The following is a 144179-nucleotide window of genomic DNA, read 5'->3' on the forward strand; positions in this document are numbered from 1 at the left end:
TGTGCTTTAAGGGAAGTAAGCATCACCCCCCACATCCCTCACCCACAGAATGAGGACCTGTGAACTTTGCCTGGATCAGGGTTGAGTTTAATAGCAAGACAATGCTTTGCCCAGAACAGCAAATTAAAAGGTGGCCCCACTGATGTCTCTGTCACTATCACATTATCTTCATCTACAAATGCTGTCATCTTTACTACCATCTGTCAACAAGCGTGTGGAATGGACTAATGCTTTGTTGATAGAAATACTCCCAGATTGGCTTTTATCAACAAGGTCATTCTCACTTCAGAAAGCAACATTCAGCCTGAGACACTATACTATACTCCTAAACCTGACGGACACCAGCACTTGCCCCCTTTCCTCACTGGGACTCCTTCACTCTGGGATTTGGGAGTGGTCTTTTCTTTCCATACCTTCTCCTCTGTCATTTCAGACATCCTAGGGTCTACTTATATTAGCAGTTTATTTTTTATTCACCATGATCTCCACTTTCCTATATTATCACAAACCTATTAGTTTTTTGTGAGGCAATGACTTTCTTCCCGTTGGATCAACATTCATTCTTGTAGGCAGTTAAGTCATGATCTGATCGCCTTCAACTTGTGCAAGCTCAACTTTATGTTGCTCTGAGGCTGACAGTGGAAGAGTCGAAGAGTTCCCTAACTCCTTTATTTTGATGTGTGTTGAAATATGAATTCTGTCACCCTCCATAGAGTCACTGACCTAAGTTCTTGCCTGGGATTTGATTACTTTGAAATCTGGGTTCTTGGAGTTCCAACCACACACATGAAGTTTAGATGCCAGCCAAGAATCTTATACATAGCATCTGTTGATTCTCCCCTGCAGCTTTCCCCCATCATTTCCACCATGCTCACATCCCAAAGCCCTGTATCTTACATGGCAACCTAACATGCCTGTCCCTTTCTGACCAAGTCCTAAACCTACACGTGTTCTTCACTAAAGTCTTCTCAGCAGCAAAGCAGCACACACCTGCATGCCTGCAGCAGTGGAGCTTTTCATTCTCTCAAAAAACAAATACTGACAGCTTCTCCCAGCAATTTCAAATAATAGATTTTCAAAAATGTATCTCAAAGCATGTGCTGTGTGCTGTGTCTGTCTCTTGGTTGTTCATGGACAGTTGTGAAGGCCATCGGTGGTTGGATTTCATGCTGTTAAAGCAGCACTTCCTATGTCACTGAGTCTTCACATCGATCCTGACCTCACCAACTGCAGAGCCCCCAGGAGTAAAGAGCTTTTCTTGTAATTTAGTCCATCATGAAGCCTGAATGTTATCCAAACAGCCACCATGTTGGTTAAACATGAAGGTCATGGAGATAGCTTACAGTGATGGAACAGATAAAAAATAAAAGTATATTTAAGACATTTTTCTAAAATAAAAGATATAGAGCCATATAAATTAACTATTAGCACCTTAAAACCAATGATCAAGAGAACAGAAAATGGGAAGTAGGACTTACACCTTGCAAACACAAACTGGAATATAATAGGAGGTTTCATGTCTAAAAAACCACTCACCTTCAAAGCAAGGCTATTTTGTGGTACTGGGAAATTAATCTCGCACATGTTAGGCACATTGAGCTACACCCAGTATTTTAAGTTTTTATTTTGAGATAAGTTCTTGCTTAGTCACTAAGTTGTTGGGACTAGACTTGAACATGCAAACCTTCTTCCTAATTCTCCCAAGTAGCTAGGATTACAAGCATGTACCACTGCGCAGGCCCCTCAGAACCATGCTTTTATGTTGTTATGTAAAAAGAGTGACTACTTCTGTAGGATTTGAAAAATGTAACTGATTAGTATGACTCTGGAAATGCTGCTACTTGAGTATTATGCTGACAGTGGTGAGAGAACTGAGTGGAATGGAAGCCAGGGCAGCCTCAGTACACAGGTCTTGGCCCTGTGCACACTTAGCCCAAGCTCCAGGGTGTCAGAAGCTCTGCAGCTTGCTGCCAGGTTTGGATATGATGATTTAGGAGTAGTGAGTTTCAGCTCCACAAGAGATATTTTTGAAGAGCTTTGTACAGGCTTGCCTGGTAGAAATTATAACCTCTGTAAATTGTTTAATGGTCAAATTTTGTTTTTCAGGTTGATATCATCAGATCTCAGCTTTGGAGAATGTATTGGATTCCCTTTATGACACTGCTAAGTAGGCAGAGAGCTATATCTGAGAAGAAGCAGGTTAAATGTAAGTACCTTTTAATCTTTTAGCAAGCCAGCCATTTATGTCAGGCTTGAAAGCTGAGATAGTTTTATTCATGTGTGCTCTTGTCTCTCTCTCTCTCTCTCTCTCTCTGTCTGTCTGTCTCTCTCTTGGCTCGTTTCAAAAGAAGAACAGACTGTTTTACAATAACCTTTGCAGATCACATTATGATAATCTATCATAGCATCTTTGACAAATTGATGGTGAAGCCAAACGTAACTAATCCTTAAAATAGGGCTTCATTTTTAGGAGCAAAAAGAAAACCATGCTCTGTGGTCACAGAATGTTTTTAGAAGATTACGTGATGACTTGCTTTCTCTTTCCCTAATAACAGGGAAAACTACTTGAGGATCTGCAGCCACTGTCTCCAAGGAAATATTCATGAAAAGCTAACCTGAATCTTCATGTGACAACATTTCTCTTTCAATCTATGAAGAAACCTTGCTATTAAAGCAAGCACTTTGCTTGATGAGTAGTATAAACTCGATCCATATGAAGAATGAACTTTACTAACAGGAATCCTTGAATAAAATGGCAATTTTGTACTTTGTACTTTTCAAATCATTTTGTGAAGTGTCAAATACTGAATGATTAACACGATAGTATGTGCAAATTAGAGAGTCAATATAGATGTGAAGCTTTATAAAATTACCAGAGTAGAGGAATTTAAGGAAATAAATAAGATCTTAATGTTTTCATGTGGATTAAATAAGGAATACTGGTGTATAAATTGAAGCCTATGCTTGGACTAGACTATTTAGTATCATTTTTGAAGTATTTTTGAAAAAATATTTTAATTGCACATTTGTATGGATGTTTTAGTCGTTTTTCTGGTCATGAAGACAGAATAGCCAACACCTACTTCTTAAAGGAGAGGTTTAATTTAGCTCATGGTTTCAGGGGATTCAGTCCATGGTCAGCTTCTCCAAGGTAGGAACATCATGGCAGAAGGGTGTGGTGGAGCAAAGCTGCTCAGTTCATAGCAGCCAGAAAGCAGAACAGGAGAACAACACCAGAGAGGAGGAAGCTTCAGACCAGATATAGTATCCAAGGTCACACCTCCATGACCAACCCAGATATACCCAGAAATGTTAGGCATTTTAATCCAATCAAGTTGACCTTTTAAGTGTTACAATAGGATAGAGTGTGGTAAATGAACACACATTCAAAATGTGTAATGATCAAATATGGCTAGTTAACATTTACATCTTCTTAAACATTAAAAATATTTGGCTAAAGTAGTACATGTGGGCTTTTTTTTTTTTTTTGGTACCAGGAATCAAACTCAGGAACTTGCGCTTGAGAGGCAGGTGATGGAACCACTGAGCTAAATCTCCAGCCCAGTACGTATGAATATTTATGATGAACAGTGTGATATTTCAACACATACTTTCAATATATACTATCAATATCATTTTTTCAGAATCCTCAAAATTAGACAGTAATTACTGTAGATGGAAGCCACACATCTAATTCATCAGCAAACATTATATTTCCTTCATTCTGAGATCCACTCAAATGATAGCAACTTAGAAACTTTCCAATACAGGAAGGAGATCAAGGGTGGGAAAGCTGGACTACCTACATAAAAAATACAGCTCTGATAACAAACTTCTCCCATGTGGTTTGATCAGAGATCCCTTACCACAGTCTTGACTTAAAAATGCAGAGCCCACTGATGTTCATCCAAGATTTGAGGAGAACTTCCAAAAGCAAAGACGCATAAAAGATAAACAAAGAAATAATTCAGAGGTAAATTTGGCATTTCTGGTTTTGAATAGCATATCGGGACAGTTTTGTGGGAATAAATCCAGGAAAACAGCAGTTCAAAACCACAAAAGAGCTGCCACAAATTAAGTATCTGATCATCAGAATAAAAATATCACAGAAGGTCTAGAAACTAGAGGGGGGAAGCATCTCACAATGTGGAAGAAAAGAGAAAGAAACAGAAAGATTGCAAGAATAAAAGTAAGATAGAGGTGAGAGAAAAGGTTATGGCTGGACTGTGCTCTCTAAAAAGACATGTAGAAGGTCCAACACCCAGACCCAAAGAATGTAATCCTATTTGGGAAGAGTGTTGTTGCAACTGTAATTAATTCAGCAAGACTTAAGCTTGGCTTTTTTCATCACAACAAGGCAGTAATGGCTTCACCAGATTGGGAAGTTGTACCTAATTTAGCATATGTAAAGAACCTTGAGCAGTGACCAGCACAGAGTAAACAGAAATAAATGGAGCTATCCTGGGGAGGCAGTAGGAGATAGGGAAAAGCAGGCAAATAAGACATAGAAGAGAGGGACAATGTCTTCACGTAGCAGGTTGAAATACTGATGTGCTGAGGACAGTGGAGCTTCCCCAGCAGCGGGATACCTGGGTGAAGCTGTAGCAGGCAGTGGTGGGCTGCTTGGGCTCCTTTCAGGGAAGACCAGCCTGCTCAGCTTGGAGGAGTGGGGAAAGAGTCCCCAGCTGGTCAGCTGCAGTGTCTGCTGAAGTCATGTTTTTGAGGGGATAGTTATTGTCCAAGTGGTTATCAAAGTTTGCACCCACATTCTGGGGCACCCTCAACTGGTGACACAGTGTGGTTGGGGGTCTACAGCATGCAGGACCCCTGGGAGGGCAACTGTGCAACTTTAGTGAAGAAAGAAGCAATAGACGCAAGTTGTTGCAAGAGGAACAACCCTAAAACATGCAGCACTGGTCTCCTGGGTAGACATCGAGAATTGATTTCACAATGGAGGATTTGGAGACCATTATGTTGAGTGAAATACGGCTGATTCAGAAAGACAGAAACCACATCTTCTCCCTGATATGTGGAATCTAAAAAAGGTGATAAAATGTAGAAGGGAGACTATTACTAGACAGAAGGAAAGGAATAAAAGGAGGCTAGGTGGTATAAGAGTAGGTAATAAGAGGGTGAATATGAGCAAAATGTGTGCATTAAATCCTCCCAAAATCTGAGAAGGCAGGGCAAGGAGATCATGCCTGTGAAAATGATCTAAGTATTTCTTGTGCCAGTATGAATCTTCCAAAATGGAACCCATTCATCAGAATAACCAATAAAAAAGAATGAATGAAGGAACTGATTTCAGAGGATGGCATATTATGCAGTAGCAAAATGTTTAATAAAAATAATGTTTAATAAAAATGCCATTTGGAAAAAGTATGAGAAAGAAAAAAAATGGAAACAAAGTCTATGTAAATGGGGAAGGGTGGTGGGGGTGAAGGGCGCATAGGTAATGGGGAAAAAAATAAGAACTAAGATACATCATGTTCAGGTACAAACACCCAATGATAAATGTAAATGTATTGTATACCTCAAATGTACCAATTAATATATAAATTAAAAAATTAAAAAAAAATAAAAACACCACTTGGAAGGCAGGTCGTGTGTCCCCCCTGGGCCTATAGGTTCTGGAGAAAAATGTTAGGTACTTTCTTAGGAGAATATTAAAAAATAAAGCTCAGGCAAAAATAAATCCTTAGTAAACAAAAATGAAAAATAAAGAAAATCCCTGAAGTTTGGGACCTCAGAAGTTTGCATTTCTGTTCAAAGAAAGGATGAGAAAAAAATACAAGAAAGGCCATTAAGATCACGTGAGGGGAGCGATTTCCCGAGGCAAAGCCTGATGATTCCAACTAACCACTGTCTGATTGAGTCAGACTGGGGACAGGCAGGCAATGGAGTAAGTAAGTGAGGCACAAGAGTCACGGTTGTCAAGGAACATGAGGTCTTTACTGCCATAAGCAACTGGTTGAAAGGAAATGTGTCCGATGTCTACTTGCTTTCTGAGTGAGCCAAAGCGTGGGGGAATCAGGAGTTGATATGAACTATCCTGGCTTGAAAACGATGTTTGGAAGCTTCAACCAGAACCATCAGCTGAGCTGCCAAATCTGCCTGTGCCCAAGCAGAGTGCCCTTCTCCACTCATAGAGATAAGGAGGAGCTGCACAGAGCAGGAGGCCATGGAGAGCACGAGGCCATTGAGAAGCACCCAGTCCAGGGTTTCCCTTTGCCCTGGACAGGGGCCCCTGGGCCTCTCACTGCCATGGACCAGCTCCTGCTGCTGCTCTTCTGTATGTTCTGGGCTTTATTGCTGCTACCTTCTCACTAGACTATGTTTGTGGAAAGATAGGGTGAGATATGACAGATTTTACCTCTCCCATCTATTCCTGAGTCAGTCACCAACACAGAGCATTGGCATGTAGACTTTTATTCTAGCCATTAGCTTTTACAGAGAAAGTGTCATCATTGTGATAGAGACTCTAAAAGAATATGACCTTAATTGAGTTGTGGGAAGAGAAACACAGTGAGCTCAGGGAACACAGCTATCAGCCCTGTCTCTGAAAGGCACTGCACAGTATCTTTCCTTAATCAAGTGACCTATAATTTCAGAGCCTTGATTTCCTCATCCATGAATCTGAGAGAAGAATATGGTTTTCTGTACTTTAAATAACAAATATCCGAGACGCCAAATCACCCCTCTGTAGACAGGCAGGTCAGCCCACACCCTACCGAGGTCCTGAGTGGCACAGAACATGCCTAATCAGCCCGCTGCAGACAGGCAGGTCTGTGCATGCCCTACCGAGGTCCCGAGTCAAGTGGAAGAGGCCGAATCACCCCGCAGCAGACAGGCGGTGATCTGGTTCCACACTACATAGGCACAGAGGACACGAGACCACCAGACCAAGGTACTGAGTCCTGCTGCTCCCAGCCCAGAGGTAGGGGCTTCTGAGCCACCTTCCCACTGCTCCTGGTCCAGAGGAAGGGGCTTCCAGGCCACCATCCCTCCTGCTGCTCCCAGCCCACAGGAAAGGACTTTTGGGTCACCATCCCTACCACTGCTCCCAGACCCTGTTTCACCTCTCCCAGCTCAGAGGAGGTAATCCGTGCAGGCGCTAACAGCTCCCCACCTCAGTCGAAATGAGAAACCACATAAATAAGTCTCAAAACCAGACTTCCAGATTACCTACAGCAACCCCAAAGTTAAATGAGATGGAACACTGATACTCAACCACCTGGACCCACTGAACTGGCAACCAAAGGGGATCTGGAAAAAATGAAATCAGGAATAATTTCTCAGATAACAGGAGAAATTGTGCCCCTAGTGCAAGACATGATTAATAAATCTAGAGAGGAGCTCAGAAACATGATGGAATCCCAATATAAGAAACAAATGGAATCCATAAAACAGATGCAAATAGATTTCCAGGACATGAAAAACTCCATTGAAAGTCTATACAGCCAAATGAGCCAATGTGAGGACAGAATTTCAGATATAGAAGATAAGATTGCAATTAGTGACCAGGAAAAGAAAAATTGCTTCAAAATTATAAGGGAACATGAGAAATCAATCCAGCAGCTGCTAGATGATGCAAAGAAGAATAACATAAGACTGATTGGGCTCAATGAAGAAACAGGAGAGAGTGGAGATGACATAAAAAAATCTCTTCACAGAAATAATGGCAGAAAACTTCCCAAGCAGGGGAAAAGAGCTTGACATACAGATAAGTGAGGCATATAGAACTCCAAATAGCCTTGATCAAAAAAATCTACACATAGGCATATCATTATTAAGATTCCAGAAACACAACAGAAGAACAAAGTTCTCCAAGCAGCCAGAGAAAAGAAACAAATCACATACAAAGGAAAGCCCATCAGAATCACAGCAGACTTCTCAACACAAACCATCAAGGCAAGAAGAGCTTGGAGTGACATATTCCAAGCCCTAAAAGAAAAAGGCCTCCAACCCAGATTGATGTACCCTGCAAAACTATCTTTCAAAATGGATGGAGAAATAAGATACTTTCATGACCAAGAGCACCTTAGGAACTTCGTGAATACCAAACCAGCACTCCAAAGAATTTTACACAGTATCCTAGGAACAGACATTGAGGATCACAACCCTAGGAAGCAAAGCAGAATGAACCCGTCTGGCATGACAAGAAATTAAATGGAAAGGGGGAGAACCCAACAAAAAGAAAAAGTCATGGCAATGACAAGTCAATACGTTTCAGTTATAACCATCAATGTTAATGGTCTCAATTCACCAATCAAAAGAAATAGACTGGCAGAATGGGTCAAGAAGCAAAATCCAACAATATGCTGCATACAAGAAACACACTTAATTCAAAAGGAAACTCATAGACTGAAAGTTAAAGGGTGGAAAACAATATTCCATGTGACAGGAACCCGAAAAAAAGCAGGAGTAGCTATCCTCTTGGCAGATCAAGTAGATTTCAAACCAACACTGATTAAGAGAGATGAAGAAGGACACTACCTCCTTGTAAAGGGAAGAATCCAAGAGGAAGAGATGACAATCATAAATATCTATGCACCAAACACTAGTGTGCCCAACTATATAAAACAAATACTAATGGACATGAAAAGTCATATATGCACTAATACAATTGCAGTGGGGGACCTCAGCACCTCACTGTCACAAATAGATAGATCAACTAGACTAAAAATAAGTAATGAAATACTAGAACTCAATCGAAATCTTGAACAAATGAATTTAACAGATGTTTACAGAGTCTTCCACCCCACAAAATCAGAATACACATTCTTCCCAGCTGCACATGGGTCATTCTCCAAAATAGAACACATACTCACACATAGAACATTAAGTAAGTGCAAAGGAATTGAAGTTACCCCCTGTATATTATCAGACCACGGCACGATGAAATTGGAGATCCATAGCAAAAGAAACTCAAAAAATTTCATAAACACGTGGAAATTGAACAACACACTTCTGAATAACCAATGGGTCACAGAGGAAATTAAAGAAGAAATCAGAGAGTTCCTTCAATTAAATGACAATGACAATACAACATATTGGAATCTATGGGACACAAGGAAAGCAGTTTTACGAGGGAAATTCCTAGCAGTGAATACACATATTAGGAAAACAGAGCGAGCCCAATTACACAACCTGATGCTGAACCTCAAGCTTCTAGAAAAAGAAGAGCAGGACAACCCCAGAGCTCATACAAGGGAGAAAATTATAAAGATCAGAGGAGAAATCAGTGCAATGGAGACCAAGAGAACGATACAAAAAATCAATGAAGCCAAGAGTTGGGTCTTCGAAAGAATCAACAAAATTGACAAACCTTTGGCCAACCTTGTCAGAAAAAGGAAAGAAAAGGCCCAAATCCATGCAATTAGGAATGAAAAGGGTGAAATGACAACAGACCCAGCAGAAGTCCAGAGGATCAGCAATACCTACTTCCAGAACCTATACGCCAATACGATGGACAACCCAGAAAAAATGGACAGATTCCTAGATACATATGAATTACCAAAGTTGAACGAAGAAGACCTAAAAATTCTGAACAACCCAATATCAACCAATGAAATTGAAAATGTAATTAAAAACTTATCAACTAAGAAAAGCCCGGGCCCTGATGGTTTCACTGCTGAATTCTACAAGACATTTAGAGAGGAACTACTGCCACTACTGTTTAAACTCTTCAATGAAATTGAAAGGGAAACAATACTCCCAATTTCATTCCTGGAAGCAAGCATCACCTTGATCCCCAAAGCAGAGAAAAGACCCAACAGAAAAAGAGAACTATAGGCCAATCTCACCAATGCACATAGATGCAAAAATCTTTAATAAGATACTGGCAAACAGAAAGCAGAAGATCATCAGGAAGATCATACACCCTGATCAAGTGGGATTCATCCCAGGGATGCAGGGATGGTTCAATATATGAAAATCAATCCATGTAATACACCATATCAATAGAGCCAAGGAAAAAACCATATGATTATCTCCATAGACACAGAAAAAGCATTTGACAAAATCCAACATGCGTTTATGATAAAAACCCTACAAAAAATTGGAATAGATGGTCTCTACCTCAAACTGATAGAAGCCATCTATGAAAAACCAACAGCCAATATCATACTAAATGCTCAAAAATTGAAATCCTTCACACTAAAATCAGGAACAAGACAAGGATGTCCACTATCACCACTCTTGTTCAATATAGTTCTGGAAATATTAGCCACGGCAATTAGTCAAGAGAAAGAAATAAAAGGAATGAAGATATGAAATGAAGAAGTCAAATTGTCATTATTTGCAGATGACATGATACTCTACATAGAAGACCCCAAGAACTCCACCAAAAGGCTTCTAGACTTAATAACCAAATTCAGTCAAGTAGCTGGCTACAAGGTCAACACACAAAAATCAATACCTTTCCTCTACACCAATGACAGACTCACTGAGAGAGAAATAGGGCAAATAATTCCTTTCACAATAGCATACAAACAACTGAAATACCTAGGAATCATCCTAACGAAAGAAATCAAAGACCTCTTCTCTGAAAACTATGGCACTCTGAAAAGAGAGATGGAAGATGATACCAGCAAATGGACAGACATCCCCTGCTCCTGGGTAGGAAGGATTAATATAGTGAAAATGGCCATACTTCCAAAACTGCTCTATAGATTTAATGCAATTCCAATTGAGATCCCAGCAGCATACTTCATGGACCTTGAGAAAACAATCCAAAAATTCATTTGGAACAAGAAGAGACCCAGAATAGCAAAAGCAATTCTAGGTAACAGAGACATGGCAGGGGGTATCACAATCCCCAACCTGCAACTGTACTACAAAGCTACTGTGATAAAAACAGCATGGTACTGGCAAAGAAACACACTTGAGGACCAGTGGAACAGATTAGAAGATGCAGAAACAACGCCAGACACACTCAGCCATCTCATCTTCGACAAAGGAGCCAAACAACCTCACTGGAGGAAAGATAGCCTCTTTAATAAAAGGTGCTGGAAAAATTGGGCTTCAACTTGCCAAAGATTAAAACTAGACCTATATCTCTCACCATGCACTAAACTAAAATCAAAATGGATTAAAGATCTAAATATTAAAATAGAAACTCTGAACCAGTTGGAACAGAGGTTAGGTAGAACCCTTGAAGACATTGGTGTAGGAAAAGATTTTATGAACAAAACCTCCGTTGCCCATGAACTAGCACAAACAATCAACAAGTGGGAGCTCTTCTTATTCAAAAGCTTCTGGACAGCAAGAGAAACCACCAGCAGTGTGAAGAGACAACCCACAATGTGGGAAAAAATCTTCACCTGCTCTTCCTCAGACAAAGGTCTACTATCTCGAATCTATAAAGAACTTAAAAAGATCAGACCTCCCAAATTTAAAGACCCAATCTGAAAATGGGCATCTGAAATGAACAGACATTTCTCAGACAAAGAAGTAGAAATAGCAAATAAATACATGAGAAAATGTTCAACATCACTGGTCATTCGAGAGACGCAAATGAAAACAATGCTGACATTCCACTTCACTCCAGATAGAATGGCTGCTATCATGAAATCAACCAATAACAAATGCTGGCGGGGCTGTGGGGAAAGAGGAACCCTGATCCGCTGCAGGTGGGGGTGTAGGCTGGTGCAAGCACTGTGGAAATCAGTATGGGGATACCTCAAAGAACTAGGACTGGAAGTCCCATTTGACCCCTCTATTCCACTGCTGGGGATCTTCCCCAAAGAATTAAAAGAATCATACCGTAGTGATATATGTGCACCCATGTTCATAGCAGCACATTTTGTGATAGCTAAAACTTGGAAACAGCCCAAATGCCCATAAACTGGAGACTGGATAAAGAAAATGTGGTTTTTTATAAAATGGAGTACAACTCAGCCATAAAAAATGAGAAATTAGAGACATTTATAGCTAAGTGGATGCACAGTGAGGCGATACTCTTAAGTGAAATAAATAGGACACACATGAATAAATACCGAATAGTTTCTCTGGTGTGAGAAACTGAAAGTGTAAATATGGACTAAATGTATAACAGGTAATGTGAAATAGGAAGAAAAGGGGCAAAGGGGAAGGAAGTGGGAGGGCTAGGGGTAAGGATAGAAGGGAATGAGATTAATATGAGAAAATGGAAAAATAGGAACAAAATCTTTGTAAATAGGGAGGACTGGAGGGGTTGAAGGGAGGGCTGGGCAAGGGTGAAAAATAAGAACCAAGAGAGACTATGTAAAGGTGCAAATTTCCAATGATGAATGTCATTATATTGTATACCTAAAATGTACCAATGATTAGAATGAATAATCGATAATGTAAAATAGGAAGAAAAGGTCCAAAGGGGTAGGGGTAATGGGAGGGGCAGGGGAAAGGAAAGAAGGGAAAGGAAAAAGGATGAGAAATAGAAAAAATGGAAATAAAATCTTTGTAAATGGGTAAAGGTGGAGGGCGTGAAAGGAGGGCTAGGAATGGGGAAAAAATAAGAACCAAGATGCATTATGTAAAGGTACAATTCCCAATGAGAAATGTAATTGTGTTGTATACCTACAATGTACCAATAAAAGAATTTAATAAAAAAAAACCAATATCCATTGCAATGCTAGCAAAAAACCCAAAAAACAAAAAACCTTCCATACTAGTTTGCAAATAAACATAGGCACTTCTCTGATCAAAGCTTATCATAGAAAGCATCCACTAGCATACTTCATAAAAGTTTATTCATTTTTCTTTTATATTCCTCTTTTTTTTCCCATTTTCTAAGGTATCCTAAGATCTTATGAATTTCTTTCCACAGTGCTTTGAAAAGCTTTGCAGAACAGGTTCTTCCTTTCAAATGCACATCTTTAATGTTTAATCACTTGATATCTTTGGGAGCCAACAAGTAATTTTTACAAAAGGAAAGAATACATGCACACTACCTCCAGGTATTCTAAAGCTGCCCAGGAAAAATGTCCCTATTCTTGGTCTGATGAAATTGTTACTTGGTGAGTATTTGAATATGCCTGTGTATCTATTTCTAGATTTTTTTCCCATGTGACTATTAATACTGGCTATTTTTAATATCTATATTTATATAACAAAAATGTCATACAGAAGTATTTTTTACAGATTTTTTGTCTTGGTCTGCTTTGTGTTGCTATAACATAATACCTGAGACTGCATAATTTGTAAAGAACAGAAAGTTACTTCCCACAGTTCTGGAGACTGGAGGTCCAAGGTCAAGGTGCTGTGTCCTGACATAGAACAAAGCAGAAGGACAAGAAAGGTAGAAACTCCTTCATCAATTTCTTTTAAGCCTGTTAATCTATTCACAAGTTAGTAGTTCTTGTGAGCTAGACACTCCCAAATGCCTCATCCCACCAACACTGTTATTTGGAAGTTAAACTTCCAATATGTGCCTTTCGGGTGACACGTTCAGGCCAGGGTCTGCAGTAAGACAGTCTGCTTAACTGAGCACCTGTGACAAATACATTAGTCTATACTATTAGTTTTTAATGGCACTCAGATGGAGTTAGTGTACTATGTGCACAGAATTCCAAAGTGCAGGTACTAAGATAAATTAACAGATAAATTGCTTTTTTCTTTCCAAAATATATCACAGCCAGCATGGTTATGATGCTTCTGATATATATTTCATCAGAATCTAAAATTGAAAACTTTGACCTCATAATTAAATAATTAAGATCAACTTTCCTTGTAATACATAATTATATCATCTCATAATAAACTAGAGGTTGTCCATACTTTAATTTAGGCATAAGGTTAACTCCCAAGGATATTGAAATATTGGTATAGGCAATCACAGGCCGATCCTTAGTTAAGCTTTAGCATTAAATGGTTTACTTCAAGTTTTCCACAACAAAACTATTCACATCTTAAAGATCTTAGTAAGTCAACATCTATCACTTTAATCACAAATTTTGTTCATTGATTTTATTTTTCCAGATTGGAAAGCATACATAAGCACTTTTTAGAGGTCCTTTCAAGGAATTTTGGTAGAGGCAGTGCAGTAATTCAATAGGGACTGTGGGTTTCTTGAAAAGCTACTTCCAGGGAGGCAGGAGTGCTTCTTCGTCAAGTCTGGGAGTGAGGCTGCGTTACATGAACTCCATTACTTGGAACCCAGGGTCCCCTCCTGTCTGTGTTCTGTGCCCCTGCACAAAACATTTCCAATGATACTCAGATCCCTCGGGGCAATGACAACCACTTTCCTCACTTTCTGGTCCAAGCCGTGGCTGCTCAGGCAGGCAGAGGTAAAAGGCTCTCAGGGCATCAACTACTGTGGCAAGAATCCAAGGCCGAGGGAGACGGTGAGCGGGAGGCTCGCCTCTACCTCTTGCTCCCGGAGCACCTCAGGCAAGGTTCTGTAGCACCATTTCCCATTATGGAGCCAGACTGTTTCTCGTATCTAGTGGTTCCTTGCTCCTACCTATGACATAAACTGACCATCTTAGCTTCTCAGGAATTGTAAGATCCACCCCCGCCATCCTATGGCTCATTTCCCCTGGGCTCCCCAGAGCAAATTTCCACTGCTTGTGATCAAACATCCTAAAAATGCACATTTTTATAAGACACCCATGATCTGAAGCCCATATACTCTTCCATTCTATCTTTTCCCAACTTTGCACCATGCACTGTACTTTTGACAATGGGTCTGACTTATTTTTCTTGAGAATGTCATTGCTGTTTCTGGGGTTAGGCTATGACATTATTGCCTACTTTTAATTATCTTCCTGTGTTTAACAGTGACTTAGAATGACTCAACATAGCACGGATTTGCCATGCTTACTCAGTTAGGGGCCGAGCCGGGCTAGATGAAGAAACCAGTTTTCATTCACATATGTGTAACACAGTGCTCACCCACAAGTCCCCATGTGGAGAGCATGCGCTTCCTCACAGCATGGAGGATATGAGGGAGGCAGACCCCTTGCATATCAGCTGACCTCCAAGGTTTTATAGAAGGTATTGTGCTCCTGACAAGCTAAGCTGGGGCTCACAGATCATCACAGACAGCACAGGAAATTACTCAAAGACAGATTACTCATGTGAAAGTAAGTTCCTTTTCATGTATGTGCATATAATGCATACATATATATGTATATGTCATATTCGTATACAGGAAAGAGGACATCATGGTTGTCATCGCTGGCAATTAGCACATTTGCTCTCTCCTTGGTATGATCACTCTATTGATGTGTGGCTTCTCACAGATACTTAACTTTCAATTTGAGAGTCTCCTCCAAAGGGAAATTTCCAGGCCTCCATATAATATTGTTCCTTCTCATTTTATTTTATTTATAAATGTCACTTCACTTTCTTAATCTGCTTACTGATAGAAGCAAACACACCACAAATTATCTCCTGGCTAGATTTTTTTTTTAATGCAACAAATCTTTGTGAAACAGAAGTGTAATGTCATTTGATGGCCTTTTTGAAATAATATTGCTAACTGCTGGGTAATCAGAGGTTTGGAGTAAAATTGGATAGGACTGTTAGGGAGCAATCTGACCCACATGGCTATTTGAAGCAGGCTGTCAACATTGGAGTTGGAAGGAAGCAGATGCAAGAGGCATTTCAGAGGAGGAACCAATAACACATCTAGATGTCTTGGATGGAGCCTAAATATGAGGGATAATATAAATTCAAGAAAGAACCTGACATTTATGGTCGATGATTTGGGGATTTCACAGATGGTGAGCTTTCTTCCTGGATTTCTTATTGAAAATGGAAAGAACTCTCTCCTCCAGCAAACCCCTCTGCACTCCAGCCTCTTGGAACCAAGTTCCAGGGTTTTTATTTGGTACTTGTCCTCATACTTTAAATTTTAGTGTAGACAAAACCGGTCGTGTTACTCAGTCTGTAAACCAAGGGTTAGCAAATTTCTGTGCATAGGCCAAATATAAACCAATACCTGGTTTTGTTAATAAAGTTTTACAAAGCTTTATAAAGTTTTATAAAGCTTGTTTATAGTTTTATTGAAACACAGCCATGCCCATTCATTTACATATCATCCATAAATGTTCTTGAGCTTCAGCAGCAGTAGTTGTGACAGAGACCTACACAGCCTGAAATATTTACTCTGGTGCTTTCATGTGTGCTAATCCCCAGTGCAATATGTGACTTTTCTATTTCACAGAAAGGAGGTATAAGGTATTGTGCTACAGGATCAAACTTAGTTGGGGTAAATCTGTGGGCATAATTATAATTTTTTATCAGGAAAATATCTTAGGCACTTCTGCTGCTCCCAATTCCCATTTCTACCTTTGTGGGTAAACTTACCAGGGGACAGAATGGGCTGTGCACTCCTATGTCTTCATAATGCATTCCAAAAGCAAAATGCATGGCAAGCACCTGTGGCTTCCCACGTGAGGAAGTGTTGGGGGTCAGAAATCCTTGTGCATGTGTGAGTGTAGGATGCTGAAATCAAACGCTTACATTGGTCATAAGTTTAGTCTTGAAAGGAATCTTGAGTAGTGAGTTCTTTTTGTTTTGTCTTTAGATTTTAATGCTCTGTTGTCCTGGAATCTTCTAGGGTTCTACTGTGAAAGTGAGTAGGATGAGCCCCGAGGCTCTGTTTCAGACCCAAGCAGCTGTGTTGGTCAAGTAGAAAAGATGAGAAAGACCCAGGTGTGGTGGTACGTGCCTGACGTCACAGTCCTCTGGGAAGCTGATGCTGGAGAATCACAAGTTCAAGCCCATGCTGGACAATTTAGCAAGACCTTGTGTCAAAATTGAAGAAAATAAAAGTGAAAATAAAGCTTGGGTAAGCAACTCAGTGTGAAGGTCCTGGGTTCAATCTTTAGTACCACAAAAAAAGAAAAGACAAGGAAAGAAGGAAGAAGAAAGAGGAAATGAAGAAAGAAAAGGAAGGAAGGACAGAAAGAAAGAAAGGAAGAAAGAAAAGAAAAGAAAGAGGAAAGAAGAAGGAAATAAAAAGAAAGGGAGAGGAAGTAAAGACAGCCAGTAGATTAGATTTATAACTGAAGAAATAGGATGGGCCATGATTTATTTATGATACATTATTTACTAAACTTTCCCTTTTTTTCTTTTTTCTTGATGCTCTATTGCTTTCTCTTTTCACATATCCATCAAGTGTCCTAGGGAGTTAGAATAAATAAGTAATACGAACCTTGAAGTTTATTTCAGATACGTAAGGCCGCGTTCACTAAACACCTGCCGTAAAGACGTGGTGAGCGCCCGGCCGAACTGCAGGCAGCCGAGCACATGGTGCGCCCTTCCCACCCAGCTCCAAACGCTGCATGCAGCGTGGCAGAGGGCAGACGCGGCTCCTGGCCCGCCTGTGCAAGTGGGTGTCCTCGTCCTCCTCACAGACTTTCCTCTCCAAGGCGGGTGGAGACTAGAGGTGAGTGAATTCTGCTCAGTTTCTGACTACAGCCTCCACCTCCAACCAGCGGATGTCAGCTGCCCAACCAGCGGTCAGGAGGGCCCAGAGCAGAGTTCTGGGAAATCAGGGTTAATTGTGGGCCCACAAGACCAGACCCAATTCCCACGAGTGGGCAGCCCCTGCAGTGATATAATAAGACATCCACAGACCTGACACTATTCCATACACTATTCCCTTCACATAATCTATTTTAATAACAAAATGGCGTGGTGGGAAGAGGAAGTGCTCCAGTGGAAAGGAATGTAGTGAAACTCTTTTTAATGTTCTAATGGATATGCTACATTGGGCAAATTATTTCTGGAACCTGCCTTACATTTTTTTTCAGCTGTGAAATGCTACTAACCAATGAAAACTAGTATGGGAATCAATCATTTGGTTTATCAAAAAATCCTTTGTAAAGTATAAAATCATATATTAAACAAAGCAAGATGTATATTAATTTTAAGAAAATTATTTATGTTTATATTTTTAAAATAATATTCCACAGTGTAGTACTGTAGATCACACAACACAGAAAGGTCAACTTCTTTCTAAACTGGGGAAACATCAACAGCTTTCTAGAATTTTTTTTTCAGTGATAATGTTTTGTCAGAGAAATTATGTGGCAGATGGTGATATTCTTTGATTAGTATAAGTAGGAAATTATTTTTCATTTTATGGTATGTTTTTATTATTTAAAAAGTTCTTCCCAAGTAATAGGCATTAAACACACTGAAATTTTTTTCAGTTTAAAAAGTAAAAGGAATTTGGAGTTAGAGATGTAACCCAGTGTTAGAACACCTGCCTAGCACGTTCAGTGCCCTGAGTTCAATTGCTAACACTGAAGCAAAATAAAAATTTTTTTTAAAGGAATTTAATAGGACTGTGGCAATGGTGCATTTTCTTGTTATTTTGTAGTTGATAATTATTGAGGCAACAAACACATGTAAGCATAGTAAGCAGTGTAACTGTCTCCCCAAAGATGCCCATATTTCTCTCTCTCTGGAACACATAAACATGCTAGATTCCATAGCAAGGAGGAATTTACCTACGTGGACTAGGATTGTTAAGCAACCATTGACCTAGGTAAATTCTGTGGACAAGGGAAACAGAAAATCGGTGTTATGGTTTAGATCTAGAACTCTCCCCTGAAGTCTCATGTGCTCAGAAGTGCTATTTTCCTCATCAGTGGATTCAACCATTGATGAGTTCATAGCTGACTGTGGTTTTGGCAGGTGGACCATGATCAGAAGGAGATGTCACTGGGTATATGACACAGAAGAGCCTAGCTCCTTCCCTGGGCTTTTCCCTTCTCTCTCTGCTTCCTGGCTGCCATGGGTCGAGCATCTTTGCTCTACCATGAACGTCTATCATGTTGTTTCTTCCGTGGAGCCAGCTGACCATAGACTGAATCCCCCCAAACTATGAGCCAAATAGAATCTCACTTCCTTTAAATTGTGGGTGTCAGATATTTTGTCCCAGTGATGGGAAAGCTAACACAAGGCAGACTCACCAGCTCATTTTTGACTTTGCAGCTGGGAAGGCACCTGAAGCCAGGAGATGTGGGTGGCTTCAAGGAAGCAGAGTCTCCATGGAGCCTCCAGGAGAAAATTGATATACTTTGGAGAAGCTCATGTCAGAGTTTTGACCTGCAGAACTGTAGCAGACTCTTTCCTTGCCTTTGCCAATGGCAACTGGAAATTCATACCCTGAGTTTTAGTTGCATTAACCCTATGTTGGATCTGAAATTCTTTGAAGCACTTGAACACTATGTGCATCTTAAAAAATAACACAACAAAAGAAAATGCACCAGTTGAGATCCGCTGCATCTGAGTGAAAATAATTCAGTTATAGAGCCAATATTAGTGTTTTTATATGTCATAAGAAGAAAAGGATACACATTTGAAATATGTGTAACAACTTTGTAAGTGGCACTATGCAAAGTTCCACACATTGCAACAATCTTGGTGTTGACATCTTTGATGTGGCACTTTGCACAGTGGCCCACCTCTGTTTGTCCTTTCTTCCTGATTGTCCTGAATGGAAATATCAGATGACACTTCTTATTGCCATGCCCCTCTTTTCTCTACTGTCATCTTCCTTTCTCAAGGTGTTCCCAAACCTTTCACCCTGCTGGAATGGACCATATACCGCCATGTCTGATATCTTTTGAAGTTGAATTCTAGCCTTCCCAACTCTGTGAGACAAATCCCCTTCATTACGCTCAGCCATTTCACTGAGTCTGTAAATTCAGATCCACCATCTCTACCCACCTCTGTGCAAACTTCAGAGTGTCAAAAGCCACCACTCTTACCTCCAGCTTTGAACCCCAGGGGTCTCAGTGTTTTGCAGTCCTGCCTTCATGTCCAGTTAGCCACCAAGACCTATTCTTGCGAATACTAAGATGCTACTCATTTATTTTCTATTCTAAGATTCCACTGGCAGAGCCTTATGTTAGTTGGGCTTCCAATTGTCTTCCTGCCTTCTGTCATTCCCACCCTAATCAGTGTGGTATTCTGTGTCCACTATAATTAAATAAGAAAGCATTTCTATTCGGTGCCTGAAGCTTCAGATATGGCCATTGTCCCCCCGATAAAATGGACTTCCTAACAGTGATGCTCCACACTGTGGCAGTTTGAAACTATTTATCTCCAAATATTTTTTCTCATGATTTGTTTGTTCTTTTAAAAACTACTGAGGCCAGCACAAGGATTTTACTTATGAGGGTTATATCTATAGATAATTAGAAATTAAAATAATGAATTTTAATTGTTAATTCATTCCAAAGAAACAAAAATATTTCGTTACATATGAACCCTTTTACAAATGAACATAGCTTTTCTTAAAAATTATATATATATTTTTAAAAAGTAGAGGGAAGGGAGACATTTTACCCATCTTGGCAAAATTCTTTAACATCTGGTTTTGTAAATGAGAGTTATATTATCATATATATTTGGTGACTCAATCTACCATCATATGTTCATTTGTTTAAAATTTAAACACAAAATTCAGTATCATACTTGGAAAAGGGGGGTGGGGGATTTTTAAATAGCCTTTCAGGTGTTTGTGAGCATTTCACTTAAATGCAAACCAAAATCCAACAAGTGACAGTTTATTAAAGCTTAGTTACAGTGTGCAGTTAGAAATACCATAAATAAGTGAAGCTTTTATACTCTCTCACTTTAAATTGTGTTGGTCTTTTTTTCATTTCAAATGAATCATTTACCATCATAATTTTGTAAAATCACACATTAGCTATTTGGAAAATACTGGTTTCCTGAGTTACAGATCGTCCCAATGTTAACATGTTTCATTGTGGAACATCTTGTGACTACATTCACTGTCTTAACAGTGATCTCATTAAAAAAAATCTATAAGTACTGGCAAATTGTTAAGACCATGGTAGCAAACATAAATTTTCCAAAATACTAAACCTTGCTTGAAGATTTGAAATGTGTTAACCTTGTCCCCAAGCAGAAAAATGCAAATTTCAGCTACATACTTTTTTTCATTTTGTAGGCGATAGATTAAAGGAAATTGGAACTCTGACAATCCCAAGTATTGAGGAGCAGAGGGATCTTTAACAATATTGACCATTGTGTTTCTACAAGAAATTAGGAAAAAACATTTGTTTTCTTGTTTTGTTTTTTTTTCAGACAGGGTCTCACTATGCAGTTCAGACTGGCCTTGGACTCACAAAAATCTTTCTGCCTCAGTCCCTCAAGTAGAGGTTTTGCCAGAGAATGTGAAATAAAGCACATGCTTGCCACCTGACCCCAGTGTTTGCCCTGGAGAGAGAATTTTCCTCATGTGAATCTGAAGACATATTCATACCCTTGGTCAGCGCAATATTTTCTCACTAATAAAGACTGGACCCCAAATATCAGTTAATGGAAAAACAAAAATAGAAACTGTGGTTTCTAGACAAAAAAAGCTGTGTTATGCAGCAGTAACAAAGAGGTTATTATAGTCACAACCAACATGCATGGTGATCAAAAATAAAACAATAAAAATAGTTAAGTTCTCTGTGATAGCAAAATCCCCTTTTATTTATGTTGAAAAGAATTAAAATTAAGCCATAATGATATATTCAAGTGTCATAAAACATATTTCTAAAAGCAAATGAATAACAGACTTAGAGTGTAGGAAAATCATTACTCCTCGAGGGTACTGAAGAATCCAGAAGAGGAGACGGGAAGGCAGTGTTTGCATGGATTTGGGAGGGTGGCAGTGTCGCAGATTTTGTGTTAATGTGGAGATTCCTGGTCTTTATTTTATGACTGTGTTTCCTAGCTTCACATCTGTCATATTTTTTCCTCATATCATCAAATACGAAGACTGCCAAGGCGTTGGATGGTACCTAATGGAGACACCAGGCTAGGGGAAAGAATTCCCTGCAGTTCAGGATTTGGGGCCCTGGATGGAAAATGACAGTGTTTGAGAAGGGGCTGCCAGCCTCCATTCTCAGTGTCTGTTTCTCTGCTGTCCAGGTCACTTCGATTAATCCATTTCCCACAAGGCTCTGTCAGAGCTGTGGCAGCAAAGTGTGTCCCAAGTCATTTATGACATCCTGGACCTCTGAGCCTTGAGACCCCCAGATCCCCTGAGTGACACACATCCCTCAGCAAATAGCACTCCCAGCGCTGTTTACTGCAGTTTAAAGGATACAAAACAAAATCCACAAGGGAAAGGCACAAGGGGCAAGGTCAGAAGGAAACTGGGGCCACTTGCTAAGTACTCTTGCACAGTGGGGTCCCACAGGGCTCCTTGGAAGTCCTGACAACAGGTGGAGAGTGCTGGCTCCTTCCATTCAGCACCTAGGTCTCCACTGAGGGTTAGTCATGTGGCACCTGGAGGAACACACCTATAGCAGGACTCTCCGAGAGAGCAGGTGCTTAGCAATGTCATGCTGTCTGTATGGATGAGGGACACTGAGTCATTTCAAGGTGTCAGCAAAAATACAATGAATGGTGCTGCTGAACACCATCCAATGGAAAGGCAGCTCATAAAAACATGACACTTTCCTCATCCACCTTATTCATCGGATCTGGCACTGCTCAACTTCTGTCTTTTCCCCCAAAGTCAAAATGACCATGAAAGGGAGATGTTCCGAATCCGTTCAGGACATCGAGGCAGCCAGGACAGTACAGCTAAAGACCCCCAGGATAGAGAACCCCAGAGCTGCTACAGAAAGTGGCGAGGACAATGGGATGAATGTGTTCAAGGCCAGAGGGAGGACTTTGACAGGGTTTCTTGACAATGTGTCTTATTGTAATATTTTAAAAACATTTCTCCATTCTCCATGTTTTTCGACTGCACCTGCTGTATCAGTGTGAATATCTGGCTTCCAGCCACCATGTCAGGTGATAGACAAGAGTCCACTTCCTTCCTAAGCATGCCTGCTACACAGGGACACCCAGACTCTAAACACAAAAACGAAGGTATGGAGGTTCTGAGTCTCACAGAACACGCCGAATCAGCCCTCTGCAGACAGGCAGGTCTGTGCACCCCCCACCGAAGTCCTGAGTCTCGCAGAAGACGCCTAATCACCCCGCTGCAGACAGGCAGCCACCTGGTTCCAAACTACAAAGACGCAGAGGACACCAGACCACCAGACCAAGGTACTGAGTCCCGCTGTTCCCGGCCCAGAGGTAGGGGCTTCTGAGCCATTGTCCCACTGCTCCTGGTCCAGAGGAAGGGGTATCCCAGTCACCATCCCTCCTGCTGCTCCCAGCCCAGAGGGAGGGCATTCTGAGCCGCCAACCCACTGCTCCTGGTCCAGAGGAAGGGGCTTCCAGGCCACCATCCCTCCTGCTGCTCCCAGCCCACAGGAAAGGGCTTTTGGGTCACCATCCCTACCACTGGTCCAGGCCCCTGTCCCACCTCACCAAGCTCAGAGGAGGTAATCCCTGCAGGCGGTAACAGCGCCCCGCCCCACCTGAAATGAGAAAACACGTAAATAAGTCTCAAACCCAGACTTCCAGGTTACCTACAGTAACCCCAAAGGGAAATGAGATGGAACACTCTGATACTCAACCACCTGGACTCACTGAACTGGCAACAAAAGGGGATCTGGAAAAAATGAAATCAGAAATAATTTCTCAGATAACAGGAGAAACTGTGCCCCTAGTGCAAGACATGATTAATCAATCTAGAGAGGAGCTCAGGAACATGATGGAATCCCAACATAAGAAACAAATGGAATCCATAAAACAGATGCAAATAGATTTCCAGGACATGAAAAACTCCATTGAAAGTCTACACAGCAGAATGAGCCAATGTGAGGACAGAATTTCAGATACAGAAGATAAGATTGCAATTAGTGACCAGGAAAAGAAAAATTGCTTCAAAATTATAAGGGAACATGAGAAATCAATCCAGCAGCTGCTAGATGATGCAAAGAAGAATAACATAAGACTGATTGGGCTCAATGAAGAAACAGGAGAGAGTGGAGATGACATAAAAAAAATTCTTCACAGAAATAATGGCAGAAAACTTCCCAAGCAGGGGAAAAGAACTTGACATACACATAAGTGAGGCATATAGGACTCCAAATAGGCTTGATCAAAAAGATCTACACATAGGCATATCATTGTTAAGATTCCAGAAACACAACAGAAGGACAAAGTTCTTCAAGCAGTCAGAGAAAAGAAACAAATCACATACAAAGGAAAGCCCATCAGAATCACAGCAGACTTCTCAACATAAACCATCAAGGCAAGAAGAGCTTGGAGTGACATATTCCAAGCCCTAAAAGAAAACAGCCTCCAACCCAGATTGATGTACCCTGCAAAACGATCTTTCAAAATGGATGGAGAAATAAGATACTTTCATGACCAAGAGCACCTTAGGAACTTCATGAATACCAAACCAGCACTCCAAAGAATTTTACACAATATCCTAGGAACAGACATTGAGGATCACAACCCCAGGAAGCAAAGCAGAATGAACCTGTCTGGCATGACAAGAAATTAAATGGAAAGGGGGAGAACCCAACAAAAAGAAAAAGTCATGGCAATGACAAGTCAATACATTTCAGTTATAACCATCAATGTTAATGGTCTCAATTCACCAATCAAAAGAAATAGACTGGCAGAATGGGTCAAGAAGCAAAATCCAACAATATGCTGCATACAAGAAACACACTTAATTCAAAAGGAAACTCATAGACTGAAAGTTAAAGGGTGGAAAACAATATTCCATGTGACAGGAACCTGAAAAAAAGCAGGAGTAGCTATCCTCTTGGCAGATCAAGTAGATTTCAAACCAACACTGATTAAGAGAGATGAAGAAGGACACTACCTCCTTGTAAAGGGAAGAATCCAAGAGGAAGAGATGACAATCATAAATATCTATGCACCAAACACTAGTGTGCCCAACTATATAAAACAAATACTAATGGACATGAAAAGTCATATAGGCACTAATACAATTGTAGTGGGGGACCTCAGCACCTCACTGTCACAAATAGATAGATCAACTAGACTAAAAATAAGTAATGAAATACTAGACATCAATTGGACTCTTGAACAAATGAACTTAACAGATGTTTACAGAATCTTCCACCCCACAAAATCAGAATACACATTCTTCTCAGCTGCACATGGGTCATTCTCCAAAATAGACCACATACTCACACATAGAACATGTTTAAGTAAGTGCAAAGGAATTGAGGTTATTCCCTGTATATTATCAGACCATAGCACGATGAAATTGGAGATCCATAGCAAAAGAAACTCAAAAAATTTCATAAACACGTGGAAATTGAACAACACACTTCTGAATAATCAATGGATCACAGAGGAAATTAAAGAAGAAATCAGACAGTTCCTTCAATTAAATGACAATGACAATACAACATATCGGAATCTATGGGACACAAGGAAAGCAGTCTTACTAGGGAAATTCCTAGCAGTGAATACACATATTAGGAAAGCAGAACGAGCCCAATTAAACAACCTGAAGCTGAACCTCAAGCTTCTAGAATAAGAAGAGCAGGACAACCCCAGAGCTCATACAAGGGAGAAAATTATAAAGATCAGAGGAGAAATCAGTGCAATGGAGACCAAGAGAATGATACAAAAAATCAATGAAGCCAAGAGTTGATTCTTCAAAAGAATCAACAAAATTGACAAACCTTTGGCCAACCTTGTCAGAAAAAGGAAAGAAAAGGCCCAAATCCATGCAATTAGGAATGAAAAGGGTGAAATTACAACAGACCCAGCAGAAATCCAGAGAATCATCAATACCTACTTCCAGAACCTATACGCCAATACGATGGACAACCCAGAAAAAATGGACAGATTCCTAGATACATATGAATTACCAAAGTTGAACGAAGAAGACCTAAAAATTCTGAACAACCCAATATCAACCAATGAAATTGAAAATGTAATTAAAAACTTATCAACTAAGAAAAGCCCGGGCCCTGATGGTTTCACTGCTGAATTCTACAAGACATTTAGAGAGGAACTACAGCCACTACTGTTTAAACTCTTCAATGAAATTGAAAGGGAAACAATACTCCCAATTTCATTCCTGGAAGCAAGCATCACCTTGATCCCCAAAGCAGAGAAAGACCCAAAAGAAAAAGAGAACTATAGGCCAATCTCACTAATGAACATAAATGCAAAAATCCTGAATAAGATACTGGCAAACAGAAAGCAGAAGATCATCAGGAAGATCATACACCCTGATCAAGTGGGATTCATCCCAGGGATGCAGGGATGGTTCAATATATGAAAATCAATCCATGTAATACACCATATCAATAGAGCCAAGGAAAAAACCATATGATTATCTCCATAGACACAGAAAAAGCATTTGACAAAATCCAACATGCGTTTATGATAAAAACCCTACAAAAAATTGGAATAGATGGTCTCTACCTCAAACTGATAGAAGCCATCTATGAAAAACCAACAGCCAATATCATACTAAATGCTCAAAAATTGAAATCCTTCACCCTAAAATCAGGAACAAGACAAGGATGTCCACTATCACCACTCTTGTTCAATATAGTTCTGGAAACATTAGCCACAGCAATTAGACAAGAGAAAGAAATAAAAGGAATAAAGATAGGTAATGAAGAAGTCAAATTGTCATTATTTGCAGATGACATGATACTCTACATAGAAGACCCCAAGAACTCCACCAAAAGGCTTCTAGACTTAATAACCAAATTCAGTCAAGTAGCTGGTTACAAGGTCAACACACAAAAATCAATACCTTTCCTCTACACCAATGACAGACTCACTGAGAGAGAAATAGGGCAAATAATTCCTTTCACAATAGCATACAAAAAACTGAAATACCTAAGAATCATCCTAACGAAAGAAAGCAAAGACCTCTTCTCTGAAAACTATGGCACTCTGAAAAGAGAGATTGAAGATGGTATCAGGAAATGGACAGATATCTCCTGCTCCTGGGTAGGAAGGATTAATATAGTGAAAATGGCCATACTTCCAAAACTACTCTATAGATTTAATGCAATTCCAATTGAGATCCCAGCAGCATACTTCATGGACCTTGAGAAAACAATCCAAAAATTCATTTGGAACAAGAAGAGACCCAGAATAGCAAAAGCAATTCTAGGTAACAGAGACATGGCAGGGGTTTTCACAAGCCCCAACCTGCAACTATACTATAAAGCTACTGTGATAAAAACAGCATGGTACTGGCAAAGAAACAGACTTGAGGACCAGTGGAACAGATTAGAAGATGCAGAAACAACGTCAGACACACTCAGCCATCTCATCTTCGACAAAGGAGCCAAACACCCTCACTGGAGGAAAGATAGCCTCTTTAATAAATGGTGCTGGAAAAATTGGGCTTCAACTTGCCAAAGATTAAAACTAGACCTATATCTCTCACCATGCACTAAACTAAAATCAAAATGGATTAAAGATCTAAATATTAAAATAGAAACTCTGAACCAGTTGGAACAGAGGTTAGGTAGAACCCTTGAAGACATTGGTGTAGGAAAAGATTTTATGAACAAAACCTCCGTTGTCCATGAACTAGCACAAACAATCAACAAGTGGGAGCTCTTCTTATTAAAAGGCTTCTGGACAGCAAGAGAAACCACCAGCAGTGTGAAGAGACAACCCACAATGTGGGAAAAAATCTTCGCCTGCTCTTCCTCAGACAAAGGTCTACTATCTCGAATCTATAAAGAATTTAAAAAGATCAGACCTCCCAAATTTAAAGACCCAATCTGAAAATGGGCATCTGAAATGAACAGACATTTCTCAGACAAAGAAGTAGAAATAGTAAATAAATACATGAAAAAATGTTCAACATCACTGGTCATTCGAGAGATGCAAATGAAAACAATGCTGACATTCCACTTCACTCCAGAAAGAATGGCTGCTATCATGAAATCAACCAATAACAAATGCTGGTGGGGCTGTGGCAAAAGAAGAACCCTGCTCCACTGCTGGTGGGAGCGTAGACTGATGCAACCACTGTGGAAATCAGTATGGAGATACCTCAAAGAACTAGGACTGGAAGTCCCATTTGTCCCCGCTATTCCACTGCTGGGGATCTTCCCCAAAGAATTAAAAGAATCATACCACAGTGATATATGTGCACCCATGTTCATAGCAACGCAGTTTGTAATAACTAAAACTTGGAAACAGCCCAAATGCCCATCAACTGGAGACTGGATAAAGAAAATGTGGTTTTTTTTATAAAATGGAGTACTACTCAGCCATAAAAAAATGAGAAATTAGGGACATTTATAGCTAAGTGAATGCACATTGAGGCGATACTCTTAAGTGAAATAAATAGGACACACATGTGTAAATACTGAATAGTTTCTCTGGTGTGAGAAACTGAAAGTGTAAATAAGGACTAAATGTATAATAGGTAATGTGAAATAGGAAGAAAAGGAGCAAAGGGGAAGGAAGTGGGAGGGCTAGGGGAAAGTATAGAAGGGAATGGGATTAATAGGAGAAAATGGAAAAATAGGAACAAAATCTTTGTAAATAGAGAGGACTGGAGGGGTTGAAGGGAGGGCTGGGCAATGGTGAAAAATAAGAACCAAGAGAGATTATGTAAGGGTGCAAATTTCCAATGATGAATGTCATTATATTGTATACCTAAAAGGTACCAATGATTAGAATGGATAATCGATAATGGAAAATAGGAAGAAAAGGTCCAAAGGGGTAGGTGTAGTGGGAGGGGCAGGGGAAAGGAAAGAAGGGAAAGGAAAAATGATGAGAAGTGGAAAAAATGGAAATAAAGTCTTTGTAAATAGGAAAGTGTGGAGGGTGTGAAGGGAGGGCTAGGAATGGGGAAAAAATAAGAACCAAGATGCATTATGTAAAGGTACAATTCCCAATGAGAAATGTAATTGTGTTGTATACCTACAATATACCAATAAAAGAATTTAATACAAAAAAAAAAATCAACGAAGGTATCTACCACACCTCTTGGTGCTAGAATTGATGCCACTAAAATGTGTGACACTGCGGAGCGTCTTTAGAGTTCCTTCCAGGGGCTCTGTATTGGGACAGGGTTCCCGGGAGCGGGCAGTCTTTCCTCTTGAGGAGCTTGCAATAGACACAGCAGGAGGAGTCATAGACCTAAAAAGTAAACAGTGACCTGGGTTAAATACCAGTTTGGGTGTTACCAGCCACCTGTCCTGCCACCAGGCAAGATCCATGGGGTAGTAGCTGTGTCCTCGCTGGTCTCCTTGCCTCGAGACAATTCTACCTGTACATAAGCAAGCAGTTATTGCTGCTAAATGCCTTGTCCAAAACCCTTCCAGTGAAGCAAAACAAAACAAGAAGCGTTTTACCCCCTCGTACCACTCATGGTTGACTTATTACACAGCTGGTAGGTGCTGGATATTCCGCTTAAGTTTAAATATATTGTTGTCAGTGGGGGGAAAACAGTGGATACTAACTGGAAATATGGACAAAGAACAGAGTTATTAATCTTTTGTAATATCCTCTAACTTGGCACCACATTACCTGTTTATTTTTTGTTTCTAATATGATGTGGCATTTGTCAACAGCCAGGGAAGAATTTTTTCCATTATGCTGTTGAGAAAGTAATAATCGCTGAGAAATTCCTGCATGGCAGGAAAAGGTAAAGATGTTAGCAGTGAAAAACATACTCAGATTTACTTATTTTCAAATCATAAAAATCATACATCTTCGTTATGGGAGGTAAGGATGCAAAAAAATATGAAGAGAATATAAAAATCATTTATAATCTCACTTTCTTAGGTAAACTGGTGTTTTTTATTTTATTATGGCCCATTTAAACTTCACTTTGATTTATGTATTTTTAGATATGTTCTTCTCTCTCTCCACATATTAAATATATATACACAATACTCATAATATGTAAAATTATATGTATGTTTTTACACGTACTTGGCATGATTTAAAATTAAAGGATGAAAATCATTTAACATACAGATCTGAAACAAAATCCTACTGATTCCAAGGAAATGGAATGATGAGGCCCCAGGCAAAAAGTGTAGCTTGTCACTTGCTCATATCTTTAATCAGTAATTGAAGGGTTTTGCTGATTTCATTCAATAGTAGTTTCTTTCTTAATGGCCTGCAGTCATGCAGCTAGATCAATGATTTAATCATGTTGTTGTTGTACCAGTTTGGTCAGAAATCCTTCTCCAGGATCCTTTACAATCTAAAAGAGTTTATTTTGAGGTCAGAATGGTCTGTGGGGTTCAAGAGTGAGATTAAGAAAACCTTATGTATTTAGCCAGTATTGATCTGCAGCCAGGAGTATACATCCTAAAATATCTTCCACCCATTCTATAGAAGTGGATTTATTCAGGGTGCCATGAATTTCATTTGTTAGCAGAAATTATCATGCTTTAAGCATTGGAAAGCCCTAGTCATTTTGTACTGTTTTTCTTTCTTTTATATTTTCTCCCAAATTTGATTAACCTTAAAATATATACGACTGTAATACAAACATAACTCTGCCATGAAAATAATTCTGATCATCTTATCTTAGTGTGGGTTTAATATTGAATTTCCATATGCTAAAATAACCTGGGAACTCCAAAAAGCTTTCAGTATTGATGTATAATCTGAATTCATGATTCTTTCTAATAGGCACTGCATTTTTCACATTAACTTTGGAGATTATAACTGTTTTTTAAAAGGAAAATGCACAGGTATAGCAATCTGGATTATAATGAAAACTAAGATAATCACAAAGCATCACAGAGAATTTTATGCTTGTTAGCAATGTCATAGAAGAAAAAACTGCCACTGTCTCATGTTCTGAGAAAGCAAAGATTTTCTTTACAGCAGTTTGTAAACCTATAAAAGGTCTGAGATGGAATGAGAATGTTGCTGCCTGGCATCAGGGAACTAAGCCTCTTGCCTTTACTTCTAACGAGAAGCTCTTTTTATAGTATTCCCAACCTTGCTATGGGAATGCATGGCCTGCTTGCCTATTATGACTGGCCATGAAAACATGCTCAATAACTTGTATATATGTACACACATGTGCACATATGTATATAGACACATGTGCGTTCAAGCAAATCACATGGATATAGGATGATATGTACTTGATATTTATATCATGTTGTACAAATTTAAAATTATACAGTATTTTGTGAATATTACCTTAGTAATTGTCACAGCCAAGCCACACTGAGGGCTGTGTATCAGGATTCCCATGGCACAGATGAGAAGAGACAAGTTTAAAGGGATAAACAATCCTGCAGTGGTCACACAGGGAGTTACCTCCCGCCCCAGTTCATCCAGATGCTGTCACTTCCGTGGCGTGGTCTTGGGTGTCAGGAGCAGTTTGCTGTGCTTCTCAGTTTGTGTACCCCACTTACGGTGGATGTGAAAACATGCTCCCTTTCTTGTGGCTGGCCTTTGAGGGCCTGCCATGAGCAAGAGTCAAGTTCATTCATGTTTACCATCCATATACACCAGTTACCTCTACCCTGCTCTTCCTTGTGTGGTGCAAGAACTTCGTCATCCCTGTGACTTTTTGTCCAATGTTCCCCATGATTCGGCTCTCACAGCCCAGAGTTTTCACCTGCAGTGTTCCCTGGTTTTATGGGTCCTCTTGGTCTCAGTGAGAAAAGTGTGGGATGGCCAGAGATAGGAGCAGGGAGAGGGAACTGTTTGGGGAAAAGGTGGAGGAGCAGGCTGAGGCTGGAACTGCTGCAGAACCTGGAGAGAGCACACGAGGTGGCTGCACACAGCAGCTTGGCTCCCAGGAGACTCCAGACTGTGGAATGTAAGGCGCAGCCACCAGCAATCTGAAGGTGAGGACAAGAGTGTGATGTAGCCTTCACTTCTTAATTCTCCAGTTTCTACCCTTGCCAAGCACGTGTTTTGCAAAGAAAGCATGGTGTTCTGTGTGTACAATGGAGATGGGGAGACCCTTCATTAACCTCCCTGAATCTATAGCCTAGGAGGAACTGGTCCATGGTGAAACTGCCCTGAAATACACCACAGAAAGCAGCAGAGACCACTGTGGGTTTCAGAGAAACAGTGTCTAACCTCAGACAGCAAAGAGCGGGTCTGGAGGGTGAGCAGAGGCAGAGCCAGGGAGGAGTCAGGGTCCTGCGAAATGCAATGTAGTTTCACAAAGAAATAATAAAGGTCAAAGGTAGAGGAATAAGACAGATCCAAATCCCCCAAGCAAGATGAAATTTATCTGCATATTTCTAGTGTTTTTCTGTTTCTTTTAAGCACCAGACATTAACTGAATTTCTGTAATTGCCTGTTGCTTTGAGAGGTAAACATGAGTATAAGAAACCACTCCAACCCTTGGGCCTTACATGTTCTTTGAAAACACCATGAACATAGCTGAGTGAATACTTCCAGCAAGCCCTCTTATAAGATTCAACTCACAATAAGCCAGCGAGGACATTATCACCATCTCTTATATTCATATTAGTAGATAGAGACATTAAGCAGTTATGAGATGTATTAGTCAGTTTTCCCTTCCCTGAAACACAATCTCCAGCACTTAAGACTTAAAGATGGAAAGATCTAATTTGGCTCATGGTTTCAAGGGATTCAGTCCATGGTTGGCTGCTCCAAGGCAGGAATATCCTAGAGGAAATGTGTGGGGGAGCCAAGCTGCCCAGTTCATGGTGGCTGGGAAGTAGAGCAGGGGAATGGTGCCAGAAAGGAAAGGGCAGGGACCAGATACAGACCCCAGGCCACCCCTCATCCCCTGCTCAAACACACTCAGAAGTGTTCTTTGTTAAATACCCTAGGCAGTTTCTAAGCCAATCAAGTTGACACAATGACACTGATCCACCACATAATATGCCTGAAATCATTCTGTTCAGGGATAGAGCCAAGATTTCAGTTCCAACCACCTGGCTTCAGAATGTGCCCCTCTGATCACATATTTTTATGTGTGTACTAACTTCGCACCTCTAGTTGTAGATCCACTTATGGACCTGTGTGAGAGGTGCACAAATGCAATCACTCATATAGCTACACACATATTCATGTGCATATTCATGTGCAAAACTGAGGCATGCAAGGGTTGGCAATAGGGTTCAGTTTCAGCTCAGCCTTCCAGTCCATTTGACCTGGGTCTACTACGCAACTGCACTGTCCTTCCTTACCTTGTGCAGCTGCTGGCCCTCTTTAGTTTCACCCAAGTAGGACTGATTATGAGCTCCCACTTTGTTCCTTTGTTGTGTGCTTAGTGCCTGTGCATCATGGAGCAGCAGTCTCCTCTAGTCAGTGGGGTCCCATTCACCTCCCCAGCCTTACTCTGAAGTGTGCTTGCCCTGGGAAGCTACCTTGAACTTTCCCAACAAAATTAATGAAATCTTTGTTCTTCCAATTTGTATGTACACTTCACTATTGGCCAATTAGTCATTTATTAATGTTTATATCTTGATTGTGCTTTTACCACTGGCTGTGAAGCTTCCTGAGGATAATCTCACTTGTTCTCTGTCTCCATCTGATGGTGGAGGGCATCACAGAGTCTACCAGCTCAAAATGAGTCCTTGTGCCATGAGTTCTATGTTCCTTCTCTACGTGGGCTCAGGATGGGGAGGATGGTGAGGCCGCTCGGTCCAAAGAGACTAACAGAACTTGGGTCTTGTGGCCACATGTTTTTAGGTCTGAAAGGCTGTGTTTTCTTTTCAAATCATTCTTGGTTTTTGTTCCTGCTTTGTGTTGTCAGTTTTGTCTTTAGATTTAATTCAACTCCACCAATATTTATTAACTCATCACTTTTTAGAAACTTTGGTAGGTTCTGGGAATAAAAAGAAGAGAACCAATTAACTGAGAGAAGTCCACAGCCTAGGATAGGTAGCATACTTGTAAAATAATAATTATGGCAGAATGTGGTGGATGATTGTGAAATGGTGTGAGAGAGGGACTAAGTGTCTGAGATCAGGGAAAGCCTGCAGGATTGCTGCATCTGTACCCTGTGAGCAGTAACTGTTGAGTAAATGTTAACTTGGCGAGTAGGGGTAGCAGGGTCTGTCCAGACCCCACCCCAGGGCAGGGACTTTAGCTAACTCACTCACCGAATCCATACCTGCATGACAATATCGCTTTGGCTTTCTACATTAGATATTATAATTCTACTCTTGAGATGTTAGTATGGATAAGCTATGCGTTCTCTTCAATCATTATTGATAATTAGCTGAGCAAGAGAGAAAGTACAGTATTTGCATTGGTCATACAGACAATGAGAGTTTCAGATGACAGTAAATAATGAAGCTGACCCAATGTCAACGTAATGAGTGTCAATCATCACTTCATCATTTCTCCTACAAATTTTGATCTAGAACATGGTTCAGGATTCACACAGATAAGCGCCACAGTGCCTTGGGCTTTGGGATTCTAATAATCCAACCAATGCTCTGTCTATACACAGGGGCCAGAAAGATGGTCCTGCCGCTCGAACAGAATGTACACGGTCACCTGAGACAGCCTGATTTATTAGGAAACAATGGGGATTTGATACTACTAGAGAGTAAATACAAAGGCATTGACATGAACTCACTTCCCTGTCCTGAGGCAGGTCTGACTGGCTCTGGGCTTTCTCTTGCTGCTAATCTGAGAACGCTGCTTCTGGGGTGGCAACCTTGAGCACTTGCCTACAGCTTCTGTCGTGCATAGTGGTTATTTTTTCCTGGAGATTGTGCACATGCCCTGTCACAAATCAACCTGTGCTCCGGTTTAACATCACCCCAAGCCCAGGGCTGGGCGCCTGTCATGGTGCTGGGTCTTCACCACTCAGCCTAGCCTGTTCCTCATGTGCCAGTGTGCCAAGGTTTCAGTGGCCCTGAAACCTTGCACTCCATCCTTACCCACATCAGAACAAATGGGGCCTCACAACCTCAGCCCTAAGGACTCCAGCATTCAAACATAAACAGGCATTCATTCTGACTGAAGGACAGCCAAAACCTGTCCCCATAGAAAATAAAATTATCTTTTAACATTCCAAAACTTTTGAACAGCCTAAACTATGCTCTTGCCAGAAAATCTGACATCCTGCAAATGTTGTCAATTTAAGGCCCTCTCCTTTGGTTTCCTAATCTTTTGAAATATACTTCCCCAAGATTTTTTCCCTCTGAAACAAACCAAGTTCAGGTGTTATTACCTTGGAACATATGGTCCACCTTCACTACTCAAAAGCTGGAGTTTTTTTAAAAGGACACAGTAAAATTTTGTATAGTAAGTAACATCCATGATTCTATGTTTGTATATTAAAGATGTTTGTGATCAGAATGGAGTGAATGTTCATGTATTCCCCAAATTCAAATGTTGAAATCCTAACTGAAGCCCATAGTATCAGGAGGTGGGGCATTTCACAAATACTTAAGTGAAGAGGATTCAGACTTTGTGTATGGTATCACTGACCTTATAAAGAGGGCCACACAGCCCTCTCTGACACCCCTCCTGCCACAGGGGCCAAAGGCGGAGAAAGCAGACACCAAATCTGTTGACACCATGGGAAATAAATGCTTGTTGTTTGAGCTGAGGTGCTCTGCTACAGAAGCCCAGGATAAGATAGGTACAAAGGGAGTGAGATCTAGAATAATTAGAAAATATTTCATTCATGTCTGTATGTTTTTGAGGATTGTATGACAACACATGCAAATCAAAAAGCTTCCAGAACTTCATGAAATGGAAGACAATAGTTGTGTAATGTATACCTCATTCTTGATTATCAGTTCATTTATTATTCCAACATAACACTGTCTCACTTCATTTTGGAATCAGTTTGAAAGGTTGGGGAAGATTTTTGCAGCATGAAGTATAGACAGCTAAGTCTATGTATGACGAATGCATGTTGTCAATATTTTGCCAAAACCAATGTTTAACTTTGGCAGGATTTTTGAGACTTTTATTTTCCACACTTGGTTTTTAAAATAATGCACAGCTTATCATTAAACTACTGAGGCTTCTCTTTATAATTAGATTGCTATGTAAACCATCACAGATGTTGCCAAAGCCTTATTCTAAAAAGGAGACGGTCAGGGAGCGCCATGGGGACTGTTATCCTAGTCCTTGAATGAGTTCAGAGGATCTTGCTGGGAGCGGATTATGTGCCATCTCAAGAGTATCCTTTGATCCCTAATGCTCCCTTCTCTCAGGATAATCTCACACATCTCTCTCTCCCCTGCTCCTGTTAGCAATTCTCAGTGATCATGTTCATCAAAACCCTTGCAGAAGGTCAGTGAGGAAAGCCACAGGGGATGTCAGACACAAGGACCCCTTCTTGTTTCCTGTCCCTTCCTAATCCTCACAAATGTCAAAGGACACCAAGCAAGGTCATTTCCTCCAGTGACGATAGGAAGCCGTCTACATTCATGAAGGCGGATGCTTTATAGTTTGACCAGCACATCTGCAGCCCTCTATTTGTTCTTAGGATATGAAGGCTAAAGGCTCAGTTTTATGTGTGACATGCTTGGCTAGTATATTTTGTCCCTAATGCTTCTTCAGGATGCAATATATTGACATCATTAAATTTCCACAACTTGAAACGATTTGCAGAATGATTTGAAATGAGTATTAAGTTTGATTTAAGATTTTAAAAGGAGCACTCTACCCAGGTCTGTATGATATTCATCATTGGTTCCAAAATCCTGGAAGAAAAAGTGGTTGTGCTTTATATTTTATTTTTTAATGCCCGGAGAGATTGGTTATGGAATTAATTAGACATGTAACTAAGTGCTTTATTAATAACAATCCTGAAGAAGTGAGGTTAATATAATTAGTGTAACTAATATAATTGAGCTCTTACACACTCATAAAGTTACATCACTCAGGTGGATGTACACACACCAAAGCTTATGCTTCTTGTTCTCCTTTAAGATGAAAAGTAGACTTGACATATGAAAAGCACAACTCAAGTATCAGGGAAATACGAAGTCCTTGGTGTGGGCACATAATGCCTTCTGTTCTTTCATGCTTTAATTTTTTCAAAATAAAATAGACATCTACATTTATGTATCACATTTAAAAACTCAGAATTGTGGGATTTGGGTCACTTAGATGGAAGAGCAGAAAAACTTTAAGGATTTACTGTGCCAGGATAAAGTAAGGTGGTTGAGCACGTGGCTTCTTAACATTGTGAACATAGTAGAAGCAAGGACTATATTAATAGTTGTTAATGCCAGGAATGCTGGAGCCCTTGTGACTTCTGTTATCTCATACCACCCCCGACATACTTGGTTATCAATGCTATTTTCAGTATCAGCTATCTGCCTACCCACTGCCAATCAGCACCGTCCCTGTCGGTCAGTGTCTAAGACTCAGCTGGAGCCCATGTGACCCACCCCACTTGCCTCCCACACCTCGTGCTCTGCATCCACAGCTCTGTCTTCAGTGCTCTCCTCCCTTCTCTTCCTCTGCAACTCGGCAGACAGACTGCTCAGTGTGGGATGCTGCGATGCTCATTCCTAGGTCCAGCTCACATACTTCTGGCAACAGGAAATGGCAACTGTCCCTCTGCAGCTCCCCTGGTGCATTTCTGCAGACTCAAGGCTCTCCTGTCCCATGCAGCTCTGTACCTTGTTTATTTCTGCACCACATCTCCTGCTCCCTAGCCCGGCCTCCCGAAGGGCAGTGTCCCTGCGTCACCCCTTGCGCACAACTTGCGGTCAGTGATCAGTGTTTCTCCCGTTGTGTTTGCTGTTTGATTCCCTGGGCCTAATAAAGTAGATATTCAACAATGATTTGCTGAGTAAATGGAAACGCTGATGGAGGTTTTGAGGTTGGAATTCCCACAGTTGGCTTGGAGCTCCGTCCCCGAGTCCACAGAGATGTGGTCAGCTTAGGGTAAAAGGCACCAGGGCAGGGCAGTATCACCTGCCTGCCTTCTAGGCCCTGTGGGAACATCTGGTACCAGCTTTTGACTTCAGCCACCCTCCAGTGCACCAGCATCTTTGAGACGCCATCTTCATTCAACTCTCTGAGTGCAGGAGGTAGCAGCAGGAGGAGGCATTTCTGCAAAACATTCAGGGTTGAATGGAACAGGCCAGCCCATAATATCTGTGCCTGGTACACTATGTGTGTGTATATGTAGGCAGTTTTGCAGTTTTTGCAGGGATTGACTTCAGGGCCTTTGCACTGAGCTCTGTCCGCAGCCATTTTTAAAAATTTTGAGACAGGGTCTTCTAAATCACTAAGTTATCCAAGCTGGGATGCAGCTTGTGACCCTCCTGTTTCAGCCTCCCAGAGTGCTGGCATGCACCATGTCCAGCTTGTGCCAGTCTTTGATAAAATCAAAGTCACTGTTTGTTTTCAGAGGCTCCCCATACGCGGCAACAACATTTTTGTTTTTATTTATGTCTTATTTTCCTAACTCCACTTGTCTTCTGTGCCTTTCCTTTTATCCTTGGCCCTGAGGCCAGCCCTAGGGATAGCCTCACATCCCAGGAGGGACGCACCCCCCTTTCTCCAGGCCTCTAAATCCTGACCATCTTCTCCCCTGCATGTCAGGGTCCTCCCTGCAGCTCAGGAAGCATGCCCCATCACCAGTTCATGCTACAGAGTTGCAAAACCACTTCGGTCATAACATCTGCATGTTTAATCAAAAGTATAAACCGACCCTTGGTTCATAATCAGTCTCTGCCAAGTCGCTAAAATGTAGGTCAAGAATGTCCAGTTCAGTTTTGGCATTTTCCAGCTTGGGAATCTAAGCCCAGGTCCAATGGGAAGACTGTGTCTCCCACCCCAGCCGCTGGTCAGGCCCCACATTGCTGATTTACCCCACACAGGAGCAGATGGTTGGGCTTCCGCTTCAGTCACACCGAGGCTGAGTCACTAAATTTGCCTTCTGAGAGGCAACTTTGAACACAAAAAGGCCTAGTGGCTAAAATTCTCATTAGGAACAAGGATTGCTTGGGTGGGGGCCTCAACCTTCTAAAAAGGGGAAACAGAAATGGTGCTTGGATCATCGTTAATATTCACGTTAATGTATTAAGCAGCAAGCACTTCATAGCCCTTAGGAGGTTATGAGCTGTTTAAAAATTACTTTTTACACTGGCCATCATTGGCAGAGCATTGCTTACTGGAAAACAGCCAATTCCTTCTCTTCTACACGAAAATTCTGAGTTGCCACAAATAATGAAATACTTTTTTTAGGTTAAAAAAACTTAAGGGTTAAGTGCAGACAAAAACAGGCCTTTATATTTCAATGGAGAAAACAAAGAGATTTAACCTTGTTTCTTCTCTCTACCAATGTCGTAACAGGTTAATACAAATGAAATCTTTAATGCAAAGTCAGAGCCCAAGATACAATCTTCGTTAGTTACACTGCCACATGATTAACACAGACTAACACATTTACAGAGTAAATGACCCTCTTGAAGGATATTGCTCATGCCAACATGCTTGAGTTGGAGCATCAATTATAACAAACTAACTTCTGGTGGAGAGATCTTTGCAGCCCTGACATCCAATGGTTTCAAACTCTGATTTTAGAGGGCTAATTTCTAAGGGTAGCTCCTGAGTCAGCATACCTGAAACTCTTTAATTGACATTTCTGGGTAGCAGAAGAAAAATCTGTGGAGATATCCACAGGGGAGGATGTTTAAAGCAGTGTGATAAATTGTGTAATTGCAAAAGGCATTTGGGGAAAAACACGTCTCTTAGTAAGCATAGAAACATTGTTAAGATAAAGAAAGAAATCACATTGGAATGAGACATGTTGAGCAAGAGGACTAATACAGACCACAAAATCAGCCTGCTTTGAAAGCTAAGACTCACATAATTTAGCTACTTGAGCTGGCTGCTTCATTTAGAGTCCTAGCCCCTTGAATTTTGTCTGGAAAAGAATTCAAAACACAGAAGGAAGAGAAAAAGGGAGGCTCTTATTAAGAACAAGAGCAACTCATACAGGGTTTAATTAAAGCCACTTTGGAAAGCAGAGAGCTAATACAGACCCTGTCTGATTTTTCAACATCTTTATCCTACCAAATGTCTCTCTAATATATTATTAAGTTACATAATCAGAGCATTTTTTTTTTTTTGTAAGAGCTCATTGCCTTACGGGAACACACTGTGATTTTTCCAGATACATGCTCATGTTGCACATGCATCTGCAGGTGAAGAAAGAGCTTTGTTTTGCCCCAGAAACTGCTAAAACTAGGAATGCTAAAATATGGACAGAGGTCCATGCTTTGACTCACCTTTCTACTCTTTTCCATCAATTTATGCGTTCATTCAACCATTCAGTGTGTTAACTTCCTGATATCAGCAGCATTTACTGGTCACTGAGGATTGGCATAGAAATGCAGCACACTCCTTTCCTTCTGCAGCACAGAATAGTACAAGGAGACAAGCAGATAAAGGGTCAAGAGACCTCAGTTGCTACTGAAGGGGGCTGAGTTCCTTGGGAACATAGAAGCCCCAGTTACCATGAGTCACCACCTAGAGGGAGATATTTATATGGATTTCTGAAAGAAGCAGCTCGAAGCAATGGAAAAGCCTGCAGCATCTTGTAGTCAGGGACTTGCTTTTAAGTCTACTGATGAGTCATGACCTTTGGGAAGGAAAACTCCCTGAACCGCCTCCTTCTGTCAAATGCAGGGGGAACCATTCATATTCTGAGCAGGGATGGGCATTAATTAAAAGGTTTGAGTGTGCAAGACAGCAAAGGTAGTGAGCACATGGTATGTGCTCCACAATGTGGCAGAGTTAACAGTGTTATGCATGATTTTAATAAGTTGAGATTAAAAAGTAGATGGCATGGGAAAGGAAGAATATTTTAGTCTGGGGACCAGCTGTGCAAACTGTGGGATGAAGAGAGAATGATCCCAGGACTGAGAAAGTATTGTGGGGTGACCACCTGGTGCCCCATGTGTGGGGTTGGGTGACCACTGTGGCAGTGTCAACTTGATTGTCTTTGGGATCCGCCTAGAGGCTTGGTAGAGCTTCCTTCTGGGTGTGTCTGGGTGTGTCCTGGAGGTATAGCTTTTGGTATTTGGTCTCTCAAGGCTTCCTCCCTGGTACTGCTCTCCTGCTCTGCCTTCTGGTTGTCATTAAGCAGCTTTGCTCCTCCACACTCTTCTGCCATGATGTTCCTTACTGGTGGCCAGCCAGCCTTGGACTGAACCCTTTGTAACTGTGATCCAAATTAAACTCTCCTTTAAGTCAGGTATTGTGCCCAGCAGTGGGGAAGCTGACCTATACCATGTGGGAGAAACCTGTTGGTGAGGAGTTTGCATGTTATGTGAAGGGAAATGAGCAGGCTTATGGAGACCACAGGAAGTAATGTAAGAATTCAGAAGATACTGGCACCATCAGTTTTATGGGGGGAGAGATGGTGTGGGGTCCAATGTGGAGAGAGGCTGAAATGGGGTCTAGGAAAATAGGTAGTCGTGGGTGATGGTGGAGTATCACGCACGCCAGGGTCAGTGGAAAGACCCGGAGGGCTGCGTTGGAAGCACTGCCAGGTGTGGTGTGGTGGACGGTGAGGACGTGCTCACTGCCAGTGTCCACATCTGAGATGGACCCGAGACAGGAAGGAAGATGACCTGGGCCTGTGGAGCATGGGGTGGCTTTCTGGCTGCACAAGTAGCAGCAAACACAAATCTGCAGCCCAGGGAGAGATCCTAGTAACAGGACTTAGTGGGAGTACATGTTCATAAGACAACTGAAATGTGGGCATGTCAGAGCAGAATCGCCGCTTAGAGGATGTGCTTTTTATATGGCCAGAGTTGGATCCAAGTGAAGTTTGTATTCAAAGGGTGCCCGCCCTCTCTCTCTCTCTCTCACACACACCCCGATGTGCTCTCTTGCACTTTTATTGACAAAGCCACTTGCTTCCTACCTGTCTCTAGTCATTGAATTAAATTTTCTTTTGGTCGGGTTGGCCAACTCTTGCTATCAGCATTAAATATTTTTCTATTTTATTAATGTAGTAATTATATAAATAATAGTATTAATGGCAAAAATCCCTTTCCAAGTCTTCAGAAAAGAGACAGATCCTGTGCCTGGTTTGTCTTTTGCCAGTTGCTCTGTGCAGGCTGCTTCTCAGTTCCACCTGTCATAAATTGTAGACAAGAGGCCTCACTATTTCCTTTTGGAGACCATGTATAAACTTATGTCTTAATCTTAGCCATAAATTTGAATTCTTGAAATTATTTATAAAATTATTTACATCTCAAATCAGAAACTTTTGGATATTTCAAGTCAGGATTCAGGTAAAAGGGGAGAAAGGAGTGGATAACTTAATGATGTGCATGCTTGGATTCAAGAAGCAAGATACTTAGCTCCCAGCTTTAAAGTGCATCACTCATGTGCTGTATTAGAGGGATTTAATTCCCTCTAATATACTGACTTCACTTTTGAAAGCATTGAAATAAGCTTGGATAAGGATTGAATCTATGCTCAATCACTGATAGACTAATTCTGTGGAGTGCTCCTGGTGCTCGAGAGTTAAAGGGACTCAGACCATGGCTGAAGGGTTGTGGCTACACACATGCACTGGATCAGCTCTTTATAGCACAGTAGTGTTTACTAAATAGATGCAATTACCTTTACTATGAAGATTTGATTTTTTTCCTAACTGATTAGCCATTTTGTTTCAAGGTCAAAAGGCTAGACAGGAAATCTGGTCCTGATATTAATGGATATAATCATTGGAAAGAAAATGTCAGCCACATGAGCTCACATCTTATTTGAAAATATAAAACCAGAAACAATAATTTATTTCCACTAATAGGGAACTAAGTTTCCAAGTTGGATATAAATCAAATGCTGTTTCTAAGAGATTCATGCAGTATCCTTGACTAAAAATTCCAGGGAGGTAAGGTTCATTCTCTGGCACCTTCATGGGTGAGATATCTTCCTCTATGGAAATCTGGTACCAACATAACTCTAGTACTACTTATAAGATGTTAAACAGGAGCCTGGATATGGAACTAATAAATGAGGCAAGAAAAGGCAGAAAAACCATCCTTTTTGGTTCGGTTATTTAGTGATTTTTACTGTATACACGCATGGCCACCTTAATGCAGAAATAAGTGGGACAGAATATTGGAATTCATTCATTTTTCTTTCAAACAGTTTCAGGCCTTATGACTTGAATTGCAAAAAGTAAGTTAGTGGAAGACATGTAGATGTTTCATTACATTTTCTTTCCCGTTCGGGGCTAAATGTGGCTTAATGGTACTGGCATCTGGCCAGAAGGTGCAGGGTGGGTAAAGGGTGCCCTGGTGCGATCCTCAGTCAGCATCATACAAGTTCCAGTGTGGAAGTTCTCCGGGAAGAGCAGCATTCCCCGGGGGGACATTTGGCAATTTCTGGACACATGTTTAACTACCTCACCTAGAGGTTAGCGGGTAAAGGTGAAATCAAAATCTATTGAGTAGAGTCCAGGATGCTGCGCAACATCTTAAAATGCACAAAATGACTCCCTACTAGAAAGAGATCAGTATCAGCAGTGGAACTGGCCATGTCTGTACCCTGTCTTGTAAGGCAAATTCCTACATGGAGTTAATGCTTTAGACCTGTCTGCACTATAGTTTTAACCTGGAGTGCAGGTACATAAGAACAGGAATAGAAATATGCTCTAGCTTAAGAGGGCCAGATTAAATCAAAACTTCCACCTGGCCTCCATCCGAGGCCTGCACAGCCTTGAAGAATGTATTTATTATGGTGTGTCCAGGATCTAGTAGTGGTGAGTTCCAACTGAGTATTTATTGAATTTGGCACAAGCACTAGTTTTTGTTGGATGTTTGCATATAATTTTATTAATTCAACTTTTACCATATTCCAATATTTTTGGTTAACATGGGACTTTAAAATTAGCAGGCCATCTGCTTTAGATGGTATGGGATACTGGCTGCCAAAGATTTGGAAAGATGCAAAGCATGAAATGGGCATATTGTCTGAGGAAAATAAGTAGAATAATTAAAATATTGCATTTGCTATTGTCCTAATGAATTTTCAAAAGTCTCACTTTCAATTTTTGTTAAGAAGCCTCTTGAGCATTTAAATAAATCAACACAAAGTATATATTGAGGTGCAATTCTCGGCACAGAGACTCCTGTATGTGTGCTTTTCTATGCATTAATTCTTCTACCTTAAAAATATTTGGCTCTTAATATGGATTTCAATAATTTGTGCATAATAATATCTTTTTTCTGGAACAAATGTTAACATACAAATACTATGCACGTGTGTTTGATCCAGTTTGCCTACACATGTCAGAGAAACCCTAGTGGTTTCTGTGTGCCGAGTCGATGCATGAGGACTGAGTGCACTCCATTATGGGAACACATGGCATTTCCAGGGCACCATCTTAGGTTCACATGTTCCGGAAAGACTTTGTTCCAGCATCCTTGGAAATGCCCTCATGCTGTGGACCCTGTGTGTTGTTTAAACTGGAGTCACTATTTTGATGTTATTTTTCTTTAATGTCTTAGTCACATTCTAATTCTTGGGTCAAAACACCCAAAATCCACAAAGGAGGAGAGGTTTATTTTGGTTCATGGTTTAGTCCATGGTTGGCTGCTCCAAGGCAGGAACATCATGGCAGAAGGCCCTGGTGGAGGAGAGCTGCTCACCTCATGGCAGCCAAGAAGTGGAGAGAGAAGCGAGGAGCTGGGAACAAGAATGCACCATTCCAGGTCTCACCCCAGTGACCTCCTCCAGCCAGGCCCCTGACACCACATTCAGCCCTGGGCACATCCATGATGGATCCACTGGTGAGCACAGCCCCCTTAGTCCAGTCACCTTTTACACATAGGACAATTTGGGGGAATATTTTAGATATAAACTATAACATTTAATAAACCATATTTTTGGTTGGAGTTGAGGCTGAGTCATAAGGTTTGTTTTTTATTTACATTTTTAGATAAGTATTTTTAAGTATTACTGCCTGCTTATCATGCCTCAATGGCATGAACAAAAATCTGTGTTTGTTCTTCTGTGCTCTTCTGATGATCTGCTATGGCCACCTGAAAATGTCCTAATGCATCTGTTCCCTCGAGGACAACTTGGCAAAGCTTCAGGTCATGCATACTCCTTAAAAAGTAACAGTAATGAATTACCATGGCTGAAGGTTTTAGAGTATCGATTTAAATCCACTCTGCAGCTGCCCACTATCCAAGAGAGCACATCCCAGGGTCCTGACATCTGCTGCCCTTTGGCCCCAAAACATCATCTCTTAATTCTCGTATAACTGTTTTTTTCAGGTGATCTTCCACCCAAATGTGACTGTCACAGTGGGGATATTTCCCCGAATAACACATCCTTTGTTGTGTTTGTTGACTCTGACATTGACTGTAAATACATTCACACGTTTTCATGTGCTTTCTCCATTGCGCGCAAGGAAACCCTATTAAAGTCCATATCCTCTCCTATTATCCATTATGTCCTCAGAGCTTAGACTATGTCTGGCACCAACTAAGTCCTGAATAAAAACACTTTAGCTAAATGGAATGCATTAAATATAGTATAAAGTTTCACAGATTTTACAGATATCACCAGTAATAGTATTGGTTTAAATATATCAACTACTTCTTATGAGCCAGACCCATTATGTTAATATCTTATTTAAAGCTTGCTAGAAGCCACTGAGGCAGGTGATATTATGCACAGAATAGAAAACTGAGATCAATAAAGTCAAGTAATTTGTCCATTGTGAATCCTGGTACTTTGATTCCTGTCTTAGTTACTTTTCTTGTTTCTGAGGTTTATGTAGCTAACTGTTTGTAGAGGTTTCAGTTCATATTCGACTGGCTCCAAGGCAGGGTGGCATGGCAGAGAGGTGTCACAGAGGAGAAACAGTCCATGACAGGCAGCAGCACAGCAAAATAGCAAAGAAGCAGCAAAGTAGCAAGTGGCAGCAGTGAGCCCTTTTCTGTCCTTATGTCTTACCTAGGCTCCCCACACTTAGGGCACCCAGGGTGGGGGAGCCTTAATCCTAGCATTGTCTCACAGATCAATCCCAGTATCACACCCCTTAGATCCAGCCACCTCCAAAGAGCTCACCTATGACTCATGAGGCTTTGTGGGGACATCCAGATACCAGCCATAGCAATTCTGGAATCTATGATTTTAATCCCCCTACACAACATTCTTTCCCTGGAGGACAAAGTTGACTGTCAAGTTAGAGCTGAACAATATTCATCAAAATTCCAAATGGAATAAACATTTATTTGTTTTACAATGATTGCTTAATAGCACCATGCAAAGACTTTGTGGTGGGACAGTGATAATGAATTACAAATTTGTGTATCCCTAAAGGGCCATAGCTTTCCTTGGTCACCAGAGAACTGCAGAATGATGAGTCTCCGTGTGGAGTGAGTTCCATAGAAAATGCATACATATTTAGTCTCCAAAGGAGGCATTGCTCTCAGAAAAGTCATTAATGGCATCAGCATCTACTGGCTGTGTGTGTTTGTTATGTTAGAGAAGCCGCTGGCTTTCTACAACAGAAGCAGCAGTTTACAGGAAACAAGTACACTTTAGAAACTCCTGAAGGTAGTGTTTATAGACTTCCATGTGGGATAAGTCAGCTGAAGTTCATTTTGGTGCTCCAGGAGTAAGAAACAGTCTTAAAGAGATGAACCTGAAAACATGTTGGCATGTCTAGAAAGGTTCACCAAAACCCTTACTAACTGTTCTTTCAAATATTCAGCCATTTACATCCGTGTTTAATGGTTGCCAATGAGTGCCTTGTTTTGTGAGTTCAGAGGAGAATCACTGCCTGTGCTGAGTCTGGTTAGCTTAGCGGATACAGAGATCACCAAGGCTTCAGTTCAGATCTGCTGCAGGGTCACAGTTTCTTCACCTGCTTGTGCCCCATGGTTTTCAAAAGGGGATTTAGATGTCAGAGATGTCAGAAGGGGCCTGGAGGGAAGGAAAGCATCACCAACAGGGTGGGAAGAACAATTTAAGGTATGCTGTGCAATTTTGATAACAGGCACTGGGTCATAGGTGCACATTCAGTAACAATGGTGATGTGTGAACCCAGTGTATGGAAGTATGATCAAACCTGTTCTGACACATTATTACTGCATTCGATCTACCCATCTGCTTCATTAATACATGGTGTGATCAGAAACGATAGTGAATGCTTAATTTTTTAACAGAAATGTATTACAGTAAAAAATACATAGCCATTATTTCGCTCTCAGTCCTCCCCCTCACTTTGCACACACTCATCCCATTGTTCTTGCCACTTTCTGAAGCAGCTCTGGAGTCCTCTTTCCCGAGGGTCTTTGGTTGCATTTCTGTGACTGCCTCAATGACACTAATTGATTCAAACTGTTGAGCTTTCATTGTCAATTTACTCTGAGGAAGAGCAAAAAGTTTCATGGTGCCTGAGTCAGTGAAGAAGGTAAATGAGGACACACCATCATGTTTTTATGAGTTGCCTTTCCTTTGGGTGGTGCAGGGGACCAGTGTTCATTGTACTTGTGATCACGCCTGGTAAAAACCCTCAGGAAAGAGGACTCCAGAGCTGCTGCAGGAAGTGTTGAAGAGGATGGGTGAGTAAGTGTGTTCAAAGTGAAGGGGAATATTTTGAGGGAGATTCATGGCAATGTGTCTTTTACTAAACTAGATAGTTAAAAGTTGAAACATTCATAGTATTCCTCAATCACATTTTTTGGCTCTTGATTGCAGAAATTTAAGACTTAGAAGCCCATGTTCACAAAAGCTGTTTAGTAAAAAAAGAGGCTTTAAAAAAAAAAAAGAGGCTTTAAGTGTTGTTGTTTTAAAGCATCATAGTAGTTAGTAACCTTGCTAATCTAGAAAATAGTAATTTTTCCTAACAAATATTTATATTGGTAAAAGGCCTTTTTTTTCCTCTTACCTACAGGTAATTTCCACAGTTCTTGGGAGATTTCTCTTTTAGCCAATGTCAGTGTTCAACTTTGCCCATCGATTTTATTGAATTGTGTTAAAGGAGTCAGAATACTATAAAGTGCTCTAATATGCAGGTAATTTTTAGTAAGTAAACCTTGTCTTTTAAAAAGAAATCTTTAATTCTAGCAAGTGGCACATGCCTGTAAATTCCAGCACCCTGGGAGGATGAAGGAGGAGTGTGTCAATTTCAGTCTTGGCCTGGGCAACTTAACTTAGTGCAATCCTGCCTCAGAATAAAAAATAAAAATAAATAAATAAATAAATGGGGCTGAGGATGCAGCTTGGTGTGAAGGTCCGAGATTCAATACTTAGCACTTAAATAAATAAATAAATACGTTTAAATATAAATAAAAATAAAAGAATCTTTCTTGGAAGAAAATCAAATGCCCATGTGAGTCTACAACATGCTAGCATTACCTTAAATTAGCTAAAAGAAATGCATCATTAATTTTAACCCTAGAACTGATTGAGACTAAATAGAAAGGAGGGGTGAAGTTTTCAATATTAGCCAACTTTGCCTCTTACATGGCAATACTTCCTAAAAAATTCAACCGAGGGAAGAAAAATAATGTCAAGGATAGTCCAAATTTTTAAAATTGTACCCACAAAGTGAAAGTGGGTAATCAGCAGTTCTATAACCAGTGCATGTAGCCCTCAATGAGGATACTTTCAGGAGGCCTAAGGGGTAAAATCTATTTTCTTGATAACACCAAGATGCATTTTTAATGGGTTCACAGTGCAACACTGGTCAGAGGCTGGGTAAAGCAGCTGGTACCTTGGCTTGAGTCGAAGCCGTGGCTCACTGTGTGCTGTGGTCAGAGAATCCATGATCACACACTACCGGCAGGGAAGAGGAGAGAAGAACCCATGGTGTTCAGGAAAACCCTAGACAAAGCAGTAAACATCATTATTCTATCAATCTCCACACTCGGGTATCCTTTCCAGTGCATGTATGACAACTTGGAAGGAAGGTGTGAAACACTGCCCACTGAAATGTGACAGTCGTCTTGAGGAAAACCGCTCTTTTGGTTGAATTTCACACTGAACCAACCACTTTTTTGTGATGTTCAATTTTAATTGGAAGTACTGCAAGACAAATGATGACTCTGCAGGATTGAGTATTTGACAAGCATTGTTTTGAAAATGAATGACATAAGTCTGACCTCTCAAGGGTTAGAACTGAGAATATAGGTTATCTTTGATAAAATCTGAGCTTTCAACCTACAGTTAGACATTGGGGTAACTTGTATCCATCATAATTCAAAATAATGTGAAGACCCATTCAGGAATGCTATGTGCAAAAATTTCAGGGATATAGTCTCAGATTTCACATTATAACAGACTCTGTCAAATGACTCTTTTCTGAGTTTTTGGTGTTAATTAAATTTTTTAAAAATCCACAATTTCCTAAAAAGGCTATTAAATATACTTCCATTTCTGCTACATATTAGTGTGAGGCTAGTTTTAAAATTATACATTCAAAACAAATAGAGCCAGGCATGTTGATGTACACCTGTAATCCTGGTGCTCAGGGAAGCTGAGACATGGGGATTTAAATTTGAGCCCAGCCTGGGCAGTTTAGCAACTTAGCAAAACCCTGTTTCAAAACAGATTCAACATGTAAATGATTCCTGCAGAAGGAGGTATGGAATACAATTGCCTTCAATTAATTCAGACACTGTAGTGCTTTGCAAAAACACAACAATGTACCTATTCATGAAACTTGTAATTATTTTAGAAGTATATATCTTTTCACTAAAGTAGCACAGACATATGTGTCAGTGAATTCCCCTGGCATATCATAATAAAGAAGATTCATCCACTTTCATATGGTGGTTGTAACACAAAACTGCTTTTTTGGGTAGCACCAGCCACCCAGGAAGAAGTAGACAGACACAGAGTCAGACAAAGGCAGGGAGGAACCATTGTCTTATGTCATCTATCTGAATGAAATGTTTTTGCTTTGTATATTACTTGAGAAGTGTGGTTTGTTTTGTTTTGTTTTTTTGGTAGGGGGAATCGAATTTAGGACCTTGCGCTTGTGAGGCATGTGCGGTGCCACTGAGCTAAATCCCCAGCCCGAGAAGTGTTTTTTTGCATGTGTGAAAAATCCAGACAGATGTTGGCCAATTCCTTGTTGAAAACTGAACCCCTTTGCCCTGGGTAGGCATTATGCTTGGTCTTCAAATTCCAGATCATTGTGTTTTCTTTCTCTGCTAAGCATAAGGAAGCTGAAACCTGGTAGAAAGTCAGTGGATCCATCATAAATGTCTGTTGACAGCTGAGTGGTAAGAAAAATGTGGTATAGGTACACACAATGGAGAACTTACAAAAAACGAGGACAATTCTGTCATTTGTCACAGCAGGGAGTCAGTGAATTAAGCCATACATGGAAAGACAAATACTGCATGATCTCACTTCTATCTGTACTCTAAAAAGGTCCAACTCCTAGAATTGGAGAGTAAAAAGTCATCACAAGGCAGTGAGGTGGTGGGTGGTAGGGAAAGGGAGAATCAAAGAATTGTGTAAGATGAGCAAGTCCTGGAGGCCACGTGTAGCGCAATGTGACTGTAGTAAGCCTGGATGGGCCAGGGATTTATCTCAATGGTTCTGCCACCTGCCTTGCAAGTGCAAGGTCCTGAGTTCGATCCCTGGTACCAAAAAAAAAAAAAAAAAAGAAAAGAAAAGAAAGAAAGGAAAGAAAAGAACCTGGAATTTGCCAAGAGTGTATTTTAAGGTTAGTCCCCTTCACAAAATAGAAAAGCAAAGCAAAACTAAAACCAGAAAAAGAAGGAAGGGAAGAAGGAGGAACGGAAAGAAGGAAGGAAGGAAAGAGGGAGGAGAGAAGTGAAGGAGGGAAGGGAAGAAGAAGTAAAGAAGGAAGGGAAGGAGGGAGGGAGGAAAGGAGGAAGAAGGAAAGGAAGGGAGAATGGAAAGAAAAAATAGAATTTCTACTTGCAGAGATGGGCATATCAGTGAGTTTGATTGTGGTAATCATTTCACAATGTGTATCGAAGCATCAAGCTGCACACCTTAAATACATATAACATTTTATTTATTGAGTGACCTTAAAGTTGGGAAGTAACTAAGGCTTCACTTGGTGATACTGAAAGTATCCTGGCTCAGTTATGTAAGACTCAGCACATCACCTTATTCTTGTTGTTTGTTTGGGATGTATCATTGAGTTACTTTTCTAAAGTTTGGGCTTGAAAGCTTGAAAATGTCATCAGTCAAATGGTTGTGTCTCTGAGACATGCAGAGTGAGAAGCAATTGAAGATGTCCATCTAGACTCTGAGTGGGCAGCTCCACATGTGCTGCAGCCCCCGGAGAGGGGAGAATTCAGATCATTGGACACCATGGCAGTGCCTTGAGATGACACGAAGACATCACCGCTCTGAATTATTTCTGGCATCCAGATGGCTTTCCTGCCATGGCACAATAAATAACTTCTGTGTTGTTCTTGTCTCCACTTCATCTCTTAATAAAATCATTCGCAAGTACTGGGAGTGAAATTCCAATTTTTTTCCCCTGGACTGGCCAAGTGGTACAATGGTAGGATGGTTTGTTTTGCAATCGTACAGAGTGGGATCCTAATTCTTAATCCTAACTCCCATTGTTAACCCTACACACAGTTTAGTGTCCTGTGCCTATTGCCTCAGATAGAGATTGGAGAGAAACACCTCTCTCACTAGGACTTTGGAGACTCACAGATTTACATCAGTCCTGGAACAAAGTGCTCTCTGATTAAAACTGGTGCACATTATGACACAAGGTGCCTGAAATATTTTCATTTTCTCTTTCTTAAATTCTTCCATCTTTCTTCTAATATGGAAGATTATAGTTCAATGAGCTGAGTTCCTCTTTAATGTGTCAGAGATATGGGAGAAAGAGGTCATCTTTGGAAGGCGAGGGCAATACGTGGATTTTGATCTGGTGGGAGAGGGTGGTGTCCAGGAGGAATGTGCTACAGAGTTGCAGGGACACTGGACAGTGGAAGGATGTTCCAGGTGGTACTGACTCCCGGGCCCCAGTGTCCTGAGATGGGTGATGCTGGAGGGTAAAGATGCTGTCAGTAAGTGGGTGCTGTGAAGTGAACTGAGAGTTACCATGGTAAGCACTTCAAGGGCTCCCACAGGTCTGCTTCTCTGCTTTTCCCAGATTCATAGACAGGTTTCACTGCATTATTCTCTTGCAGGTAGTTAGAGTGAATGACTGATTCCAGCTATCAGGCTTCAAGTGGAAAGGGCGCAGTGGCTATGGGTAAAGCAATCATAATTCTTCCCAATCCCGTATTCCCTTGCTCTAAGATAGCTATAGGGGGCTTTAAGTTTTGCATGATGCAGCTATGGGCTAGCATTCCTCTCTTAGCCTAGGTCCTTGGGAACTGTGTAGGCTAGAGATGCCCGCCACACCACATGAGATAAGCATTGTGAAGGAAGAGTGACCTTAATTGTGTGTAGTGTGTGTGTGTGTGTGTGTGTGTGTGTGTGTAAAGTGGGCAATGCAGCAAACTGTACATTAGCCTGAAATATTTCAGTGGTGAGGGGGACAAGACAATGCTATCAGACACACTGGATAAGCTGAACTTGCTAATGAATTTGCAGAGAAATGGTTACTGCTTTATCACAGACATAACATAAGAAAATGTTCCCCAGAGTCTCCTGTGTGTGGAAGGTGATGGATCATGGGGTGCTGTGCTCATCAGTGGATCCATCCATGGGTGAGTTCCTGACTGAATGTGCTGTAGGAGGCTGGGCCCGGATAGAGGTGGTCACTGCGGTGTGGCCTGGAAGGGTGTGTTCTTGTCCCAGCTCCTCCCTTTTCTCTCTGCCTCCTAGCTGCTCTAAGGTGAGCAGCTCTCCTCCTCCAGGAGCTTCCGCCATGATATTTCTGCCTTGGACCAGATGACCACGGACTAAACCTTCTGAAAACTGTGAGGCAAAATTTTCCTTCCCCTATTAACTCATGGGTGGCAGGTATTTTGTCCCGATGATGGGAAAGTAACCAACACAAGGGTTCAGGGATAATAAGTAAATACCTCTTGAAAATTTACACAAGTTGGATCATTGGAATGGACAGCACTGCTTCTGAAGTAAATGGAATGGGTGTTTCTTCTGGGATGGTGTGAGAGAGATTGCACTGGTAGCTCCAGGTGCGAATCCTGACTTGGCCACTCAAATGTGAGGATATTGTGAGTTGCTAAACTCTCTCAGGTTTAGATTTTCCTTCAGATGAGAATAGTACTTAAAATTTTGGGATCATGATGAAGACTACAATAATAAATGCATATACATACCCACCAGAATGTCCACACTATGATAGACATTTACAAAAATTATTATTCTCTGTCTTAGTTCCTTTCCTACAAAATAAAAGCCAGAAGCTCTACCAAGAATTCTTTGTCAGAAATTATTTTTTAACTTTTAAAATAAAAATTGGGAATTTATAAAATTATTTTAGGCATCAGCATGGGTCAAATAATCTTGGCAGGCATCTCAAATCAAATGCTTACTACCATGTGCAAAACATTTTGACCAAGAAGTTTATATCATTGTAGAAAACTTCTACCTTAGTCACTCTCAGAACTGCTAGTTTTTCTGTGTTTGTGTTTGGCAGGTGGTTTTGGAAATTTTGGCTTTATTTCCCCCTCAGGGTAAAATGTGTTGTTGTTTTTGCATTTCCTATCATTTGGAAAATTAGACCTACACTGAGATCCCACCAGCCTCTCTACTGGTGAGTCCTGCCTTTGTTTTATTGCATAGGCCGAGTAAACTGCTCACTCCCATTTCAGACAACAGAAGGAAGACAGGACAAGGCTGGAAACATCACATAATAATGGGAGGGAAATATCTTCTATCTGAATTAGAGAGATGTAGCTCCCTGAAGTCTCCCTTCATGAGTTGTTCTGCTCTTCAAGGTTTTAGTTCTGCCATGCAGTGGCTTCAACAGAGACCACAAAACCCTTTGGAATTCTCAGAGTGGACCCAGTGTCTGCATCCCTCTTCTGAGGATGCGGTGATTGTGCCCCACAGCAAAATGGTAGAAATCAGAGCTTATCAATGCTCCACAAAGGGTGAGCTCAACAAGCATGAGGAGGGTGACATTGTCTGATGCAAGTCTGAGGATGGGTTTCTACCCTCACTGAAAAAAATGCATTTTGAAGAGTTCACACCTAGGAGAGTAAACATCAGACCTCAAGGGCACGGCTCAGAATTTGGGACAAGTCTGTGCTTCCAGGACAGGCAGATCTGGGCTCACACCTTCGGCTGCCACATCCTGGATGGGTGTGAAGGGTCTCAGGCAGGTGTGGCCAGTGTTGAGGGGTCAGCAGAGAGGAGAAGTGTTTGGTAGCAGAAGAGGAGACAGCAAGGGAAACCTAGAGAGTTGACTTGGAGTAGCGAGAAGGGAGGAGACTGGGCTTCATATTAAACAGCCAATCACCTGAGTATGGTGGGGTGGTTTGAAGACACGGAGCACACCAACATCCACAGGTATGAACAAAGTGAGCTGCCAGAGACTCGGTGTTGGGTAGCATTTGCTCTCCAGATGAAAGATGATACTTCTGACCATGTCTGTTACATTTCTGCTCCAAATAAGAGATGGTTTCTTGCCTCTTGCAAAAGTTGTTGAAATGTTGCTTATTAATACTCAGAATTACAAGCAACTTATTCAGGGATGATCCCTTATGTTCTAAATGCATGTGACATAGTTAAATATTAAATAGAGGCAAGAAGGTCAATAGCATTAACTCATGTGGGTTACATTATTGAGAGATATTGAGGAAAGGAATTGCCCATGAGTAGGTGGAACTGAATAATCTGACATTTAATTCACTCTATGAAAACTTGCTCACTCTGTGAAAGTCATCCAGTAGCATTGGTTAAAATCAAAATTATATTCTAATCCAATGATTAAGCACTCACCATGGATGTCAGTATTTATAAAAATAGTGACCAGGGTATGAAGATGCACTCCTGGAATCCCAGCTATTCAGGAGGCTGAAGCAGGAGGATTGCACATTTAATGCCAACCTGGCAACTTAGTGAGACTCTGTCTCAAATAAAAGAAAAACAAAACAAAATAAACCAGAAATGACTGGGAGCTAGCACAGAGCTTCCAGGGTTCAATTCCTAGTACTACACTGAAAAGAAAGTTGCAATAATAATAATAATTACAATGATTACATTTTAATTTGGGGTATGATATAGTCATATATTTATTAAAAATCTCAGTTCTGTGCATTCTTTATATACTCGCAAAAGATAAAACTTATGCATTACTAAATAAGAGATGAATTCACATAAGCTTGTGCCAGGGGATTGGCTTGAGAGAATAAAAATAACTCGATGTTCGTGGACTGAATGAGTGGAAGAGAGAGAGAGATGGGCTTGGAAGGAAGAAGAATGAGATAATTCTGGTAAAACCAGAGCTGTGGGGTCTACACTGGAGGTTTTCCTTGAGGTGAGGTTGGAGAGAAATGTCACAGAATTGAACCGGAAGCTGGTATGGGGTCGGGGGCGGGAGAGACAGCACAGCTCCCTGGCTGGCTTTGTGCTGAGCACTCAGCTTGTGCACACATGGTGTGGTGAAAGCACATGAAATGTCTGAGACTTTCTTGGAGTGGATGTAGTTAACGACTGCTCTGATTTAATATGAGCTGTTAAAAAGCATCGCTGCATTTCAACTGAATTATCATAGCACTAAAAATGTTCATCAGCCTATCACTACCGTGCCTGCAATTTGAAGCCTCTGGTGATTGAATTTTCATGCAGTATTTGAGCTTTTTATCACAAAAGCAAAGATAAATAACTCCAATGCAAACAGAACCTGCTTTTAGGGCTTTTCATTCTTTCAGGAAGCTGCTTTAAGGATTCAGAGCCCCTGTGTACCTCGACTCCATCTGAACAGCTTAGTAAGAGAATATTGGCTGAAAAACCGAGCATTTTGTGCTAGCAGATGGGGTGTGTGGCCATTTTTGAAGAGGAACAAATGTATGAATTTAATTAGAAAGGGATTTGACAGTTCCTTTTCTTTGGTTGCATAATTTCGGAGACAATTGGGATAAAGTGCATGTTTTCTTATTATAAAGATATACTGCTGCAATTTTTTTTCATTTATTTTCTGATCTTCTATATGCCTCCCCCAGTTTAGGACCTCATGTATGATATTTATGTGACTTTTGTTTCCAGATTTGTAGTAAAGACTGGTTATCCCTGTGATTCCTTTAGCAGGAGACCCACTCAGCATGCATGCACTTAATTTATGGCCGGCAGAGTGCTAACAGCAGCCTGCCTTGGAGACCGTGCGCCTCGTAGCTCTCTGAGCAGTTTATCAAGCACTTTGTGGAGCAGAGGAAAAGCAATATTTTAGACAGTAGGTCACGATGCAATGCACTATTTTTACAGGGACTATTTTAGAGAAACAATCTTTGGCCTTGCCATATATTAAAGGAAGCACGAAGGACAAAGAAAGCACCCTGAATCTTGGTCCAATTCATGATGTTAAACAGCAAAGTCCTCCAAAAGGTCCATGTGAGCAAGCGGTTTGCCGAAGTGTCTACTCACAGCAGCCGCTCCTGATGTGCAGTGGCTGAAGGAGGGCAGGGAGGAAAAGCAGGTCATCTGCGCAGCTGGTGCAGTAGTGCATTTGACACCCAGCTCTCTTTCATCTGTGAACTGGTGACACCGCTGGCCACCTGCCAAGCAGAGGTTAATTAGCTGCAGTAACGTGTGCAGAGAAATTGAAGCGTCCAATCAGAACTCTCACACCAGCTGCTGCCCCGCCCACCTGTCTGTTTCTCTACCCTGGACCTCATTCTATGAATGGGGATGGAAAGACACAGTGAATGTTTAAATTTGAAAAAGTTACTGCATGAAGACACACAGCCATTCGTTCTACTTAAAATCCTCCCCCTCAGTTTGAACACCCTCATCCCATTGTCCTTGCTGCTTTCTGCAGCAGGTCTGAGTCCTCTTTCTTGAGGGTCTTTAGCTGCACTGTCCTGGCTGCCTGGATAAGGTGGATGAGGAAACAGCACTGTGTCTCTATGAGCCTGCTTGGAGGGGACTCAGCAGCAGCATTCACCACACAAAAGAGGACTTGTAGGTGCTTCAGAAAGTGTCAAGAATGACAGGATAAGTATGTTCAAAGAGAGGAGGATTAGTAGTGATCTTTTATTGTGATAAATTTAAAAAGTTTAAACAATCACTGCATTTGTTTATAACCCCTCAAATTATGAGGCAGATTATTTTGGATATGAAAATGAATAAAAATACACAACTTATTGTGATGGTAATTGCACATATTTATTTTAAATCATTTTTAATTTTATTGGTACAATTTAGATTTACATAATGATTATATTCATCATAGGGAAATTTTAGCTTTACATGGTGCAGTTTGATTCCTCCCCCCCTTCCTTATTTACAAAAGGCCCATTTCCTTTTTTCCTTTTTATCTCATTTTTTCTTTTTCCTTCCTTTCTTTCCCCTTCCCTCCCTTCCCCCTTCCTATTGAATGATTTTATTTTTCTTATTTCACATTGTCTATTATACATTTTGGTCCCTATCTACATTTTTAGTTTTTTACAACAGACAGACAATGCTATATTTACATGTGTGTCCAATTTATTTCACTTAAGAGTATAGCTTCACAGTGCATCCATGTGGCTACAAGTGTCTTAAGTTTGTCCTTTTTATGGCTGAGTAGTACTCCATTGTATAGAAAAACCACATTGTCTTTATCTGTGCATATATTTTTAAATACTATTAACTGACAATGCATGATGTTCAAAATTGTTTTTAGCAGTTGTTCTCATGAAGCAGAAGCTGTATTGCTATAAGAATAAATAATAAGAAATTATCCATTTCACTAAATTATTTGTTACACTGAAACAATACATATCAATCTCAAATACAAAAGAGAATCCTGGGTAAGTGTAATGATCTTCTAGTACCATGATGCTTTCTAATCCACACTAAGGAATGCATGTGTTTCAGTTAATGTGTTCAGTCAAAATCTAAGAATATTTATTGTTGTTCTAAGTTTAGAGGTAGCAAATTTCCAATGAAACATCACGAAAAGGAGAAGATAATTAAAAGAATGAAAAAAACATTGACATGGTGGGATGTACTTTTCATAGTTGTCTCTACTTTTGGACAAATATGAATAATGTTGCTGTGAACATTTCTGTATCCAGTTATGCATGAATGCATATCATGTTTCTTTAGTACTCATATATTTTTTTTCTTGTAGGAAGTGATAAAATTACGATTTGCAATGTAGGCAGAGATATATTCAATCGTGAAGAGGTTTTTAAATACAACTCCAAAGCAGAAACAATGAGGAAAGTGCAGTACTACTCAGCCATAAAGAATGAGAAATTAGAGACACTTATAGTAAAGTGGATGCACAGTGAGGCGATCCTCTTCAGTGAAATAAACAGGACACACATGTGTAAATACTGACTAGTTTCTCTAGTGTGAGAAACTGAAAGTGTAAATAAGAACTAAAAGGTATAATAGGTCATGTGAAACAGGAAGAAAAGGGGCAAAGGGGAGGGGGAAGTGGGAGGGATAGGGGAAAGGAAAGAAGGGAATGGAATTAATATGAGAAAATGGAAAAATGGAAACAAAGTCTTTGTAAATAGGGAGGGGTGGAGGGGTTGAAGGGAGGGCAGGGGAATGGGGAAAAAATAAGAACCAAGAGAGATTACATAAAGTTACAAATCTCCAATGATGAATGTCATTATATTGTATACCTAAAATGTACCAATAAAATTTTAAAAAAGAAACTATGAAGGAAAACATTTAGCCTTACATTGATACTTTCCTAGATGCAAAACTGCACGTGGGGCAGTAAACCATGCCTTAAAATATCAAAATGCAAATGAACCAGCAAGTTTGTGCACCATATGTAATCCATAGCTCATGAACATCTCTACAACATACTTAATATTTTTAAGTCAATGAATAAAAAATGGACACATTGACAACACCGAAATGTGCACAGCAGCCACTTCCAGGAGGGTGGAAATAACCGAGGCCCCGTGGGGCTCTGAGGATGCCTGAGTCTGGGGACTTTCTCTGAGGAGGACTCAGATGTTTGCTGTCACTAGTGCTCGAGGTCAAGGGGCACTCAGAACCTTTGGATTGCCTTTGAAAGGTCACATGACCTAGGAGTGCAAGTGCAGATGCAGTGGGGCTTTAATCTCTGGTGCCAGCAGGAGCATGAGTGAGGTTACAGTGCTGGGTGCCTGCGCACAATTACAAAGGACCGCAAGGCCTGGAGAAGTTGGTCAGGATCTTGGGAGCAGAGGAGTCTCGGAAGGAGAGATTTGTCTGCTTGGTGAAATTAATCAGAAAAATGATTAGGATCAATCCATCCCTCTCCTGAAGAACTTGAGAATGTAAATAAGGACTTCATTATGGCCTTGAAAATGATCCATGATTGTACCACCAAGTAAGGATGCAGAGGCTAGAGTCTGCTGTCACGCTCTGCTGATGTTTGTATCCATGCACACTTTCTTTGGAGTTGCTTGGAAATTCATACACAAAACCATTAAAATATGATGTGCATGTTCTGTGATATATCCATTCTACATTAAAAATTAATGAAAAGGAAAATTTAAGAACATATAAAAATGTAGCCAGTAAAATATTACTAATGTGACTACTAAAACGTCAATAAGTTCTCTCAAATACTCTACCCCAGGTGTATGGAGCACAAACTGAAATGTGGCACGGATGGGCGTTGAATGACTTTATAAAAATTTAAATTCTGGCATGAGAAGTAGCTATAGCAAATGGAAATAAAAATTAGCAAGCTTTCAAAATTATAAAGAGTTTGCATTTTACAAAAATAGTAATTCTAGAGTTTTATTGCAATTACTGATGATATTTGGTTAGTATTGTAATGCTTTTCACTTTTCTATATTTTAAACAATCAAGTTTTACCAAAGTAATTTAAAGTCATTTTCCAGAATACACAACCTGCTACATAAATGCAATTTGTTAAACAAGCAAAGATATAAGTTAAAAGTGATGCATATTTATCCAGCAGATTATGTAGGACTATTTGCAGCAAGATAAAAGAGCATGGATGAAACCACTTCTGTGACTGTTGACATATTTCTATAATTTGCTATTTGCTGGGAAACAGTTCCTGTTGTGGGGTTTGTAGCTAGTGATATCCAACACATGGCCCAATTTTCTAATGTGAAATATTCTAAGATGATTTCTTTACAGTTTCACAAATGTTCTGTTTTTGATTTTCATATGGATTCCATTCTCTTTCTTCCTTTTTATAGCATTCCAAGAGACCAGGCTGATAATCAGTGACATTGATAATCTAGTGACCTTCATGATGGCAAAAACTGATTTAAATAAACTGCCCTAATGTGAAGTTCAAATTTCACTTTTCAGTCACTCAGTTATTTCTCTTTTTTCCTCTCTCCCTCTCTCCCCACCCCTCCACCCCGCCAGGAACTTACTATGGCTGGCCTTGAATTCACTATGTAGCCCAGGCTGGCCTTGAACTCACAGCAATCCTCCTGCCTCAGGCTCCCCAGTGCTGGGATGACAGGTGTGTGCCACCACATCCGGCTACTCAGTTATTTCTAACAGTGCCTGTGTGAGTTAACATTTTGCCAACTCTTGTGAGAGATGAAATGCTCACCAGAAACAGTAGGACTCTTCAGGAATATAGAAAACAGTTCCAACATTTGAATAATTATGCAAAAAAATAAGGATTAAAGCAAAAATAAATTTGTTTTTTGATTCAAATTCTGGTTGGGTCCTTGACGAGTGGTGTGACATTGACAGGTAAATCTGTCTGAATTTTGGCTTCCTCAGATTAAAACTGGAATACTAATAGTAACTGAAGTGCTAATAATAAGTTCTCACAAGGCTGGCTGCAGAGCAAGTCACAAGCGTGCAAAGCATTAGCAAGACGAGAGGCGAAGATGAGGGAAGTGATGAGATTTCAGGGGCAGACAGGACTGGCAGTGTAGCTGGTGGTGGCGACCGTGCAGGTATTGTTTTCTCTCTAGGACTGAGAGTTCACTTCTTACTTGGGTTCGGTTCATCAACCAATGGACACAACTGTGCCTGAGACGTGTTGTACAGCACGGAGCCCCCAGTCTGTACCGCGTCCCTTAGAAGGGGGTCAAACACAAGCCTTGTGACGGGGAAAGCACACTACCTAGGTTGCGTGTGCATGTCTTGGTGTGTGGATCTGTGTGTCTGTTTCTCTCATTTCCTGCATCCATGGTGATGGATTTGTGCCTCACGACTGGTAGCATGTCATGACACACACACACACGATGATTAGAAATCTTTGTTTTGTGATGTATTTTTGAGGAAGAACTAAGGTCTTCTTGGTCCTGGGTTCATGAAATATGAAACTATTTTTCCCCTTCTTTGCTCTAACTTCCTCCCTTTATTTGCGGTGCTAAGAAGATAATCCAAAGCCTTTGCACTGAGCTACACCCCTAGCCATTTTCTGAAGTTCTAGATTTTGAGACAAGGTCCCACTAAGTCACTAAGTTGCCAGGCTGGCCTCCAGCATCTGACTTTTCTGCCTCACCCTCCCAGGATGCTGGGGTTACAGGTGTGAGGCCACTGTGTCTGGCTTTCCTCATCTCCATGGAGATCATTTGCTGAACAAATAGCTTCTCTGAAAACATAAAAGAACTCTAGGTGGACAGCACAAAGGAGGGCCATGCTCCATCAATAGCAAGCTTACCAAAAGTCAGCCATTCACACTGTGCAGGTCCTGCGGCAGGGGCACCTGACCAAGCAAGGTGATGTCTACCTTGTCTGCGAGGACTCACTTCCACACAGAAGTACAGGTGTCCCCCTCCCTCCCCTCCTGCCTTGCATCTCCCAGCCCCAAAGGTAAGGTGATCTCACTTCCTGCCTCAAGTCTGCTAGGAAACCCTTGGCTTCTGCTTTGCCCAGCTGCTTTCTAGCAGAGAGGTGGGCATGCACTGAGGTAGCAGCAAGTGGGTAATGGACAAGTCAGGTGTCCCCGGGACCCAGAGAGCTTGGGGACAGAGAGAGCTTGGTCCCAATGGCATCTCTTCCACCATCTGAATAAGCGGAGTGCTTTGGAAGATGGCAGAGAGTGAGTGTGTACATTGCATTTCTCCTCTTTACATCTCTGCTGGGCGTTGGACCCAGGGCCTTTGCATTGAGCTACAACTCCAGCCCTTTTTCATATTTTATTTTGAGACAGGGTCTGGCTAAATCATTAAGTTGCCCAGGCTGAGCTTGAACTCGAGATCCTCCTGCCTCAGCTTCCCAGAGTGCTGGGATCACAGGCGTGCACCATTACACCCTCTCTCTATTGCACTCAGGTGGGAAGCAGATGGTTGCACTGGGGAAGGATGTGCTGGATTCTGAGGCAATGCAGAGAAGCCCTGGCAGGCAGAGTCCCTGGCGGAGACCCGGCTTGTGTGTCTGGCCACATCACTTCCCTGTCTAGCTGCAGTGGCCGTCACCTTGACTGCATTCCCCTCTTCTTCTCTGAGGACCTGTCCCTCCTCTCTTCATCTGCTCTCCCTGCCCCTCTCTTGCAAACTGGATGCACACTTGGGGCCAGCGTGGAAATGACACTCCACGCTGTCTGCGAGGTGGCTGTCGCTGAGTCCCTGGAGTCCTGGGGTCTGGCTGGTTACTCCAATCAGCCAGCGTGGCCTGCTCTCCTCTTCTATTCTGCCCCAGAACCAGAAGTGCCCAATGCAGACGAAGCCCAGGACCCTCTTCCTGATACCTGGCTGGTTCCTTGTCACTCTGCAGGGGCTCGAAGTCTCCCTAAGGTTCCTCAAAGGTCAGAAAACTCTCAGAATCAGAGAATAGGAAATGTCAGCCTTGGAATTACTGAACGTGGGTCTCTGCAGAAGGCCAAGTCTTTAAAAGACAAATATCACAGACAGAGTAGTTCCCAGGGACCTTCCCACTTTCACAGTTTACTGTGCGATTGTAGCATCCAAGCTGCTTCTGCAAAGCTTTCTCGACAGCATCAGACACCACCAGATCCGCCCTTCCTCCCATCCCTGCCCTGTCTGTCCCTGCCAGCCTCCTGTCCCACATTTCTGAGGCAGAAATCCACTTTTATGGATTCATATTAAATTTACACCACTAGATAACTCTGGTCAGGAAGTTTACATCATTTATTTCTTTTAAAATGCATAGTTTCCCACATTACTCTTACAGAAAGACTGGAAAATAGTTGAATTGCCTATTGCTAGAAGAAAACAAGCGGGGAGCAGTGCCTGCACCCCGGCTGGCTGGGCGGGTGATGCCCTGTCTCAGGCTCTGGACCAATGAGGCAGTCATAAAATGTGATGCTAGAGATGCACTGTGAGGAACTTCCAGTTTCAAACACCTGCAGAGACACAAGAGGATTCATTTCTTTCAGGTCTCTTGTTTCTCTGTGGCCCAGCATGGCCTGAGACCCTAATTGAGATTCCCTAGTGCTAATTAAAGTAAGAGAGCCCTTGTGTAAAAAGTGGTAGTGAACAGATCCTTGAGGTCCACACAATGCTCAGTCACTGTGGCTGTGCAGTGGGCGGACCTTGGGCTCAGAGCCTGGGGAACCCAGAGTGGAGCCTGGAGCTCTGTCAGGCTCTTTGGTCTGCAAAGTTAACCAAAGCCTCCCATGTCGGGGAGAATTTTAGGTAAGATCTTTGAGATCCATTTCTATATAACAAAAGACCAGAAAACTGTTCCAATTGCTTCTGCTAAAATAAAAGCGATACTAAAAAAGAATTCTTGTCTGTGTGCAAATTGATGAGAACTTCATAGTAATTTGAAAGCACTGAAAACTTGTGCTTTTAGAATGATGGTGACTTCAGGAGCATAGCCAGAGTCCATGAGAGGTTGGTAGAAGCAATGCACGAGGCATTGGAACAGAAGCTACATGAAGCAAGGTCAACGCATACGGTGAGTGTTTACATTTTGTTTATTACAGTAAAAGCCACATTGCCCTGAATCCCCTCACAAGCCTCACTGTGAGCACACCCATCCCATCGTCCTCTCTACTTTCTGCAGCAGCTCTGAAGTCTTCTTTTGTGAGGGTCTTTACTGTGCTGTCCTGAATGGATTCATAACATGCCCTTTTCACGGTCATTTTGACTTTGGGGAAGAGCTGGAAGTCACACGGTACCAAACCAGGTGACTAGGGTGGATGAAGACACAACGTCCTGCTTTTATGAGCCGCCTTCCTGTTGGATGGCGCTGGGTAGGCAGCAGATTTTCTTTTTAAATCAAATCTGGTAAAGACACCCAGGAAAGAGAACTTCCAGAACTGCTTCCAAAGTGGAAAGAACGTTGAGATGAGTGTGCTCAAAATGAGGGGGAGCATTTTGAGGAGTCGCGGCAATGTGGCTTTACTGTAATAATTTAAAAAATTTAAACACACATCATATATTTTGGTTACCCCTTGTAGTTATGAGATGGCTTGGTAACATTTTGTGAACTAAATTGTTTATAGTTTTATCCTATATTTTAGTTTTTATGCTCAAGTAACATACTATGCAATTACACAATGCAATGTCCTCTTATTTAAAAACATTATGAACATTTGAGGCTTTATTTTCTGTTTTTTTATTAGTCCACGTTTGCAGTACACAATGATTACATTTATCATGGGGAGTTGGTACCTGTACATAACACATCCTAATTCTTTTTTTGTCCCTTACCCCTCCCACCCCACCTTGGTCCCTCCAACTCTTGGTCCCCTTATCATTTGCAAAAGCTCTATTTCTGTCTTGTTTTCCTTCAAAACAAAAAAATATTAAGTGAAGTAAATCAAACACACAAGGCTAAACACAGCATGGTTTCCCTTAAATGAGAAGCCCAAAGTATAAATAAAGAGCAAAATAAAAGAGAGTAGGAAGTTGGAAGATCTTTTTCAAATGGGAAAGGGAAGAAGAAATAGAAGGAGTGGGGAGGGAAGAGAGAGAAAGGGGGATGGAGAAAAAGCAGGCTTAATTTCTAAAGCAAATCTTCATGCTGCATGCAGAGCTCCTCACATCTTACTGTTCAGAATGGTGACACCCCACTGGTTAGTTACTTCTTTCGGAGAAGAGGGCCTTACACCACATGACTCTTAAGATGTTACTTCCACTGTAAGTGCTGCAACGCACAGGTGCGAGAGTCATCTGCAGGACACTAGGGACCCACCTGTGTTCAGTAGTGATCTGGGTGTACGGAGATGGCTCCTGAGTGTGCCAGGGCAGAATGGTGCGTGTCTCAGGGCTGTGGTGCTAAACAGCGATCGTGTCCTCACCCCAGCCCCAGTGCAGCACAACTGTTTTTATTGCTCTGGACCCGCGCGCTGGCTCCAAACAAGTTTTCGATGATCAATGGACCATGAAGCTCTGAATTTTTTTTTCATGCTGCTCATCAACAAATTGATCCTCCACTTCCATATGAAAGACGAAAGTGTCTCTTTTTCAAGAGAATTGTTTTATTTCCAAGAGAGATCTATGTGAAAAAATATGAAGCAAATCAAGGGAGCAAGGGAAAATTCAGTTTCCCCTCCTATATAGGTATAGGAAAGAGCCAACCACCTATATTTAAAGAATATAGTTTGCTTTTGCTCCCAATACATAGGAGAAATGTGGAAGTGTATTTGGGCTGATTCCAGTCGACCTCATGGGTTTAGCCACACAGTCTCACAAGTGTTTCTGTGTCCTCCACATCAAGTCCCAGTAGCTGGAGATTTTCCTTTTACAGGGAACAAATACCACTAATGTCAAGATCATGTTCTATTGCTTTGAGGCATGATATTAAGGCAGGAATTTAACAATAGTTCCCCAGAGACAAGGACAAGAGTACAACAAGAACAACAATGTAAAAATCTCTTATTCATAGCTCTTTTGCCTAAAAATCATGTTTGTGGACTCTGAGTGTGCAAATATCAGGAAGAAGTTCATCCCATTGTGTGCAGTTGGGCAAACAACCAACTAGTGTCAGCCAGGGAGGTAACAGAAGCTGAGGGCATCTTTTTTAGCTTGGCTGGCCAGGTCTCTGGCAAAGCTCTCCACCTTTGTTGCCCTGCTATAGAACATCCTGTGGCCAACAGACCTGGGGCTTTTTGAAAGTTCCCCAACCTCATCTTCAGGGTAAGCGCAAAAGCTATGTGAGCAACATATTTGAATTACTTGGCATTGCATTTAATATAAAAAGGAAAGGGTAAAACGACTTTACCTTCATGTGCTGCAATTTCTGCTTTCCTGTTTTTAAAAATCATAATGTTGTTTTTAAAAGGAAGGCTTACTGATTTCTTTTAGGCCAGGCATATAGTGTCTTCATTAAACTACAAAAATAAGACATGTGGGTGGGAGTCTCGCTGTGTATTCTGAACTGCTAAGTACTCTAGAGTTGAAAGGTGAGAGGTAGCTAAGCAGTTTTGTTGAGGATTTTCCTCTTATGAGAAGTCCACCCTCCCCAAGAAGGCATCCAGAGGATTAACCTTAAACAATGAATGACAAAAATAAATAAATACATGCACTGTCGAATGGCCAGGTGCTCACCAGGGGGTCACCACCTGTACAGTGGGTGGAGGGATGCAGACAGGAATCTACACACGACCTGCTTTTGTGTTTCAGCATAGGAGTAGACAGGGAAGCGAGCACAAGCCTTGCTTCTTGTCATGGGGAACTTAGTGTTTTGCTGGCGTGCTTTTCTTACATTCCCTTGAAAAACTGGGTTTTCTGGAGGTGTCCCCTGTATTTGTTTAGAGACAGACTTAATGGACCCAATTTATACTGAGGCTAGGTCTCAAATTCTGCCTCCTGTATGGCCAGGAGAGGTTTTCTTTGTATATATATATATATATATATATATATATATATATTTAAATTGTAACCGCCCTTGTCCCAGAGGACTTCATTAAAGTAAAAAATAGGCGTAATGTAGTCATGGGTTGGCTACGCCTAGATGCTAAATTCTTCAGCATGTTCCTGTACTCCTAGGTAAATCCTACAGGAATTGTGCAATAATAAAACCCAAAAACAATGTGTTTGCCTTGAGGGTCCCGGAGAAGGTCTATTAAAGGAAGAAGGTGCAATTAAAGGAAGGACAACTCTAGAGTTGTATGCCAGAAAGATGCACTGCACCATGATTTTAAAATTATGTATACTTCATAGGTCCTACAACATGGACTTAGAAGTTACTGAAGCTGCCAATTCAAAAGTCCTAGAATTGTAGCTTCTGGGCTGGACATGGGGAGCCTCTGCCTGAATGTTGGGGAGCATCAGCAGCATGGGGTGAAGACATAGTGATGCATTGATCGTAGTAGGATTTAGGTCAGGTCAAACATGGTTCCCACCATCGAGGGAGATGGGCTGGCCTGAGGGGAAGGGGCCAGGCCTCCAGGTGAGAGAGGCCTCACTTTCAGTGCTTTCACTAGGACAGTCTTCTGGTTGGGGCATAAGATGAGGAGGAAGATGGCCCACATTCTGTGCATGCTAGAGATAAGTTCCCCTTTAATGCTCTCTCTCAGTGTTCCATAAGACAGCTCCTTTGAATGTTAAACATAAAAAGTCAGTAACTGCCAAGAGCTCCACTTAATTGGGCTTGGTCACTGTCTATGCCTGGGGTGGCTTTGGTGTTAGCTTCAGTCTTCTGGTGAAGGCAGGTGAAAGACCTCCCCTGAGCCCTCCTGCTGCATGGAGTAGCTGCCCACCCCAGGGCAGTGGATTGAAGGGAGACAGAGGAGCAAAGAGGCGGCCCAGGGTCATGTGGCGGGCGACAGTTAGTACACTGCCTTGGGCTTGATGATGACGGCTTCCTCTGGGAAAATCTCGCTCCTGGTTAGGTTGGTCTGGATGGATTCCCAGGCAGGAGCGGAAGCACTGAGACTCACTATGGAACTGACAGACAGAGTTATGTAATTCTTTTTTGTTTGGAATATGTTGGACCTCACGCGCCTTGACTGGGTCAATTGTTTTGAGATACCATTTTATTTAGAGGTCAGAACTGGCTGTGAAGACACTGGCCCTGCCCTCAGCACTGCTGATTTACGTTGTAGCCAAGGCTCGCTGGACAGCCAGATGATCTGGTGTTCACATGTGCACACAAGCAAGCAGCACTCTGCTTACTCCTCCCGTCCAGGCTGAGCTATCAGTCTTCTCTTAATATCAGAGGAGAGGGAAGTAAAGATCCCTCTGAGGGCACACCCAAGAAGTCTGGGCTCCTGTCTTATCTCTGTAATGAGCTAGCTATGACTTTGACCCACACCTTGGAAAAACTTCTATATTTTATTTTTCCTTTTATTGGTTATATGGATCCAAGGTTTCCTTTCTGGCAGATATGAGTGTCCACATAGCAGGGACCATGTTCCCTCCCCAGCACCCTCCTTGTCCAGGCTTCCTCTTAATATCAAGGTTAAACTGAATGTTTAGGGGTGTGCAATGCATACAGTGAGTTTTGCTGACATCTCCTGTTCCCCAGCCTTACACCCTCCATCCTATTCCCTTCCTCTTGTCTAACAACAGTCTCTCTTCTGTGCTCCTTTCCTCTTGTTTAGATTACACATCTTAGAGAGAACATGTGATATTTGCCTTTCTAAGTCTGGCTTATTTTGCTTGGGGATCATAGATTTGGCGGTCTCATTAAAATGAAAGGGCTGCTGTTAATAGTGACGGTAGGACACCAGACCAGTCCTGGCAAATGGGGTGTGTGAGACCCATTTATCAATAAACTGACAGAAGTTCCTCAGAGAGCTTGTCCCCAACCCCCAGGAACCGCTCTCGGTGATACGGACCGTGGTTTCCTCTATGGTTTGGCATAAAACTTCCCATGGCTGGAAGGATCAGCTGAGGAGCACAACCCAGTGTCCAGAGGAGGCGTGGTCCACACACCGCAGAGCACTGGCAGATCTGCTCCCTCCACACCAAGGCTCCTGGGAGGAACAGAAGCCAGGATTCACGGTGGGGGCAACTCCGTGGCGAGTGTCCGTAGCAGACGCAGGTGGATGCATCTGTCCTTCACGGAGCGGTGAAATTCAGGGAGAGGAGAGTCTGTCCTTTTCCCCACATCCACTGAGATAGAGAGAGAGAGCGACAGAGAGAGAGCGACAGAGAGAGAGAGAGAGAGATGGAGAGAGAGAGAAGGACTCTGCGGGGGGGATCGCCCACAGAGCCGGATGTGCTGGAGCAATTCCACCTTGGCCTGCAGTCCTGTTTTGAAAAGCCTTAGCATGCACCCATGAATCTTTCTTCCTCTTCCTCTCCTTCTCCTTCTCTTGCTGCTCCTCCCCCTCTTCCCCCTCCTTCTCTTCTTCCCCCTCTTCTTCTTTTCTCTTCTTCATTTTCCCCTTCTTCACCTTCATCCTCTTCTTGTTCCTCTTCTCCTTGTCTCTTCTTGCTCCTCCTCCTTCCCTTTTTCCTCCTCCTCCTTCTTCTTGCTCTTCCTCTTCTCCTTCTCCTCTTCCTCCACTTCCTCCTCCTCATCCCTTTCCTTGGTTGCCTTCTCGTTTTCCCTGTCCTGTGTGTACCTGGAGGGCCTGGCCTCTCTGTCTCCTTCAGCTCTGGCACCTAACGCAGCCCCCAGTGGACTGTAGCCTTTTAACAAATACTTGCTGCATGAGGAATGAATTCACCACATGGGAAGCTGCGTGTGACAAGGAGTGTGACTCCTCAGTGGGACAGGGGACAGAGGGCAGACCCACCTCGGCGCTCGTGTGCATTTAACACACTCCAGCTGTGTTCATATGCCACCCCCACCTCCCCATCCTCCTTCTGCTTCCAGGCTGCCCAGCAGCTGCCCTTCTGTGGGGGCTGCCTGGCTGTCTTGCTGGGCAGGAGTCTCTGGCACCTGGCAGGAGGGGATTGCCTGCATTCCTTCAACATGGAAGCAGCTTGGGACTGGGCAAAGGGAGACGGTGACACCAGTTCCACAGGGTCAGGGCTGAGCTGTCCGCGTGTCCTTCTGTGGAACTTAGGGCAGCCTCTAAATGCACACTCTGTGCTCGTGCCTTTCTGTGACCTCCACAGAACCTAGCGACTTTATCCTGTGTCTGCCGCTTTGTCAGCGAGGGCCGGCCAGAGTGGCAGTGACAATGGGCACAGCTGCTGCCAGTGCACACGGCTCACCTTTCTTCTGTCCATGTGCCAGGTATCAAGAGGAAGCAGAGGCAGGCTTGCCTTTTCACAAGAAAGCAGTGAGCTGTGATTTAGTCAGGAAGGGGCAGTGGACTTAGAGCCCAGATGATCACCCGGGTGGCATCTTCCTGCCCTCTTCTTCCTTCTGTGTCCCCACAAATGCTGCTTCCTGGATCTAATTCTTTGATTCTCTTATCTTGAATTTACTTGTCTTCCTTAAGTCATGGAGGCAGAGCATGGAAATCATGGAAAGCCTACCTACAAGCCACCACATTCATACCCCCAGACCAAGCGCTGCTGAAGCTACCCCCTAGGAGAACCGGTGTGTTCTGCATGCTCCAAACACCATGCTCAGTTCAAACCCAGGACAGTTTCCCAACCCAGAGCATTCCTCAAGCACTGTGCATATTCACCTGTGTCCCACAGAACTGGAGAGAGACACTGATTGGTGTTTTTTCAAGGTAAACCAGAGTCGTGGATCTCCCAAAATACTCTGTTGATCAGTGTCAAAGCAAATCACCATCCTCCATCAGCCTGGCCAGTTTCTAAAAGATGTAACCTTAGTTTGCAATACTACAAAACTATACACAGACACCATTTGTTGGTCTATGTGAATTTAATGCTGCAAATCTTGTACATAATTAGAAACTCTCTTCTATATTAGCAGATGCTTTATTTGCTGGGTCTTAATATCAAGGTTAAACAGAACCTGACTAACATGGAGCCGCCATCCACGAGAGGTTAAATGTAACATATGCTGTGTTCTTGAGCCCTAATTATACTTCTTACCATTTGTCTCATGTATTATTATAACTTTCAAATGCACTGTGAGAGGGAGAAACTGGAAATTTAGCAATTTTGGGTTGAATCAAAATCTAATTAGATAATCATCTGATTTATATGCTAAATAAGCACCATGTAAAAACATGAGCTGTAATTTTTTGTGTTTTTGGGAAGTGTTCCAGGGACACCAGAAAGACATCATTAACAATAAATTATTATGACTTCCTTCAGGTTGTTGTTTCTGTATATATTGTAATTACAGTATCGATTACCTGTGAAGGATTACTCCAGACTGAGTGAACAGAGCCATTTTGGCCTGGTTAAGTCAGAAAACGCTACAGGTTATTGATTCCGAACACTTGGTGCCAATTAGGAGTCGGAGAATTACTGACTGCACATTTGGCACTAATCTCTAGATATCCTGGATTTATGAACATGGCTTTGAAACACCTCTTTGCCCAGGCAGGTGGAAAGTTGCAATGAATTAACAGTGAGTTGAGGTCATTATTTATATTTTTGCTTTTTTTATTGTCTGCTATGAGACCAAAATCAGGAAGACCCATACATAGGAGCTGTGGTCAAAAAATAGGTGAATGAGGGCCAGGGATTTAGCTTAGTGGTTCTACCACCTGCCCCGCAAGGGCAAGATCCCAAGTTCAATCCCTGGTACAAAAAAAAAAAAGAGGTGAATGAAACTTCAAATTTTATTTCATTAGTGCCTGTTTGGAATACATGAAGTTTATATTTATTTAGGGAGTAGGTACATGTGCATAATACATCTTGATTCATTTTTATTCTCTTTCCCTTCCCCACCCACCTCCCTACCTCCACCTCTAGATTCTCTTTCCTCATTCTTATTACTATTATAACAATAATGATTGTTACTTTTATTATTTTTTAATTCATACTATGACATATAATGCTTACATTCATTGTATTTTGTATGTGAATTTTACAAGTTTTATTATAATAAAAGACACATTGCCATGAATCCCCTTCAAAATGCTCCTCCTCACTTCCAATACACTCATCCCATCATTCTTGCCACTTTCTGCAGCAGCTCTGGAGTCTTCTTTCCTGAGGGTCTTTATGAGGTGGGATCCCTGCCGGGCACCATCTAAGGGAAAGGCAGGCGGCTTGTAAACACATGATGTTGTGTCCTCATCCACCTTAGTCACTGGATCTGGTACCGTGTGACTCCTGGCTCTTCCCCAAAGTCAAAATGACCATAACAGGGACATGTTTTGGATCCATTCAGGACATTGAGGCAGCCAGGACAGCACAGCTAAAGACCCTCAAGAGAGAGCAGGCCAGAGCTGCTGCAGAAAGTGGCAAGAGCAAAGAGGGTAAGAATCCAAGTGAGGGGGTGATTCAGAGGGGGATTTATGGAGAAGTGTCTTTTTTCTGTAACAATTTGTTGATTGAAATCCACCTGTTTGGTAGGGGAAGTTGTGAGTTGTGAAAGCACAAAATTGTGTTCTCCTGCAGCCCAAGGGGTGGACAGGATGTCTCAGGCCACCAGGCCAAAATCCACTTGAGGCTGGGGAGATGTCCCAGGGGGCCAGATGACTTCATAGTGAGCAGGCAGTGCCTTGGCTGTGCACTGCTGTGCTGCCCCTCCAGGGTCTGTGGGGAGATGGGTCTCGACTTGTCCCACACCAGGGACCAGACCATGCCCCCACTGGTTTCCATCAGCTGTCAGGAGCAGGCAGATACTTCTGCAGGGCCCGGCAGGAAATTAGGCTATTAAATTACAGCCTTTCTCCAGAGGAGCTCCCTTCTCCTCCTCCTTCCTCCCGAGGTGCTATCAAAGCCAGTTACTGTAACCATTTATCTCCCCCAGTGCAAAATACCTTCTGCAGATCTAATTTTTCCCCCAGTACTTGAGGTCTTCGTCCTCACTGTCTTGCTTCCCTGATCTTTTATGGACCTAAGGTTAATTTGCAGGAGCTGAGAGTCCAACAACAAAGTCAATTTCAATTGGGTCAGATGGGGTCACCTCAGGCCCAGCAGTAGGAGGAAAGAAATGGATTATTATCATTCCGGGTGCACAGAGCTCAGGTTCAAAAGGAGGGAGAGAAGAGACTCACTGTCCTAAAAGCAATAAATACTTCTTTTCCAATTGTCAGAAACAAAGGGAAATGGCTTGTTTCTCACCAGTTTCCAAAACCTACACATACACAGGTAAACCATGCTCTGCACACACGATTTTGCTGGTAAAATATAGCAGCACATATCCTTGATAGAACTGCAGAAGAAACACGTGTGACTGTTGCTGACTTAGTGGCAGGTGGGCCTCCTGTCCTTACCGTGTGCGTTCTCTTCTGGAAGTGGCCTCTGGCTTTCCACTCACACCAACTTACACAGCCAGTCAAGACCTTCCTGTTACAAAGCCAAACAATGACGATACTCATTTGTACTCTGTCTTTAAAAAGCCCTATCAGTAGAAAAGGAATCCAGTGAGAAAATTTAGACCAAACCATGTATGCCACTCGTTTTGGGTAATTTACTTGGTTATCCAGATTTAAAAAAGAGAAAAATAATCTCACAATAACAGAGTTCTGTTTCTTCTTTAAAACTTGCACGACCTATACAATTGTTCATAGCTTAATAAGTATAAAGATATGTCTGCCTTTTGAAAAAATTCCTTGTTATTTCACCCTTTTTACAATATGATTGTATAACTGGCTACTGGCCATGTAGAAATTCATGGTGCTGTATACTGCAATGGACAGGGCAAAAGGGCAGATCAACCATGGGCCTTGTTCTCAGTCAGCGCCTGTCAGAAATATAAATATATTCCTATTATATACCTGGTTGCCCTAGTCATGTTTCTTGGCAGCCCTCTTATTTGGTGAAGATGACAACTGAGTAGGAGCAATGACTCTAGGTATAAGTTTATTTGTGGTCAGAATCCATGAACTCGAATGATGTTTCTCCAAGAGCCTCTAAGTGTCAGGAAATGTGACTCCTGTCTAAACAGTTTGGTTGAGCTAAGGGCCACCTGTGGAAAAATGGAATCAATCTAGATATGAGTCCTATTTCCACTATTAGAAAACCATTTCCTCTTGAACTTGCCTCTTAAATTCTGTAAATTTTAATTAATTGCTGAGCAAATGAAGTTCAAAATACTTTCTAAATTTTCTATGACAAGAATTTACATAATAGCCAAGTAGATTTATGAGAACTTGACAAGTGTAAATTTTTATTAAAATACTAAATATTTAATTAATGACATATAATAAATTGAATTAACAAGAGATAATTTAAGCATTAAAGAGGATTCTGTTTTTCTTACGTCAATTATTCTGTCTCTTTATTCTGAAATGTAGGCTACTTCACAATGTACTCTGCCTTTAAAACTGAATAATCAAAGCCTTAATATAAAATAAATAAGACTAACATAAAATAGAGAAGATGCACGAAGCTTTAATATAAAATAAACAAAACTAATATAAAATAAACAAGGCAACTCTACCCTCAATGCCAGCAGAGTAAAAGATAAAGGTAAATTTTTCAGTCTGGCGTTCAAATCAAAATTAACTTAATGATAATAGAGTCAAAACCAGTAAAACCCGTACAAGACCAATCAGCTCTCTAAGCAGGCCCCAGGGATTGCTGTAAATATCTTCCATAGATTTTTCTGCGTAATTCTTCTATTAACCCTGCCAGCGTATTTTATCTCTCTCCCCATTGCGCACATGCTGAGCCTAACACAGATTAACTCAGCCACAGTTACCTGTCCAGAAATTTTCCCCCAGGCTGTCTGCAGCCACCATGCAGCAGCCTCCTGTGCATTTCTGGGACCCGGGGTTGTTCTGCGGGTAGCCAAGGGAAAGAGAGTGAGTTCATTCTGACATGCTACTCTCATTCAACCCAGTGTTCCTGTTGAGATTTCACAGGGCATATGGAGCAGGATAAAAGAGAATCTACAAAATACCCCACCTGTCAGCATTACCTGAGGTCAGGTAGGCAGGGCCTCCCCATCTTAGGCTTGTGGCCCCGTGATTGTTTTGATGAGCTTTGGTTTCTTCCCACAGAAATCAGGTGATAGTAAGTACAAGAAGGGTGCAGAAAATAGGGTGAATGCTTACATTACAAAGAAATCAGAGTAAAAGACAGATGGCCATGACCTTCCTTCAGAATCCTCCTCTGACTCTGAGCACACCCATCCCATCGTCCTTGCCACTTTCTGCAGCAGCTCTGGCCTCTCTCCTCAATGTCTTCCCTAGGTAAGATCAAAACTACAGTGAATGCTGCTGCCGAGGGCCATCCCACAGAAAGGCAGGCTCATAAAAACATGATTCTGGGTCCTGCCTTGCACTGTGTGACTTCTGGCTCTTTCTCAAAGTCACAATGACCACGACAGGGAAACATTTTGAATCCATTCAGGACATCAAGACAGCCAGGACAGCGCAGCTCAAGATTCTCAAGAAAGAAGACTCCAGAGCTGCTGCAGAAAGTGGCAAGGATGAAGAGATGAGTGTGTTCAAAGCCAGAGGAGGATTTTGAAAGAGATTTGTGGCAGTGTTTTTCAGTGTAACAAATTTTCTTTACACACATACACACTGCATTTTTCAATCATACCTCCTATTTTGTAGGTTACTGTGAACATTCAATATAATACCAGTCCCACTCCCTGCTGTACAGAGCCTGAAATCCTCTGTGGCTTGGTCCCTCCTCTGCCCTTCAGGGAGCCCAGACTCCTTGTATGGGCTTTGCCCTAGGCACCCATGGGGATGGCTCACTGGCCCCATGCCCTAGGGTCACCACCATTCCACTTCCACCAGGCCATCAGCACTGTTTATCAGAGCCCCCAGGCTCACTGTGTTTGTGGTTCACACTGAGAACCACAGATCCGGGTCTCAGGGTTCTGGAGGGCGAATGACTCAGCTCAGAGGCCAGGGTCAGCAGACAGCAGCTGCTCTGTTTTCCTCTTTTTCCTTACAAAGAAGTCGTTGCTAACATTATTATTATCATCATTATTTTGCATAAGGATCACCCTAGTTGCTTTCTGAAAACTGGTGTGAACCGCTCTGCAGTCTAGGAGGCCCATCTCTCTCTTTTGTGCTGCTTTCTCCACTAACATGCAGGACTGATAATTTGGAAAGTTGTTTTTGACCTTGATAACGGATGCTTGAAAATGACAGGTACAAATACTTAATTTTTTCCCATTAATTTACTTCTCATTTCTTTATTTTTGTGATACTGATGGCTGAAACCAAGGCTTTCACCCTGCACACCATCCCTGGCCCTTTTATATCTTAATTTTGAGACAGGGTCTCACTAAGTCAAGTGGCCCAGGCTGGACTGGAACTTGTGATCCTCCTGTCTCAGCCTCCGAGAGTGCTGGGATGATGAGTGTGCACCACATCTGACATACTTCACTTTTAATTCACCATTTCGCAGGTTTGCAAAATTCATTTTTGCATGAAAAACCTTATCCACAAAGAGGCCATCTTTTGTAAATCATAATGCTTTTAGGTCATTCCATATTATTGCAGGAAGTCACAAAATTTAAGTTTACCTCATTACATCACCTCTTTAATAATAATTTGTAGGAAAAATTAAAAGGAAAGTACTCCTAAAATGAAAAAGTACTCAAGAATGCATTGACTGTTCTTAATAGATTTATAGTATTTCAAAATTAAACTTGTAGGGAAAAATAACAATACCTTGGTCAAAAAATATTTTTGTTTTTTGAAACAGAGTATTGCTGTGAGTTCAGGCTGCCCTTGAACTCATTAAGTGGCCCAGGCTGGCCTCAAACTTGCAGCGATACTCCTGTCTCAGTCTCCTGAGTGCTGGAATGACAGGCACATGTCTCCACATCTGGTCTAAAGAACACAATTTTTAACAAAATTTTAATAGGTAATTTATTTAAGTTTTGACTTCGATTTTTACTTTCCTAGTCATCATGGCAACCATTGTAATGAATAGTGTCTAAGAAATTTGAAACTCTAAACAAATAAAATCCAGCAGGATCTTAGGTTCAGATTGCCTTGTATTTTGGGTCCCCAGGGTTCCAGTGTATGCAGAAAGCAGAAGAGAATTTGTTCTCAACTGGTGAGATTTTGAGTTTCTCTAGCCAGAACGTGATATGTGCTCTCGGACCAGAGCCTGAGCCAGATCGCCTGGCCTCTGACCAAGGATAACCCAGAGCAGGGTTCACAGGCCTTGTGTCTCTGAACACAGCCAAATTAACCTCATTATTACACTATTAGCAACACTACCACTTCCTAGAAAATTAAATGCACTTTGTTATTACAGAAACACTTAGGCAATTAGTAGACGTGCTTGATTTAAATTTTAATATGCTTATTCAGTGTAAATATTGTATGGCATAATCCTCTGCAGTTTCTGCTGGTTTCCTCCAAACACAACAGCAGCAACTGGTAGGATAAGGCTAATAATCAACACAAACACAAGGAAAATTGTGTAAGTAGAAGACTTGGTTTGGTTTTGTTCAGTTTGAGTTAGAAGAGGCAACTCCTAACATAATATCGCTACTTAGAAGATAAATAATTATAAATAGTTTTGCCTGCTAAAGAATCAGAAGAAGCATTGACCAGAAAGCAACTTTTCAGCAACCAGAAGGGAAGGAAGGGGCTGTGGCAGAGGAAGCACCAATAAACCCATGAAGACATCGTTTAGAAGCCAATAAATACTAGGGAGTTACAGCTGTTTTTTCCCTCTAGAAGTTGTGTTTTAGATTAATGGATTCAGTTCTCTGTCTCCTGGATAGGATGCCAGCATGTGAACTAATAAAATATACACCCTCCTCACTCGGGATCATCTAGATCTGATTTGTAGGAGGCTCAGGAATGCAATGGAAAAATAAAAAGCAGAATTGGCACCATAAAACTCTCAGAAAGTCCCTTCTGCTCTCCTCTGTAATCCTGGTAAACCATATGTTAGGACCAACAGGAGGAGAAACTGAGGCTGGCTAGTGATGCATCCTGTGGCTGACAGGACTGAGTTTCCGTAAGTCCTGTTAGGGTTTCTTCTGGTAAATGGAAAGACAAGTCCAGCTAGAGACTCCATCTCATGTCTGAAAGGTGACCCTTGTTGTCATAGGTACTGGGATGCTCCAGGTTTGTGGAGGGAGGTTGGAGTCTGAGCTGAGATGCTGAACCTGGATGCTGAACCTGGACCATCCAATAGAGAGAGAGGGAATGGAGAGTGGAGGGAAGGGAGGGATTTCAGTATGCAATGTCTTTATTTTCCTGAAATACTCCCATTCTTTGGCCATTGTTAGGTAAATGCCACACTGCTTTAATTTTTTGACTTTAAAAATACCTTCATGTCACCTAGCCCCATCATCTTTACTTTTTAAACCTGCAATTTCCTACATGCGCATTTTGATGGGTGGACTAGAATGTTCCAAGTTATGGAGGAGTTGGATATTAATTTTGTTAACTCATAACTTAATTTCATAACTTTTGGGAAGATTACAAATTTTACAGGACTTAGTTTCTGCTTCAAAACACAGGTATTTTTATGTGCTTCTAATTCTGTTTGTCCTATCAGTGATGTTTTGTAATTTTTCACTGTGCTTCTAACATATTTATGCTTAAATTTTATATTCATGAAAATATAAAAATATGTTCAAATCAAAAGATAGCATTTAAACAGGCTGTCCAATACTGAGATCTTGGTTTCTGAATGTCATTCTTTGCTAAAATGAACCAAGGCTCCTTGGAGAAAAAAATGTGAAAAATGAATGTATAACTTCTCTGGCTGCAAATCAAGGAAATATTCAGACACCATGGAATCAGGAATGTTGCCGAGAGAGAAGATCCTTCTCCAGCAGGACACACCCCACACACTTCCAGTCTTGTGTTCTGCCTTCCAAAGGCTGGTGGCTTCTTCCTCTTCCTCTAAGTGACTTACTATTTTAAGCATTTCGAAGGTGTACAATCGCATGATTAACTCTTTCACTAACTGGCAGTTCAGCAGCTGGCAGGAGTGCTCAGCTTGACTCAAAGACCCCTTTCCTGGTGCGTGGACTCGGAGTCGTGCTGGAAGGAAGGGTGTCTGCGCGCGCTAATCCACTGAGATCAGCACTTTCTCAGCGCCTAGGGTTCACCCGGAGGCCAGTGTGTGGAGGGAGACAAACAGCAGAGGGAGAAATCTCACTGTTCCATTGGAGAGAAATAAAAATAGCTGCGAGTGTTATCATTTTCAAATTGGTGCTGAGAAGGCGCAGGCGTGACCCACATGCCGAGTGGGGTGCAGCCGGGCTGGAGGAGCCTTCGTGGGCTGTGGGTGAGGTGGGGCATGGGCACTGTCTGCCTGGGCAGGACCTGCAGACCTCGGGCTCCCCGCAGCCCTGCCCCTGACCCCAGGCTGACTCAGGAGGGAACCAGACCAAGCATGCCTGTCCCACAGAGGTGGTGGAGGGGGAGATGGGACACATCCCCACACCCATGTGGTCTTAAATACTATTTTCCCCATCGCAGAAAAGGAACCGGGCTTGTTGCTTGGGATGATAACAATGGAACATCTGCCTTTTTTGTTTTGTTTCAGTAATTTGAGATTCTAGGCACAGCCCTTCCTTGGGTAATGACAGCAGATATTTAGAGCGCACAGCCTGTCTGGTAAGCAACATGCTGTCTGACAGGATGAAAGGCCGAAAAACCGAAGAGGGAGCAGCGCTCACATGCTGAAGTCCTGTCTTTGTTTAGGGGTGACACGCCATCCTCCTACCACATGGTGCCTGGGGTGAGGATTGAGGATATCACAGGACATCGCATTCATGGGAGAAGTTAAGACAGATTTAGACTCAGATTTTCTCAAGTAAATTGGAAAAATTGCTGATGATGTAATAAGGCAGAAATGGCATGAATATTTTTAAGGATTAATGCTCAATGCAAATATTTTTTCCTTTCCTTAAGAAGCATGTCCCAGAAGCCAGGTCCCCAGGATGAGTTCTCCTAGCCAGGAAGTTGGGACAGAGGAAGCTGGGGATATTAAGGTGCAGGAATGGCAATTGCTGGAGTTGCTTGGCCGGGCCAGGGCTGGAGCATCTCCTCCAGTTTGAGTGTACTCAGAGTTTGGACGGCTGCAGGGTCTCTGGCACAGAGGCTGGAAGTAGAGCTGCTAGCAGGGAAGCAGTGAGCCAGGACACTATCGACACAAGGAGTTGGTGTGTGAAAAATGGACAGAAAAATGAGGACTGAAAAGAAACTTAAGGGGAAGAGCACACTGGAGTAGAAAAATCTCTGACCACCATGTGAATACCAAGAGATGTGCAGCTTTTTTTCAGTGTGGCATTGATTGTCCATGACCAATACCACACGCCAGATGGTGTACAAGATTGGTTTTTACTTGACTGCTCCCTTCACCTTTGCCACGTTCATTCCTTCTTGTTACGAAATTAAATTTATTTTTAAGTAATATAAAAGTCATAAAAATGATATTTATGTATCTGTGTGATATTCTAATATGTGTATACATTACTTCTGTGTCCTCAAAAACTCCAGCCCTTGTTTATGGCAAAAACATTCAAAATCCCTTCTTGTCATTTTCTGAAATCTACAGTAATGATCACTATGTATAGTCACCTACTGTGAGGTAGCACACCAGAGCTTCTTGCTCCCGTTATTTCTAAGGGTTTTGCTTCTGTGTTCAACATGAAATTTATTACTCTGTACACTCACAAACTTGCTAAGAATATATGTTATGGTGTCCACACAAGTATATCACAAGCTACCCCATCCGTTAAATATGTTACTGGCGTCAGTACTCACATTGGAATTTGTTTTTTACTTCTTGCTGAATTTCAGTCCTCTGGCAGAGCTTGGGAGAGATCTCTGTAGTACTTTATATTGACTTTGAAGCATAGTACATTTAACTTGTCCTTAATTAAATTGCCAGCATGGGATCCTGTCAGAAGGTTGAACTACAATTTTCTGAATGTCATCCTGCAAGCCAAATTTTCATTGTGTTTTCAAAATGGCTACAAACACCACTTCAAGTCTTTTCTGTCTCTTGGAGTGTGCTGCTTCCCTCTTCTTTAAGGGTGGTCAAGGGTGCTGATGTCAACTAACAGACCCCAGGTGCTCTCCAAATAGTCCTTTTCCAATAAACAAAAAAGAAGACAAATATGTCAAAAACCACAGTGTTCTCAATGCAGAACCGAAGGGTAGCAGAGGCGGGACTCCTGGGGGTGGCTTCTTCTGAAACTTGCATGCCCTGTATGAGCCTGGCCTTGGGGTAGACTCTTATTCCTCTCCTTTTCAAGGGGAGGTGGTATTTGAGTGTTTGAAAGCAGAGGCCCTGTGTGCCCCTATGGTTGGTACCTTCTTCTCCAGTCCCCCAAGCTGCATCCCTGTACCCAGAGTCTCTCAGGTAGGATTCCTGGGGCCAGGCCATGTGTGGTATCTTCTGAGATGTGTACGATTGAGCTTTCTGCCACATTACCCAACACCTCCACTGGGAAGCAGCTGGCATGGCTCCAGAACTTTGGGACTGATTGTCGCCCGCACTGTCTAACAGTGGTGTGTTTTTCCTGCTGCTTGACAGCTGTGGAAAGATTTTCTATTATTATTCTCCTTTTTAAAAAATGCAGCACAATGAATTACCATGCAGACTACTGCGGGTTCAGCATCTGCAGCACAGGGTCGATCTGTGGGACTGCGCCCTCTGCCGATTAATGCCTGCAGAGAGGGATCCAGAGAAAAGGGCAGGCCTCCAAAGTCGAGCCCAGTGAGAAAGGTGCTCACATCAGGTGTGCGGAGAAAAAACATCAGGTAAGCATTGAGCTTGCAGGAGAAAGGAGTGAGGAAGGGAAGGAGGGAAGGAGGGAGAGAAGGAGGAAAAAGGGAGGGAGAGAGAGAGAGGAAAAAGGAAGGGAGAGAGAGAGGAAAGGAAGGAAAAAGAAAGGAAGGAAAAATACCCACAGCTGAAAGCTCAAGCGACATTTTTGAAAGCCAGAGAACAAGGTGACTTTGTGGTTGGCACAGCATTCTCCCAGGTGCACATGTCCACATTATAGTCTATTGATGGGGGTTGTGAGATTTTTGTTCAAAACCCCAAATAAGGTGACGGAAGTCCAAAGCTATGTATTCACTCCCTGGAAAGTGCCTCTCTCCCTCCCTCTCTTTCTCTCCAGGGATTCTCAGCTTATTTACAAAACTGATATTCCTGTTATCCAAATCCTACTTGGATGGATATGAAAATTTTCCAACAACTTTTAACTTACCAATCATCTCACTGAAACCTATGACAGAACAAGATCTCCAACCCTGGCACTGTGGGCGCCAGTCCAGGACCTTTGGTTTCTTTGGGATTGGATAATGAGGTCCCATGGAAGAGGAGACCCAGCCCATGTGGTTTCACACAGCCACCTGGTCCCCATGAAGGCCAAGCTGCCTTCTGTAATTTGTGAGCTGGCCAAGAGCTCACAGGCTCCGAAAACACCAGACAATCCCCTGCTGACAACCTCTTGTGCAGTTACTATTCTTTAAAGACAGATAACCTAGAGGAGTAAGAAAAGGTGCAAAGATCACCTTAGGTGTGAGAAAGATCACCCCTGGACGTAGACTATTGACTACTGTAGACAACCTGAAGCTCAAAGAGTGTAGAAGAGAACACACCTCTGCATCATGTTTAGATTACTGTTGTAGCTCACTATTTGAAGATGTCTAGAAGTGCCTCTCCCTTTTCTCTTATTTTCCTTTCAGGTTTAAATTCACTTGGCAATTTGATTTTTCCATTCAGTTAGCTAATTCGTTTTACCTATCATTGAGAGCAAATGCGCACGTGTGTGCTGACTTGGAGACACTCCTACTCATGGTTGGAAGGTCCAGGTCGAGGCACTGGCAGACACTGTGCCTGGCCGGCTCCTTCTTGTTCACAGATGGCACCCTCTACATGTGCCCTCATGGAGTGGAGGACAGAGAGAGAAGAGTCGGGCTCGCCCGTGTCTCTTTCCATAAGGGCACTAAGCCCATTTACGAGGCCTCTACATTAGGACCAGATCACTTCCCAAAAGATGACTCTTCCTCTTTTCCTTTCTCCTCCTTCTCTTTCCCCTCTTCCTTCTCCTCCTCTCACTTCTTCTCCTTCTCCTCTTCTCTTCCTCCCCCTTTTCTCTTTCTTATCTACTCCCCCATTTCCTTTTGTTCCTCTTTCTCCTCCTCCTTTGCCACATTCTTTTCTAGCTTCTTCTTTGCAGTATTTAGGATGGAACCCAGGACAATTGGACTAAGCTACATCCCCAGACCTTTAAATTTTTTTTTTTTTAGTTTTTGAGACAGAGTCTAAGTCACTAAATTGCCCAGTCTGGGCTCAAACTTTTGATCTTCCTTACCCAGATTCCCAGAATGCTGGGATTACAAGCATGAGCCACCACATCTAGTTACCAAAGACTCCACCTTCTAACACCATGTTGGGCATCATGATTTTAATGAATAAACTCAAGGGGACACAGAATCTGTGTCACTACTGGTTACATAGTTGTCTTTTTAGCTCAATGACAATCCTACAGAGAGTACCGCCCAAGGCACAAGCACAAATTCAGAATACTGAAAGTACAACCCTAGGGTAACTTTGCCACCGCTTCCTAAGCAAGTCTGTGGATTGAGCATTTCATTTCCATCTCAGGTCCCCACAGAGAGGCAGGTCTTGGTGGGGAATGTGGCATGGCTCAGAGTCCATTCTCTCAGGAGTTAAATGCAATTCCACTAACTTCCAAAATGGGTTGAGAGATTACATATCCTTCTCCTTACTTTTCCTTCACACTTTTCTCAAATGCAGAGATCAATTAAATAAGTAGAGCAAAGGGTTCTATTAAAAGTGCAAGTCTCTAGTTCTTGGAAAATTCTAGAAAGAGTTTAAGCCCCTGATGCTTCTCCTTCTGAGACTCAGATAGTCCCTTTACCCTCCAGGTAAGCCAGGAAGGAGACCAAGCTACAGCCAATAACAGGTCACCTTCTCGAAGGACCTGGCTCCTTGACATTTTATTTATTGAACAATCAAGTTGTCACACGTGGCGCCCCTTCTGAGCACCCCAAGTTGAAGGTTTCTCACCCTAAGGTGTCTGTAATCATTTCCCGGCACCTGTTTCCTCACTTCTTAAAAGTTAAGTGGATGGCACGAGAGCTTGTGCAGTTGGTAATTAAAACAAAAGACAAAGGAGAAGGAGAGAAAGTCTGGGGCTGCTCCTGTGAATTCGCTGTCTTTTTTCTGGGTGGAGGATTTCTAGGTGCCCAGCATCGCTTCTATCCTTGTCACACCCCTGGAGCTGGGTCTGTAGGGGTCATGTGCAGGTGAGGACCCAGATTTGAGTGGCCCAGCCTCACCAGCAGCCCTTATGTCTCCACCTCCCTGAGGTGAACACGGAGAATACGTCCAGGGAATCAGTCCTTGCTAATGACAGTGCTCTCAGACCCAGATCCCGGGATTCTGGCAAGCTTTCACTCACTGTCCACATCTGGAATGGAAGATATCTGCTCCTGCCTTGCTATTTCAAGTTAAACAGTGTTGGAAAAGCATCTCCCAGAGCCCCTGGCTTGATGAGATACAGGATTTATCAGTGATACAGTGATGCAAGCTCAGAAAGAGAACACTCCGTTCCAGCCCCCTGGGACTAGGGATCTAGGACTGACATTCACTACCTGCGTTTTCCCATTTGTGCAAACTGTTTTAATAAAGAAGGAATGAGTATATTCTCTGCCAAGCTTGTCCTGCTAATGATACACAGAAAAAAAGCTCATAGGTTAATTTTGAAAAGGAAATAAATGTGTGGCAACTTGCATGTACTTAGTACTGGGCAGGGTGTTAATTTGCACTTTTTTTTCTCTTTTTATCTTTTGCATTGCAAAACAGTTTCTAGAGATGAGTAACCAAGGTCCCTAAGCTAGCTAATAGCCTAGTGCAAAAGCTTAAATTTGTGCCTATGTTTTTCAGAACTCAAAACTTTTTGGTGTCCATAATGCCAGGCTCTCAAATGACATTTCTGCCAGGGTGCAAATGAAAGTCTAGGGCTTTAAGCAACACTTTGTCTACCTCTCCTGATGCTGGCAAAGTTGAATGTCTGGTATAAAATTTCCTATTTTGTCTAGCAACAGCATTATGCTTCTCAGGTTAGTGAAAGGACTAATAGCTATAGCTATTAAATCATGATGATTATGAAAATGCTGCACAGTCTATAAAAGTTTCCAGAGATTGATCCTGTTAAAGTCCCTATTTATTTCTGTTGCACCAGGAAAGGATAAATAAAATTGCTTTTTTCAAGAGACAGAAGATTATATTCTCATCTAAGGGTGAATACAGTCACAGCTGGGCCTTTATAATTGTGACTCATTTTAAATGCCTCGTTATTAAAACTGGATTGTTTTGGATTGCGACTTTATTCAATTGAGACAATTATGTGTTCTGTGTGATTCAAATCAACGATTTCAGGCAGCAGTTGATTATTTCAGCCTAATTTGTTGTGGCTTTTGCTTTTTTAGACAGCCATTGGATATCAAATTCTGAAATTAGATTTTAAGTTCCTTTTGTGGGAATTTCACATGTATATTGCACTAGATGTCACCAGGCCTCTCTCCCTGTGCAACTTCATGAGTAAACTCCTATCGATCCACTGCCATGTGGATTCCAGACTTGAAGGCAGGAGCCTGTCTTCCAAAAAGGGCAGCCACTGTGGTCTGGGATACCTAGTCACACTGTCAGGGCTTTTTCTGTAAGTCGGCCCCTTGAGCCCCAGAACGGTTGGGTGAAGGAGCTCCACCTTGCTGTGTTCTTTCTTCTCCGTGCCTGCTGTGAAGAAGTCTTCGGGAATTAGCAGCGGCCCCAGGAATCGCTGCCATGAAAATGAAGCAAGTACAAGATAGATGGTGAATGATTATATTTTAAAAAGTGACAACAGTAAAAGGCGCATTTCCACGAATCCCGCTCAAAATCCTCCCCTCACTTTGAACACACTCATCTCATTGTTCTGGCCACTTTGTGCAGCAGTTCTGGAATTCTCTTTCCTGAGGGTCCTTATAAAGTGTGATCAAAATATGGTGAGTGTAGCTGCCAGGCTTAGAAGAACACAACGCTGTTTTCTCATCCACCTTATTCACCGGATCTGGCCCCGTGCAACTCCTGGCTCTTCCCCAATGTCACAATGACCATGGAAGGGAAACATTGTGAATTGATTCAGGACATCGAGGCAGCCAGGACAGCGCAACTAAAGACCCTCAGGAAGGAGGACTCCAGAGCTGCTGCAGAAAGGGGCAAGGACAATGGGATGAGTGTGCTAGAAGTGGGGGTGGGGGGAGGATTTTGGGGGGGATTCATGGCAATGTGTCTCTTACTGTAATACATTCTTATAATTTAAACATGCACCATATTTTTTGATCACTTCTCATTCCTACCGCAACAGGTGGAAATTTACAGAGCCCTGCTCTCTCAGGGCTGGTGGTAATACAAGGTGCCAGTGATGATGAAACTTATCCAGGTAAACACACCTTGCTTCCCCTGATTACGCACCTGCAGTCTTAAATGAGTCTTATGAAGGCTGCAGGGCCCCATAGCAGCATTTGGTTCAAGGACAGTTTCTATTCTCCAGAATCGCTTGCCAGCCACGCCCTGGGAGGTGTCAGGGCAGGGTGATCATCATACCCTGTGGAAAGTGATGCTTTTCAAGTTGAAACATACATAAAATCATTGCAGCACTGGGTTGTCTATGCTTAATATTCTATGCAAGGGCTCATTCACGCTAGCAGAAAAAAGTAGAGTACACAAGACAGGCAGTGTTAAACAGGAGAGGTGAGCTGTTAGATGTCTTAAGAGCAGTGCATAGAGTACTAAAATATTCAAGCTTGTAGCAAGGACCAGCTTTGTTTTAAAGGAATAAAATCACCATCTTGGAAATATTGTATGGACAACAATCTATCTAACTGGGATTTAATTAATGTATGCGGAACTTCCACATCTATGCAAAGGCGATTCCTTTGGGTTTGTAGTCAGCTAGTATCTATCTTAGGTGATCGTCAAGTGCTATCTATCAGAGTTGGAGGTGACTTGTGAGTAAAAGCCCTTTCCAGATCAAAGGACGGGTGATTTTATGGTGGGTTAGACATCCTATGAGAAATGAAGACTGATGGAAGAGCAACATTAAGAGAATACGGAGCCCTCCCCCACAAAGTAGTTCCTGTTGTATACAATTTCCCATTAAGACCCAGCAGGTCCCAGGAGCTGACTCATTGCCTTAGGGAATCCTGCAACCTAAGCCAGAAATTGATATGATTGTGCCTTCCAACCAGAAATCTGAGGTCTGTGCTACAAAGAGGTATTCATTCATAAAAAATAAATAACTACATTGAAACAAAGAATGTTTGAGTGTGGCCAGAGAAGAATCAGCTAACATATGCTGGAAATCATCTAAGTGATTCTAATGTGCGTCCTACCAATGGCAATACCTAGACCAGGAAATACATGGTCTTAGTAAATATGTAACCTACAAAGCAAACAGGGAACCCCTCTGTGTAGGTTTTCCTCTGGAAAAACCCCTGGACCACAAAGGAATCTTTGTCAAAGGAAGGGAAAGATGAGCTCTAATTTGGAGGAGGGTTCCGTGTGGGATCATAGTATAATTCTGTTCCACTTTTTGATGTATGGTGTTACATCTTGAAATCTGAGATCCTCTGGGGATTCTTAGATGGTCTGTGAAAACCAGACTATTTTACAGTTCACTGAGATTTTTAATTTGTTGATGACAATCCCAACCCAGAGAATCGATAGAATCTGGAATGAAAGGAGAGACTTCCCACTTAACTCTCATTGTAGTTTAATTAATTTCATTTAGCTTGCTGTTGTACAGAATGAGATCCTAAGAAAAATGATGGGTTTTTTTTATGATGTAGCAGATCAGACAGCTTCTTTTGCAAGTTCACTTCCTCCTTCGCCTGTGGTCCTGTCTACGTGCCAACACACATGTTCAGGTCCTTGTTGATTCTCCATGTGATGTGCTAACCATACTTCCAACATCGCACAATTAGAATATCATGGCCATAGCTTTAGGTTCATAATAGTTGTCCATCATACCAATTTCCTAAATCCATCGAGGATGAGATCATTGTGCTTTCCTCAGTAACTATAGGATTATCTTCAACTGTGTGGTCGGCTATTTAAAATTGCACAAAATAACCCCATACTTCCTGCATGGCTTCATTTTTCATAGCTCCTCTATGTTCATTTCCTACTATCCCAAACCTGGAAAGAACTAGCTCTCCTACTTTTAATGCTGCAGATTACCCCTGTGTTATCACAACTCCCAAATCATGAGTGCAGGCTCTCTTTTGTATCAGACACAGTACAGTTGTACTGTCTGATTTACAAGGGGCAATCTAAAACTACAGTGAATATTTAAATTAAAAAACTCTTATCACAGTAAAAGACACATTGCCAAGAATGATGGCATGTGTATCTAAAACTGAGTGGGGAGTATTTTGAATATTTTGAGATGGATTAATGGCAATGTGTGTATTACTGAAATATATTACTTTGAATTAAATAATCAATGTTTTTTATCATACCTTGTTGATCAACTGTTTATCGCAATTTCTGTCAAACAAAAATACGATGCCGTGTCCTCATTCACCTTATTCACTGGATCTGACACTGTACAATTTCTGGCCCTTACTCAAAATCAAAATGACCCTGAAAGGGAAATATTTTGATTTGATTCAGGACATCAAGGCAGCCAGGACAGCACAACTAAAGACCCTCAGGAAAGAGGACTTCAGAGCTGCAGCAGAAAGTGGCAAGGATGATGGGATGAGTGTATTGGAAGTGAGGGGAAGGATTTTGAGGGGATTCATTGCAACGTGTCTTTTACTATAGTAAATTAAAAAAAATTTAAACATTGTATTTTTCAGTCATACATACACGTTGTTTCTAAACAATCACTTACAATATTGAAAATATTTGTTGCCATTTCAGAGAGACATAAACTTTCTAATCAGAAACTTAATCAGAATGTCTAAAATTCCCCTAATAAGATTGAGTACCTTCCTTATCTTGACATTTAACAGCTGTTGAGGGGCACCAACTTTCTGGGGTGATACTTTATCAGGAAAAACAGAAGAGGGGGCTCAAGCAGGCCTGCCATCTGAGTATCCTTTGCTGGGCAGAACTGTAGTCCCCAGTCCCGCTGACAAGGCTCAGAGTAGGAAAAGAGCGGCTGCAGGGAATTCAGGAAACAGCCATGGAGAGTCAGACCAGAGGCCAAAGGTCTCTACCAGCAGATCTTAGATGCTCTGGGGGAAATTAGTGTGGTCTCCAGAGTGAGAGATGTGCAACACAGGGAGGTGGACAACATCTTTAAAGAGGCCACTAGTGACTTGTATTCTTGGTATAAGATGATCCAGATCTAGAACCAAAGTGATGCCATATTATGAGTCCAATAAATCTTATAAAGAGAAAATTCTTAGGCTATATACCTGGGAAATATGTACGTAACAGAGGGACAAAACAGGGAATTCCACAAAGCTTAGACCATGTAGGATCAGAAGAATAAGTTTTTCAGAGATAGAAAATTTAGGAAGGAAACAGGAGTTGGAGAAGAAGGTAGCTCTTGATTATCCTTGAGAGAGAAAGGTGACAAGGACATACATAACTCAAGAATGCTGATAATCACATTCCACGGTTGCAATTCTTTTTTTTTTTGGTACTGGGGCTTGAACTCAGGACCTTGTTCTTGAGAAGCAGGTGTGGTGCCACTGAGCTACATCCCTGGTGCAATTCTTTATTTAAATGGAGACTGTCTCTCATTTCTTAAAAAAGTTTTCATTTAAGGAAAGTTTATAAGACAGCTGGTTTTGGTGGCCTGCACCTGTAAGCTCAGCACTCTGGGAAGCTGAGGCAGGAGGACTGTGAGTTTGAAGTCAATCTGGGGAATGCAATGATTTAGAAAGACCCTGTCTCAAAATAAAACAAATGTTAAAGAAGAGTTAGGCATATAGTTCAGTGTGAAGGCTCTAGGTTCAATATCTAGTACTGCAATAAAAAGGAAGAAATAAAAGGAAGAGAAAGGAGAAAAGAGAAAAGAAAGGAAAAAAGAAAAGAAAAAAAGAAGATTCCAAAAATGCATATAGTGGATGGCCTTGGTTGGATCTCTCTAGCATCACTATTTTGAAAGTTGATGTAGCACCTCCTCCAGGGGTGCTGGTGTAAGCTCTAGGCTGGTACCCACAGTGGCTACTCTCCAGCTAAGACTTCCTGTAATAACTGAATGAGGTTGTACATGATGCACCCTCAAAAGTAGTCAATTAAATATGAAAAGAAAGCAATATTTGGGCAGAGGAGCAGCCTTTTGAACATTTTCCATGCCTTTAAGGATGAGCAGTAAAGTGGTAGTATGCCACCTTCCAACTTTCTATCTGTGACCATGAAAGGCTGGAATTGTAAACTTGCTGACTTCACAATGAGTTACAATAGCAAAGAAAGAGCTTAATTTAGATTTATTAATAGAAATCAAAGATTAAACAACTCAAGTTTTACCCATGAAAACCTACTTTCTCCAGCCTTGAAGCTTTATACTTTAAGATGACACTAAAGGAACAATTTTCCTAGACAAACTGGGTATAATTTGGGTAATCTCTATGTGGCAAGCACCTGTACCCTCATTTGCATTCACACAATTCCTTTTTAATCTGGTGATTATGTAAATAGCAAGGCAGATTTTTGACATCTCACTTTCTTATCCTTCCCTGGAAACTGACTAGACATTGCATCGCAGGCAGTTTGCTATTTTAACACACACAAAAGATAGATTCATTTAAGTAAAAAATACAGTGAATAGCTGTATCTCTCTTCTCTAAAATGTGTCTAGGTATTTTTGTTCTATTGTATAAGCACTAAAGATTTATTGAGCTGGAGGGGCCCATTTAAAACTGTGCCGGAGTCCTGGCTCCTTGCTGTTTCTATGTCTTCACCACCTCCCCACTCCTATGAAGTCACCTTTTTGACTTTCACTGGGGCTGTTTGAGACCTACTGAACATGTACTTAAAAGCAAAACCAAGTGAAGAGAAACTTGTACATGTCCTATGAGCTATGCAACAGTTCTTCATATGCATGTGTTCTAATCATGCTATTTTATTCTTGTAATCATACAACTAACAATGCAATATCTATCTTAAAAACCCCAAAACACAAAAAGTAAATATTACAAACATGTTTGTTCTGTTGACTATTCCTTATGAGCTAAATTATTCCTTGTACTGTATTTCATGAAATGCAAACTTTTTCAAGTTAACTTATCTCTCTGACCTTTTCTGGAAACCAGAGGTAACACCAGCCGACTTCAGAGACATTGGAGATGAAATGAAATGGCAGATGGGACATGATTGATAATGGATTGATAATGAGTCTGTTGGTGTGACATAGCCTGGCTGTCCCTTCTCCTCTATTTCTGTTTTGCTTTTTTTCCTGGGCTCTTAACTTTCACCCTGCCTGGCATTAAGCAGAGAGGTGGTGACCTCCAGCTGAGAGGCAGGTTGTCCTGCCCCAGCCCCTGCACCTTAACCACAGGTGTTTGGCCCAGGGCACCCCACTGGTCACAGCCACTCTGTGCAATGGATCCTTCAGAGTCTTTAACAGTAGACTGTGTAAGAATGGAGAATTAACGGTCATGCACGATTTATACAGAGTCAGCATTTCTTCATCCACAAAGCCTGAATTTACAAACAGGCTAAAAATGCATGTCTATCATCAGTTTTAATTTTCTAATGCAGTGACCCATCCAAGCACTGTGTAATAACAGGTCCCAGAGTGACAATTAAAATAAATCACCCTACAGAATATGCCATTAGGAGCATTCATGCCTCATCAGTAACGGAATTGTCTTATATAATATATCCTGAGGAAATATTTATAACTTTAGCTTCAGCTCCCCAAAGCATAGGCTGATTAATATTCTACCCTTGTAGATTTCTCAGAAATTGAAACATAGCTCCAGTATTATTTGCTGGGTGACAGTCTAATTTTATTTTAATGGGGGCCACAAATGGATAATCATGAGCCAATAGCTATTGATCCAAAATGGATTACTTTCCCATGGAGCCCCAGAGAAAGCCAAACCTATGTACAGCCTCCCTTTTCAAGAAACAGAATCTCCTCCTTTCTTGATAAAGGGGATCAAATTCTTTTGGAGAAACTTTGAGATGTAAAATTTTATTCCTCTTTCACTTAAGAAACAATTATTCTAAGCAATGAAGGAATAATTAGAAGTCAGGGGAAGGGTAGAAAAGCCACAGAGCATCTTGTACCCCAAACTCCCCCTTCTTACTTGAAAAGGAAGTTCAAGGGAGGGTCAGCAGACATCTGCATCACAAGGGATAATCTTGGATTCCATTTCTGCCATTACAGGAGCAAATTCAGCTGCCACAACACCCCTTGGTGAGCTGCACAGCTCCTATAAACTAAGACATTGGGAATAAGTCCCAGAGAGAACATCTCTAGTGACATGTTTAGGTCCACTTTCCATTTCTGCAAACTCAGGAAAGGACTTTGAGGTGGCCTGTGTTATGGCAGGTCATGGCCCTGTCTGCCTTAGCCAGGAGGACACAGGAAATCTAGACCTTCTTCTCAGTGACAGGGCTACAGTGTGTCAGGTGGTTTGGGCTGTGGAGACAAACTGTTGCAGATTGCTGGAGGAGCAAGGACTGATGCTTACTCCTCATGGGCACAGAGGCTGGGGTGTCTGGCCAGGGCTTCCTCCTCCCCTTCAGAGGGCCACTTTCTGCTGGGTCCTTACACGGCAGTGAGAAGCAGGTTGGATGTTGGAGGACCTGCCTGCCTCTTCTCACAGGGACAGAGTGGAGACTTCCACTTGGGCAGCTCCACTGGTAGGACCTCATCTACACCTAGTATTTCTCCAAAGCACCAACTCCAAATACCTTCACCCTGGACATCTTGAGTAATGCATCACGGGCATTCTGTTGGTGGCACACAGGAAGTAAGGTATGGCAGCAGGAAGTGCCTGCCTAGAACTCTCCTCCAGCTGGAAATATTTAAACAGCTACGTGGGGCTCCACTTTTCCTGGCACCTGGGGGTTGAGTGGCTTTTGTTACCAGCTGGGGGTCATGGCAGGCTTCTTTCTAGGTTTTTGATGTCCTGAACAAAGAAAAGGGAGTGAAGTTGTAGATTTATTGAAGACAGAGAAAGAAAGAAAGCATACTCTTTGGTGTGAGAAAGGGCTGGTGGAGAACAGGTTCACAGTGGGTCTGAGGATAAAGAGAAAAGGACCTTTAGTTTCCAAATACCTGAATGGGATCCCACCTCCTGTAATTATGGCATTGGAATGAATGTCCTATGAAAAACTCTTTTGCCTTCCCACTAAATGTAAATTGTCCCATGGAAAAACTCCCTTGGCCTCTTGCCAGATGTAAAGAAGGATCAGAAAAAGTGTCTTTTGATTGGTTGTGCCCTTATGTAAATGAGGGATTGGGGCTATGATCTTCTGATTGGTCGTGTGAATAGCATGGATTCAAATGAAGCATTAGGTCTAGTATTTTTCTGGTTGGTCTCATGAAGTGTGCCAAGTTCTGACGAGCTCAGTTCAGTGAAGAAGACCACGGGGTGAACATGAGGAGATGGGGTGGGGGAGGCAAGAAAGTGAACATTGAGTTTGGGACTTTGGACAATGGAAGCACTTAGTCTCACTTTCCTTGCACTCTCTTTGCTCTGATTGGGAGGCAAAATCACCAAGGTTACGCATGGCGGGCATGCATTGTGATTGCCCTGCAGCTCCGATGTTCATATTTATGGATCTCAAATCAGAAGAGGCCACTGTGGAAGTATATTTTCTCTGACCAAATTAGCTACAAAAATACAGACATTTAGGCAAAAAAGCTTTGGCTTTCACTGGAATTGAAGGTTTGTTGTCCAGTGTGGTGAGGAGAAAGGGAGTCTGAGGAGAAAGGGGATCTTGCAAGAGATTGATGTTGCTGGACCCCAGAATGTGGACTGGGTAAGGTGGAAGAGCAGATATCAAGACAGTGGCAGATAGTGCAGGGTTGTGGGATCAATACGTGGAAAATCACATGGAGGTGAGGACATTTTTAGGTTATGGAATAAAACAGGGAGAACTAGAATGATATGAGCATTTGTGGAGTTTGTCACTGAAATAAGTGACTAAAGTAGAGCAAAGGACAATCTCCTTTGAAAGAGGACTTCTGGAACTCTTGGAGGGAAGATGTTGAAAGGATCATCTGCAAGTGTATAAAAATCTGGAGTAATTATCAATGTAAACATGGCTAAGAGTGAAAATAGCCTTGGGGCCAGGGATTTAGCTCAATGACAATGTGCCTGCCTCGAAAGCACGAGATCCTGAGTTTAATCCCTAGAACCATAAGAAAAAAAAAAAAGAAAAAGAAAGGAAGAAAGAAAATAGCCTTAACATCTAGAGTAATGACCTGGTGATTCGAGAAAATGGTAGGATGATAACATGAGATTCAGAGCTGGCAGAGCTGAGAATTTTCAAAGCAGAAGAAAAAATGATCAGAAATGGAAGTGAAGCAAAATAAGTAGGCATCCTACTTTACCTCTAGGAGTAGGGAGAACACTGCCAACTCTTGGGAGATCTGTAGGAAACAGTAAGTGTGAGAGAAGAAGGTATCTCACAAAGCAAGATGGTGCTCGGGCCTCCATTAGCTCCAACAGTTGCCATCACCAAGCACTGCAACTGGGTAAGTTGCCAATATATTCTCATATATCTGGAGGCAAGAAGTGTGAAATGAAGGTCTTGGCAGAGCCAGGCTCTTCCAATGGCACTGGGGCTGGATCCTTCCTGTCTTCTCTCCAAGCTTCTGGTGTTCTCCAGCTTTTCATAGTTCCTCCACTTTGGGCACAATACTCCAGTCTCTGCTTCCATCATCACCCTGACCTTTTTCCTGTGTCTCTTCTTTCCTATAAGGACACCAGTCCCACTGGACTGATGGCCACCCTACTCCGCCATGACCTCATTGTAACTTACATCTGCTAAGACCCCACTAGTCACAAGCTCACTTTTGCAGGTCTTGGGGGATAGGACTTGAACATGTATCACAAGTCCTCACTTAGACCCAAACACAGACACACAAGGGAAAAAACTTCATTTTTGTATTGAACACAAATTTTTGTCTGATTTAAATGAGTTTTAAATCACAAAAGAGAAAAACATACTAGAATAAAGAAGTAAAATCTTTCTGAACATGATAGGTTTATAGCTCAGAAACTTAGGAAAATATACTTCTTATATTAATTTTCTGTGACTACTGCAACTAACTACAAACTTAGTGAATAAAAAGAAGAGCATCAGGAACAAAACAGGAATGTCCACTGTCACCACTCTTACTCAATATAGTCCTTGAAAAATTAGCCAGTGCAATTAGACAAGAGAAAGAAATAAAAGGAATAAGGATAGGAAAGGAAGAAGTTAAATTATCATTATTTGCAGATGACGTGATACTCTACATACAAGATCCGAAAAACTCCACCAAAAGACTTTTAGATTTAATAACAAAATTCAGTACTGGAGATGGATATAAAGTCAGCATTCAAAAATCAATAGCATCCCTGTACACAAATAACAAACTAAGAGAGAAATTAGGGAAACTGCACTTTTCATAACAGCAACCAAAAAGAAAGAAAGAGAAAGAAAGAAAGAAAGAAGGAAGGAAGGAAGGAAGGAAGAAAGAAAGACAGACAGACAGACTTTGGAATCAATCGAACAAAGGAAGAAAAAGAGCTCTACATTGAAAACCACAGTACTCTGAAAAAAGATCAAAGAGGAATCAGAAAATGGAAATTTCTTGTTCTTAGGTAGGAAAAACCAATATAGTGAAAATGAGCACACTTCCAAAAATGTTATACAGATTTAATGCAATCCTGATCAAAATTCCAACAGCATATCTCACAGGACTGGAGAAAACAATCATAAAACAAACGCAAGGCAGGAGACATCACAATCTCTGACTTGAAATTATATGACAAAGCTACTGTAATAAACACAGAATGGTACTGGCAAAACAAAACAAAACAAAACAACAAAAACAGACCTGAGGATCAATGGAACAGACTATAAGATGCAGAAACAACTCCAGACATACTGAATCACATTATCTTTGACAAAGTAGTAAAATACCTTCACTGGAAGAAAGCCACTTTAATAAATGGTGCTGGAAAAACTGAGTTTCCTCATGCCAAAGGCTAAAGCTAGACCTATATCTTTCAGCATGCACTAAACTAAAATAGAAGAATGATTTAGATCAAAGGTCTAAGTATTAACACAGAAACATTAAATTTTCTGGAAGATAGAATAAGTAGAACTCTCAAAGACATTGATGTAGGCAAAGACTTTATGAACAAAATTCCAGTTGCACAGGAAACATCACAAAAAAATCAACAACTGGAATCTCATTTCATTAAAAAGCCTTTACACAGCAAAAGAAATCACCAATAGAATAGAGAGAAAACCCACGGCTTGGGAAAAGAATTTTTGTCAGCTCTTCCTCAGACAAAGGACTAATATCTAGAATATATAAAGAACTCAAAAAATTTAATTCCCCAAATTTAAAGATCCAATTAAAAATGGGCATCTGAAATGAATAGACACTTTTCAGATGAAGAGGTAGATATGGGAAATAAATATATTAAAAATATTCAACATCACTGGTCATTTAAGAGATGCAGATAAAAACAACACTGAGATTCCACCTCTCCCCAGAAACAATGGCTGCCATCAAGAAATCAACCAATAACAAACACTGGCAGGGCTGTGGAGAAAGAAGAACCCTTCTCCACTATTGGTGGGAGTGTAGACTGGTGCAACCACTGTGGAATTCAGTGTGGAGATTCCTCAGAAAATTAAAACGAACTAGAGGTTCCATTTGACCCAGGTATTCCCCTTCTGGGCATCTTCTCAAAAGGATTAAAAGCATCAGGGCTGGGGATTTAGCTCAGCGGCACTGTGCCTGCCTTACAGGTGCAAGGTCCTGAGTTCAATCCCCAGTACAAAACAAACAAACAAAAAAGAATTAAAAGCATCATACCACTGTGATATATGGACACCTATGTTTATAGTACAGTTTGTAATAGCTAAATCTTGGAAACAGCTCAAGTGCTCATCAACTGACGGGATAAAGAAGTGGATAAACTGAGTGGATAAAGATGTGGGGTCTTTTATACAATGGAGCACTACACTGCCATAAAGAAGGATAAGCTCGAGACATTTCTAGCTAAATGGAAGCACCTTGAGACCACATTCTGAAGTGAAATAAATCAGACACATGTGTTTAAATATCACATTGTTTCTCTGGTGTCAGAAACTGAAAGTGGAAATAAGGACCAAAATGTATAATAGATATTGGAAAGTGGGAAGAAAAAAGTTTCCAAATGAGAAGGGGAACAAGGGAGGGGGGAGGGGGGAAAAGGAAAGAAGGGACAAGAAAAAAAAGAGTGAATAGAAGGAAAAAATGGAAACAAAGCTTTTGTAAATAAAGGGGAAGATGGGTTGAAGGAGGAGAATGGGAAGAGAAAGATGAAGCAAGATGGATCATGTACAAGTATAAATTTCCTATGGCGAATGTTATCATTTTGTGTATCTACAATGTACCAATAAATGTTTTGGTTTAAAAAATAAAAAGACACACATTTACCAAGGGAGCTAAGGGGATGAAAGAGCTCAGTAATGGGCTGTCCACTTGCACACGCGATGAAAATCGAGTGAAGGTGCTCACCCTTTGTCATCAGGGAAATAGAGATTAAAGCTTTGTGAGATATCATTTACCATCCATTGGGGTGACTAAAACAAAAAGGCTGACAATACCAGTGCCGGTGAAGATGTGAAGCTGCCTGCATGTGGCTAATACGCTAATCCTCTACATCAGGAGGATGAAATGGTACCGTGTCTTCAGAAAACAACCTGGTAGTTCCTAATAAATTTCTTTTTTTAAAAAGGAGAAGAGCAGGGAACTCTCCCACAGTTCTGAAGTCCAGATGTCCAGCATCAAGGCATCAGCAGGACCCTCTCCTCTGAGCCTCCAGGAGAGGGCACTTCCTGACTCTTCCAAATTCTGGTGGTCCTTGGCTTTCCTTGGCTTGTGGCTGCTTCCATTCCTTTCTGTCTCTGATTCATCTAATATTCTTCCTAGTGGCTCACTGTGTCTTCTCTTCTTACAAAGACTTATCGCTGGGCTTAAGCCACTAAATTTACAATGATCTCATCTTGAAGATCCTAACTTTATTATATCTACCAAGATCCATTTCCACATTCAGGAGTTCCAAGTGGACGTAAAAAGCTTGGGAACTTTATTCGGGAGATGAGTTTCTAATCCAGCAATCCTCCTATCTTAAAGAAATAGTCATTTATTGAAATAATTATATATGCATACACATTTTAAGCAAATATTGTTCAGGAAAGCAAGAAGGAAGACAGCATTGTGAACACATAATATTTGTGACAATACACAGCGTTGTTTCGCAGCCATAGAAGTAATGTAGAAAAAGGATGGGAGATGCTTTATGGTGGTTTAACAAAACAATGACAAATTATGTATGACTTATAACCACTTTTGGGGAAAATAGCAGATATAATATGGATAAAATAGAAAAGCTGTAGAAAGATTATGCTTCAGCATTTAAGAAATCTTTATGAGGTATTTTAATGCTTATTTTTGTACTTAGAATCATGTAAACTCTTTAGAAAGACCTTTCAATATTTATATCTATAGGAAAAATCTTAAAATTCTATCAAAGAAAGACATCATATAACAAAAAGCAACATGTGATAAATATAAAGTAATGAGGGAGGTGAATTGTAATCGATCCACTCTTACTAAGTTTTAGGATTAAGACTATTAAATGTACAGAATTTATTTGAATTACTAAATTAAAAATTCAGAATCAAAGATATGTAAATATTAGAGAAAAGTACTGAAGTAAAAGGGAAAAATGTTTATGTTCTAGCTTTTAGTATCAGATAATTCCTAAGGGACAAAATAAAAATCAGCACTGGCATCAGTGTGGAAGGAGACACAGGCCAAATGGATTTTAATGAATAAAAATATGTTTTGAGGAAAAACTTATAAAGAAAAGTATCCCACACAACTAACAAGTCTGAAAATCTTATCACCAAGAGTCTGTCTATGCCTTGATTTTTCCATGAAACACAAATAAACCAAGTCTTCCTTAGGGACCCCCAGCCCCATTTCTTTCTGTACTGTTGGGTGGAGTCCTGGACTCTAGAGGATTCTGAGCTGCACGGGGAGAGATCTGGTTTTGAGAAAGGCTGGGGCTGGGCTTTCCCTCCTGTCTTGCTGACAGTTGGTTCTGGCTTGTGGTTGCAGGGAGGCTTTATAGATCAGCCTGTGTTCCTTGTGCTTCGGCTCAGGGAAGCACATCTGCCTCTGAGAGACTTAATCGCTGGAGAGATTCGATTACTCCTGAGGCACAAAGGGGGCAGCCACAGTTGGCGTCGTCTCTCCTGTCGCTCAGCTGTGTGCGAGCAAAGAAAGCAGAGTTGATGCTTAATGGAATTTTGAATTAATTGTGTAGCGGTTTTAAAATCAAAGCCCTTCCCTTCTCGCCTGTGATAAGGTTGAATCATTTCCAGTACATGTTTAAATCACAAAATGTTCTTTGTGCTCAACCTGCGAGCTCTTTACAGTTCTCAGTTATCCCCCTCCATCCAGCACTTGAATACTGCTATGTCCCTTGTGGCTATGGATTCTTTGTCCTTCAACTTTGAGGTCAAAGTCAACGATCCTACCAATTCCTGGAACTTGGAGCTTGAGCAACCAGCTTTTCACAAAATAGCAGACTGAACCTCTGTATTCTTTACATCCTATGGGCCTTTTATTCCCAAACTGAACCCACTTCCATTTCCCAGTATCTTTCTTTTCTCATGTGAATAAGAGGAAAAGATTGTGCATCTTGAAGGATGACATTAGTGACTGTGTCCCCCAAGAGAAGCATGTATCCACCCAAAACTCTCTCCTCCATAGTCCTCTCTTGCCATATCCACAGGCCGGTAACAATCTAATTTAGGTCCTTGATGAAAAAGCTTAGGAATGAAGTCACACAGGTCATTGTTTTTCGCACAAGTTCCCATTCTACATCTTTTAGACCCCACCTCAACTTGACAACACTTCTTCCTGAGTGACCCCAGCCCGATCTGTCAGTGGTAGATGGACACCGTGATGCAGACTTGATTCAGGTGACTCACTCAGGATGGCTGTGCCCACTGGACATTTCGACATGAGGACTCCTGTGTGACGGGAACAGAAGGGTGCTTCCTGGAGAAGAACCAAACTCCCGTGCTCCCCTGTCTAATGGGGTGGCCAGGAGCAATCAGACTGTCCCCAGGATTGGACTTGGTATTCAATGAAAGTATTCAGTGGAAACAGCACATAAATGCTCCAACTCATGTAGATTCAAAAATCTACGTAAGTGATGAACATATAGAAGAAAATAATATAAACTTTTACCTCAATAAGAAAATAGCATTGTTCACAAATATTAACAAATTTTATTAATGTGTGTCAGTAAATTTTATTATTTTTCACATCTTAAATTCTCAGTTATGATGTCACATCTTAAAATATTCCACTGCAACTTTTTTCTTTTTATCTTTTTTTGGGTACCAGGGATCAAACTTGGGACCTGTCTCTTGTGAAGCAGGCAGTGGAACCACTGAGCTAAATCCCCGGCCTTTTTCTTTTTCTTTTTACTTTTAACCAGAAAATCATTTTCATACACACACACACAAATCCTGAGTTAAATAAAATCAAATTGCGTGGTAGAAAATTATCCAAGCATATTAAAGTTATTTTCAGAGACAACCTTTTGTATACATTAAGAAATGGCTCTTTCTAAGCTACCTTCATTAGGTATTTAAATGAGCATAAAATTTTTTACTCAAAAGAAAGATACCTTTCCATATTTCTTGATATAAAAACAAATACTTGATGAGACATCGGATTGCCTTGCCTATTGGCAAGTAGAAACTACTGTTAAAAAAGAAAATATTTCCTGCATTTCAAAGACAGCTTCCTGTCACCCACATGATTCCACTCCTTGCATAATAGCTCAGTGACAGCCACCCTTTGGTCAGATATTGGGGGATGTCAGGACAATTTTTGCAAAATTAGTTTTTTAAATTCATTTTTCCATTTAACAAAGATCATTAACAAGAGTTAAAAAACAGGAAGTGAAGCTCACACCGAATATTTTGCCCTGTCTTTAAATGAAAGCCTTTCCTAAGGCTTCATAATGCTATTTGAGGCATCACAAGAATGTTCCCTTAGAAAGCTCCCTTTTCTGGACTGGGGATTTAGCTCAGTGGTTCTGCTGCCTGCCTCGCAAGCACAAGGACCCAAGATCAATCCCCGGTACCAAAAAAAAAAAAAAAATTCTGAAAGCTCCCTTTCCAAAAACAATTTCAACAAGTATTAGACCATCACATCGAACCCAGAGGAAAGGGCTTTCTGTCCGTGCTGTTTCTCACATGCTTTGGGAAGTCAAGATCAGTGAGAGAACTGTGGGGATTGCTACTGGGCAGATGAGAAAGCAGAGACTGCTTGGTCTTTGGACTCCTGGAGACACAGGGACTGGGAGTGCAGTGGCCAAGTCCTCAGGGCCTGCAGAAACCAGGGATCTTGCAGCAGAATCTCTGAGCGAAGGCTCCAATGTTAGCACCATCCCTAAAAGGCAATGGAGGAATAAGGAGAAGGAATCTGTCCGAGGTAGATTTGGGGAGACTAAGGAACAGCGGCAGTATGGCCTCGGCAGCACCAAGAATGGTGTGTCTGTTGGCCTGAGCAAGAGGTAGCCAGGAACTCAGCTGCAGCTCTCAGGGGGTGCTTCTGATACTAAGAGGAGGGACAAGCAGTCTGTCTAACTGGCCCTCTTCTGATGCAGCTTCCAAATCCTTACTGACAAGCCCTTTCTAAATTTGGTTTTCCTACTTTCTTGGTAGATGTCTTGAGAAAGATGAAGTACGGAAAGGCTTCTAAAGTTTCTCAAACCCTAAAGCAAGTTTTTTTTAATTATGCTTTCAATGAACAAATTGAGTTAATTCTATATAAATTGCATCTTCCTTTGGTTTCAGTAATTGTTAGACAAATTCCTTTGACTTAGTGAGTATTTTGATTTTTTTTTTCATTTTCAAAGAACCTATGAATGATTTGAATATTGGAAACTCACCGAATTAATTAAACTATCCACTACTTTTCTAGAGGAAGCATACATCCATGGGTTCCCTGGAAGTAAATTTTTGTAAAAGTATCTTTCTTCCTAAATTTCATCCATACATACTTCTGTGAGGAGTATATACTGTTATGCAAGAGATTTACTGGCAACAAATTCACAAGGAGAAATAAGGGCTTGGAGCAAAAAGCATCCCATTGAAGTGTGATCAGAGTCTTTGCTTTCCTCTCTAACTTAAAAGTTGTTTGAAATTCAGAATCGCAAGTCTTTATGATCAAGAAAAGTCTCCATTGTCCCCAGTGCCTGAAGAGTCTGCTGAAACAACTTTCTTAGACTAGGAGAATCTGATAAGTCAGGGCCAGTCTCAGCTTGACCAAAATCCTAGCTTTTCTAAGGTTTAATTAAAACATCACTCTCTGAAAACCTCTGTTGTCACCTGCCCAGAAGTGCTGTTCAGTCCATCAAAGCCCTCAAAATCTTGCTTCCCTCTCCAAGATGAAAGAAACAATACCACTTAGTTTATCAATTGTCAGCCTTTAAATTTTTAACCTTAACTCATGATAATTCTGTGAAGTTTATGCAAGAAATTTAATAGCTGCCAAATCTTTTCTCTGCCTCACCTAAGAGTGCATGTCCCAGGACCTGACCTTGATTCTGAGAAAGCACTGAAGAGTTCAGAGGTCCTTGCAGATTCTGGTACCTCATGTGATGTTTTCCAACTCTCCCTGGTCAGGAAAACTAAAATCTCCCCCAAGTCTAGACCTGTCTGACTCAGGAATGTTCAAGGCCTGAAGAGAAGAGGTGGGACTAGTCCAGCTGTTTGATGTGTGAGAGCATTGACACAAACCCAGAGGCCCATCTGGGGAGATTATGTGGGTAATGACATGAGAGCTTTGTGCCCTGGCAGAAAATGACCAGCACTGGCACAGTGTGGTATGTCTGCGATCTCAGAGATCATTTCTGTCTGAAAATACTAAAATACCCTCTTATAAAAAAAATCAGAGACAAACAAAAAATTAAAAAGCAAACAAAAATAATTTCTCCTTTATTTAGAATCCAGCAAATACTGTTGGGCTTCCTTTCAGAGGTGGTGATGGAAATAAATATAGAATCAGATGCTAGCAACATGTTCAATTATATTTGGGAAAACTCTTTTTTTTAAAATTTCCTTGTAAAATGTTATTTCTTCACCAAGAAACATATTGATGGAAAGTAATTTTACATTTCTTAAAGAAGTAAAAGGAAAGATGTGTCTATATTTTACTGTATCATTCAAGACTTACAATGTTTATTTTCAAATAATTCAATTCTTTTAGAAAGAAAGCAGGGAACTTTGGTGTTAAACACGTTGAACCAGTGGTTCTTTCTTCATGCTCAGCTTCTGCATGATCCACTGAAATCCTACCTCTAGTTAAAGTGAGGTTTGTTGGATGACGTGTTCCTTTCAATGGTGAGTTCTTAAATCTCGCTCTATTTACCTTTTCCCATTGAGGTTCATGTGCTAACTGGAACACTGCAGTTTTGTGGGCAGGGCCTTGGAGATTTTCTTAATAACTTCTGAACCTGAGCTAGTTTTTTTTTCATAATCTACTCTTCTTATAACTTTTAAAGAATGACTTTTCTTCCTTTAAGCATCTCTTTCTTTGACTCTTGTTACAATTATATGTGACAAAGAAACAGATTTGATTTTCTCCTCAATTTAGAGAAAGTCAAACCACTTATAGTTACTTAGATACAACTTTTATGTGCTATCTAGCAGTCTGCACAAATTTCTCAAAACAGGATATTAGAGAATAAAGCCCGATGCCTTTATTAACATACTTTCTTTTTTGAAAGACTGAAACAATTTGGACAGAAGCTCTTAACTGAACATATTTTGGAAGAACTCAATCTGATGGTGAGTATTCATTAAATGCTTCTACATCTCCACTCTAGTAAGATTTTAGCATCATTCATGATTTATATTTCATTCTAAATATTTGTTTTCATTAATTGTGGCTAGTGAGTGAATATATCTAACAGAAAAACCTTTGTGGCTTTAGTCATTCTTTCCAGAGGATTTGTTGGAAGGAAAACAGAAACTGACACAAAATATGTGTGAAGTAAAGGATAAAGAGGAGAAACCTGTGCATACCTACAATAATGCTTGAAAGATTACAGTTCAATGATGTAAAAATTGATTTACATGATAAATTACATTCTCCAGAGAGTATGAATCAGTTTTACCTTGCCATGTTTAGCAAACTCACCATATTGGTCTGGTTTTTGTGACTGTAATGAAATACCTGAGGCAGGATATATTTGCCACAAAAGAGGTTTATTTAGTCATGTTTCTGGAGAGCTCTGCCCTGGTGAGGACAGGGTAGTCCCAGTATGACAAGGAGAAATCACAGCACTCACTGCACAGAGACCCAAGAGAGTCCTAGGTCAGGCTCACTCATGTGACAGCTCCAAGTTCTGCAAGAGCTTCCCTAATCCCTCCAAGGGCAGCTCCTCCACTTTGCTGAACCCCACCTTTACCTGTCCCTCAGACCAAGCTCCCAACACATGAACACAAGGGAGACACACTCAGTCCATGTGCAAATCACAGCACCCACTTTCATGATTAAACAGCACAGAGGACATTGCCAGAAAACTGAGAAGAGCTGCATGAATGTAACAGAGAACTATACACAGCAGTGAGCTTCACAGCAGCTGCCTCCCATCCAAGGCAGAGCTAACAAGCAGGTGCAAAGCCCTGTGTAGGAAGCCCCAGGTGCTGGGCTGCTTAGGCCTCAAGAGAGAAGACATTGCAATAGAGACACTGGATTTTTGAGCAAGTCAGAAGCAGCTTTGACTTAACTCTACTTCTTAGTTTGAGGACATGAATCTTCTTAAATTTGCTACCTTTCACTTTGTTCATCAATACTGTGAAGGAAGAGACCCAGATAGCTAAGTTTCAGGATTTCCTGGCCTAATTATATGGAAGGTGCCTGGAATGGAGAAGACAATCAATCTATAGTAACATTCATTAGTAATTTGCCAAATGCTACCTTCCAAAGAACTTGACAGAGTAACCAACACAACATTCTCTTGCAGATATTTAACACCAATGCTCGTGCTTGGAATATTAAGGTTCAGTGATCTGAAAAATTTGCTGTTATAAATGATATTCCCTAGAGTTTTTTAATAAATGATGTGTGAATATCTATAAGAAATTGTGTTCTCATAGAATTTACTCGTGCATGTACAATGTAAATTCTGAAATATACATATGTATATTAATATAAGCCTAATATCCCATTCAAGTGTATATCAATTTAATAAGCATTATAAATTTAAAATATTGACAAATATACTTGACTTTCCTCCAATTAATACATGATTATAAACAAATTGGAAAAGATAAAAGCAGTTATAATTAGTTCATCTATGTGTTGGAACATGTATGGAAATATGTATGTAAGAGAAACGTGTAATTAGTGTTATTCAATCTTTTTTCTATATCTCACAATATAAACTTACAGCATTTTTATTGCAATATATTTGCAAAATTATGCAAAATTCTAGTAAATGAGAATGGGGAAGTAAAAATTTGCACATCACTAAATTAATTTTTGTTCCCTACTTTGAACTGATCTGGATAATAATAGGGAATGTAGAACATTTGTTTTCCTTATTATGAGGATGTGTATATGTACACACTTGCATAAACACTCATACTCATTTCATGGGAGCACACACACACACACCCTGCTCTAAAACTCTAAGTAAGATTTTAAGGCAAATCAGGAAGAACCAAAGTAGAACTCTGCAAGGAGTTTCAAGGCTACACTGCAGGTGTGGGACTCACAGGTCACAGAGAGGAGCTGTTTCTATCACATCACTGTCCATTAACCGTCAGGGTGACCTTGTAGGTGCTCCTTTTGTTCACTTGTTAATTATTGACCTTACAAAGAGCATACTGAGTAGGGTGCCTGGTAGGAAATTGTTATCAAGCATCTAGAGGTGAAGTGAAAAATCTGGTACCTTAAATCAATCCAACTTTTCACCTTTAAATGGATCTAAGCCCAAATTATTTTTTCTTAAATTCTCAAATCTGAGCAGTTTTGTTATGTTTTGTTTCATGTTAATAAATATAGATAGCTGGGGAAAATTCAACATGGTCATCTTCTTCTGGGAAGGATAATACACACCACTGGTTAGGTGCTTTGCCCCTAACATCTGGTATCCAAGATGAAGATGCCCAGGTTGCTTCTGGATATTCGCAGTTACACCAGAAGTGCTAGGCAAGGCTGCAGTGAGGTGGAAAGAGTAAGCAGAAGGTCAAGAGTGGGAAAGCAGAAATAAACCTGCATAGTCACAGTTGACATGATCATCATGTAGAAATCTCAAATAATTAAAAAAATAAACCCGCAGAACCAACAAGTGAAAATAATAAGGGTATATGACACAAAGTTCATAATAAAGTTAATTTCTTTTTGACATGTGATAATTGAAAATAGTACGTGAAATTAAAATAAAGATTAAAATTTAAAAATCATTTGTAATGCAATATCATAAATAAATGAACTATGCTAGTAGAAATCTAACAAAAGAGGTACAAGACATAAACAAAAAACTAAAAAGAAATCAAGTATCTAAATGAGGGGAGATGTATTCTGTGCTAATGGATTCAAAGACTCAATGTTGTTAATAAATCAATTTTTCCAATTTGATGTGCAGATTCAATGTCCTTTAAGTCAGAATCACCAGAAACTATTTTGAAAATATTTCACAATTGATTCCAAGGCTTTATTAAAAAGCACAAGACGCCCAATACATAACACTAAATGAGAACACAGCTGGAGGACCCACAGAACCTGCTTTCAAGCCGTGTTAAGATACTGCCGTCTTCAAAGCAACCTATTGTGGATTAAAGGAGAAATTAGAAAGACACATGGATGAATGGAACAGTTCAGGAAGTCCCAAAATAAAACCACAAAAATATGGTTATTTATCTTGGACAAAGGAGCAATGGCAATTGAATGGGAAAGTGTAAAACTCTTCAATAAATGATGTGGTAAAAACTGGATATCTACAGAAAAATAATAAACACCATCTAATCATAGACCTACACTTCACAAAAATTAACTCATAAGGGGTCATAGGCTTGCATGTAAGACACAACACTAGAAAAAATCTGGTGGAAAACAGGATGAAAATCGACATAACTTTTAGTTGATGATAATTTTTTAGACATAAATACACATGTACGATCCGTGAAAGAAAATCACTTAAATTACAATTTATTAAGATTAAAAACAATTTTAATTTCTGCCCTGGGAAAGATACTGTGCAGAGACAAAAAGAAAATAACACACAGGCTGAGATAAAATATCTGTGAAACATGTCATAGTATTATCCAAGCAGGCATGTTGGGCATATTCCTGTAATCCCAGGACCCTGGGAGGCTAAAGCTGGAGGACTGCAAGTTCAAGCTCAGCCCAGAAAATTTAGTAACTTAGCAAGACCTTGTTTCAAAATAAAATAAAGAAAAATGGGCTGGGGATGTAGCTCAATGGGAAGCCCTGGATTCAATCTTCAGGAGGGCAAAAAAATAGTAATAATAGTAATAGTAGTAGTGAAATATCCAATATATATCAAGAGGACATATTGCTCAAGAGTAACAAATAACCCTATCAAAAATGTGTAAAATAAATGAACCAACACAAGTCTAAACAAGTTATACAGGTAGAAAATACACATCTGAAAATATGCTCATTATTTGACATGATGGTCTTCAAAAATGAAACAGTAGTGCAAGACCACTGCACACCTATTAGAATGGCTAAACTTCGAAGCCTTGGCGATACCAACTGCTGGAGAGTTTCAAAGTTTCAGGTCTTCTAATTCATCATCTGTTCCAATACAGAATGGTACAGCTACTTTAGAAGATGAAAACCTAAACATAGGCTTTCAGTGTGACCCAGCATTCAAATGTCTAGGCTTTCGCACACATTGATTTGAAAATTTGTATCAACACACAACTTGCACCTGAATGTTTGTAGAATCTTTACTCACAATAATGAAATACTCAAAGCATCCAAAGTGTCCTTCACAGAGTGAATGGATACCCAAACACTGATAAATCAACATGCAATAAAAAGAAATGAGTTGTCCAGCTAAAGAAAAGAGAAGAATGATCCTTAAGTGCATAATGCTAAGTGGAAGCCCCTCCAAAGAAGGAGCCTGCTGAGCCATTCCAATTACTTGACGTTGTGGAAAAGGTAAAACTATAGCCATAGCTAGAAACAACATCTCAGTGGTGGCCAGAAATTCCTGGGAGGGGGAGAGGGTGACAAAAGGGGAAACGGGAGAATTGTTTAAACATTGATATTATTCTGCATGATACTTAATAACAGATTCATGACGCTGTGCTTTTGCTAAAGCATATGGACCTTTATTCCACAAAGGGTACATCTCAATGTATGCAAATCTAATACATCATTTATGAGGTCAGGTACCTCGGGATGAAATGCAGAATGTGACAAAAAAAATTAATTGTATTACAAATGCATGAGACAAACTCACTGAAGGAAGTAAGGGATAAAGGCGTTGGCTGAGGAAACTTGGGGGCCAGTCTCCTCTGTAAGATTAAGGTGAAAGAATCTGTCTATAAGCAGCATGCCATGCATGATAAGATTGCTTTTCCTGGGGGGTCCACATTGAGGGTTCTGATACCACTAGAACTGTGTGCTGGAATTGAACAATGAAGTAAGTGAGGATGGCTGGTAGAGCTCGATGTATCATTGTTAGAATAAAACTTTACAGATAGGTGAGGAAGGCAGGTCCCACAAAGTAATGGATTTAAGTTTGAGACATCAGTTTAAGCTCATTTTAGCTTAATAGGGATGCAGATTTTCATAGATGGAGATACACTGATGCATGTGTGATATAGTGTGTGGTGTGTGTGTGTGTATTCTTAGTTTATCAGCTGAGATTGCCCCCCCAAACCATGTTGTAGTAGCAACAAACACAGATTTGGTACCCAGATTTTGGTTTCTAATATCATTCACCAAAGAAATCAGAATTTCTTGGAACAATGTCTGACTCTAGAACTGGAACAAAATAATGCATAAAATAAGCCTGGACCATCCTGTAGGGATTTCACTGTTTCCTCTTCAAAATTCTATTGCTGCCAACATGACCAACTACCAGCTGACACCTCTAAGAGATAATTAGGTCATGTGGACTTCTCCCTAGCTCCCGGTTTGCTTGCTTTTCAGCTGTTTGCCATGGGCAAACTGAGCACCCATCCCTCTGTAGGCAGCAGCCCTCCTGACCAGCAAAAACTCCTGATATCTTGATCTTAGACTTCTCACTTCTGGAAGCACGGGATAGGAAATTTCTATTCTTTGTAAGTTACCTAGTCTGTGACTCTCTGTGTTACGGTTTAGATCTAGAATGTTGCCCGGAGGCCCCCTTTGTTCGTAGGTTGAGCAGTTGGAAGATGATGTCATCAGGGGTTGCTTCACTCACCAGTGGATTAATCCACTGAACATTTCAGAGCTGGAGGTTCTGTGGGGAGTGGGGTCTGGCAGGAAGAGGTGGGTCCCTGGGGTGTGTCCTCCTCCCACCTCCTCCTGTCACTCCCCTCTTCCTGGCCACCATGATGCGAGCTGCTTTCCTCCACCAGACCCTCCCACCATGCCCTTCCCGCCTTGAAGCTTCCTGCAGATTATGGACCAAATCCTCCAAAGTCTGTGAAGCAAAAGAAATCTCTCCACTTTTAAGTTGTGTTTTGGGTGTTGTGCCCAGTGACAATAGGAAAGTGACTAAGACTTCCTGTTACAGCAGCACAAATGGGCTTGAACAAATTAAACAAAATTGAAACAAAAGATATACACACACAACTATGTAAGTACGTAAAATTGACACAAGATAAATAACTCTAAATAACTTTGAGTGGCCAAAACTGGAACAATATGAACAAGAAAGTAAAGCAATACTAAATTGCAACCCAGAGTACAAAACAAACACTGGAGTCCAAATTGGTATAAACAAACTATTGAATAAATCAAGCAATGAGAGACATTTCTCTTATGAAGAAAAATTCTAAATTACTCATACGTGGTCTATGCCTGATGGATTCTTTCCAAAGGGTACAGCATGAAAAAAAGGGAAAACTTGACAATAAAAACCTTCAGCCCAGTGGTCAAGGTCAAAATCAACAATTAGGGGTCATCTTGCTGATACCTGCCCTGAGTAGAATACAATGCAAATAGCACCTTATCTCTGTTTTATCCCCTCTAAACCCTTAACACCAATGTCATAATGAGAAAAACAGGCAAATCGCAAATGAGGAACATTCTACAAAATACTGACCAATATTCCTGAAAACTTGCAAGGTCACACAAAACAAGAAATATCCAGGAGGCTGTCACAGCCCAGAGGTGCCTAAGGAGATACAGTGATTGAAGACAACAGGTGGAATAGACCCCAGTGTGACCCATACCACAAGTTGTTCCCCACTTGTAGTTTTTCAGAATGATTTGTGCTTCTCCAAAGTTGTTTGTTATTTATGTCTTATTGTCTATTTCTTTGAATTTTGAAAGCAAGAACAAAACACCTATGGCAATCTTGTTATTACAGACTTATTTTTCCACAGTTGAATCCAATTCAATGCTTTTCAGTTTCCCTGGCTGTCATTTTAGGCATGCCATCTCGAACATCACAAGAGCAATTGAGAGAACAACGGAATCTCATCTTGCCTTACGTTTTGTCTAAACCTATTTTTCACGCCTTTGTGATTGTTATATTTTCCATAAAATTGATCTCCATGTAGATGGTTATGGTGCATTTCACAATGAATAATACAATTACCCCTAAATGAAGACAGTGAAGTACTTGTCTACCTCCTGCAGGACAGTGTGAACATAGCAAGTGAACAGTTACTGGGGGATCCTACCAGATTTAGGTTTGATCAGGGACTTTGGAGCTAGCACGTGCTGGAGGCGAGAATTATATCGGGTATTCTTAATTAACAGTTGTGTTTGATCAGGGATTTAGAAATTGGCAGCTGTGAGAAAGTGAGAATTGAATTCAGGATGGTTGACCTGTACTGAATAACTGTCCTTTTGGGTAGAGATTGAAGCATTTATTAAGGACTATGTGAAGAAGCCAGGCTGAGCCAAGTAAGATGGAGACAGGCTATATATTTCCTGCTTCTGGAGAAAGAAATCACACTTTGAGTGATGTATTATTCCTCCTGTGATTGTTTTCAGAATCTGATCACACCCAGGATACCAAATTTGTGTCTTACATTTAGGAAGTACTTATGCCCACCTACATCTAAGACCACATGTGCCATCAGGAGAGTATGAATCTGAGAGCTTGACAGCTCTGGGTGAACCAGCTTTCTCATCTTTTTGTTGTAGAAACCCATAATTATAGCAGCACAACTCATAATAGCTCAATATTGAAAGTGGCCTATGTCCATGAGCAGATGAATGGATAAAGAAAATATGATGTTTACAGACAATGGGGCACTGATCTGCAATAATATGATGCCTTTAACTCTTTGGGGATGATATCTAGAAAAGGAATAGCTGGATGGAATGAAATTTCAACTTTTAGTTTCTGAGGGATCTCCATACTGATTTCCATAGTGGTTGTACCAGTCAACATTTCCAGCAACAATGTACAAGGGTAAAACTACTGATTTGAAGTTGATGGTTAGTCTTTCTGCATTCCTTCCCTACGCTGGCTCCCCATCTGTCTGTGTGAAGAAGCTTGATTTCTTTCTAACTGTACCTTTTCGTACACCAGATCTTCCTGTCAATTATTGGCTTTAACTCCAGTCTTCTCAGACTCTGCTCCACCTCCCTCCAGGCAGCTGGTCTCCCACCTCCTTTGGGAAAATGGGTGGACATCAGTAAACCACCAGCTGTCCAAAAGGAAGAAAGAAAAACCATAACTGTGTTCTTTGCTATTTTCTGTGGTATAAATACTCCCATCACTGCTGATCTGACTGAAAAAGTTAGAATTGGGAATATAGCTCCCTTCCCAGGCTGGTGAGAGCCTGGGAACCATATCCTGAAGTTGATAAGTTTGGAGATTTGAGCAACTTTGGAGATGGGAAGCTGATGGAGGAATCACCAGTCTCCCCAGATGTCTGGAGAAGTGGAAAGAGGGAGATGCCTTGCTAAGACAACTTCTTATTTATGTACTCTGTGCTGAGAGCATCTGCTAGACTAGAGGTGGATTATGTGGGGAAGGAGAGGGTAACAGACAAAGTTAATATGGAAGCTATTTTGGAGAATAATTTTCAAACATTTCTCATCTTAAGAAGCACGTGCATTGTAAACATTCAGATTTCTTGGTTTGAACCCAAACTGAACTCAGTTCCTCTAGGCAGGGTCTTGAGAAATCGAATTTCAGCAGTGCTTCTGCCATCCTAACGGTCCGGAAAGACTGGGAAATATGGAAGCTAGAGACTCGGTTGGATGTATCACCATCCAAAGGAAAGTGAGGTGTGGTGCTTTCTAGTCCTTGCTGGGTAAAGCCTGAAAGTTCTGTTGCTTAGTAGCCAATGTGCACCAGAGATTGCCCGTGGGGCAGTGGGTTCAGGTGACAGCTTCCTGGGAAGGGGGTTGCACTGGAGGAGGATCCGCAGGAAAGTTGCACCAGAAAATATTGTGACTGTCCCTCATGTGCTGGTGAGTTCATCTTTCTAACAAACCATGCCCTCCTGCAGACAGAGCTTCTGTCTGCCTTCCTTCTGGGTCCCCAGCACCTACCCAGCAGTTGGCATATGGTAATCCGACTGTCAGTGTGGAGAGTGCGGGTTCTAATTGGCTTCCCTCATTAATAGCTTGGTGATAATTCACTGCTGAATGCATCATCCTGCACTGAATAACACATCTCCTTTCTAGCGGACATCTGCAAACAATGACTTCAAAGCCAAAGCATGGCTGCCCCTGCTGGGATAGGAGGTGGGTGAGACATTTGTCATTAAGCTCTTCTTTTTTGTACAGATTGTGGGGTGTGGACAGCTTATGTCTATTAAAAGCAGTGCTTGTCCCGCTCTATTTTAAGTATGCATTAGTTATTAACTTCCCAGCTCATAGTACAGGGTAAGACCTTGGAATAATGTTTTCTAGAAAGAGATAGAAAGCAGTTTTTATATATTTCAAAGCAGTAAAAGACACTGTGCTAGAAAACATAAGAAGTATCAGTATTTAAAAGTAGCTACTTTCCTTATAGGAACAATATATTAATTATTCCACAATGATAAAAATGTCGATTCAAAAATCAGATTTTTCATGCTTAGTTTACAACTGAGTTGGGATCTCAGCACAATGAATATTTCAGTGTGCTCCTAGCACCTGAGGTTTATTTGGTAAATAATGTGCGACTTGTTCTGTACAGGATCAATTATGGAAAAAAATCAGTGTTCTTTCTTCTTTCAGCTTCCTTTTCCAATATGTTACCTCTTTTTATTTTGTTCCCTTGGTTTTCTCAATGACAATTAGAACCAAGTCCAGTGAGATGGAAAGATGTTTTGCTTACTATAATTTGCTTTGATTACTTTAAAATGAACATCCACCTCCCTCTCCTCCCTAGGCATGGGGGCTTCCATGGCTGAGAGAGGGAAGATCAGGTCTTGGTCCCCATGCAGTGCCCACCGGGGCCTGGTGGAAGGACAGTGGGACACCCAGTGTGGTGCATTCTGTCACACAGGTCCATCCAATGGTCTAGCTGGACCTCTGTCACGCCCTACTGTTCTCCCCCCTGAGTGTCTTGCCCCCAGGTACACTGCCTATTACTGAAGACTTTTGTTTGAGTGACAGACTGGTTACAGTGGCTTTTCCTTGGCATTTGTATGTGGCCACAGCACAGCTGGAAACAATTCTGCCTCATTTCTGGGGGACTTGTAACTTCACCACTCAGATCCAAGGGACCAATGACTTTAATATCTTTGTTTGTAAAGACACCTGGTAATCAAAAAGGTGAGAGGCCAGAAGAGGGTAAGGGAAGTCTTGTTGATTTCTGGATTATAAGGTGCACAGGAACCTTCCCTTGCAAGGGAAAGCAATGTATGATAGGACTGCTCCAGGAACTTGAGCTTTCACAGAGCGCAGTCATTCAGCCAACACACCTCACAAACAAGTGGTTAGGGTGAGGGCACTGGGGAGAACAGGCAGGAGGAAAGAAAGGAGTCAGGAGAAACCAGGTCATACTGCTCTCCACGGGGACATAGAGATGTTGAGAAATGTCTAGGAAGTTGACAAATATCATCACGGAAGGGCAGCAGGGAGAGGCTGAGCTACCTGTAGATCTGACAGAGTTCCAGGAACACCGAGCTCCATCCTTCTCCTGGGTGACCAGGGCAGGAGGAAGGAAGAAAGAAAACAAAAGATCCCAACACCTGCTGGAATGGCTGAGGGTGCTGGAAATCTTTCCTGGAGAGACGAGAGAAACCATCCTATAGTTCACTGGTAGCTTCCGGCCAGTTACAGGGTGGGTGTCAGTGTCTCCACTCTCCTCCCAATTGGGCTTATCCCACCGTTCCGGTGCCTGTGTTTGTCAGGGGGCCACTGTCACTGTGCGCTCGTGTTGGAGCTGGGTGGGAGCACTTCCAGCACATTATCTATGTGAGTTGCTATTTATAACACATAGGATGGGCAAAGGGTGTCTGGCTGCTTGGGTTACCATAAGGAAGAAGTCTGGTTTCTAAGGCAAGGTACAATGGAAACACAGAGATTGTTTAAAATTAGAAATGTTATTATGAAGAAAGATGCACCACAATGAATCCCTTCCTCAAAATCCTCCCCCTCACTTTGAACAGACTTGTCCCGTCATTCCTGACACTTTCTGAAGCAGTTGTGGAGTCCCCTTTCCTAAGTGTCTTCATGAGGTGGGATCAAAAATATACTGAAAACTGTCACTGAGCTTCATCCAATGGAAAAGCAGGCTGTAAAACATGACATCCACCTTAGTCACCAGATCTGGCACTGTGGAACTTCAAGCTCTTCCCCAAAGTCAAAATGACTATGAAAAGGAAATGTTTTGGATCCATTCAGGACATTGAGGCAGCCAGAACAGCACAGCTAAAGACCCTCAGGAAAGAGGACTCCAGAGCTGCTGCAGAAAGAAGCAAGAGCAGTGGGATGAGTGTGTTCAAAGAGAGGGGAGGATTGTGAGGGGGATTCATGGCAGTGTATCTTTTACTCTATTTTAAAAAATTTAAACTCACATGTTTAGAGCACATCTGTTTCAAGTCATTCTTAATAGGGACTGCTTTCTTTCCTGACCCCTGGGGAAATGCACCGGTGGGTGCTGTGGCATATCATGGGTGGATGCCAGGGCCGCCACTGCTGAGCATGCCACATGCACAGGATAGCCCACCACAGCATCCTCCAGGCCCAGGGTCAGGAACCCAAGTGTTGAGCTAGGTGAAGGCGGTGCTTGGCCCTGCTCTCCTGCCATCCGCTGTGACTGGTGTCTCACTGCTAACTATGACTACACTGGAGAACTCTGCCTCCAGCCTCTGGCTGACTCTGTGGGAGCCAGGCACACTGGTCCCTCAGCAAAGTTTCTGTCCCCCGGGAGTCACACCTTGTCTCTCTCCTTCCTCCTGTGCAGCTGGCTGGGAAATCTCTGTCTCTCAGGAGTCACTGGGCCCCAGGAACTGTCCACATTGGCGCCAGCAGCCAGCAAGGCCTGGGTCCCTAGGGCCTGCAGAGGGCACCTCAAGTCAAGCAGGCCTGCTGTCTAGGAAATCCCAGGTCACCCACAACCGGCATCGAATGCATTTGAGGACAAACCCAAGCAAACAAATATCTGCATTAAATAAACTCCCCTTCCATGCTGAGGACCCCAAGCATTGGGCAGCAGGAGCTGGGTGGCTCATTTCAGGATGTGACATAACACGTTAGCCTCTAACCCACTCAGTCCTGAGTCTCAGGGTGTCACTTCCCTGGAAGAAAGAAACATTCTTCCCTTCCACAGGTGGCAATATCAGCAGCTGTACTGAAGCCAGCACTCCCCGTGGCATGGAAGTGTCTAACAGGTGTGAGTTTCATGTCCAGACTTCTTTCTTATTGGCTAATGACTGATTTCTAATGGTAAGAGAGTTCCTTGATTTTTCTAATCAACATAACCACTCAATATCTCAGTGGGATACATGTAGCAAGGGAAATTTGGGATCCAGAAGAAGATATGGAATGATGTGTTTTGATCAACTGAAAAGAGATTTTACAAGCTTCCTCTGAATGCCTGATTTACAAAATAACTGTTAATCCGTAGAATACGAAACATGATTGCATAGAAAGAGTGATGCTTAGACCTAAAATTAGAGACACAAATACAGGCAGGAGATGTAAGGAAATCACAGAGGCCATACAAGACTCTTGGATGGGGAAGTGGTGGTGAATCCTTCCCGGCAGTGTGAAAGCAGCTGTGAGATTTCCAAAGCTCAGGGGAAGAGTGGAGCTCAAGGTTCGCTTACAGCAGTGCTAGCTGTGTTGCATCAGTTTATGCTCAATTAGGTTGAACACACACACACCACACCACACCCCTGAAACACAGCATAACTATGAGAGAAGGGTACTTCGAGTACCTGCAAGACATCAATCTGTGTACTTGAGCCACCTGCAAGAGGGAAAACCGCACAGACCGGGGAGATGGAAAGAGGAGTGGGCTTCTGGGAAATCCAGGACCCAGGGGCTCCTCGATGGGGTCCCTGCCCATGCCTGTGTTTTGGTCCTCTGATCTGTCCAGGAAAATGGAGCGACATCTTGACCCAGGGTGCCAGCATCCTTCTTCTTCTAAATCAGGCTGAGTCTGGGATTCTACCTTGAAAAGTCAATCAGGGCTGGAGCTCAGGTGTCTGCTGCCCCTCAGGTGAAGATTCCTGAGGACGATTTGTCTTTCTGCATCTGCTGAAGCTTCTGCACTGCAGGAGGACAGGGTCCGCAGTTCACCAGTATTAATAGTAATGATGCTGACAGCATATTGACTCCTTCCGTGCATTAATGTACTCTATCCATGCACAACATGTGATAGACTCCTTATAAGTCATATCACTTAATTATTATTATTATTTTTTTTTGGTACCGGGGATCAAACTCGGGTCCTTGTGCTTGTGAGGCAGGTGGCAGAACCACTGGGCTAAATCCCCAGCCCTAATATCACTTAATTATTACTGAAACTCGCAGGGTTGAAAGGAAGCCAGTTATATGAAGTAGAAAATGAAGCTTCAAAAGGAGACTAACGTGTCAGAAATGACATTGCAAGTACGAGGCAGATTTGTATTTACACATTTTCCAAGTGATTCCAAGCCCCATGCCCCACTCCCCTCTGCACTGTTTAATAAATGATAATGGATTGAAAAAGAAACCAAATAAACAGGGAAATAAGCAAGAGAAACACGTGAAGGAAAAATACTAAAAAGGAAGTTCCTTTCCCCATTTGGCAGTTATCCAAGCCCTAATTTTCAAATCAATATACAAAAATGTAAAATAAAATCCTTCTAAGTGTGATAAGGATGTGGAGTCTTCTCACGGACATCTGCAAACTTTCCACATCCTAAAGTGAGTAAGATTTTGCCTGATATCCACATCCTTTGCCTTCTTGCCTCTCTGTCTTCCTCTTTCTTCTTTTTCTTCCCTCATTCATTCAGTTATCCACCCATGTATTTGCAGATATATTAAGCTTGTGGCTTCTTTGGGAAAATAAACTGTAAAAACACAAGTAGTGAGCCTGATGTGGTGATGCATGTCTATGACATGCTTCAGGAGGCTGAAGCAGGAAGATCATAAGTTAGAGGCCAGCCTGGGAAACTTAGCAAGATGCTGTCTCAAATTAAAAAAAATAAAAATCCGAGGATGTGGCTTAGTGCTTCTTGGTTCCAGTTCCCAAGACCATAGGAGTTGAGATAGAGATGACAGAGCTAGAGCTAGAGCTAGAGCTAGAGCTAGAGCTAGAAATGGTGATAGAGATGGGGATGGAGAATAAGATGGGGGAGTCAATGAGTTTGGATGAGGTGGTCAAAAGTGATGCAGTAAGGTAGGTGAGGCATGAATTAGGACATGTGGAGGTTCTGGTAATTCAGGGGGATCTAGGGAAGGCTCCAAGGGATGGTAGAACTGAGATTTGATACAGTGTTGGGTTGCTAGATGGAAGGCATACAGTCCCCAACTATACTGTATGAGAAAATGTGGTCATTTCCTCTTATTCGACTAAAATAAACCACCTCAAGTGAAAGGAACTTGGAACCTTCACTCCAGTCCCTTATAACAGTTGAGGTACCAGAGTTTAGGGACCACATCTGTCATGGTTTGGGTCTCGATATTCTCCCAAAGCCTCATGTGGTCGTAGGCTGGATCTAGAGTGTGTAAAGCTGGAATTGATTCATGATACAATGCTAGGCTCAAGGGCACTAGGATTAAGGGTGTGAGTGCTACCCACCCTAAGTAGTCTGAGTAACATAAAATGGGCAGGGAGACACTGTTAAACTCTCGTTACTTTTGCTGCCTTGTGCACCCCATGTTGTTTCTCCTCTCTGATGCCTGTTTGCCAACCCAGCCTCTAAGCCAGCTGATTATCGACTGAAATTTCTACTAACTGTAAGCCAAATAAACCCCTTCCCCTCCAACTTTGGATGTCAGGTGTCTTGTCTCAGCAACAAGAGAAAAGTAACTAACAACATCTGACCACACACCTTTGGCTTCCATTCCCCAGGCCCAGCTTCTGGCCCATTGTCAACTGTTGATACTTACAGATAAAGGATAGGTAAAGTGACATTTTTCTTTATGGATTTTTAGAAAATCTGTTCTCCAGAGCGCAAATGTTCACCATCTTAGGTACAGACATTGGAACAAAGGAAAAGAAAACAAAACTAAGGATACAAATGTCAACCTACATCTTCGCAGTGAGTATATCCAGGAAGGTCAGCATTCTGAAGCCAAGGAAAGCGACTGAGGAGAGTTAGGTCACTAAAGTCACCTGACAGAAAGAGATATTGGTGGACTTGAGCTCTGTGATTCTAAAGGTCTTGCTCTGGGTAATATGTACAATGCATATTTGCCAGTATTTCCCAAGCAAGCAATGGAGTTCACCATTAGGTGTGGCCCCATCCTGGAAATTCACTTCAATGCCTGCAGAAGCAGCTGTGTGTGAAAGTCACTGAGTCATGGCACAGTGGGAGAATTCACTGGGTTCCTTGCTCACCTCAGCTCTGTGAATTATGTCTTAAACTCCTGCTTCCTTGGACTCAGGAAGCCAAGATTTTAGTTTTTTTTTTTTTAATAAGACTACATATACTTTGGCCTCTTCAATCATTTAGTGGCCTCCAAATGTTCCCTCAGTGACTGGTCACCCATCAGCCACATCTTGGGGACAGAAGGAACCATTGTGAGTGAACTGAACTCCAAGATGTCTTAAAGGAAGTGGAAGTGGGAGAAACCATGACAGTACCAGACTTGATGAATGAAACTAAAAGTGCAGAGTGACAAGTGGACCTGATAACAATGGGAACGGAAGCAGTGATGCTGGATTTCAATCCCTACCTTTTCACCTGTCACTTAGAACAGGGGCAAGTATGTTCTTTCCGCTCAGTGTCCTGCTCTGTAAAATGGTGACATTAATGGTGATGAAGACAATTCTCACACCACAAAATCATGTCAGCATAAAATGACATCATCCACTTATAGCTCTACAGCATTGAATGCATATTTATTGTCAACTCTCACAGAGTAAATCAGCGTGTATTGCGATATTATCTATGCCTGTTGTTAGTATTCCATGATGAATAGATTCTTTATCTGATTAAGCTTTATAGGCAGGTATAAAACTAAGCACAAAGCACTGGGGTATGGCTCAGTGGTGGAGCACTTGCCTAGCATATGGGACACCCTGAGTTCAATTCCTGGTACTGCAAAAACAAAGAAACAAAAAAATAGATGTTGATTTTTCTTCCTTAACTCACTGTCCCATTGAGGATCATGTTTCTAAACACTGATTCAATCCAAGAGACAGATCTTTCTAGACCAAGGCCAGCACCGCTGGCCTCATTAACATTTCTTGAGCTCATCCTTGAAGTGGGAAGAGGAAAGACAGGGACGTGCTGAGCCCAGGGGAGGCTGTGTTCACATCTCACATCAGCTCAGCCCCAGCTGGGCAGGTCTCGTTGATTTTTGCTTGTATCTTATTTCTAGTTCTTCCATTGAGTTGTGTTTGCCTTGAACATATTTTAGAAATTTTAGTTTTCTTTTTCTTTCTTCCTGGATGTATCTATCAAAAAATTTGAATTTTTTAGAGAAATCCACCACCAAACTCCTGTTTTCAGAAATAGTCTCTATTGCCTCTAAGTGCTTGGCCAAGACTGAAACTGGATATGAAGATGATGGTTATATGTTGTGTGGTTGTGACCTTCTAGAGGGAGGGACTCCTAATTCCATCACCAATGCAGTACCCGGTATGTAGCAAGGGCTCAAGTACACTTGTTGAAGGACAGGGTTAGCACCAGATGGTGGCTTTGACTTGCACATGGCAGTGCTGAGTGGGGAAATGCATGTGGGGATCTGAAGGAAAGGACCTGCCTTTTTCACCCTCATGGAATTCTTGGTCGCTATTAAACTGAATTGATTTTTATTCAGATAGCTGCTGTGCAAAGAGTCATGAGGGACCAGGGCTTTTCTCTTTGTTCCACAGACAAAATATAAACCAGTGAGAGAAAAGACAAAGGTCATATTCGGGAATCTTGATGGGAGCACTAATCTTTTGTTTTGGGAGATTTTTAAGCACAAATTTTTAATATCAGTATGGACAACATTTATCAGACTATCATAAAAAGAAAAATAAAATTTTAAAAAGGAGAAATAAGCTGAGTCCATGAGATAAAATTATCAGTCCAGTAAAAACTTGTATCAGCCTTCTATTGGCTTTAAGGTAAGTCAATAATCAGGAAAGCCAATCACAGCACCAGCAATCTCACAGCTACCCTGTGCAAACACAGGAAGGAGTCGCCAAGCCTGTTGGTGAAAACTCTTTAATATCATACAATGTCTTCACTAAAACATACTAAAGTATTACAGGCTGCCACTCAATGACTTTGGAGGATTCTTTTTAAAAGAGTGAGATATTTGGTATTGTGAAAATATGTCCTCTTTCTGTTGATTTCCTAACTTTTATCCCTTAAATTTACCCCTATGACTGAAGAAATGTTTGAAGTTGAGAACAATTCTCTATAACTAGAGATTTTTAAAAATAGAACAAAATGCTACCCATCACCTCTGTCACAATAAAACATATTTTTGGGAGCTGAAAGGGTGACTTCATTAATTATTAAAGCCCTCCAGTAGAGTTTCTATATAAAAATTACTATAATGGATAAAGAAAACATCTTTTTTGAAAACTTGAAACATGCTCAAAAAGTTGTTAGAAGGCACTGAACTTGCAATCAAATATTGTCTGATAAACATATAGGAAAAGCTCTAATGTAAGAGATCAAAATTATACATCATCATAAGTCAATGTGACTGTATTATAGATTAGATAAAATTAGGAAATATATAACACATTTAATTGATAATATCAAATATTCTCAAAGGAAAACAAATGAATATACATATTAAAAAAGATCCTAAATTTGCATTCCTATGACATATTTTAGAGTCTGCTTTCACAAACATTACTTTATGGGATATCTTTTAGAACTTTTGGGGCTTATGTATGGGACACATTAGCTCCTGAAGAACCTACAGGTCAGAACCTGTACATGGGGGAAACCCTATAAATCCTGAAGAAACTGACTCAAAGGTCTGCCCATTGTTGTTAACCAGCTAGGTTAAAACATTTTTCCTAAATGATACAAATTCAATATCTTAACTATAGTCTTTAATTTGAATCAGGCCTTTGCACTGAACTACATTCCTTAATCCCCTCCCACCTTTTTAAGCATTATCTTAGAGACAAGCTCTCATTTAACTTCCCGGACTAAGCTTGAATGTGTAATCCTCCTGCCTCAGCCTCCCAGAAGGATGGGATTACAGGTGTGGACCATCACAAGTGGCTGATCTGAATCTTTTGCAGAAATTCTCCAATCACCTGTCCTTGACAATTTAACAAAAGCCCCCAAACTGATCCTTCATCCATATGACTAATTGATATTATTGTATTATACACAGAATGCCTATAACTATAACCTGTAGCTAGCATAGGTACAGCGCTCAGTTAAAAAATATCTTCACCTCCAATAAGTGTGGCATTTTTCTTACTGTGTTTCACGGGTGCACTGGTAACCATTGATATCAAAAATTGCTGTAAGTGATTGTTTTAGGTGAAACTGGTGACAGTTGAGTATGACTTACTTTACTCCATCTTCAAATCAGAAAGCTTAGTTGTCTACATGGTTGGCTGCAGGCGGGCTGGATGTGTGTCTGGTGAGTATAACTCCTTCATGGAGTTTGTACTCTGGTAGTTAGTCTTCAATGCGGGCATGCTCTCAACACTGAAGACCCTTCAGAAAGCCTTGCAGGATTCCTGAATAAAGTAGTAATTTAGGTGAGATTTCCTGTTGAAATGGGCAAGTAAAATAAGCCATGGTTTTTTCAGGGTTTTAGACAGGTAGTGAGAAGGAAGTTTCTTAGCAGGGAGTTTGGGAGGAGTCTACTGCGGATAGTTCAGGCCATTTCTAATTTGCCTGAGTGGGATAGAGACAGCCCTGCACGATAATCCCACATGCAATGTGCTGCTAATTAAATCCCTCTGATAATTACATCATACATGAGCAGGCTCAACCTGGTCCATGACTCACGATGGCTGCCCTGGACAAAACAGCCTGGGTACACAGGGGACCTTCCCGGGAGCAGCTGCTATGTTTACGTAACGTGATCCAGTCAGAGCAAGCGCCAGGGCTCCCTCTGCCCTCCCCAGCGAGCATCGGGTTCGCAGAGATAATGATAGCCAACCCCTGCCACCTGCCCAGCTGGGCCTCCTTGCCAGTTTAGTGGAGGACATGGAAAAGGGCAGACGGTGAGTCACAGAGAACACAGGCATATTCCAAAAAAATTTCTGGTAATTTTGCTGTTTCTGGTGATTTTGCATGACAATTTGCCATGGCGAAAGAGCAAGGCTGTGTTGCAATTGTTAGAATGAAGTATTATTCTTTACCGGATCTTTTACAGACTGCTCCATCCCAGCACTGCGAAGGCTGAGGCAGGAGGATCGTGAGTTTAAGGCCAGTCCAGACTACATACTGAGACTCTGTTTGTCTGTCTGTTTCTCACTCACTCTCTCTCTCTCTCTCTCTCTCTCTCTCTCTCACACACACACACACACACACACACAAATATGAAATAGCAATAATTAAATCATTACATCATCACAATTTAAATAAGTATTCTATCTCCAAAATATACTGCACGTGCACATGCACATACACAGGCGTGCACACGAGCAAGTTCCTGGAGATTTTTCTGTCCGTGCATTTACCACTAGAAGTTAAAACTTTTCCTCACAATTTCTGCAAACAATATGATTCACACAAATGGAGTATTTACCAGATAGATCAAAAAATGGTAAAACTGCAATTAGTAGGAATCAAAATAAGCAAAATTGTCAAGTAGACCCAGTGCTTTTCCTGAAATAGACTTTTAGAATTAAGAGGAAAACAAGAAACATTTATCAGCTATTCACGTTCAAAATCAACAAAGGAACCAGATATTTTACAAATGAAGTTTATCCCTGGCATATTAACCTTTAATTTTGGGCTGTGTTTTCTGTGCCTTCACCCTTGTTCTTAGATGAACTCAGAGGCCTGGACAGGGTCTTCTGAATGTGCTTTGCTTGTGCTTACAGGAGCTTCCCATTATTCTGTGTTCACACCTTGCACTGTAGTCTACTTCAATGGGGTGTACAACTGCCTCCCTGATTCATAATATTTTGACTGTTATTCCTGTGGCTGAGTGGCAATAAACAGGAAAAGCATTTCTCATGCTTTTTAATCTACTGTCTCTGCAAGGGATGCTAATTCATATTTTAAAACTTAGTTCTCAGACAAAAGTAAAACACCAAGGACTTAAATCAATGGTGGAAGAAAGAAAACTGTGTGTGTGTGTGCGTGCATGTGTGTGTGCGTGTGTGTATGTGTGTGTAGTAGCTTCTTCCTAGCTGGATTTGTGCACAGATGCACAAGAAGCCTTCTGTCCATCTCCAGATGTGCTCCTGGGAGGCTCTGCTCTGGTCCTGGGAGGACTCCAGCTGTGGTCTTTCTCAGTGGAGTGAGGAGCATGGAGGGAGCATGATCATCCCTTGAAGGGAGGCAGGTTTTCCCCCTGTGTGACCTAGGAGATGGTATTCCCATTCCTGCACCAGGGCCTCTTCCATTCATTTGTTGTGTGATCAAATAATATGGTGAATACTCAAAGAAGAAATTGAAAAAGATTATTATAGTACAAAACACATTGCCATTCATACCCTTCAAAATCCTCCCCGTTTTTCAAATGCACTTATTCCATCATTCTTCCCACTTTCTGCAGCAGTTCTGGAGCTCTCTTTCATGAGTGTCTTTTCATGACTGCCTTGGTATTCTGAATTAATCCAAAATGTTCACAGAAATCAAATAAAAACATGATACCGTGTCTTCATCCACTTTATTCACCAGATGTAGCCCCGTGCAACTTCTGGCTCTTCCTCAAAGTCAAAGTGACCATGAAAGGGAAATGGTTTGAATCGATTCAGGATGGCAAGACAGCCAGGACAGCAAAACTAAAGACCCTCAGGAAAGAGGACTCCAGAGCTGCTTCAGGAAGTGGCCAGAATGGTGGGATGAGTGTGTTCGAAGGAAGGGGGAGGATTCTGGGGGGGACTCATGGCAATGCATCTTTTATTGTTATGCATTTGCTTTAATTTCAACATATTGTTGATCACACCATATGTCACTCAGGATTAGATAGGCTGTTTCAATAAACAAACCCTGGGACCTCAGCCATTTAGCACTGTCCATGTTTACTGTTTTCTTCTCCAGGCTATCTTCATCAGATCTACCAAGGGATGCCCATGCACATTATGTGCAAATCCTGCACTTGCAACTCCCTGCTCTGACTGAAATGGTGACTAGCCCCTCTCCTTACATTCTACTGGCTGGGAAGAACTCAAGGAAGGTGGTGTTGTTTGCCCACGTGTCCAGCAAATACAGGAAAACTAGATATCTATGGAGAGTTCCAGGTATCTCCACTCCAGTTTCAAAGGGTAGCAGTTAAAAGACTAGTATTTTCCAGCTGGGTATGGCAGCTCTCATCTGTCATTCTAGCACTCTGGGAGGCTGAGGCAGGAGGATTACAAGTTCAAGCTCAGCCTTGGCAACGTAGTGAGACTCTGTCTCAAAATAAAAAGTCATTAATGAATAGTATTTTCCAAGGCTACTGGTATATTCCATTGAGTAAGTATGGGGATAATAATTGTTATCCTTGGAAAAGGTAACCAGGAAGCACCGAGAGAAAGCCCCACTGGGAAGGCTGTGTTGAGATAGATTGGGGTGACCTCGGTGAAGTGTGAACCACCATGAGTGCACAAGTAGAGAGAAGGAGCAGAGAGGAAGCCAGCTGGACAGCCACACACTGTGCCGCTAACCTGGGTCTCACGTGGCCCAGGGTGAAGACAGACTCTTCCTCTGTCCCCTTCATCTCTACTAGTCTTGACTACACTGCTGGCTGACAGATCCCACTGGCAGGGTCCTGTCCAGTTTCCTGTCCTCAGGGGCCGCACTGAGGTGCTCAGGGGCTGTGAGAGGCAGCAGGACAGGCTGCTGAGAACCTCTAGTAGCACCAAGGATCTCAATTCTCAGAAATGAAAAAGAAGGGAAAGAAAAAAACAAGAACAAGTAAGAAAGAAAAAAGGAGGTCTAGGAGGAAGGAAAGAGGAGACCTCACAGGCAGCCTTGTTCTTCGCACTCACACATCTGTCTGGCTTCATGTTGCAAACACACCATTTCTGCCTTCCTTCCTGTGGGGCCCAAAGAAAGCCCTGGGCAACCCCAGGTCAGTGATGTGTGTAGAATCCATTTCCTTGGTCTCCAGCTGTTCAGCAAGACCCGAGCTGAGCACTGGGTCTCAGGGCTGGGGTCCAGTGGTTGGAGCCCCTCTGCTCTAATCGGAGGCAGTCATGGGTTTTACAGAACAAAGCCAGTGGTATGCACATGGCAAAGGGAAGTGAGAAGAGACAGTGTGATTTTAATATGCCTTGCGTCTGTCTGTGTCAGAGTGACAGCGTGTCAGTGTGACCCAGGATGTCGGGTGGCACAGGGCATCAGAGTGCTTAGTAAGCAGTGTGTGTGCGGTGGGGTCGCTGATGAGTGCACTGGGGACTTGCATCCGTTTGAGCTACAACCCAGATCTGTGCCATTAGCGCTGCTGCAGCCTCACTGGTTGGCCGAGGAGTAGAAGGGAGGAGGCTTCCCACGAGTCTCGTGCGCTCTCAGCGTTGTCACAGTTCAGCCCGAGTCCTGGGCTTGGGAGTTTGTTCTCAGGTCCTTGTCAAACACACGAGAGTCTGCAGATCGTGCTTCCCTGGACGGCAGAGTGTGGGCCACACAAGAGGAGGCTGCTTCCAGGAGGGTGTGGGCACCCTGGCCTCAGTGCAGGCAGAGTGCACAATGCTGTACAAACCTTCGAGGGAGCCTTCTACAAAACCCCACAGAACCTTGACTCACCTGTCTCTTTCCTTCCACACCAGACACGCATTTTGTACAGAAGGAATTGCGCTATGTGACAAGGCATGGATCTTTACATAGCCATGTCTTTGAAGAAGCTATCCCTTCTTTCCTGGTACATTGCTTACAATCCTCAAAACTTCTTTCCAACCCCGGGGTCCCTGGAAATCATCTCTTGCTGCACCAGGCAGCACTGACCATTGCTCTCTGAGAGCTTCCAGGCTCAGCCTCCATCCCAGCTCTGAGCTCCGGGCAGGGCCCAACTTTACTGTCCCTGGTCCTCCCCAGCCTCTGGGATCCTCCTGCTGCTGTTTATGTTTCCACTCTCAGAGGCTGAGTCCGAGTTCCTGGCTGGGAAATCAGACTCATACAAAGAGGCTCATGGAAAGAGGGGCAAATGAACCTAATTAGGCAACTGACTGATTTCTCCCACAATATGTGATGTCTCCCTCCTGAAGTATCCGGTCCATTCCTGCATCCTCCTCCATGCTACCTGGCCCAGGAGAGATGGTGAAGGATGCGTTTAGGAGGTCACAGTGCAGAAGGGACTAATTCTCTTCAACATAGTGATCCCAGTTCAAAGGATGGCCTAGATGAACAGAGACAGAAGAAGGCTCCTTTCTAGGCCAGCCCCTCTCTCCTGCTCTCGGGGAAAAGTGGAGCATCACTCGTGGGACACCACCCCTTCCTCTCGACAGCAGGTGCCTTCCTTCGCACCTGGGACTGAGGTATGAATGATGCTCTGCTGCTGTGTGTGAGAGCTTTGTAGGCTTCTCTGCCAGTGGCAGGTCCTGAATGGGGAGGAGAAAGAGTCTACCTTGCACTCCTGTTCCTTGCTCAGCCTCAAAACCAATGGCACAAGGACTGAGACCACAGCCCTGCGTGAGAGTCCAGGGAGCGTGAGACCCGGGGACACCCGGACACCCTGGCTTGCGTCATGCTCCCACAGGTCATGGTACATGCCAGCACTCAGTAAGATCTGAAGGAGCAGAGGCTGAGGGGAGCAGCAAATGAGAGAAGTACACACCTGCCATCCCAGCATCCAGGAGATGAGGCCAGAAGATCACAGGCCCAAGCACAGCCCGGCCAACCTAGCCACTTAGTGAGATCCCCCAAAATAAAAAGGGTGAGGACATAGGTTAGCATGGGGTCCCTGGACTTAATCCTCAGGACTGAAAAAAAGAAGGCCCCAGAGAAGCCACTGCTGGCCTCCCCACCTTGTGAGCATCGGGACCCTCAGATCTCCTGTCCCCCACCCAGCCATCCTCCCCCAGTGAGAGGTGATTAACAGCTCTCAGATCACCACTGCCATCTCCAGGCAAGGCTGGCGGGTGGAGTGCACTGTGCCCATCTGCTGTCTAGCACCAGCTCCAAGTGAGCTAATGGGGGAGACTGATGAGACCACACATGACTGCCAGTGTTTTTCATATGACAAGGAGACATATGGATGAGGACACGTAGGATATTCCTGTGCTCATTTAGATGAGAGAGAAAGAGCCAGTACAAAGGCAACTCCCAAACCTCTGAGTCTGCTGAGTGTAAGCAACATTTCAAGTCGAGGGAAAGCCAGTGCAGTCAGGAGTTTCAGTTCTTTGGCATATCTAGGAAAGGAGGATTGCGCAGACGTGATTTTCAGAAATGGATCCATCTGTACCCTTCTTCTGTCACTTGAAACATGACTGTAATGCTCTCCCTCCCTACTTGGGAGACTGGAGCGACCTCTGCTCCTCCCACACCCCTGGGTCACCTCTCCCTGGGCCAGTTCTGCCTCCTTGGATCCTAGGGTTGCAGCTTAAATGTCAGCTCCACAACAAAACATCACTCATTCTAAGACTGGCTTCCAGACCACTTAGGTCCCTGTGTTTGCCATAAAGAATGCCTCATCTATCATTTGAGGTGCTCGTCTAGTTTCTACTTTTGGATTCTATGAGCACAGAGCTGACTCTTCTGTGCATCCCTGCTAGGGCCTGCAGTTGGGAATAGTCATTCACTGAAGCATCATCCTCGGCGTGATGACACTAAGTATACCAGTCCGGGTTCACTAGAGGAACAGATTTAATACAAGAATAATATGATCCATAAAGGATTTACAAGAAGCCTTACAATGGCTGCCTCCAGAGTCAGGGGTGAAAGAATGCAAAAGGCCTGTCTTCTCTCAGGAGAGCCAAAAGGCCCAGTCAAAAGTCAAAGACCTGGAGCTCACGGCACAGTCCCCTGGGAGTCTGCATTGTGGAGCTGGAGTCTGCACTGTAGGCTGAAGAGTCTGCCTTGGAAGGCCGAAAGGCCTGCGCTGCAAGCCTGAAGACAGATGTCCAAGGGCGATGGTGGGGACTGGAGCTCCTCCTATGAAGCAGAAGCCTCACTTCCTCCCTCTTTCCCTTTTTATTCCATGCAGACTGCAAGCCTATTGGTGGGTGCCACCCACACCAGGGCGGGGCTTCCCAATTCAGTAAGTCATCACCCAGACACACCCAGAACTGTGCTGGGTCAATCTGCTGGGCTTTTCTTATTCGAGTTGACATCACAAGGAGCTATCACAACAGATGAGGCTTGTAGGGTGTGATTGGTTCCTTAGGACTCTGCCCTTCAGGATGAGAGCTGTGCCCTTATGAAAGGGGCTGGAGGGAGCCTGTGTGCTCTTCTCACAGGTGAGGGCACACAGAAGGCGACATCCATGAGGAGCAGTGCTCACCAGACACCTAGGGCAGGCACCGTGGCAGGGAACTTCCTCTTCCTCAGGACTCTGAGATGCCTTCCTGTTGTTTAAAAGTTACCTGGTCTCAGATGTTTTGTAACAGAACTTGAATAGGCCCAGACAGCCTCACATTTTAATGGGTAGCAAAGCACCGTGTTGAATATTTGCTGAATATTGAATAGATATGTCCTTGGCCATGTCTATCTGAGACCCAAATGATTCATCCCAATACATCTTCCCTATGAAATAGAGAGTGGTCTAAGTACAATAATGTTAAAATGTTTATGATGCTTCTGATCTATGAAATGTAACAAAACACCTCAAAACTTAGCAGCTCAAACCAAAAAGCATCACTGATTTGGCACATGAATCTACCCTTTGAGCAGGGCTTAATACACCTAGGATCAACTGCTGTGCATCCACTGTGTCACACTATATTGTCTGCTTGCCAGTTTCCCTAACTTGTAAAATGCCTGACGTTGGTTTGGGTTTTATTATTTTTGTGTCTTGCATTGTCAGATTGTCAGTTATAGTTGCTTTTTGTTCTCAGTTTTTATTTCTATTTCTGGGTGCGCTTGTTGCAGCTTCTGATCTTAATCTTTTGTGGGTGGAAAACAAGAGAGCCAAAAGAAGCACTGAACAGATTTCTTAAATATAGCAAATATGAATTATGGAATATATTTTAAAGGATTTGCATTATCTATTTGAACTAAATAGAATCTCATAGTCTCACTTTTTGAAAAATCCTTGTCCAATTTCTTGACTCTCTTTTGATAATTGAAGGCAAGGAAGCCAATTACTTTTGGGAAAATAGGATTTGGTCACCTGATGAATGTCCTATTAGACACAGAATATTCATGTAAATTTGCAGCATTAAAAGCACTTTTGTCTACAGCATGAAAACAACGATTGTTCACCTCAACTAAAACCAGTGTAGGCTTAGATTCCATCATGAAAATGACAGAGAGAGATTCCCTGTTCTTGCATGGGAAATTCATGACAAACTGAAAATACAGACTATGAAGATTTCTCTAAAAGCCCACTTCATGTAGATACTGCATAATCCAAAAAGATAATGAAAACCCAGATTTTCATTCCTGTGGCTCTAATTTAATGCCTGCCTTTAAGTGATGGAGTCAGTGGTACATAGGGAAAAGTATACTGCGCTTTACTGAAAGAGGCCATAACTTCTTTCATTTAGAGGATACAACCAGCTTGCTTAACCCACAATTAGTTACGTGTCTAATTGCTTACACAATTGATTGCAAACATGAAACCTTACTGGACAGACACTTCTGACAGTGTATTCTCAAGGCCTGCCAATGCCAGTAGTTGCCTAAGATGCCCAAGAAATCTACCTGAAGGACAGAGCTGGCTCTGTATATGGACAGAGACGGACATTACAGAAATTGTATTTGAACATGGCACGCAGACTAGACATTGGCAAAGAATAAAGTGCAATGAAGAAACTTAAATGTAGGTTTTCAAAGGAGCCATGGATATGGCTTTTCAGCTAGTGGAGTAGCATGGAAATCAACTGAAATGGACGTCAAAGTTTTTCCCTAATGAAGTGTTGCTGTGATTTTGTCTTCGTGGTATTGGGAAAGCACCAATGGGAGCATTGTGATATTCCAATCAGCACTGGAAAGAGAGGCTCTGGTGGATTTTATTGCCATCCACCCTAAACTTAAATATGTTGGGGAGACTGTCACAGGAAGGGGTGGATACAAGCATGACATGCAATGCACTGGGCAAAACATTACTGTATGAAAAAGTCCAGAGAATCGAAAGCTTTCTGCCCAGATGTAGTTGGTCATTTGCAATATTTTAGCCAGAGTTTCTGCTTGTTCTGTGCACAAAGAAGAGACATGGAAGGAAGATTACAGGCTAGCTGTTGTGTTCCTAGAGACAAGGGTGCATTTACACTGTTTTTGGAAGGAGTTTAAGGACTACATTGCCACTCAAGGCTGTGAAGGCAGCCTCAGGACTTGCAGAGGTCATTGAGCTGTGGTTATGTGACATCACAAAAAACTGCACTGTGCGAGACAGCAGTGACTTAAGCTTTTCTTCTGCTTGGAGACCTACAGAAGCAAAAGGACAAGCAGAAGAAGGGGAGGAAGGAGAAAAGCGAGAAGAAAAAGGAAAAGAGGAAGAAGAAAAATAACAAAAGAAGGAGAAGTAAAAGAAAAAGATGGAGAAGAAGGAGGAAGAAGAGAACTAGAAGGGGAAGAAGGAGAAAAAGAAGGAGGACGAGAAGGAGGAAGAACACAGCACATGGTACAGTTGACCCTTTCACGCTCTCCATGCAGTTTTCTCTTCTCGGTTTGGCTGGGACCTGCACATGGTGCCCTGAATTAAACTGGGAAAGGGATCCGCTGATGCACAGGGAAGAGAACCATGAGGCATGGTCGGAATCGATGTGCAAGCGCGGAGACGAAAGCGTGCAGGACACACATGTGAAGTGCATCTTCCGTGCCTCTCTGCTCTGTCTAAACGGAGTTCATGCTCCAATTTCAACTTAGCACACAACGCAGATTCCAGTTCTCCCTCCCTCTTTCCCCACCTGCAGCTCCCTCCTCCAGTGGCAAGGAGCTGACTCCATTTCTTTGTCCAGTGATCCCTGCATGTACCCAGTAACCCATCACCTCCGGCAGGGCTTCCTGAGCTGTGTCTACACCACCTGGCTCTGGACATCCATGTCAGCCCATCCTCCCCGGCATGACACCCTTGTTCCTGGCTCCATCCTCTCACTTTGCCCTGGTCCACATCCATGCTTTCACCCTTGTCAGGAGTCGCACCTTGCCTTGGGCTGTGCGCTCTGCAGCTCAGACCGGTGGGAAGACAGCATCACTCTGCCTGCCTGATGGATCATGCACAGCATTGACCAGGAGGAGAAGGGGAAGAAACAAAAGGAGGAGGAGATGGGAAAGGAGAGAGAGCAAGGACCACTGCAGCAGCTGTTTTCCAGGCATCGTCTGTCGAGTTAGAAAGTTTTCTTCCACGCTTTCATTGCCAATGTGTGTGTATGTGTATGTACTTAACATCAGTTCATTATGCATGTTAAGTTTTATTAAAATATTTTCTGTAGGTATATATTGAAATAGTCTCATATAGCTTTTCTCCTTTTCACACATTAAAAGTGTTGCAGATTTCTTATACTTTTAAGGTCATTAATTAGTTAAACTTTGTCACATTTTCATTTATCTTTTAATATCATTTTGACTATTATATCATTCTTTGTAAAGTCTGGTGTTAGTTACCTCTCTGTGTTGTGATACATTTCTCATTCTGCGACTTCTAATCCTTTTTTTTTTTAATACACTTGTTGGTTTTCAAAAGTTAAATGAAGTTTTCATTCCTTCCTAAGGATGTAGGGATATAAAACTAGAGAAGTAATTTTATTGGATTTAGCATTATGTAGGGTTTCCTGCTTGTTAATGCATAGGTTTCGTTAAACGACATTTTTCTAGGAAATTCTCTACTTCGCGTAAATATTAAATTGACTCAAAGTTATAATTTTTTCATTCTATTTGTTTTCACCAGCTGCATTACTCCTGGTATTTATTACATGTGGTGTTTTGGATCAAAATAGGAAGTACTTTATTTCAATAATTTTTTTTTGGTACTGGGGATCAAAATTGGGTCCTTGCGCCTGTGAGGCAGGTGGTGGAATCACTGAACTAAATCCCCAGCCCTCAATAAATGTTTTTATGACAGTTGGACATCTAGAAAAAAGAAGTTAGAGCCTTATTTTCACACAATGCATAGTGTAAATTCTTCATTAATAAAAATAGATAGTAATAGCAAAACAAAACCTTTAATTTAAAGATTTTTTTATATCTTTAGTAGAGGGAAAGAGGGAAAGGGGTTTTCAAAAGGACAAAAATCATTAAGGATAAAATAAAAGATTATGAAATTTATTTCACTACATTAAAATCTTCACTTTATTAAAAGTTGATGTAAAGAAAATGAAAAGACAAGCCACAGAATGAAAGAAAAACTAACAAAGAACTAATATCCAATCTGTACAAAGAAATATAACAAGTCAATGAAAAAAGACAGATAAATAGAAATATGGCTTAAAAATAGCAAGTTGGATAGCTTTAACCAAATAAGATATCTAGTTGTCCTTAAATGTAAGAAGAAGTAATCAACTTTCTCATGACATGGAAATTGAAATTAAAGCCATTGGAAACCGCAGTTGAGATTGCACTTAAGTCTCAGTACAGAAAGTGCTGCAGTGATATACGCAGCTGGCAGTGGCTAGCAGTGACAGTAGAAACTGGAACCGACAGTACTGACACTTTGGATAGCCTTTGGTATCATCTAGTGAAACCCAGCCCTGTGAACCTGTGAACATTCAGGATGCTGCTGGGTCTTCCTGAGAATCTTCTTGCTTGTGAGCAGCAGAACACATTTAGGTGGAGATTTAAAGTAGCTTGAACATAGAAAGTACTTGTTATAGAATGGACACATACACTGTGCCAAGTTCCTGGAAATATTACTCAATAAGGGAAGACAAAATCACACTCGCCTGACCCAATGTGAATGTTTCTCAAGGCACATTGTTGAGGAAAAAGGCCAAAGACCCTGTCCTGGAGTCCAGCGTGATGGGGTCACACCGAATGCCAGGTCATGATGTTTTGGTCCCAATCTGAGTCTCACTGTGGTGGCTCTACAGGTCCCTCCTATCTGGCCCAGTGGGGTGAATGTCCTCACCTCCTCCTGTTCTCCCACCTCTCAGTTCCTCCTCTGTATGCCTGCAGGCATCTTGGCAGGGTTTGGAACATGGCGGGTGAGACCCAACCTTTGATCTGTGCATGACGTTAGTTTTGTTCAGAGCCCTCATTTCTAGTCAGCCACAGCGTACCCCAATCACCCCTTCCAACCTGGAGAGCTTCCCTCTGTCCTCGAGGCTCTACAGACTGTCTCCCTGTCTCTCATTTTCAATTCCTTTTCTCCAAAGCATCATTCATTCATCCATTCATGTCATCCTGTTCTCGGTCAGCTCCCTCTAGGCTAGAACTAGAATAATGATTGGGTATCAATGCTCTAGCTGCTTCACCACCAGTTCTTGCACCAGTGTAACAAACACCTGGGACTGAATAAATGTTGGTTGACTGAAGGATAAAACAAGTGGGAAGCCCACATTCTGATCCTAGGAAGGTGATTTCTGCTGGGAGTGAGGATGAGGATGGAGTGAGAAGTTGAAAGCTTGTATATATCTGTCACACATTGTTTTTTTTAAAAAATAAATGAAATAATTTGAAGCATATAATGTAAAAATGGTTAACAGTATGTATTAGTCACTTTCCCATCCCTGAGACAAGATAACAAAGGCATACAACTTAAAGGAGCAGAGATTTTTTTGGCTAATGGTTTCAGGGGATTCAGTCCATGGTTAGCCTGCCCCAATGTATGTAACATCATAGTGGAAGGGCTAGTCAAGGGGAATCTGCTCAACTGATGGTAGCCAGACAGCAGAAAGAAGGAAGGAGCAGGGAACAAGAACATACCCTTCCAGGTCACGTCCCCCATGACCACCTCCAACAAAGCCCCACCTCCTAACAACACATTCAGCTATGAACTGAATAAATGAACCCACTGTTGAGCACAGCACCCCATGAGCCAATCACCTTCCAAAAGCTCCGCCTCTGAACCCATGAGACTTTATGGGAATATTTTAGAGCTAAATCATCACACAGACATTAATCTCAGTTGTGTATAAATAGATTCCTATTAAATTATTTTCTTCACTTTCTGGTATACTTGAAATATTTTTTATTTTTTACCATAAAAAGAAAACCACCTTGAATATATGGCATGCTAATTGCTGCTCTATGTATCTGTGTAGACACAATATACCTGTGGTATAGATAGGTAGATAGATAGATAGATGATATGACATTTCCTTTAACCTCAGTATATTACAGAGATATGCAGACATAGAACACATATTTTGGATACAACTATTAATATTTTCTCCAAATTAAGTAGGAAAATCTAGCTGTATGATTGGAGAACTGTTTATGTAGATCAGTGATGGTGAACATTTTAGAGCTTTCAGTGTATGCCTGCTGCGACATACATGCCATAGGTTCACCACTGCTGATGTAGATCATATGAACTTATACTCACCTCTAACAAAATTTATTATTAACGTTGTATTTGTAATTATTCCTTAGATTTTTCAGGAAAAAAATCAGGCTGCAAAACTCAATGAATGAACCGCCGGCTGCAATGATATGAGATACTACTTTTGTAAATATTACTTTTGTAAATACAGTGTTTTATTGGACAGCTTTGGTTCCAGAATATATTGGCAAATATTCAGTGATAAGCAGTACCCAAGTGGGGTGGATGACGAAGTCAAAGTTGAGCTTGGCTCTGGGGTTCATCCTCGCCAGCCTAAAACCTGTTCCTGCAGCTTGGTCTAAATACGAAGCTCTTTCCTGTCATACACATTGCCCCGCATGGGGATGTTACTTCAAAGCCAGGTGGCCACAGGCCCCTGCATAAACCCTCCTTAAGGACAAGAGATAGTATAGAACTGGATATATGTTCCACTTTTCTTTGGCCTTCTGTGGTCTCATTCCCAATTCTCCTCAAAGAAATTATCCAGAATACTGAGCAAATAAGATAAAGTTAAAGAGAACCTGGTAAAGATGGTGGAGTAAGAGGACAAGTCCTCTGCCAGAGAAAAGTGGCAGAAAGTTCACCTAGAAGAATACAAGACTTGGTTCTGCGTATTCAAATATTTGAAGACTGTATGGAATTTCCCTGTTTCATCCCAGAAAGTAAAACAAATAGCCATGTGCAAAAATGAGCTATGCAGATCTCAAAAGAGGAAAGAACTTGCTAACAAATGGCAATGTCCAGAAAGCCTGAGATGGTCAGGTGACATCTTGCTGTGCCTGTTTAAAGGAAACAGTAAGATCTTGAAGTTTCTTCCCAATTCTGTGACACAAAACTGTGATCCTTGCACTTTTTGTGCTGCTCTTTTCCCAAGGAGGACCGACACTCCTCTACTTAGTGTGAATCTGAAGCCTCTGGCACCTATGTGCAACAGCCTAGTGTCACAGAGCTTGAGGAAGGGAATGGGTGCTGCATGCAGTACACATACCGCATGCAGGTGTTCAGAGCTCTGGTGCACACTCCCCATTTCCTCCACTCTCTGGAGCTCTGGGCAGCCTGTGGCGCTGCTCCTGCTCTCAGAAGGCTTCCTACTGTCTTGAGCAGTTGTCTTTATTGTCACTCTTTTTTGTACTTTTTCTCATGCTTCCCATTTCTCTTTATTAATTATATTGGTATATTTAAGGTGTACAATATAATGACATTCATCATTGGAAATTTGAACCTTTACATAATCCATCTTGGTTCTTATTCTTTCCCCATTCCCCTGCCCTCCCTTCAACCCCTCCATCCCTCCCTATCTACAAAGACTTTGTTTCCATTTTTTCTTTTTCTCATATTAATTCCATTCCCTTCTTTCCTTTCCCCTCCCCCTCCCACTTCCTTCCCCTTTGCCCCTTTTCTTTCTATTTCATATTATCTATTATACCTTTTAGTCCTTATTTACACTTTCAGTATCTCACACTAGAGAAACTATTCAGTATTTACAACACATGTGTCCTATTTATTTCACTTAAGAGTATCTCCTAAATGTACATTCATTTAGCTATAAATGTCTCTGGTTTCTCATTCTGTATGGCTGAGTAATACTCCATTTTATAAAAAAAAAAAAACCCACATTTTCTTTATCTAGTCTCCAGTTGATGGGCAATTGGATTGTTTCCAAGTTTTAGCTATCACAAATTGTGCCACTATGAACATGTGTACACATGTATCACTGTGGTATGATTTTTTAAATTCTTTGGGGAAGACACCCAGCAGAGAAATAGCTGGGTCAAATGGGACTTCCAGTCCTAGTACTTTGGGGTATCTCCACGCTGATTTCTACAGTGGTTGCACCAGTCTGCACTCCCACCAGCAGTGGAGCAGGGTTCCCCTTTCCCCACAGCCCCACCAGCATTTGTTACTGGTTGATTTCATGATAGCAGCCATTCTTTCTGGGGTGAGGTGGAATCTCAGCATTGTTTTCATTTGCATCTCTCAAATGGCCAATGATACTGAACATTTTATCATATGATTATTTGCTATTTCTACTTCTTTGTCTGAGAAATTTCTGTTCATTTCAGATGTCCATTTTTGGATTGGGTTTTTAATTTGGGAGGGAGGTCTGATTTTTTAAAGTTCTTTATAGATTCTAGATAGTAGACCTTTGTCTGAGGAACAACAGGTGAAAATTTTTTTCCACATTGTGGGCTGTCTCTTCACACTGTTGGTGGTTTCTCTTGCTGTGCAAAAGCTTTTTAGTAAGAAGAAATCCCACTTGTTGATTGTTTGTGCTAGTTCATGGGCAACTGAGGTTTTGTTCATAAAATCTTTTCCTACACCAAAGTCTTCAAGAGTTCTACCTAACCTCTGTTCCAGCAGGTTCAGCATTTCTGTTTTAATATTTAGATCTTTAATCCATTTAGATTTTAATTTAGTGCATGGTGAGAGATGTAGGTCTAGTTTTAATCTTTGGCACATTGAAACCCAATTTTTCCACCACCATTTATTAAAGGGGCTATCTTTCCTGCAGGGAGGGTGTTTGGCTTCTTTGTCAAAGACGAGGTTGCTAAGTGTGTCTGGTGTTGTTTCTGCATCTTCTAATCTGTTCCACTGGTCCTCAAGTCTGTTTCTTTGCCAGTACCATGCTGTTTTTATTACAGTAGCTTTGTAGTATAGTTTCAAGTTGGGGAATGTGATACCTCCTACCTTGTCTTTATTGCCTCATATTGATTTTGCTATTCTGGGTCTCTTCTTGTTCCAAATGAATTTTTGGATTGTTTTCTCCAGGTCCATGAAGTATGCTCCTGGGATTTCAGTTTGGATTGCATTGAATCCATATAGCAGTTTTGGAAGTATGGCCATTTTTACTATGTTGATCATTCCTACCCAGAAGCAAGGGATGTCTTTCCATTTTCTGATATCATCTTCAATCTCTCTTTTCAGAGTGCTATAGTTTTCAGAGAAGAGGTCTTTGATTTCTTTTGTTAGGTTGATTCCTAGGTATCAATTTTTTGGGTGCTATTGTGAAAGGAATTGATTGCTCTTTTTCTCTCTCAGTGAGTCTGTTGTTTGTGTGCAGAAAAGCTATTGATTTGTTTTGTGTTAACCTTGTATCCAGCTACTTGACTGAATTTGATTATTAAGTCTAAAAGACTTTTGGTGGAGTTCTTAGGGTCTTCTATATAGAGTATCATGTCATCTGCAAATAATGACAATTTGATTTCTTCATTTCCCATCTTTATTCCTTTTATTTCTTTCTCTTGTCTAATTGTTGGGGCTAATGTTTCCAAGACTATATTGAACAGGAGTGCTGATAGTGGACATCCTTGTCTTGTTCCTGATTTTAGTGTGAAGGATTTCAGTTTTTGACGATTTAGTATGATACTGGGTGTTGATTTCTCATAGATGGCTTTTATCAGATTGAGGTAGAGTTCATCTATTCCAATTTTGGTGGAGTTTTTAATCATAAATACATGTTGCCTTTTTTCAAATGCTTTTTCTGCATCTATTGAAATGATCATATGGTTTTTGTCCTTGGTTCTACTAATATAGTGTATTCCATTTATTGATCTGCATATGTTGAACCATCCCTGCATTCCTGGGGTAAATCCCACTTGGTCAAGGTATATGATCTTCTTGATGATCTTCTGCATTCTATTTGCCAGTATCTTATTAAGGATTTTTGCATCTATGTTCATTAGTGAGATTGGCCTATAGTTCTCTTTTTCGGTTGGGTCTTTCTCTGCTTTGGGGATCAAGGTGATGCTTGCTTCCAGGAATGAATTTGGGAGTATTGCTTCCTTTTCAATTTCATTGAAGAGTTTAAATAGTAGTGGCAGTAGTTTCTCTCTAAATGTCTTGTAGAATTCAGCAGTGAAGTCATCAGGACCCAGGTTTTTCTTAGTTGGTAAGTTTTTAATTACATTTTCAATTTCATTTATTGATACTGGGTGGTTTAGAATTTTTAGGTCATCTTTGATCAACTTTGGTAATTCCCTTGTATCTAAGAATCTGCCCGTTTCTTCTGTATTTTCCATCTTATTCGCATATAGATTCTCAAAGTAGGTATTGATGATCCTCTGGATTTCTTCTGTGTGCATTGTAATTTCATCCTTTTCTTTCCTAATTGCATGGAATTGGGCCTTTTCTTTCCCATTTTTGGATAAGGTTGGCTAAAGGTTTGTCAATTTTGTTTATTCTTTTGAAGAACCAACTCTTGGCTTCATTGATTTTTTTGTATTGTTCTCTTAGTCTCCATTATATTAATTTCTGCCCCAAACTTTATAATTTCCTCCCTTCTATGGGCTTTGGGTTTCTCTTGCTCTTCTTTTTCTAGAAGCTTGAGGTTCAGCATCAGGTTGTGTAATTGAGCTTTCTCTGTTTTCCTAATGTGAGTATTCACTGCTATGAATTTCCCTCATAAGCCTGCTTTCATTGTGTCTCATAGATTCTAATAGGTTTTATTGGCATTGCCATTCAGTTGTGGGAACTGTCTGATTTCTTCTTTAATTTCCTCTGTGTCCCCTTGGCTATTCTGAAGTGTGTTGTGCAGTTTCCATGTGTTTATGAAATTCTTGTGGTTTCTTTTGCTATTGATCTCCAATTTCATCACACTATGGTCTGATAATATACAGGGGATAACTTCAATTCCTTTCCACTTACTTAAACATGTTCTATGAGCTAGTATGTAGTCTATTTTAGAGAACAACCAGTGGAAAGAATGTGTATTCTGATTTTGTGGGGTGGAATACTCTGTAAACATCTGTTAAGTTCACTTGTTCAAGAGTTTAATAGAGTTCTAGTATTTTATTGTTTATTTTTGGTCCAGTTGATCTATCTATTTGTGACAGTGGGGTATTGAGGTCCCCCACTACTACTGTATTAGTGCTTATTTGATTTTTCATGTCCATTAGTATTTGTTTTATACAGTTGGGAGCACTAGGGTTTGGTGCATATATGTTTACGAATGTCAACTTTTCCTCTTGGATTGTTCCTTTTACAAGGATGTAATGTTCTTCTTTGTCTCTCTTAATCAGTGTTGGCTTGAAATCTACTTGATCTGCAATGAGGATAGCTACTCCTGCTTTGTTTTGGGTTCCTGTCACATGGAGTATTGTTTTCCACTCTTTAACTTTCAGTCTATGAATTTGTTTTTGAATTAAGTGTGTTTCTTGTATGCAGCATATTGTTGGATCTTGCTTCTTGACCCATTCTGCCAGTCTATTTCTTTTGATTGGTGAATTGAGACCATTAACATTGATGGTTATAATTGATATGTATTGACTTATGCTTGTCATGACTTTTTCTTTTTGTTGGATTCTCCCCTGTTGCATTTAATTTCTTATCATGCCTGATGGATTCATTCTGCAGGGCTTCCTGGGTTTGTGATCCTCATTGTCTTTCCCTAGGATATTTTTTGGACCACTGGTTTTGTATTCATGAATTTCCTAATGTGGACTTTGTCATGAAAGCATGTTATTTCTCCATCAATTTTGAAAGATAGTTTTGCAGAGTACATCAATCTGGGTTGGAGGTTGTTTTCCTTTAGGGTTTTGAATACATCACTCCATGCTCTTCTTGCCTTGAGGGTTTGTGTTGAGAAGTCTGCTGTAATTCTGATGGGCTTTCCATTGTATGTGATTTGTTTCTTTTCTCTAATTGCTTGTAAAATTTTGTTCTTCTTTTGGGTTCCTGGAATCTTAACTATTATATGCCTATGTGTAGATTTTTTAATCACATCTAGTTGGAGTCCTCTATGCCTCACTTATCTCTATGTCAAGTTCTTTCTCCTTGTTTGTGTGGTTTTCTGCCAGTAGTTCTGTGAACAGTTTTTTTTTATGCCATCTGCACTCACTCCTGTTTCTTCCTTGACTCCAGTCACTCTGATGTTGTTCTTCTTTGCATTGTCTAGCAGCTGCTGAATTGATTTCTTGTGGTCCCTTACTATTTTGAAGCAATTTTTCTTTTCCTCATCACTAATTACAATCCTATCTTCTATATTTGAAATTCTATCCTTGCATTGGCTCATTCTGCTATGTAAACTTTCAGTGGAGTTTTTGATCTCCCGGAAACCTGTTTGCATCTGTTTTATGGATTCCATTTGTTTCCTATGTTGGAATTCTATCATTTTCCTCAGCTCCTCTATTTTTTTAAATATGTATCCACTCTAGATTTATTAAGCATGTCTTGTACTATGGGCATCATTCGTGCTGTCATCTGAGAAATTATTTCTGATTTCATTTTTTCCAGGTCCCCTTTTGTTGCCAGTTCAAGGAATCTAGGTGGTTGAGTATCAGATTGTTCCATCTCATTTCCCTTTGGGGTTTCCTTAGGTGATCTGGAAGTCTGGTTTTGGAACTTATTTACATGTGTTCTCATTTCAACAAATGCAACCTACTGTGTTTTTGTTGAGGTGACTTTTTGCTCACCCAGCAGTCTTGAATTCTCAGCAAGCCACAGAACAGCCTTTACTGTGCTGCTCACCAGTACACCAATTCCTGGGTTCAGAGTGGTGGCCTTCTAGATCCCTGAGCTGACCTGTTGTCTGGGTGGGCTTCTGTCTGGGGCCTGAGCACACTTGGGGTGCTATCTAGGCATACATCTCACTGGGGGCCCTATGTAGCTATTATCTGGGAGGGCCTTTGGTTGGAGGCTGTGCACCCCAGTTTCTATTGTCTGCACAGGCTTTGACTAGGGACTCCTCACACTTATCAATGGTATCGGGGCAAACCTCTGAGTATTGCTTGTGTGCCTGTACAGCTGTTCTCCAGGTGGGTCCTTGGCTATGGCCAATGGTATGGCGAGCCTCTAGGTGAAGCCTGTGTGCCCATGCAGCCCCTTTCTGGGTGAGTCCTTGGCTTGGGTGGGTGTGCCCGAGCCTCTGTGGTTGGGGTGGATCTGCCTGCAGCCCCATCAGTCTGGGCCACACAGACACTCCCCGGGATCTCTATTGTCACTCTTTCACTTAATAGCACATGATAAATTGATTCTGTCTCTTGTGCTTTACTCAAATATCCACTTCCTGGATCATTATGATTATATGACACGTGAAAAGAATAAAGAAAGCTGAATCGATAGGGCTACACAGGAGTGCAGTGACTTCGAGGGATGCAGAGAGACCTGTGCTTTGACAGATGTCATGGTAGGGTATGAGGACTTCCCAGATGACCCTGAGTTGTGACCACTTCCAAGGAAACTTTGTTGACACCACACACACACGTTCATGCCTAAGAAAAAGTTCTGATCTGTTTCAGGCCAAATGTAATAAAAGTACAAAATAAAGGTATTTAATTTTCTCCTTATGAATTCCCCAATTGCTTTCTATGGGTCCCCTATAGCCCTTTGTAATAAGAATAGTGTATAGTGTGAAAATCCAGTTAATGATTTCATAAATTAATTATATGTGTGTTTCAAATGAACTTACCCAATAATAAGTGAACTGTATTGCAGGGCACAATGGTGAAACTTGATTTTCAGTTAATTATTTTCTTAATCTCAGAATATGCTCAATTGTATTGCATAGTTTCACGTCTGTTATATAGTGAGGTAGAAATGTATTATGTATTTGGTCACTCCAATTTCAGGGTTATAATTCATCCAAGAGTGCTTCAGACAGACTTCACTATGACTTACAATTAGCAGAGCAACAAGAAAAAGAGGCAAAGTAGATGTCTGCTAGCATCAGTAATTGTTTTCCTGGGCCTGTGTGTGTGTGTGTGTGTGTGTGTGTGTGTGTGTGTGTGTGTGTGTGTATGCTGTACACATCGAACAGTGAAGTGATGAAAAGCTGCAAGTAAAAATTACTTTGGAGTTTAAAAACCTCACTTTTGCACATGGTCCTGTTAGTGTATCCTGATTATGTGGAAAGGAGGATGTGGTCCACTCCTTTTCCCAAAGGATGAATTGGGGACTAAGAGACAGAGGTGTGGTGTAGCTTGGCCAGGAGATTCTGGCTTCAGAAGTCACTTTCTTTCCCTCTGAGCAGCTGTCTCTGTCCCCCAGCACTGGGCTCTTGCCCTTGATGTCCCCATGTCCCAGAGTTGAAGCCCACAGAGCTGAAACTTGTCATCGGCCTGATGTGCTGTCCAGTTCCAGGTCCCCACACTGTTTCCAGCTGTCCCCATGGTTTCAAGTTCTACCTGTGAACAGTGAGTTCCCATGAGTTCTGCAGGGGGCTGCACAGCCGCCATCTCTCTGTATCTTGAGTTCAGGAAACTTTCAGTACTTTTGAAAAGTTTGTATTTATGGAAATGTTCAAAGATCAAATAGGGAGCTTTAATCCAGCTCTAACATTTGTCAGTCTTCTGTCTCTTTTGATTCCTTTACCCTCCCCTTATATCCTGTTTATACATTGTGGTTTGTTGGAATCTTTTGAAACAATTTTGAGGCATCTGTACTGGTGTGTGTCTCCACCAAATAGGTTTCTTCCTCTTTTTATCCTCCCTATGGTCACTTTACATCAATTGTTCCTCATATGTCATCAGTTGCCCCTAATTTGAGCAGGATGAAATTTTCAGGCAGTTTGTTCAAGTGAGGATATAAACAAAGTTCTCACTATAACTGTTGCAGACCTGGAATTTGGAACCTAAGTCTCCTTTAGCCTATGACAGAGCCCCCCCCCCCCGCCCCGCCCGACACACACATGCACAGTGTTTGCTATGCTTTTCTCTCTTGAAGACGCTGCAGAATTTTCCAAAGTTGGGATTTGCTCATTACATATGATGCTACTTAACAGGTTTCTTTATCCTATTTCCTATTAGTTCCAAAATTGGGTCTAGATTTAGCAACAAATACACATGTACAAATGCTTGAAATACAGTTCCACTTTTAGAGAAAGCAAGCATAGCCTTTGGAATCAGATGCTGTCATCCTGCTCCATT

Source organism: Heterocephalus glaber, unplaced genomic scaffold (assembly GCF_053883595.1).
Source record: "Heterocephalus glaber isolate CG9 unplaced genomic scaffold, H.glaber_assembly_v1.0 deba00001724, whole genome shotgun sequence".
Taxonomy (NCBI): domain Eukaryota; kingdom Metazoa; phylum Chordata; class Mammalia; order Rodentia; family Bathyergidae; genus Heterocephalus; species Heterocephalus glaber.